The following is a 144,179-nucleotide window of genomic DNA, read 5'->3' on the forward strand; positions in this document are numbered from 1 at the left end:
TTTACAAATGCAATGCCATATCGCTACGAAACTTGGTATGGTTCATCAGCGACATGTTCTGAGCGCATCTGATCAGCTTGACCCCAGTATCGCTGCTTGCAGCTATATTTATTATTATTATTATTATTATTCCCCACAACGTAAAAGAGCCAAATGCCCTCATGGTTAAAAGTGTTTTTGATTACAGAGGTTTTTTATGATTATACAATACAATATTGGCTGGATTCTATAACAGTCTGAGTAATAATGTTAACCATGTCAGCTTTTATGATGAAAATGATACAGAGATAGAACTGTGATTAAAACACTTCAGTTTATGTCATCAGTTAGTGTGGTCTGGGTTCATGCTTGATATAACAAGAATGTTTTATTTTTCTGTCCATTAGCATGTTTAGTTTATGCTCACCAATATACAACCGGTTTAGGCTTGAATTTCAGATGCCTTATTGTAAAAAATTAGTACAAGCACTCCAAGCAGAATCACCAGTTACACATGCAAGGGCGTCGATTTGGGTAGGGACGGTAGGGACATGTCCCTACCAATATCCAGGGAACACTCAATTGTCCCTAGCAATAATTCGACCAAGACTATATATATATATTTATACATAACCGCTGATGTCCGTCTGTGTCTTGTGCTTTTTTACTTATTTCATTTAACATTTATCCAGGAATCATTAAATAAGATGAAAAATATTTTACAACGGCGTTCTGTAAAAAATAGCGCAACTTGTGGAACACAAACGTTTAACAGATTTACCCCCTGCAATGAATCCCGCCTCTGTAACTCACCTCTCTAAAAGGATTGGCCTTTGCCTTTTTTGAGTCCTGCCTCTCTAACCCACGTCGCTGTTTGATTGGCTTTGTCTTTCTCGCTAATGTGTTGAGGTAGGAGGCTGCAGCTATATTCCGTTGTATGAAGCAATATGCAACGTGATTATGCAGGCTACCAGTATGTGAGTAAGAAAGTATTCTTGTAACAACAGTTTTATGCACAAAATACGGGGAATGTTGTCCCCACCAATGTCAAATAAATTATGTCCCCACCAATGTCAAATAAATTATGTCCCCACCAATGTCAAATAAATTAAGTCCCCACCAATGTCAAAATCAAACTTACGTCATTGTACACATGTGACCTTACACATCAGACAGCACAACAATTGCCAGTCCTGATCTTTGTCCACAATGGTACAATGGTGATACCCTGTTGGTAAACAAAGAATTCTGTTATAATATGCATTTTTTTGTGACAGAAAAATATCATTCAGTGTAAAACCAGCTTAAAATTTTAGCAGAAAATGCCTGTGAGAATATGCACAAGGGATATAGGGCCCTATTAAAACTATTGTAGTACCACAACTTTAAGTCTCTTTATTTGGATTCAGTGAGAGATGTGGCATATCTCATGTGCTATTGGTCGCTCTGGAAATCATTCAAGCCCTTCAGCAAGGCCCTGCTTTTACTTCCTGAATGAAATACCACAGCAAACACTACTAAAGTTCGGTTCATCACTTGTTCAACGGGCACTTCTTTGTTAGTGCTTCACCCAGATGTAACATTGTAGGTGGCTAATGAATTAACAAGATGCAATACACATTTGATTTATTACCTTTTTCACCCTATAAATATCTTCCAAGCAGCTTGCTCTGAACATACATTTGAGGGTTGATGACAGCAACTTACAGTATGAGTGTGATAATGATCAGAATAGTTGTTGTATACTGAAAAGACAATATAGATCATAGAATATGAGAAAACTCAAATGCACTGGACAAATATATTTTATGCAAAGGATATGTCACTGACTCTGACATATTTGATTTATTACCTCTTTCACTCTACATAAAAAAAACTGCATGCAGCTTGCACTAAACATGCATTTGAGGGTTGACGACTTATGGGTGTGAAAATCTTTTGTGTAAATCTAATTGAATGAAGAGAGACACAACCAGACTGAAACAGAGATATGGAGCAAAACATGTTATGTAAGAAAGGGGGGAAGCTAGTGATACATGTTTATCTTAAAAGATAATGTTTAGGAGAATTTGTTTAGTTTAGTATTCTTCATATGACATTGTAATGTAAGCCTAATTTTGCATAATGTGTCACTATGAAGATGCATAATTTTTTAATACTGTACAAGAATGTGGATGACCCTGTTTTTTCAGCACTGAATGTCCTTGCTGTACAGAAAATATGCTTTTATTTGTGAAATCCTCATCTTCATGCATTGATTTGTGAAATCCCTGGTTTGTACTGTCCACCGCCTGCAACAGCCCCAGGTCTCTCTGGTCTAGTTTGGTGCTCTTCATTTACAAATCAGGTTTAGTGTGCTTCTATATAAAAGCCTGTTTCTGCAACATTAACTTGTCTTCTTATTCACTTAGCAGACTGAGCTGCATAACAGAGTTATTTTCTGTCAAAACATTTATGTTTGAACTGAATTTTTTTTTTATTCTGCATACTTGAACCCTCACTGCTCCAGTTTCACATCTTTGATAAAACTAAGTAAGTTCTTAGAACACATGCTTTGTAGCAGCAACCACACAATGGCAGCTATTATAGAGTTATCACATGATTGAAGTCATGCAGAGCCTATTTGCAAATCACATGCACACAAGCAATCTAATCACCAATGCGATCTGCCATTTAGTTTGATGGGTATTTGTTGCAATAGGTTTCATTTATATAACGTTTCTCTCACATCCTCTTATACTCTTTATATACCTTTTTTTATTATTTACATTTTTTATTAGATTAGTTATGTTTTCTGTGGCACATGTATGTCATTTCACTGCCAGTACTTGCAATACAATTATTAGTTGCATGAAATAAACAAAAAATGTGAGTGTACCATAAACAAGTATGTTATTCACATGCCTGTGAATTATTTATTATATTTTTATGTAGGATGTTTCAAAGCTATCCATAAGACTCAGTGTTAATTGAAAAGAAGATTATAGGAGTTGGTGGCTTCCAACTGTGAACTCTGTCTTAACTCTGGGGGTCAAAAAAAAGAGAAAGAAGAAGAAGGAATGAAGTTGGCAATCAATATTGAAGTGGACAATGATAATGACAATGATAAATTAATATAAAAGCAAATATGTGGTGATGGATTGATAGGCATAATTATGTGGTGCTTTTATATTGATGATGGCCACAGGAAACATGTATATAGACACATCTAATCTGTGTTTTGCTCTAACTTTCTGTGGAGCTACACATGATACTCCTGAGATAAAAGTTATCCCGACTCCTGCTTCTCTCTGGACCCGACTGATCCATCCTGATGCCCTACTTCTGTGTGGAGTTCTTATCATTTGTATACAGTACCACTCACTGCTTCTGAGGACAGCTTCACATGAACAGACTCAGGATGCATAAGATACTGTGGATGGTACTTAGAAACCAGGAAGATGGCTTAAGACTAACTACATTTGCTATGATATCTTCAGGACTGCAATTGCCTTGAAAAAATCTCTCCATAACATAAGTGAACTGTTAATATGTTAAAATTTTAATGAATTTCCTGGTAACACCTGGTTTGACCATATAATACACAGTGACAAAACAGAATTACTTATACAATTTATAATCCGGTATGAATTCATTTTGAGTCTAGGTTCTATCAAGGTTTCTATCTCATACAGAGTTTTTCCTTAGTACTATTGCCCATGGCTTGCTAATTAGTCATAAATTTATGCATTTAAAATGTATATCCTAAATTTATATACTTTTTTTTTACATACTGCTTTGTGATGATGTCTATTGTTAAAAGTACAATACAAATAAATCTGGATATATATATAGGTAAACAAATGTACAGGATGTAATATATATAGGTATATATGTAAACATGTACAGTGAATAAATATAAAGGCTATATAAAGGCTATGCTACAAAATAATTCTATAATTTCTGTAAAATTCTTTAATATTCTAAAACATTTAGGTGTGTACATGCTGCTTAATTGTTAATTGTTGTTGCGTTGTGTTGTTGTTGTCAGATACCCGGATGTTCTGAGAGCACTGTCTGTCCTGTTATTCGAGTGAATGCGGCGTTCAGGATCGACATCTCAACCAAACGGAGAGTTCATACAAACCTTGAGCCTAAATATACGGACCAATCTGAATCTGGTCCATCTCCACCTCATCCAATCAGCGCAAGGTCTTTGCAAGGTGCATAGCTACTTTCATCGTCGTACCTTTTCTTTTACCTAGTTGGAGGTCCGAGTGTTGTACTTTCTACCGGTTATATTTTTTTATTATAATTCCTTTACAAATTCGCGATAGTTTGAGTTGTAGATTAGAAAGGGACTTTTATTTGTGGAGAAAACCCTAACTAATTTGATGTTGAAAACCCGCTGAGACTGCGATGAGGAGAGAGAGAGAGCTCATTGTCACTGTGTTATTGTTGATGTCAGCTGCAGACCTGCGTTCAGTCGCGTTTTAACCGTTTAACAAATAACCAGGACGAGTGGGGGGAAAAAACAACCCACTGGATAACACAACATGGGACCACGGCGGTACTTTATTTTAGCGTTAATTGTTTTTCCTGCGGTGTTTAGCTCGGATTTCGGCGGAATCCGGGTGTCGCGTAAAACGCACTCTTTACATATGAACGCAGTGGATAAGATCAGGTCCGAAGTGGATTTTTCAGATCATCATATGATTAAAAAGAGAAACGCAGACGACGCAGGAGACACCTGTAATGGTCTACAGGGATACGAAGGCAAATTATCCAACAATACACACAGTGTAAGTTTAAACCGGCTCTTCCAGTTACTCTCCTGTCATTTAACCTGTGCTGCTCCAGTCCAGGCTCTTTGACATTCGTTTATTGTGCGTTAATAATGCACTGATGTGCTAATACTGTTACCATACTGTCGCTTTTTGTTTGTTTTCGCTGACTGACACTGTAATATCTGTTAGTTTATAACCGGTTTCTCTTAAAACGGTCATTGCCTTATGACACCTTTTAATGTGCACGCGCAGTTTTTAAACTGTACTGTTCTAGCAAAAGATTTAGCAACAAAGCTAAACTTTCACCGTCTCTTCTGCTCTTTTCTCCGTGTTCCCTTTCTCTTTTTTGATAGTCACAGTATTACTTTCACGTGTTTGTGTATTAAATATCATATGTTAGAAATACCGTTTAGATTATTTCTATTGTTACCTCATACTGAGGCAGAAGTGATACTATCATGGCTGCTTTTGTAACATGTTGCTTAATTACTTCAAGTGAGTTATGGCCTGGTTACTTTTATCTTCACCCTCCTATGTTTAATAAACCCATAACCTTATACTACACTACTACATTTACACCTCTCAAGGTTTCTTTGTTTTCTAAGGGAGTTTTTCCTCCCCACAAGTCACCTGAGTCACCTCAGACTTGCTCATTGAAGATAAATACAAACACAATTAAATATATCTAATATTAATCTTGAATTTTTGTATTATATTAATCTTTATATTAACTTTTTGTTTTATGCTTATGTTATGTAAAGCTGATTTGAGACAATGTTGATTGTCAAAAGTGCTATAGAAATACAATTGAATTGAAAATCGAATTGAATTGGATTTTCGAGGTTACTTTTAAAGAGGACCGAAAGACCACAAAGTAAAAAGCTTAAAAATTTTGAAGAGGGTGAAATGTGAGATCACCATTAAACGGATTTGAGGCTTGAAGCTTTCAGTTTAGATCATTTAGATATTAAGGGCCACCTGTTTCTGTCTTATTTCTGCCTGAGGTTGTTTTAAACTACAAATTCACTTGAGAATATATATAAAAAAAAAAAAAAACAAGCTACATGTGAATACAAGTGACGTTATTTAGTGCGAATCTACATAGGGAAGTATGAGTAACACCTGAAGTGAAGTTTTGCATTCCACCCATAAGATTCTGGACAAACTGGCATGGCAGCTTTTCAAACCTGCTCCTGTCACACATGAACACATCAACCACACGGATGAAAATATTCACTTTTTACTTTAAGGTTTTTAATTTGTTTCTCTTTCAATTTAAAGATGTCTGCATCTGACTTCCAAGCACACTTTATGTAATTTTGTGTGGTCAAATTGAGACAGCTGGGGAGACGCTTGATGAGATTAGAGGATTTAACTGCTGTGTTCAAGGACATAGATGCCCTCAGGATTGAGAAAAAGAGACTATTTTAGTCAGGTTCATGCTTTTAAACCTTAATATTATGCTTTAACTCATTTAACCCATGCTTTAGGCCCTTTTAGTTTTTAGGAAGCAAGAATGATTAATCTCACACACACACACACACACACACAAGGTTTAAAAAAAGGTGTGCTGTACCATCCCAATGACAAGGAATAGACCAGTTTGGGACCTTTATTTCTGGTAATGCAGAGTTTGAGCTTGATAGTATTCATAGACTCTGACCTATTTGCACTAGCATGAGGATGTTTTACATGTAGTTCAACAAAGCATGTTGAACGTCCACCTGGATACATTTGCCAGCTGAAGGCTGTAGATTATATATTTCTAAAAGTTAATAACCCTAACAACATACATTATGTAAACTGTCCAATTCGGGTCCAGTTTTTCTAAAAGCATAGTGAAACTCTGATTATGTTCACTGGTAGCAAATGTGCAATGTGATGCAATCTCCAAGTAGCTATTATCTTTGAGCTACAAAGATACCATTTTTTCTGTTTTGCTATTTCCTCAATCAGTGTATAGTATTATAAGTTCTCTATTTCTCACTTGCAGATCACATTTAATGATCTCAGTGGATCAGTGTCTCTGGCATGGATAGGAGATGGAACAGGGGTAAGTTTATAATCTTTATATTATTTTTAATTAATACATATTTAATGGATATCTTTAATAATTTTAATGAGATGATGGATGTTTTGTGAAGACTCTTACAACAGGCTCAGGTGACGATTGTCCTAGTGATCATTAGATTCATGCTACAACTTGACCTGAATAGACACACTTTGACTCAACTGGAACATTGTGGTGTTACTAGGAAATGTACTTGTGAACAACCTAAATGATATTTTAGCACTCAAAACAATTGTTAGCATGTGTAGGAAGAAGTCCTATTGTCTTCTTGCAAAATGAATGCTTTCTCAGACTGGTCATCAACTTAGCAATGTGGTTAATATGAATAACTTCCTGTTTGAGACTCACACCACAACATACAGATAACAGTAAACTGCTTTAAAGCAGTTTCACTTGCTGACTAAACTGTATAAGGTTGTTAGAGTATACAATTGTCATGCTGTGTTTTATTTTCACGAGAATGAAAATCTTTACAGTTTCCTTCATTTTATAGAAATGAATAGAATGTGGTGAGCTTTATATAGTTTAAGTTTCCTGGAACTATGACATTTTCATGTGTAGCTTTGTTACACTTTATTTTTCTGTCTTTGTTTCTGTTCTTTTCTTTTCTGGAAGATGATAAGACTTCTATTATTGTGTCTACGGAATGGAGATTTGAAGACTCTTATTCCTTGGACGCACAAATTAAGCTCTCATTTTCTTTTCTTGGCAGGTCGTGCTAGCCTTGACTACATTTCAGGTGCCCATATTTTTGCTAAGATTTGGCCAGTCCAGACTTTACAGAAGGTGAGTTATATCCTAATATGGCCCTATTTGCATGCTTCTTATTGAACTGCATTTCTGCATGTGATTTTAGTTTCACATGCTTTCTATTATTGGTAAATTCTTCTTCTCATTTGTGCTTCTGTATCTCGCTCTCTTTATCTGGATCAGCAAGGACTATGGAAAGACATTCGAGGACATCACATCGCTGATTAACAACACGTTTATCAGTACTGAGTTTGGGATTGCCATTGGCCCTGAAAATTCTGGGAAGGTGAGAGGTGATTCTAGTAAAGTCAAGAATCTGGGAACTGATCTTAAACGATTAAAAATTCATTTATACCAACCGTTCATCAAATATTCATTTCTTTTCACATTAACCACTATATATATATATATGCAGGCAGGCTTAACAGGCTTGTGTTTTATATCCAAATGCTACTATGCTTGAAAGTTAGCACACAATAACCAGGGAGGATTTTAAAGTTACTATTTCTGTTAATGTTATTTTTTTCCCTCATTTATATTCTGCCTTTTATTTGTAGGTGATTCTTACAGGAGATGTGTCTGATAACAGTGGCTCCAGGATTTTCCTGTCTACTGACTTCGGCGAGAGCTTTAAACCATCAGACCTGTCATTCAACCCTCGCATGCAGATTATGTATAACCCTGAAAAATCCAATGTCCTTGTGACTATCAGTGTGAAGGTGAGAGGTGCCATGGTGCACACCTTTTACCTGTTAAATCCTCCATGTTCACTTGTATAGGCTTCATATTGTTTCCTTTAGGCTTTATCATCACATACTGTACATGTTCTTCTTCCTATCAGGCACAGTTGGTGCTGGAGAACATTTGAGATTGTTGTTGTACTTTTTCTTTTTTGTTTTCCCTCCCCTCCCTCTGTCCCCCACCCCTTTCCTCCCAATTCACCCTCCCTTCCATCCAAGAATACTTTGAATAATTTTTTGCAACAGATTTGCTGCAGAGCTACGCCATGTTCTGCACCAATTTTTTGAGATGTGTCCCTTAAACTGCCTTAGCACCAGTAACAGACTTGCCCTACATTTCCAATTCCAATATTTTTTCCCATTTTCTTCAGGCAAGTCAAGTCTAGCATTCATGGTGAAGACTGCTTTAACATTATAAATGTTTTATTTTCCTCCCACTTGTAGATTTTATTCATGACTTGATACAAAATATTCAGATTTTAAAACTTTTTTAACCTGCTTTCTTGCTGACACTAAGAGCTGAGTGTTGGTGCTTTTCTTTTTTTTTTTTTGTTATATTAACCAAAATAAGCTGTTACAATGCAAGTGATACAATGAACTTTCTTGTCTCAAGGATGTTCCACAACTGTGAACGGTTTAAAAACTTTAAAAGTTGCAATCGTTAGAAGTTTGCTGTGGCAGCAATAGCTTGTCTTAAGGTGTTAAGCTTCTAGTGAAATGAATGCAATTAATGCTGCATTGTATTCTTTGTGAATGTCTCTTGTTCATGTAGTAGTTTGCAGTATAAGCATTTTCAGTTGTTGTAATTTATTTATTTTTTTGGTTACTGTTTTAGAACGAACTCTGGATTTCAGAGGATTTTGCAACGACCTGGAGGAAAATCTACGAGACTGTGTGTGTGGTGAAATGGTAAGAGCAAACTTAAGCCTGGATAGTCCTGACTTTAGTTACAAAAATAAACATTCTAATATGGCTCTTGTCATGCAAGGGTGATAAACTGTTTGCTAAAGACATTGTTTCCTACTTGACACAACCTTAAGTCAACTGAAACAGTCTCTATTTGGAAATAGATTCATGTCAATTTGGAGGAATTGTACAGCCTTTTCCCATATCTTAAAAGGAATATTATCAGGGTCATGGTGTAATTGTCATGCTCTTTACACTTGCAGGACCTTGATGAACATTGATACTCTAAAAGAATGTTTTTGCAAAATAACTGATTTAATAAGAGCAAGTCAGGGACAAGTTTAACCGCTGTCTTTGTTTTGGTTATGTATCAAACAAAGGGCCAATAGTAGCACTGTTTACATTTGATTTTTTTCTGTGTTTACCTCCTTGGTGAAAACTGCCCTGTCGCCAACACTGCATACTGATAGACTCGTCCTTGCCTTAGAACAGCTTGTAAAATAGGTCAGGATCAGGTAGTCAGCTCTGCCAGTACAAGACTCGGTGCTAAGGAAACTATTGAAAAGACTATTTGACACCCAGGTGTGCGAGAAGGCTCATGTATCCCACATTTCAGAGATGAGACGTCAGAGTGAGTCGCCAAGTTCCTTTTAGATCTGCGTGTGAGGATCTCCATTACATACAACAGGCCGCATTTATTCGTAAATCATTTGCGAGAGCTTTCACCCTAAGAACTCTTAACTCTTTTTAAATAAAAAAAAATAATCCAGTTAGTTCAGAAAAATATTTGTGTCCTTCGATCCGTGTCTCCCGATTTCGCGTACATTCACACATTCAGAGTGAGTTACTGCAGATCTGAATATGGATTACGCCGACAAGGTTAAATAAATCATTTATTTCAATTGCACAGCCAAAACTTTTTTTTTTTGTTTTAAAATTTCTTTCATATTTATCACGATAGAATGAAATCCAAAATAAATTGCTAAGCTACATTACAGTAAGATTTAACCCATGCCCTTGTTAATATATGTGAGCTTACTTTTTTTATGAACATACACACACGTGTATGAAGAAAATAATCATTGTAGACATCCGTGAATGTTACTGGGATTTATTGCACTGGTGCATAAGCTACAGTTATAGGAAGCTCGGCTTAAAAAAAAACCCTGCTTCCAAATAAATGATTTATTAACTTAGAATAACTACTAACTAGCATCCAAGTCTATTATTTAAGCTTGTTACCCATAATTCCTCCTCTCAGGAGAAAAGAATAGAATTTCCTTACCATTTCTTTCAAAGCCAAATTCAGGACATTTGTTTATATTAACATAAAGGGAAGATGAAGCAAACTGCACATCTTTAACCCGATGGATTGTGTGTGTTTTTGCAGGGGAGAAGACAACGCACTTTTCTTTTCCATCAACCTGAATGGATCCTGCTGTGAGTAATATTTATTGTAGCAGTGTTGACCTATGGTGGGGTGGGACAGGAATGTGTGAAATGGTTTCCTTATTGGAAAGCTGAACTATGTGGATGGCCATAAATAAACGCACTGTGAAGTTGCTAAACGTTTTATTTTCCCAGGTGTCGGCACCACAGGACAATACGGTCACATGATTGGATCCTGTTTATTATGTTAAAAATTGTGCCGTATTTAAATGTAAAGGGTTTATAGCTGTTGGTATAATGGCCCGTTTAATCGCAATCAATTTTAATCAACTTTTAAAAATCTTTTCCTGGTGTATGAGACAAAGTGACACGAACTGTTGCAGCGAAATGTTTATAGTGCCCTGTGTTTACTGGAAATAGCTTTTCTTAAAATAAATGGAAATGAGTTTAAATATGACCAGCATCTGCGTTCAAGAAATGCAAGATATTGTTATAAAATCACAAGGAATCGTAATTAGATAGGATTATAAATGATTATATTGCCACTGTACTAAAGCTTAATAGGTCATTTGGGCTGGAATTGTAACAGAAGGAGACAGTAAAAACCCCCATACTGCTGATCCAGATGGAAATAAAATCAGCAGTAGTATCTGCAAAAGAGAGAATTACCCACCACTTAAAAACCCCCCAAATGAATAGGGCTAATTTGTGCATTCCTTTCATTTGGCCAGATTGCAATTAACCAATGCTCAGTTATCTTGATAACACACTCTGCACAGTAGTTACAGTGGTATTTTATAGCGCGTGCAATTTTTCAATAACAGATTGCCATCCAGGAAAATCGACCACATTTAGTATTTAAATACTTGTCATTTTTTTAATGTAGGAAATTATGCTTCTCTTTTTCAGATGACAGAGGGACGCTTGTCCTGGTGAAATCAGTAGACTACGGCAAGACGTTTAAGACGATCGCTGAAAAGGTCTACTCTTTTGGGATTGGCGGTCGTTTCCTGTTCGCCTCAGTCATGACCGGAACAGTAAGCATTACAGCAGCATAGCATGAAGATTCTGTTTGTGTCTTTTTCTCAGTAACGTTTTCAGTAATACACCTGCGCATGCACAATTAAATTCCTATCAGGGTTCTACATGGTGTATATACTGTACTGTATGTGTGTGTGTCAAAATCATGGACTAAAAGGCATATGTCTCACTTAGGGAATGATGCGGATAATCCACGTGTCTACAGACCAGGGTGAGGAGTGGAACATGGCTCAGCTTCCTCCTGTAGGCCATGAGCAGTTCTACTCTATACTGGCAGCCAACGATGAAATGGTTTTTATGCATGTAGATGAGCCTGGGGGTGAGAATACTTTTCTCTTGACAAATTATCTATAAACAGGAACATGTCAATGTCCATGTCTGTAATGCATACTACATACAAATGCTCAGTGGATGGTTGCAAAGTAGTGTAATAAAGAAGTAATCTAATAGTAACACCATATTTATTTCCCATGATGAGCATAAGAGCAGATGGCTTTATCCAGTCACAGAGCACTAGGTGGGTGTGACTATGACACGTTGAACTACAGGGAAAGTAATTTGTGCCAATCGTAGTGCGTTCAGAATGCCTCAGACACACTTAACATTATTTATCAAGTGAGCACTATCATCAGTATTACATTAGCCTACATTATGTTAAAGAGCTGCGTAGCTCCATGCATTGACGCACAATAGTTTTGTTAAGATAGACCTTCAGACTGACTGCAGAAGATCTGGACTTCATAGCAGCTTTTATTGGACATGGACCACCCAAGAGGGTGTCTCGCTGACATGTAAAGCAACCAATCAGTTCAGTGTCATGTTTATGGGTGTTCAACTATAAAGTTGGTGTCCCTACAAAAACAGATCGGGATGCAACCATGCAATGATTGTTCATTAAAGCAAGTCGTGCAAATGAATGAGTCTATACTGGGAACTTCATATATTTTGAAAAATCCAGTGTTTAGCTGCTCCTCATAAGCGTTCATTATCACAGTTGAAAACTGTAGGGAGTGGCAATGGGTGGGAGCATCACAACGGCATTGTTTACTGCCAGATAGTTTAAAAAGGAAATCCTGTAAATCCTGTAAGCTACATCAGATGACCATTTTGAAACTCATGAAGTGTTTCCAGTTTTGTGTGCTCTATTCATCAGAGTTTCGGGCAACAGTTTTTGCCTTTTGTGTATTGTCCTTTGTGTATTGTCTTGTAGTGTTCTGTATTGCACTGTTTGCACCAGGTTGCACAGATGCATTTAATGTGGCTAGGACTAACTTACCGAAGCCCTCCTTAGCTTTGTTTTTGTTCTATGTAGCACCAGGTTCCTGGAGAAACGTTGTCTCGTTTCACTGCGTACTAGATTAGCTATATATGGTTGAAATGAGAATAAAAGCTTCTTGACTTAAAGCTCATACATAATCCTGTTCTCCTCAGACACCGGCTTTGGCACCATCTACGTGTCAGACGACAGGGGCATGGTGTACTCTAAATCTCTGGAGCGCCACTTCTACACGTCTACAGGAGGTGACAACGACTTCACGAACGTCACGTCGCTCAGAGGAGTGTTCATGACCAGTGTACTGGCTGAAGGTATGACAGTGTAATATATATGATAGTGATAGGCAGATATCTGCAGGATCCGAATTATTTTACTTTGATGCCACGTTTAATCAACGTAGCACAGTTTTCGAAACTGCCTGACTAGACAACTGGTGTTTGTCTCCTCTCTTGTTCTTGTAGACAACTCTGTGCAGACTGTGGTGACGTTCGATCAGGGAGGCGAGTGGGTGCCCTTGAAGAAACCAGAGAACAGCCAGTGTGATTCAACTGCTAAAGATGTAAATAAGGTGAGGGTCCATGAAAGACAGATTGTTAATAAATCACCAAACGGCACTTTTCAGTATCCTAGAACTGTATAGAAAATGATTTAAAGCATTCAGGATGTAAGAATTTGGAATTTTTACACCATGATAGAAAAATGGAAAAAACCTCTTCACAAAACCCTTTCACATTGTTGTTGGTTTGCAATGCACTCTTCCTTCAATGTGTGTGTTAATCACAGCTCCAAGTCTTCATATTCAGACTAATACATGGCTGTGTTCCAAACTACACACTATAGTGCACACTAACTAGTATCATACCTGCAAACTAGTCGCTTTTCGGCAAAATTCGCCGTTTTTAATCAAAATGTTTCATTTGTGTGAATCGTGTAGATCCGAAGAGTTTTTTTTTGTTTGTTTGTTTTTTTTGGGGGGGTGGGTGGGGGTGGGGGTGTAGTAGTAGTAGTAGTAGTAGTAGTAGTAGTAGTAGTAGTAGTGCTTAGGCGGCAGTTTTGGACGCAGCGTAGTAAACCATCTATCAAGCTGATGCCTCGCGTCTCTACTTCTAATGACTCTTTTATGGCGGATGGCAAACCAACTTTTGGTGCATTCACCGCCACCAACTGGACTGGAGTGTGAAGCACTAGTAAGCAGATGACGCCTCACGTCTCAATCATCCTCGCGTCTTTTTTGACCAATCAGCATTCAGAAGCAAGATAAGGAAATCACCTATTTTGTCCCTCACTTCAAGCCGCAGAGGACGAACAAAAAGCAATAAAGAGACACATTGCTAAACAACGAAAACGGGCACTTGAAAGGCTTGTGACGGCCAAAAAACAAAAGAAATAGCAATATTTGTTTTCATCAATTTATTAAGGTTCCAAGGCACTCAAATTGTACAGAGAAAAATTATTTCCAAGAAATTTTGGTAAAAATAGGATTAATAAAAGTGCTTTTTTCACTTGAAGCAACTGTTGTCTTTTCCCTTTATGTTCTTGTCAGAGTGCTTCATATTAAGTTCTCAATTTTTCGGGGGGGGGGGGGGGGGATTTTATTTCGAACCTTGTCACCTTTTTCACCTCTTGTGAGTTTGCAGGTATGTAGTATACTGAATTAGTACAGACACCAGTTGTGTACTGACACTATTTTTACCATAGTAGTAAGGACTCATGTATTTGTGACTCCAGGTTACACAGTATATCTGAAGTGTTATCAATGAAATTATTTTATTTTTATCGGATAGTCTTTTGTCTGCCATGAGCTACTTGGTCCTTAGTGCATGATTTGGTTTCTGCCGTGTGATTTTGCTCATTTGGCGTTATCATAAAGCACAAATCAGACGTCATTTGTGCTTGCTGACGTTCTTCTGTGACATGATGATTTTTGACAAATCCGAGCTGGCACGTGACACACGCATACCGAGCTTTAGCCAGCTTCAACCCGACACCTCTGACACCGTCTCTCAGCAGCTCAGGATCATGTTGTACTTTTACAATTACCATGAACTGTAGCGTTCAATCATTTATCTGGTTCTGTTGCTCGAGTCGTTTGCATGGAAGAACTGTGTTTTCTAAAATAGTACAATTACAATATTCAGTATATTTGTGTATATTAATCAGCTTTTTTATTTCTACCTACAGTGTAGTCTTCATATTCATGCTTCCTACAGTATGTCTATGAAGCTGAATGTTCCAATGCTGCCTCTGACTGAACCTAATGCTCTGGGACTGATAATTGCTCATGGTACTGCTCTCTCTCTCTCTCTTCCACACACTCACTCTCTCACACACACACACACACACACACACACACTGTGTGGAGCTCCAATATAAAGTGTAAAACCACATTTTTTTTAATGCACACATGGTCGGTTGGATTCTTATAGCTTCTTTTCCATTCACAAGGTGCTGATGCTGAATCTTGTTGAAAGCCATGTTGTAAAGCCATGTTGTACTTTTCCACAGCTAAAAAGTAGACTTTTGTAGGTTTGCAATATTGGATCAATTCCAGGAACAAAGTTCTTGTGCCCTGAAAACAGAATTCAAGAGTCCAACAACTCATTAGCTCCGGTTAATTATGATTGCCTTTTTAAAAAAAAAAAAAAAAAAAAAAAAAAAAAAAAGGATGTGAGCAGTGCAGGGAATTTTGTGGTCTGGGGAGGAAATGACCTTGTTACTGGCATTTGCAGTTTAAATAACTTGGGTTTCTCTCAAATCATTGTCTCTGGTGTTGTCTTGTGCTATATTTGGAAGTTCAGTGGGAAAAATCTTTTCACAGTTATTATTTTACACTGTGCATTAGGTATTTCTCATACCTTATGTTTTGGCTTTTAAACAAGTAAAAATCTTAGGAGAAAAACTTGCTGGTTTTATGAACCTGGGGAGGTATGTTGGCTAACGGGTAAGGGGTATGATTGCCTTACCCCTCCGGAGTTGGGGGTTTGGTTCCTATCTGTGCCCTGTGTGTGTAGAGTTTGCACGTCCTACCCTCACTTTCCTCTGGAAATTTCTTTCTCCAGTTTAAAGGCATGTGTTGTAGGTTGGTTTGTATCTCTAAATTGTCAGTTAATCGTGCGCCCTGTGATGGATTGGCATCTGCTTTGAGCAAACTAAGGCATAAGTTTTAGCCAGGAAGTCTGTCATTTATGTCAGCTTATTAGTTTTGCAAAAATTTAGCAGAGGAGAATTTTTCTATTCTATTTTATATAGGAACACAAAGTTAAAAGGTCTAACGATCTAGATAATAATATATGTAATTATATATTCTATAATATAATAAAATAATACAGATTATAGACATAATACATTAGTAATACAGATACTAGCAGTGCTTTACAGTTTAGTGTTTGACAATGTCTGTATATCTGTCTGTATTGAATTTGCTCTGGATTTGACACAGTCTCACGCTCTCACGTTCAGGCAGCGTCGGCGATGCCATCTCGGTGCTCACTCCTGATGTATATGTGTCTGATGATGGTGGCTACACATGGCTGCGCGCTCTCGAGGGCCCACATCACTACGCCATGCTGGACTCAGGAGGTCTGCTGGTGGCAGTGGAACACAACACCAAAGAGCCAATTTCTAAGCTCAAGTAAGAACCTTAACTTAAAGGTGGGGTCTCTGTTGTTTGAGAAAACTGCGTTGGGATGCCAAACAAAACAAAAACAAAACTAATGTGTAGCCAATGAGCAGAGAGGGGCGTGTCTTGTCGATATGGGTGGAGAGAGTGTTCAGTGCACACGTGTGACATTAGCAGAAAGCGATTGAATCATTGACATAGCGGATAAAAACAAAGAAAGAAAGCGAAGAAAGGCTTACGATAAGGCAAAAAGCAGCAGGACCCGTGTTAATATAGGATCAGCTTTTCAGTGCTGGAGAGAACTGAACGTCTTCCGTGTGATATGGAACTAAACCTTTCACAGTACAACACACAGGACTACAAAAACACATCTTATACTTGGGTTATACTTGTCTGGTGTATGTGTGGGGCGGAGCTATCAAAACAGGGGTTGGACCCATTTGGGTTAGGGGCGTGTTTGTTTTAGTGATTTTCAAATGTCAACATTGGCTTTCAAACAACGGAGACCCCACCTTTAATTTGGTAGTTTATAAAAAGTATGTACATGAGATGAGGTATCCATGTGCTCTCTTATCACACTTAAACTTGTGCTTTTGCTCGCATTAATGCAGCGGTTTTGATCCGTGGCTGAGGTGGACGCAAAGGCTACAAGAGAATGATTCAGTGAACTTCTACGCTAGAAATCTTTTCATATTCCTCTAACATTTCAAATTTCATTACATGCACGCAAAGACATCTGGAAAACATGACTGGCAATTTAAAACTTGTCATGCTTGAGAAACACCCACCTTACTTTTGTTCTGAATTCATTTGTTGCAATCAAACATTTCCTGTTTCCATGTCATCAAACGTGTATTTACACAAGTGTCAAACCTCCTCTGTCACCTACAGTACCACTAAACAGAAAAAGCTTTTAACCCAGAAAAGATAAAGAGCTGCACCTTGCAGATCCAGTAACATGTACTCACCTTTGCTACGTTCACATCTGTCTCAGAACTAAACCCCGTGGTGTTCATTAAAGAGGGAACTGGACTCGACTTTATATTCTGAAAATATTATTAGCCTTTTTTAAATGACGTTTTTTTTTAAAATAGTTTTTTCTGTTTAATTTTCAGTAAACCTTATGTTTTGTGATGTAACACATTTATTTAGCATTTTTAATGTAGGCTGCGAGAAAATTTTGCACTCTGTGGTGTGAGCCATGAGTCATAAATAGCTTGGTTTCTCTTTCATCAGATTTTCCACAGATGAGGGCCAGTGCTGGCATGAGTACACCTTCACCAAGGAGCCAATATACTTCACTGGGCTCGCCTCAGAGCCCGGGGCTCACTCTATGAACGTTAGCATTTGGGGCTACAGAGATTACCTGATAAGCCAGTACTGGGTGTCAGTTACCATCGACTTCAAAGAGCTGCTCACTCGTGACTGTAAGTCATTTCACATTCACTCAAAGATCTACTGTCGTGCAGAGTTTAGTTATCAAACATGCCTGACTGGGTTAATAAAAGCCTTGCAGCCTGGACTGTTGGAAGTAAAGCTGATTCTCCAGCATTGAGGGTGGTCACTCATATAAACGCAGGGCTTAAAAGTCAACTCGCACTGTTGTTTGAATGAATCTCGGTTTAAAAACATACATTTATTCTTGACTATTTTGTGCCTTTTATGTTGTCAGGTGGTGATAACGACTACTTGTCGTGGCTCGCACATTCAGATGACATCAGCGATCCTAACGATGGCTGCATGCTGGGTTATAAGGAGCGTTTTCTGCGTCTCAAGAAGGACTCCGTGTGTTGGAATGGACGCGATTATGTTGTCAACAAGCAGCCCACACCTTGTCCCTGCACACTCGATGACTTCCTTTGGTCAGTATCTATACTAGATTTACAGATTTGCCCAAAGATTCAGCTTTTAGTGCCAGAAAGTGCCATTTCTGTAATTCCAGAAATATTCTGCAAACAGCACTAATCATTTTCAGTCTGGATGCATAAAGCTTGTAGCTTGAACATAGTGTATGGTGTAATGAAGAGTTGTGCACACTGACTCTGTGTCCACTACTACATAAACGAACATGCTTTTCTTTGTCCGACGGCATGAAAGTAAAAACCGATGGTTTACACCCACTGTAATGTGTTACAGACTAAAATAAAAGCTTATTAATTATTTTTTTCCTTCGTCTCTCAGTGACTTTGGATATTACCGTAAAGAGAACAGCTCGGAGTGCTTGGAGCAGGTTGAGCTCAAAGGTCATGACCTGGAGTACTGCATCCATGGCAAGAAGGAACACCTACAGACCAATGGGTAATACCTCCTTCCTTCTCTCCCTGTCCTACCAGTCTCTGTTCTTTTATTTGGCCATGTGTGCCATGTCTAGCATCTTTTTCTGTACTGATGAGAGACAGAATTGTTATCTAAGGTGATGTTGATAGAACCACAAACTGGTTCTGACTGTATAGCAATAACAACTCTTCCTGCTGTCAGGTATCGTAAGATTCCAGGAGATAAGTGCGAGGGTGGCACAAACCCTGAACGAAAAGAGATCGATATGAGTAAAAAGTGTGTCAGCGACCTTCTGGATCCACAACTGCAGGTGAGAAGATAAAGATCGGTGCTGATCAGGAATGTAAATGAGCGCGTTTGTCAAATCATATTCGAAATCTACCTGCTGCGTTTTAATCCAACCCTTCTGTTAGACTCAGGAAGCAGAGAAACCCAAACACTCTGCCTTTATTATCATGGCTGTCATCGCCGTCCTGCTGATCAGTTGCATAGCTGGAGTTGTTATTGTGAAGAAGTACGTCTGTGGTGGAAGGTCGGTTAGCGTTTTTGCTTCTTTTAATAAAACCTTTGTTGTGCTATTATGGCTAATGAATAAGTACATGTAAGAGGTATAGAAATGACTCTTTGCTGCTGTTTGCAGATTCCTGGTGCACAGATACTCGGTCCTGCAACACAATGTCGAAGCTAACGGCATAGATGGAGTGGATGAGCCTTTGGATATAAATGTGGCCGGACACTCAAAAACCAGCTTCCACGAGGACTCGGATGAGGTAAGACATCGACAGTTTATGATCATTTGTAGCATTTTTTTATTCCAGTCCAGTGAAACAGGAGCCACTTTCAGCATCTGTCAAACTAAAAGAAGTTTAAAGGATGTGGGATGTGAAAGATCTGCATTTGTTTCTGGTTGCAGTTATTTTTTCTTCACGACAGCTTTAACTAGGTGTCCTGTGAATTCACAAGCCTCCATCCTGTGAAGAAAAAAAAAAAAAAAAGGAGGCGTGCTTATTCACTAGCAGTCACACCAGCCATTTTCCACTTCACTGTTTTCTGTTATTGTTGCTTGGTAGCATATGAAATGAAGTTTTCCCTCTCTGCCTGCTAGGATTTTCTTGTTAGCAATGTTGGAATTTCAGGGTTAATAGTATCACTGTGACCTATGCAAAGCAGCGCTTCCAGGAAGCTTAGAAAGCTTTTTTGCATTTTCCACTGTGACCTATTCAAAGCATTCAGAGATGAATCCCTCACTCTGAAATCAATTTTTCTTTGTTTGTGCAGGACCTTCTGGAATAACAGCAGCGAGTCAACGCCAGCAGAAACTTGGAGCTCTCCATCTCCTTTAATGCCTCCGGCATCTTTGCTGCTGTTTCTATTCCCACTCTAAAGCACAACCCAGCCTCGAGCATCTTTAAGCCTCGAATAACTCCGCTTTAGTTCCTGCTTCTTTAGTAGGAGTAAATTGCAGTTTTGATCTAAAAGTATCTTGTGAATTTAGCTGTGCAGCCAGTGGTTAAATGACTTGAGCTTAGACGATATCTTGCCTAGGGAGCAGGCTCTGTAGGAGGACACTATCTCAGAATTAACAGCGGGTTACATGTCAAGGCACCTAACTCTCCTTTCAACTTCTTTAGTAATATATGCAGTGCAGAATCAGTGCGACTGAGTGTTGTGTATGAAGACCAGGGTTACCAGTGAATCATATCGCCTAAATGTTTGACAGAAGCATGAAATATGACCGTGATGGATATATTTTTGATATTAGACGCATCTTCCCAAACTACGATCCTGTCAATTGAATTGTGTTTAACAGAAAGCAATACAGTGCATCGATACAGCGAATCTGCACGTATCAGCATACTCCAAGGCCATCATTTCCTCAATTTCTCAAAAACAGAGAAAGGACTATTTAACTAACCTAAAATAATGCTACTGTGTAGACGGTTATTATAATACTGCTTGTGGCTGTATAGATTATAGACCGTCACTTAGAAGGTTAACTTATTTTACCCAGCGGAAGGGAAACTTTTAAACATGAAAACCTGTAAAGAAATGTTGTGCTTGTATCTGTGAGTATACTGTATATCCTAGATTCCTATAATAGATACATTTTTAGTCGACTGTTCGTTTTATAGAAGACAATTTTTGTGACGCTCAGCAGTTTTTGCACTGAAATATAAAACGTTAACAAAAGGCCTGATGGCCGCTTTTGTAAAACATCCGGTTCTGAGCACAAACGTGACTTTTTCCAAAGCCAAGGGGAGTCATAAAACATTTAAACACATCCAATCAGCGTAAATGTGAAGGAACCTCAGTTACACATAAAAAAGTAGCACAAATATGTCTTATTTTTCCACATTTTGAGTTCATACGCTCAGGGGAAAGGATCAGAAATTCCAGTAAATAAGTTGAGCAATACGTCATCACGATCAGCTGACCGTGAGACGCAAGATCACTGAATGAAGACCAACGCCATTGTGTTTGAGAACGATTTCCCCCTCCTCTTATCAACCCAGGCTAAAGCTTTCACTTTTTATCTGACTCTAGGAAGTTTGACTATTCAAATCAGTACAACGTGTGACGCCTTTCGATATCTAGTTTCTTTTAGCTTCTTCTGAGATCCTCCGTGTAACGACACCATTCTATCACCTTCCTGTTTTTAGTGAAACCCTACGAAACCCTGGCAGAAATCCTCTGTGAAGTAACGCTTTATAGTTAGTTCTTCTCTTTAGTATTTACAAAGCTCCAAAATAACTACATCTATATTACAGTTCATTCTCAGTCACACAGCTTTTATTAAAAGAAGTAATAATGGTGTGTATGTTCATTCAAGTGCCTAACATGAAGGTATCTGTGCCTTCAGAAAAAAAAATAATAAATCCATTTTGTTAAATAATTAACAGTAAGGAGGCAGATTGTTGTATCTTTAATTTACTTGGAAGTCAGAGGTTACGATGATTAATGTGTCACTTTCAGTGTGGGTCATGCGTGAAAGCTGAAGGACTCTCAGGAGGTCGGGTTTGATCAGTTACAAAGAACCAGGGTTTAAAAGTTTTCAATATCTTTTGGGGGGAAAAAACTGTACCTTTTCTCTTCTGTGTTTTAGGCTTCATTTTAACCGGGTAATTCTATGCATGCTATCTTAGCAAATAAATCACAACTCACTCATCGTGGCACTTGGGGTCAAAGCTTAAGACGACGGCTGCAGCACAAAGACTACATGAGTTTCCTACTTGAAGTAAAGCTGTTTTGCTTTGTGGGTTGTAATAATTTTCTTGCCTTTGATAATCAGTGTAAATAACATGAAGCTGGCTTTGTAAATATAAAACTGCTTTACCTTTGTATCAGACATTTTTGCTCTGTATATTATGGAATAAATAGACTACACCCGTTTCTCTTTTTTCTGTTCGCTCCACAATCGGTTTGAAATGTTAACTATTTTGCTTACATTTTAAATCCAAGTTCACATTCACTTACTGTGGTTAATATTTAATACATTTAATTATTCCAAACACATACAAGTCCAAGCATTGCCTGATTGTGCATTAAATGCATTTATTCAAGAAACATGCTTAGATCCTGTATAAGAAGTTGCCATAGCTGTCGTAAAACTCTCTACCCTTTTGTTCTACTGCACTGGGTTTTTCTTTCAGTGTGTGGATGAGTTCCTCTAGTCCTTCGTCTGTAAAAACCACTCCATCCCACTCCTCGTCCTCCTCTATTTCTTCAGCGCTCTCTTTCACATCAGTAGGCTCTTGCTCCTGTAATGTCCCTTGAGCCACTGCTGATATCGGAGCTGTTTTTACTGAAGGTGAAGGAACTTTAGCAGCAGCTGGAACCAGTCCTGTCACACACTCTGCTGGTATCAGAGCTCCACTGGTCAGGGCGGTGACTGTGCTTGTGTTCCTGGGTGAAATCAAGGCCAGTACGGGGCTGTTGGGTAAAGGCAGGTGTGATTGGTCTTCCTGTGACTGGACTGTTTTACCGTCTCTGAGGGAAAGCTGTCCATCTCTGGTTAACACTCTGATGTCCTGTTTAATCTTCCTCTCTGGAGGTGGGGTGAACTTACTGCGAAGGACTCTGTAGATGACATCTGTGCTCACGGAGAAACCCTCGGCTAATTTCTGGAGTGTCCATTCCTCAGGCGACTCTTGCTTTAGGTACCTGAAAACAGATCCTCAAGTCAGTACTTCTACAGAGGCAGTGCTGAGGTGAGGATGAGAGGGAAGCAGAAAGCTATCATGGATATTCCTTCTCATCCTGGAGCTGAGCTGAAGGGAGATTAGGAGTATGTTCAGCCAGAGAGTGATCAGGCCACGGGCCTTTAAATGTATGAGGGGCTCTTATTGCCACCGGCCATCAGGTTCCACAATCCCACTGACTCAGCCTCATGTATACACACACTGAACAGGTCACAATCACAAATATTGAACGCGTGTCTGTGCATTTGTCTATATCCATTTTTCTAATTTTTAATTATTTCTACTTTTTTTTAAATTATTGAACACAATTTCCAGATGTATAGATTTTTTTAACCTTCTACATGGGTTAGTAAAGGTACTTCCAGTATCTTTTTTCATCAAGATGTCAATAAATGATTAATGATAAATTTGTTTTTCTAAACCTTCCCGAATGCCAGCTATTCTCAATCAAATCCAGTTTTATCGTTTGGGTCTTTACAATCAGAAGCTGAAACTGTGTTCATTTTCCTCACAATTTATAAAACACTGCATGTAGATATTTATCATTCCAGTGATGTAGGCTTTTCCCAGTTTGAATTCAATTTTGAAGACAATCTAGACAATGTTATATGATATAGAATGATATTCATGTTTTCTTAAACCTGAGATATCAAAATATGTTACAGGAAGGGAAAAAACATTTAGGCTAAAACCCCAGTACGAGTTGAAGGGTGTTGCAGCAACAATTCAGGTGCAGTGACATCTGATGAGTTTTCCCAAAGCCCCATTCAAAGGTCACGTTGTTACGTGAAAGCGCGTACGCTGTTTTGGTCTCGTCTGTTTTGATCTAAATCTGAATAAATAATTCTCACAAGAATAAAGAGCAGCAACCCAATAAATCCAAAGACAGACCAGAATGCCTTAGCTATAGTGGACATTACATAGACAGTACCTGATCTGCTGAATGGCGTCCCAACTTAATTGTCTTTCAGGGGCTCCAGGGCTGCTCAGTTTCTGCCTGATCTTGTGAAATTTGGCAGATTTTTCCCTTTTCCTCTCCTTTCTGCACAGACAGCGGAAACAGGTCAGTGTGAGAAAGAGATTTAATCAATGACAACTGCTCTCTAGCAGAACAGAGCTTTATATCACAGCGTGAAAATGTAATAATCAACCGTGTCATCATTCAATAAACACAACTTTATTTTACATTATGAATTATTGTTGATGTCATTGTACCGGTATTTTTACATGAAATCTATAGGTTTTCCTTTGTCTTAGAAATGTGCATAAAATATATAAGGGGCCCTGAGTCACAGATCTGGTAGATTATAATTTCTAAAGCTCATATACATGAGTGTGTATATGGTACTTGCATCATTCACACATCATCAGTAACTCTGATCATCATAGTGGTTTGAAACTGTACAGTAAAAAATAAAAGTACTTCATGAGCAAACAGGAACGGGATTTAAAAGTGTCTTATGTCTACTCAATGTGGTCATCTGACATGACTGTCACTGGTGGGTTGTATGAATCTACAGTCTAGGCTAGAGAGAAATCAGCTGTAGCTGTGTCTCTTCATACTATTCTGTGTATATGATTCATACAATTTGTAGGTAGTGTTGTGTTAAAAAAAAAAAAAAAAAAAAAACACTTTAAAACATCTGATAACGGCAACGAATCTGATTGATGACAAAAATCCATCCATCCAGCCATTCTCTACTCTGCTTATCCTGCTAGGTCACAGAGAACCTGTAGCCTATCCCAGGAGACTCAAGGCACAAGGCAGGGTACACCCTGGATAGGATCGATGACAAAAATTAAACCTGATATTGCTCTTTGAATGACTCCATTTAGAGCAGCCGCCCTGTGCGTTATTGCCTTCCCATCCCAAATTACAGCAAAAGTGCTCACTTCACAAGAGCCTCTAGTTTGGATTCCACTTCATCCATGTCAAGGTCGTCTTCTGAAATGTCATGCTGTTCAGTCCTTCTGTTTCCTGACAGGGGATTACTGCGAGTAGAGGAACCCGTCCAGCTCCTGGCACTGCGACTGGCATGGCGACAAGTCAATAATGGAAGAGAAGCCAGCTTCACCGCAACCGAGCCGACCAGACTGAGTGGAGTGAACATGCTGACAGAGATGTTGGAGACCTGTGTTAGCAAGATGTACAAAAACATGAGCTGTTGTAATGATGAAATGTAATGAAGCACAGTGGTTAAGGTGTTCAACTACTGATCAAAAGGTCACGGGTTCGAATCCCAGGTCAATCAAGCTGACACTGCTGGGGCCCCTGAGCAAGGCCCCTAAAAATTGGTCAGGTGTATAAATTAAAAAATGTAAGTCACTCTAAGAGTCATACAGTATACCGATCATAGCACACAGACCAAAAGGCTTGTGCACTTTCTTTTTAGGATTTAAAACATACTATAATCAACAACGTGCCTGTCAGGATGCATTCATTTAAAGAAGTGACACAAAAAGATCCGGCTTACCAAAATGCCTCAGAATAGCAAAAAAATAACATAAAAAGCGAAATAGCTGCTTTTTAACTCAGGAAAACAAAAGCACGTGAACAAACACAAACATTAACGCGTCCCCACGTTCGAGGTTATAAATTGAACCGGAACTACTTCGCGTCCTTATCCCATCGCGTGTATACTACACGCCATGTTGGAGAGGGCAAGTTGAACCCAACAATGCTATAGCAATATACAATTTGCTTCATTAAATATGTCATACATGTCTGTATGGATTGTCAATAATACTACCAGCAACAGTGGAACAAATCGTAAGCTGAATGTAAAACTCGTCAGGCTTGTAAATGAAAATGAAAAAGATTCTATGAAAAATACAACGTCATGTACACAAAAAGCTGACGAAGAAGACAGCAGTCGCACTATAAGTTTTACCGTTATAAACAAATCAAACAAACGAATCTTAGCACTTAATCACAAATCCGCAATACGCGAATCCTTCAGGAAAACCGGAAAACTGTCCCCTTCTAAAATGGCGCCGGAGTTGACGTGTGCGGTTCAGGGGCGACGTCTTGTTAAGGTTCCGCTCCGTTTCACACATACGCTAAAGTATTTTTCCACACCCGTATTCATCAGAGTTCTTATTTGCGAACGATACTGCGCATGCTCAGTGAGAATTTGCTCACACCATCTATCCAATCGGAAGAGAGCGAATCTTGGTTTAAGAGGCGGGATGTCCTTGAATGCGGTGGAAATCGTCAACGTTTCTTCGCAGCGTTGTTCATTTGCGCCATTTTGTCAGCAAGCTGTGGTGATTGGGTTTTTCCGTCCTGAACTGGAGCCAATCAGAAGGGAACCGGACAGCTGAGAAACGGTAAAGAGAGCACAGAGGAACGGTTCCTCACGACACCCATTGGTTTGTCGTTGACCAACCAAATGATTAACGCGGCATAAATAGAGAAATCAAATCGCTAACATGGGGATAAAAAGTGACACGGCGGTGATGTAAACAGGGATAAAATGGAGGACGATGTGTTGGATGTCGTGCTGGTGTTAGAGCTCGTAACACATGACAAAGAGCCGATTATCTGCTCAGCTTCTCTATGGAGTAAAGTTTCTGTAGCTATAAAATAAAGACCAATACCAGCTAAAAAATTAGCGTTTGTTCACAAAATACTATCGTGCAATTTCTCTGGGTCAGTAAAGTGTCTGTCTGTCTGTCTGTCAGGATTGAAGTGTTGCTTATTCCTAGCATAGTTTGTTTGTTTTCCTTCCTTCCTTCCTTCCGTCCTTTTTTTTTCTTTCTTTCTTTCTTTCTTTCTTTCTTTCTTTCTTTCTTTCTTTCTTTCTTTCTTTCTTCCCCCCTTCCTATTTCCTTCCTTTATTTCCTTTCCTTTTTTCCCCTTTCCTTTTCTTTCTTTCTTTCTTTCTTTCTTTCTTTCTTTCTTTCTTTCTTTCTTTCTTTCTTTCTTTCTTTCTTTTTTCCCTTTTCTATTTCCTTTTTCTTTCTTTCATTTCTTTCTTTTATATTTTCTTTCTTTCCTTTCCCCTTTTCTATTTTCCCTTTCTTTCTTTCTTTCTTTCAAAATATTACACCAAAATTCATATTAAATAATGGATGTTGACTTTGCAATATATGTAACCATCTCCGTCAGTTAATTAGATACACAGAACATTGTCATGTTTTGTTTTTCTTCCTACCCTTTAGTTACTGTAATTCATGTCCTACAGCTGTAACCAGATCAGATTTTTGGTCAGTTGATCCATATTGAGTTGAAGTACTTAAAAACATCTATAGCAAAAAGTGTGACTTGTGAACATACCTGTACTGTGCATTAATGAAATGCTCCTTCTACTTCAGATCGGTGAAACAAGTGAAGGAAATGGAGCAGTACACCTCCACCAGCGGTGGGGAGCAGATAGTCGTACAAACAGCAAATGGACAGATCCAGCAGCAAGTAAGCAAATCATATGAAGGGAAAGAATGGACCAAGCTTACGGTCCAGGGTCTTAACTGTATGAAGTTAGAACAATGACAAACTTATAGGACTGTCATGTATAAGCACATGACAGTCCTATATGCGTCATTCGTCATGCGTCATTAGAACAATGACAAACTTATAGGACTGTCATGTATAAACACATGACAGTCCTAAATGCGTCACTCCCAGTTTTCCTCAATTTTCAATGCAAAACGAATATACTCAAATGTTTAGTAAACTTCAGATATTGTGTTTTTGGTTTACATCCTGAATTCACTTGGCTGTCGTATAAAAAAAATAAACAGACGTTTTGCAGCTTAGATCAGGACGCAATGTTGATTCCAGTTAAATACAGATGCAGCATTTCAGGTTAGTGAAGAACTGCTAACCTTCCAACAGAGTATTCCAGTCCAGGTCAAAAATAACCAAAAATAAAAAAGGCTGCTTGATGTTTTTGTGCTTTAAAGACGCACTGATGGAGTGGCCTTGCTTACTGAGATGCCACTGAGAGGAAAAGGGGCAACAATTTTATCACAAAAAAGTATCAAATGTAACAACTAAAACAAAATGTGTCTAGAAATGATTGAGGGATATTAAGCAAGAGATTTACAATTTTCCTGTTGAAGATCAACACACTTCCTTTCTGGGTTGGCAGTTGTGTTGGTATCAGTCCCAAGATTATGGTTTTGTGTAACATGCACTTACTGAGCACTTTATTAGGAACACCCAATCATTCTGGCAATTATCTGATCAGCTAATAATGTAGTGAAAATGCATAAAATAATTCCGAAATGGGCCAGCAGCTTTGGCTAACGATTACTGTGGCCATCACAGTGTGGCATGATGAGAGACCAACTGAGAATGGAAAATGTTTGTGGCTGACCAAGACTGCAGTAAATCCGAAAACCATTCTGTACAATTGTGGTGAGCAGAAGAGCATCACAGAATGTACAAAACATTTATTGTTAAAGCACATGAGCTTCAACAGCATAGAACCACATTAGGTTCCACTTTTGTCAGTCGAGAAAAAGAAGCCAAGGTTGTGGTGGGCGCAGACTCCCAAAAACTGGACATAGCCTGGTCTTGTTAATCTCATTGACTTCTGAAGCACACAGATGATAAGGCAGATTGGATTCATGCTCTTGATGCCAAAGTCTGACCCTGTCAGTGCTGGTGTAGGTATTTTAATGGTGTGGGGAAAGTTTTCTTTGTGTCCGTTAATAGCAGTTAATATTCATTGGTCTGTGCATTGCACTGCCTGATTTGAATATTGTTACTGACCATGTGCATTTCTTCATGGTCACAGTTTTCCCATGAAGTTTAGTGTCTTTATTGGCCTGCCTTGTCAAAGGATCTGAATCCTGTTAAGCCCCTTTTGTATGCGGTTGAACAGGAGATTTACAGCATCAAAATTCACCTGAAAAATCAGCAGAAACTTTGTGATGTCGAGTTATTTTGGACCTCAATATCAATTGAATGTTTCTGACATCTTATGAAATCGATGCCATGAAGAATTAAGGCTGTTTTGGGTGCAAATGAAGGTCCTACCCACTATTAGTGTATTGTTCTTATAAAATGCTCAGAGACTGTGCAGAACTCATTTGTATTTTTAATTTTTCTTGCATTTAACACTATTATCCTTAAGCATAACCTTTCTCCAGGGCAACACTAGTTTGTAGAGCCCAGGAACATTGTAAGAGGTGAAGCAGGAGTGATCTGGTTATATGGGCTTATTTACAGGCACAGGGCACAGTCACAGCTGTACAGCTGCAGACCGAAGCTCCTGTCGCTACAGCAGCCGGTCAGCAAGTGCAGACGCTCCAGGTAGTTGTGAGAACTCTGAGCTCGTAATCGTCACTGTTGCATGCAGCTTATTTCTGTGTCCCTGTGTGCTGACCAGCATGCCTCAGCACTGCTCATAATGGACCAAGCTTCAGTTTCCAATGCCTTGTGTTGCTAATGCTCTTACTGAAAACCTTCCTCAGGGGATATTTTCTTATACTACTGCACTGTTGGTCCTGCTATGTTATTTCTAACATAAAATCTGACAAGGACTTGTTTGGTCGATGCTCCTCACCGGTTAAACAGATTAAAACATGTTACTGAACAAAGTAAGTGTATAATTGGTAATATGGTAAAGTTTAATGTAGATGTTTAATATTAAAAGAACGATTCTCCAGTGTTGGTACTTTAACAGTCACTTTTCCTTTACTGGAGAGTCATGCAGTTTTTCCAATTCATCATGTTAAGCCAGGTTGTCAGATTAAATGGATTTTATTTTATTGGTTTTACTTATTTCAAGAACAGTGCTTTCTGGAAACTCAGCCTTGATCTTTTGTGAGACAATGTTCTGCATTTTGTAACTGTGTTTTATTTCTGTTGCATTTTAAATTCAGGTGCACATCCAGTGAACAGTCAGAAGAGATGCCCACAGAAAACCTTCGCTTATTACTGTTTATTGTTCTTAGGACTGCACTTTTTAGTTTGCAGTACATTTGCATGTTGCTTCATTTGCTTTATGAGCTATAAAGATTCAGTGTTTTGGCAGAATGCTGTAGTAGACTGTTACACCTATAACATTACAGCAAAGCTTTGTTCACTGGACCTCTAATGCATCATCTTCAGCATGTTCTAATATTGCCTAATATGTCCCAAACATGTGAACAGTGCAGTCCTTCATTCAGTATTCATTACCATCTCATGCCCTTGTTTGCGTTTGCATTTGAGTTAACGTGTTATGATAATTTCATGCTTCCCAACACTTGTTCTGGAATCCTGTGCAGTTTTATTGCATGGTTGAATTTTTACCACCGAAGTCTGTTTGTTAGCTGATTGATTGGACCAAGACACAACAATAAACTACGCAGGACACTCCAGGATCAGGGTTGTGAACCTGATATGATGCGTCATTGTCAACAGTAATGCACGTCTAATGCATGGAACGGACTATTCAATGCCCCAAACTAACTGTCTTGTGCCTGTGTGTAGGTCCAAGGCCAACCGCTTATGGTGCAGGTGAGTGGAGGTCAGCTGATCACCTCCTCAGGGCAGCCTATAATGGTACAGGCCATGTCTGGCGGGCAGGGCCAGACCATTATGCAGGTGCCTGTGTCTGGAGCTCAGGGCTTGCAGCAGGTAAGAACACAAAAATCTTAAGTAGAATATCTCTAGTTTGTATGTCTGCATACCAGATTATTTCCAGTATATTAGTGTAAAGAGTCAGAGTTTTGGTAACACGATTGTTGGTGTCTGCTTAATTCACATTGGTGCACAGATCCAGTTGGTGCAGCCGGGGCAGATCCAGCTGCAGGGTGGGCAGACGCTGCAGCTGCAGGGGCAGCAGGGTCAAGCCCAACAAATAATTATTCAGCAGCCCCAGACTGCCATTACTGCTGGACAGAACCAGGTCAGACATTCACTATTTTTCTCCTATGAAACAATGCTTTGTTAGAAAATATATGGTCATAAAGAAAATGTAGTGAAATGTTAATTTCATGTGTGTGTGACAGGGCCAGCAGATTACAGTCCAGGGCCAACAAGTTGCTCAGACTGCTGAAGGCCAGACCATTGTATACCAGCCTGTGAATGCAGATGGCACTGTGCTACAACAGGGTATGTTCTCTCTCTCATTCTGTGGGTGTGGGTGTGTGCACATGCTTGTGTGTCCCCTAATTGTTGGCGTAACTTGAGTTTCATGTAATGACTCCCAAACATAATGACAAATAAGTGAGCTGTAAATGAGCCTGTGGCAATTTGCTCTTCAAATTGTTTTCTTAGTCTGCTTCTTAAGTCCCATTTGGCCACCATATAAAATTAGACTTCTGGGCCAAACGTTAATTTGATCAATGTTCATAGTTTTATTCCAGATCTTATTTATCTTCTTCTTCTTCTTCTTCTTCTTCTTCTTCTTGTGGTCTCCACTCCTTTACTATATTAACATGGCTTAAGTCCTAAGTCTTGGGTGGTAAAGCCTTCGCTGATGATCCCGTGCTGTTCAGTTTAGATTGATTGATTGAATGAATGATCATAGTTTACTAATCTGTGGGAAAATAGAAACAATTATACTATATAGCATCAGAGCATCGCTGTATGTGAATAGTAGTACATATGCACCTGAGCGTTAAGAAACCTATTAAAATACCGAAGCTTTTTATTACTTTGCATTTGGTTGCATGTTTTTCTGCATATTAAGAGAGTATTATTTGATATTTTAATAATTTAACCTTGATGTTTGGCTGTAACTCCTCAGGAATGATCACAATCCCTGCAGGCACACTGTCTGGCACACAGATCGTTCAGGCAGCAGGGGGCGCCAACACTTCTACCGCCAACAGTGGCCAAGGCACAGTCACGGTCACGCTGCCAGTGTCTGGCAATATGGTCAGTGCAGGAGGGATGGTCATGGTGAGTGCAGAAATGCATGTTTATTACTCACTGCATTGATTTCCATTAATTCTTTTATATGGATTGTAAAAATGTACCCTAAAGCTTCTGTGTGTTCCATCATTTAAGAGGCTTTGTAAGCTACACTTTTGGGAGTGCTTGCTCCCCTCACCATGCCAAAATGGCAGAAAAATATTTTTCCTGGTACTAGATTACATTGTGTTCTTGGCCCGTTTGGGCTTGTGTATCAGATGGTGCCTGGTGGAGGAAGCACGATACCAACCATCCAACGAATTCCTCTTCCTGGTGCTGAGATGCTGGAGGAGGAGCCACTCTATGTCAATGCCAAACAGTACCACCGCATCTTGAAACGAAGACAAGCTCGTGCTAAACTGGAGGCTGAGGGCAAGATTCCTAAAGAGAGGAGGGTAAGTGACTGAGGATTGGAGCAGTATATAAAGTGTAGAGGTTTGCTAATATAGTGTCTGTCTAATGATTTTGGAGTTACTGATACAGAAAGTCTCAGCTCCAAATTCCAAGTCTGTTAGACCCAATTCTTTCTCTTATTGCTGCAGAAATACCTACATGAGTCACGGCACAGGCACGCCATGCAGCGAAAGCGTGGCGATGGTGGCCGCTTCTTTTCACCAAAGGAAAAGGAAGAAATGGCTCTAGCCATGCAGGTGAGACCACAGGAACAGGCCGGAATCAAACAGGAAGACTTCCACAGGGCCACAGAAATCTCAAGCTCACACTGGCTGCCTGCTTAGCTCTTGCTTAGATGCTGTTCTCTGCTCTAGTTGGCTGCTGAACGCTCATCCTACCTTGCTTATGCAAACATTACCAGCGCTGATTCCGCCTTCATCCTACTTGCTTAGGCAAAGCGTGGCTTTTTGTGAGTGCTTTTCACAGGTGCATTTGTGGTGCTGGGTTTTTATTTCTAAAATGGTGCTTCATCAAGCAATTGGACAATCCGACTGCAAGCCAAAGTTGCTAAGCTAAGGTCAGGAGAGCTTTTTGTACATTCTGATAAAACAATTCTAGTCAGCTCTTTAACAGCCAAGGGCACACAGTCCACTTTATCACAACACATCATTCTTTATGTCTGTGCTTTTTAATATAGTGTACAATTACAGAGACATGATTCTGTTCAAACGTATGTGTAGGGGGAAAACTTTTCATATAAAAAAAATGTTATGTTCTATAGAATGTAAAATAAATTTTGCATAAAGAATGCTTACAGAGCTGGTTTGTATCGAAGCAACTGGGTTTGTTACCTTTTTATAATAAAAACGGTTACGTTTAAAAGCACAATAAGAGATTTCGGTTGCACAGTATTTACCATACAGAATCTGTAAAAGACTTTCTGCCTGTCTGATTTATCCATCACATACTGCAGTATTCTGTTAATTTTCTTTTTCATTCCCTGTTTCTTTTTTTAATTGTTTTTCACCCTCCTTATTTGTTGCCATGTGTTGTGATTTTATCTTTTTTTTTATTTTTTTTTTTTTTAATAAATTACTCAGAACAGTAAATTGTTCAACAGTTGCACCCAATACTTTATCAGCTCCATATAAAACATTACTTTTTCCTTTTGCATTGTTACATTATTTGTTTTCCTATTATATCATTCTTTCATGTTCTGGTTAAAGATGACCATATAAACATGATAAAGATTGATTTTATCAACTACTGGCTATAAAAATGTTCATTCTTGGATCAAAATCTCAAATAATATAAAGATGTACTTTTCTCTCTGTGAACATGAGTAAATATAGACTAAAACATTTAGTTTATTATTATGCTGTGTAATTGTTTAGTCTGTGTGCTTACCTCACTTCCTGCACACCCGTGTGTTCATATAAACTGGTTCAAGTTAAATAGTAAAGAAACTAATGCTGACTCGAGTGTGTTTGTGTGAGAGGTGTGTGTGTGTGAATAAAAATTTATCCAACTGCTTACACAAACCTCCTTCCTTGTTTGTAGGAGCAGCAGGAGCAGAATCAGGCAACAGAAGAGACAGTGGCCCAGATTATACGTGTATCGTAGCAGGAAACTACACGTTTCCTGCGTACGTCACTGCTAAATGCAACTGTAGATCAACAGGGCGATTCAGTGTGTCTGTCTCTTTCTTTCTCTCTCTCTCCTCTTGCCATTAACACTAGTTACAGGGAGCGTAAGGATACAAGATCACATAATGTGACTTATTTCTCATACCATTGAACAAAATGTACAGATACCCTTTATACATGGTAGTGAATGTTATTTTATAGTGGTTGTAGTTTTATAATTTTAATAATTCTAATTAAAAAATATGGTTAATCTGTAATGTGTTAAGTGTAGGTTTTAAAGTTTTTTATAATTAAACTGTAGATAAACTCAGAGTAGATTCTTTTTTTGCGTGTGTGGGGGAAACAAAGAATTTTGCAAACTAGGCTATCTGTCAGGGGATTTCTTATTCTGTGGCTTTAGGTACATTATTGCTTGTAACATGAAGACTTTGTAACTTTCAAATTTTTATATTACCAGGATTTGTAACCTGAGAAAGGTCTTTTGTAGTTCCAGCCACTATGCCTGCACTACATGTCTTCCTGTTTCACTTAAACAAGACCTTGTTGTCATGGCAGGCAAATGTATATATTCTCTTGCTGAAAATCTTTAAACACTAAAGTCTTTGCAAAGCTTGATTAAATTATGAAGTGGAACAAGTGCACATTTTGTGTAATGATTTTTCTCTCTACAGCACATACACTGTTGGAGGCTGTAAATAATCTTAATTCCATCAAGTTCAGCTCTGTCCTGTAATCTGCTTAGCTCTGTGGACTGAAAGAAGAGATTTTGGTTCACTAATGTGTGAACCAGTTTCTTCACAGGTCTGGTCCATCGCTAGCTTTCCCCAAGGTGAAGAATGTGGTGTTTTTAATGTTTTAAATTTGAGCTTCTCTGTATTTAACTATGAATTTCTAATTCTTGCAACAGTTCCACTGAAACCCGTATTAATGTAGGCAGTAACATTATTACAGTAATGCATTATATTATTACAACAATACATTATTAACAGCACATTTTTTATGATTATAAGGTCTGAATTAAAACGTCTATCTCATAAAACATCTATAAAGCCACATTTAATGGCAGTATACAAATCATTGTGTGCTAGCTAGCTATCATATGACAAGCTATCAATGCTGTGCTGAGCAAAAATAAATTATTTGGCCATACTGTGTCTAAAATGTCAGTTATTCAAAAAATTCTTGTTTAAATTGTATAAAAGCAACATCACTATCATGTGGTTATAATGAGGGCAGGCACTTACCTATTATCGCCTGTGTTATGTGACCTGTGGTATGGTACCTGTTTTATGGTACCTGAGGTAATAACACCTGTGGTATGGTACCTGTTTTATGGTACCTGAGGTATGGTACCTGTGGTAATAACACCTGAGGTATGGTACCTGAAGGATGGTACCTGTGGTATGGTACCTAAGGCATGGTACCTGTGGTAATAACAGCTGTGTTATGGTACCTGTGTTATGGTACCTGAGGTAATAACAGCTGTGTTATGGTACCTGTGTTATGGTACCTGAGGTAATAACACCTGTGTTATGGTACCTGTGGTATGGTACCTGTGGTAATAACAGCTGTGTTATGGTACCTGTGGTATGGTACCTGAGGTAATAACACCTGTGTTATGGTACCTGTGGTATGGTACCTGAGGTAATAACACCTGTGTTATGGTACCTGTGGTAATAACAGCTGTGTTATGGTACCTGTGTTATGGTACCTGAGGTAATAACACATGTGTTATGGTACCTGTGGTATGGTACCTGAGGTAATAACACCTGTGGTCTGTTCATATTAGCTGTTCTCATGTTATGGTCGGTGTGACGCCTCACAGGATGAACAGACTCTCACGCGCTGTGTTCCAAATGCTTGTTTTTATCCTCACATGGCTCCTTGAGGAATCGAAGATTCACATGAGCTTTGCACTTTGTTGACGTCACCAGAGTGCACACTTTTATATATATAGCACGGAAGATTTAGGCCGCTATTTAGGACAAAACCTAAACTGATGCTTACAGCAACGTCTTCGCTGATGGTGTGATGTAACGGAAAGCCACGCCCATCCCACGCGCTTCCTCTGCGTGCAGGTGCTTGGGTGCTTTGCCTTTAAGCCCCGCCCACAGCTGGTGCTGCCTATCGCGAGCCGGACAGAATAATCTACGTTTTCACAGCAAAATCACTCCGTGGATAAATAGATCTAGCTGTCCGTCCGTATCGACACCTTAATTCTTTTTTCTTCTTCCTACCTCTATTTCCGTGTGTTTCGCCTCTCGTTTATAACCCGTAAGGCTTAGAGGACATCACAGAAGGTTACAGTATCCGAGTCTGATACGGTGTGAAATACCGGCTGTCGCCTACATCTTATAAAGCGCGAATTAATATACTGTCATGACTGATTCCGTCGTGGACGCGAAGTCGGAGGTAAAACAGGCCAGTAAAGAGTTTAAGGAGAGTGAAAATGTGGCGGAGAAATATTCAGCTCTCACTGTGTGTAAAAAGAGCGAGCCGAGCGCCGGAGAGCTGCCCGCCGCATTCACTGCGGTCAGCACACACAAGAGCCTCAAGAAGGTAAGAACAAGCTACAGCTCAGTGTGTTCTGTAAACACTGCGGTGGATTCACTCACAACACCAATAATAACTGTTGCTGGGACTGGGAAGATTCTCAGAAACAGCAGCTAGACCCAAAACATTCAACTTTAATCCTAGTCCCTGCAACTCAGCTGTGTTTGTTTGTTTATTTGTTTGTTTACGACTATAATAAGCCCTTGATTGAAGGTAAACATCAAGGTTTAGTTCTAACAACGAATCACAGAAGTCCAGTGAACAGAAGACCTGAACATTTCATCTTCAGACTGGGTGCTTGTGATGGATTAGAGTTTAAGTTTACGTTTCTCAAAATAAAGATACTGCATGGAGGTTTTTTCATGGAAATGTTTACTGTTATGGTTTTTCTAGTTTGCTTCCTTATGAATGTCTTACACAGAACAACTTTCCAACAAGTGATTGTGAAAATTAACGCCAATATAATAATAATGCTCCATCATGAGACTGTGGGTTAGGATGCAGATTTTATAGCTTTCTTTTTACACCTTCCATAAAGTGAATTAATAAGAGTATTATTATTATTACGGATTAAGAAGTGTGTGTGTGTGTGTATATAAAATCCAACATGTTGGTGTCAGATGAGCTGCATTGAGTATTTCAGACGCTGCTGATCTCCTGGGACTTTCACACAAAACACAGAATGTTGGAAAACAGAAAACATCCTTTGAGCAGAGTGTTTGCCGGCTGAAACCCCTGGTCGATGAGAGGTGAGAGCAGAATGACCAGACTAGTTTGAGCTGAATTAAGGATGCAGTAACTTGATTAGTTAAGCACTCTTTACAACCATGGTGAGCAGAAAAGCATCTCAGAACACACAGTGCACCAAACCTTGTGCACATCGTACTAACAGCAGCCAAGAACAAGAATCTCAGGCTGTCATGGGTGCAAAGTCACTGAAACAGTACAGTTGAAGACTGGAACAAGTATTTTCCCTAATCTTCAACTGTCTAGTTCGGGTGAGTCTGTGCCCATGATGACCTCAGATTCCTGTTCATGACTGACAGGAGTGGAACCTCATCCTGAGATGCTTTTCTGCTCTCTTAACAAGAAGGCATTTCCATTCACAGGTAAGCCACTCACTCAACGTTTTTATGCACCATTCTTTGTAAACTCTAGAGACTATTGTGTGTGGAATCAGCAGTTTCTGAAATACTGAAACCGGCCCATCTGGCACTTTCAAAGTCACACAGATCACAGAGCCGTTCGGATGTCTCATTTAATATTAATCTCTTGCTGTGTATCTGCAATATCTACCATTTCTGTCATTTAGCAGACATTCTGTCATTTAACAGACACCCTTATCCAGAGTGACTTACAATTCATTTCAGTTTATACAACTGAGCAATTAAGGGTTAATTTTGTTTACTTAACCCTCAGGGGTTAAGTAAAAATGGTTTGCTTTACTCCAGGGGCCCTGCAGTGGCAGCTTGGTGGACCTGTGATTCGAACTCATGACCCTCCGAGCAGTAGTCCAACAGCTTAACCACTAGGCTACCAATCCCATACTACCCATAGCTTTGTTTTATGATTCTAATCGCCAAACCTCTTCTCCATGGGTGACTTTGCAGAAACTGAGTGTAAATGCATATTTAGTCATTGCACAATTGCCTGAGGAGTATTGCCTGAGGAGTAATTTAATATTTAAATTTTAAACGTTATATTGTGTCACTTGATCACACTATACTGAATACCAAACCTGATTTGCCTTAATATGTAACATTCTTTATCTGTAACACACTGTACAGCACACGAGTGGTTCTTCCCCAAACTGTTGCGACAAACCTGGAAGCACACCGTTGTATAAGATGTCTTTGCATACTGTAGCTTTACAATTTGCCTTCACTAACTTCAACTTCAACCCAAAGTCTTTGGGCTCGATCATGTTCAATGCCACTGTGTAAAAAGAAAGGTTCATTAAGACATGCTTTTGTAAGGTTAGCATGGAAGATCTTGAGTGACCTGCATAGAGCCCTGTCCTCAGCCCTAGAGAACACCTTTTGGGATGAAGTGGTATGCCTACAACCCTCCAAGACCTCTTTACCCACCATCAGTGCCAGACCTCACTAATGCTCTGGTGACTGAATGAACATCCCCAGCCACGCTCCAAAATCTAGTGAAAAGCTTTCCCAGAAAAGTGCAGGTCATTATGCTTGGAATGGAATGCTTGAAAAGCACATATCAGTGTGATGGTTCATTGTTCACAAACTTTTGTATATATAGTACACCTTTCTTTTTTCTTTCATATAGATAGATAGATAGATAGATAGATAGATAGATAGATAGCATACAAACTCGCAGTTTATATAAGTAAATATTACCCTGCTGGCATCTAATTAATGCAACAAGTGTCCAGAAGCTTGTGTGTGTATGTGAGTGTATGTGTGTCCACACGCACCCATGTGTCTGCGTGGGAGTAATAACTCCACTTCTTAGCTGGTTACACAACAGATCCAACAGCAGAATCCTTCAACATTCAGTGCCACATGTTTGCAGACTGAGTGAATTCATATATAATAAAGATGTTACCAACAGTCTTATAAGTTGTGACCTTTATTACACATAATGTTTCTGAATCAAGAAAGGAATAAAACATTACTTTTGTAAAGCACTTAGAAAAGCAATAAACACCCAAATCCCTCTTAGTTCTTCTTAGATCACTATCTAGATTTGTAACTTGACTTTTAGCTTTGTAATAATTAGACATATTCATTGTGCGTTTAATATAGAACTAATAGCTACCTTGTCATATATACTTTTTTTTCCACCCCTGAATAACCAGCACTAATTTACAACAGGTCTATCAAATAACATGGAGTCCAAGACTTTCTAAACCTTCAGGCAAAAAGCTTACCCATCACTGTTCTGAAAATTACAGGGGCCTTAACAAAACACACTGTTTCCTTTGTAAGCATTAGGCCTATTCCCTTTCATTACAAGATCTGAGGGAGATCATTTTTGACTTAGTATAAGCAGTATTGTTGTGATTTGGATGAGTTGAACTTCAACAAGGGTGCAGTTTTGGTAACAGAGAGAGAGAGAGAAAGAGAGAAAGAGATTGAGTGTTGCATTGAACTAAGAAATATGACACACAGATTCACATGGGAACATTTTCCCTCAAACTTCTCAGACTGAGAGTTGGAATAGGGCCATAGTCCAGCTCTACCTACTGAGATCTCATCATTGACCTTGACCTTGCTTCAGATATTCAGATATTTTCTACTGACACCAAAATCTGTGTCTTTGTTTTTTTTTGTACAGCAAGGTCAACTCAGTTTAGAGATATTAAATTAGATTTGGCTTGTCCACCTCTTCCAAAGCTAATATGTAATGTTTTCTAGGGTTGGGAACAGTAAAACAGCATTCCTCATGTTTTAACAGTATGTTTTAACAGTAAATTGTCTCTTATGATTCAAACATTTAGTCTGTAGGGCAGATATTGGATGCAATGTATTGGAATTGAATAGACCTATTATGTTTTGGGCATATGGTTTCAAATTTACAAGCTTTCTTTAAAACCTGAGGTTTACTTAGCTATTAGTGTTCTTTCACATCGTAAGTAGTCATTTGAGATGGTCTAGAGCCTGCCTCATTTCATTAATTCATGGAATTCCAGAACTGCTGAACACAGAGAAAGAAGTCTAATAACTTGTGCAGGTTTAAGAGAAAGGATGTTGACGCTTACTCATGGCATGTTTAATAGGCACATTCTAGTTATTAAAGCTGTTGTAGACATGAAACTGAGAGATGAATTGAAACGTAATCCATATTAATGAATTTAAAAAACATTCAAGGGTCAAATCAAAAGTAGTAAACAACAGACTCAGGGATGTTGGTAAGCTGGTGCTGTAGGCACAGAACCTGGGGCTGTAACAATAGAAGAAGTTCTGGCTGCCAAGGCACCAAGGGTTCCAGGTTGAAACAGGGTCAGTGAAGCAAGCCAGTGACTCTGGGAATTCACATGCCTAGAAGTCAGCAAAGCATTCAACTCAAACGCTTGTTGGTTGTGTTCCATTAGCACAGCTGAAGAAAAACATAATTCAGTCTGATCCATGAAACTGCAGAACATTGATATGAAGAGTAGAAGCTGGTAGCTCTGGGACCACCTCTGAGGTCAGCCTACAGTCAGCAGTACTCATTATATCTGAGCCTGAATTGGACTGACTAGCAGCACTGGAGCCGAACACATAACCTCCAAGAAGCAGAGGTTAAATAGAGAAACTGTAAAGCAAAAAAGAGAATGTTACCCAACTCCAAAGAGGAATTGGTGGGTCAAGGCCTTCCTCAATATAACATAACTTGTGATTCCCACATAACTGTGATTGTAGTTAATAAATAATATATAAATATTTTGAGATGTAAAACTGAATAATAAGACATTTACAAGTGCAATCCCAAAAAGGACAGATGAGTTACAAATATCATAGAAAATGACCATTTCTAATTATAACCTTATAGTAATTTCCTGGAACAAGTGTCATTTAATAGTTGTTCTAGAATAAATATTTGTTTTTTTTATGCTACAATGTACATAAACCCTCAAACCCTGTGATTGACAGGTGTTCTATCTGAGGTTTTCTCTTGCTTTGTGCCCTGTGTTTGGCTTCAGATCCCCTGCAACTCTCAACAAGTAAAACTGCATACTGAAGGTGAAGGAATGAACCTTAACTTACACAGTAACTGCTTTATCATGGTGAGGGTTGCAGTACTAAAGACAATCTCAATAACACTGTGTGCAAGACAGGAGAATTCATCCAGTGTCTGACTTCAGAGAAACTGAAAATAAGTCGGTTAGACTTTTATTAAAATCCTAACCTGTAGATGTGTTGACTCCAAGATCATGATGTAATATCCAGGGTGATATGGACACTCCATACAAGGGATCCATACACAGCAAATACTGCAAAACTTTAAAGACAGACGTGTATGAATGGAAATCTTGTTTCACTAAAACAAATGCAGCATAAAACAAACACAACAGTGCTAAAACTAATGACCCCATATATACACTAATTACATAGACTAGGATCAAGTTCACTAGCATTGGAATTATTTAGACAGCAGAAGTGTCTCAAGATACTGAATCATTATAAGTAGCACCATATAGTATGTAGATAATGAAACATAATTAATTGAAAGACAAACCTGGGTTGGGTGTGCAGGAATAAATTCACTGAATGTTATTATCAGTAAAAGATTTTATCTGCAAATGGGGCTGTTTGGGAGATTTTTTGACTCGTTAAGTCATCAGTGTTTGGGGGAAAGTTTTAAAGACTTCATTGCCACTGAAATACTTTAGATCCCTATAAAACCTCAGGGCTCCAAAGTTTTTGTTCAAGTTCTGGATGGACAAACATTTGGCAAAAATTAAATCATTAAATCATGTATGTCCACAACACCAGAGCTGTTTGCATTGTCCATTTTGTCTAGTTGTGTCTTTTGTCTATCAAATCTTCACCTTGACTATTATATTTCATGTCTCTTAACAGATTGCCTGCCTATGGTATTTGAGAATTGCTTAATGCCTGTGGTTTGTTTACCTTAATTGTTTTCAGTGAGCTGAACCTTCATCTCTGTGTCTGCCATTCATGACAGTTTAATTTAGTTCACTTTAGCTTAGATGGATTTTAAGAGGCAGCAGAGCATGAAAGCCTGAGAGAAGATGTTCTTATAGCCTAGCATTAATGACCCTGATGCTGCAGGCACCTTTTTGCACTCACTTGCAGGAAAAACTAAATGCCATGTAGTCCACGGCGTGAGTCTATGCAAATCCCCAGATTAGACTGATTCAATAGACGTTGTGCTTTCTACCTGCTGTAGCACTTTATGTCCGAGTGCATTGTACAGAGCCTATAACACAACACAACAACATGTTTTTGTGGCTGCCACAAGGACATTTCTATATTTCATAATCATATCACTTGTTATATCACCTTTTATGTATTTTCCAACTATGGTTTCTACATTGAAAGCCCAAGGTATGGAATTATGGGATATGGCTGAATGCAAAAACAGTAGCAGATATTAACAAGGCACAGTAACTAACTCAGGAGCATTTGCTCAACATGACCTTGGCTCTCTGCTAGTGCATCGTTAGCTTCTGTCTTTACACCAAGGAGCCTGGGAATTTGAAATAACTCTACAGTGGGTCAGGCCTGTTTAAAAAAAAAAAATTGAGTTGCGTGTATATGTGTGCAATCCAAATGAAATGCTTTATGAGCAACAAGGTTTATTTGCCCCTGATTCCTTTTTTATTATCTGCTCAGCAGGAGAGGTTTGAGGTTTAATATAATATAAGTCACTCAACTGCCACAAACTGACATACCTAGAATTTGCATAGTGGAAGTGGACCAGAGTATAACCACAGCAGGTAAGTGAGAGATGGTATGTTTGTGGTTTTGTATTTGTGGTTTTGTGTGTGGGAAATGATTGCAGAGTGGAAAAGAGTGCACTCGATTCAGGAATGGTATATACTTATCCCTCATTTCCCACAGATATTTTAGTCATAAAGATCACTGTCCTCAGGAACCTCCCCCTGTGGGAACGTCATGTTTATATATATTGTTAAAACTATACAAGAGTGAGTACAGGAGTTAGACCTTGCGGCAGGGAACATGGATGACTGTGATCATATGCAGGTATGTGTTGATATCTTGTGCTGCATCTCTGAAATGCAACTAGAATGCAAAGTTATTTCTAGTTATTTAGAAATGAGGCATTTAGTGCACCACAATTAATTATTAGGAACTTTGGTCCACTAACTTGTACAGACATCGAATAAGACCGGGCTCGTTGAATCAGCCGAACCTAATTAGATTTTCAGTTTCCTTGAAATGAGATTTTCCTCATCAGCTGAGTTATACAGTTGTACGTTTAATGAGCAGGTTTTATTACCACCCAGTGACAGTACATTTATCACATGCCTCTTCCTTGTCAAACTATTGTTTTACGCTAATCTCGATTAATGAAGCTTGATAAAATTCCCTAAATGAACATCATTTTAATTTGGTCATTTATTGTGACTGTTTTTCCTTCATTAGTACAACTTTCTTTTCTTTAAGCATGGGAACACCAGACTTCAACCCAAAGTCATGGATTTCATTTGTTAAGTATGAAATATTAAGCCTTAAGCTGCATGTTATGTCAACTTTGCACAAAATTACCTACAGTTTTGACTCAAAACACCTCTAGCTTTCTCTTGTTTTTATCCTCATGACTAAACCAACCATGGAATTAAAAATATTTACACATATTTATGTACTGTTACTGGGATTTTAGACTATTTTAGTCCATTTCTTCCTTTTCCTTCTCCGAAAACATGGAAGCCAAATTTTTACCTCTATTTAGTCATGTTTCATGTCTGAAGGCTTTCTTTTCAACTTCTTGTCCGCACATTTCTCTGAATCGGAAAAATCACCATACTTTTATGCAGAACTACAATTGTTTATAGTAGAGATACAACATTCGATTAGATAAGGACCGCTGGTTCAGGAAAAGCACACGCATTCACATTTACATGCAGTCATGTAAAGGTCACAGATCTCCAACATGAACTGAAATACTGATCATGGCTGTGTACATGGTGGTGTAAATTTGGTTGCCACAAATGCCACAAAGGTGATATATGGTTAATGCCATTAATGTCAATTTTTTTTTTTTTTTAATGATCAGCATTATGGATGCATGCCCCATGATATCAAGATGACGATGTCTCACTCTCAAGTGATAGCTTCATGTACAATTATCTTTGTTATGTAACCATCAGCTCTTATATTTCATCTTTTTTTTTTTTCAACTGTCTTTTATAGATCGAACATTCAGTTATGACTCCATAACAGCTCAGACATGTGGTTGGAATCGATTTTTTGTATTTATTTTTTTTACTTCACAATGCCCTTTACAGCCGTTCATCTGTTTGTTAATTTGTTTGTCTGTTCATTCCTTCGTTCTTTCATTATCAGTAACCACATCCCCCTGGTCAGGATTTCTGTAGCACTGTAGTAGTAACCCTGAAGAAATTCACATGGAGACAAGGAGAATGTAAATTGTGGCACAGAGTATAACCCAAGCTCAGCACCATGATTAACTTCTTATTATGATGAATCACATGTGTTAGAAAAGTTTGAATCTAAACAGGTATAAATTCCTGCCCAGGACCGACAGTCAAGAAATCATAGTTCAGTAATATGTGAACTTTACACTGCAGTGTATTGCTTTTCCTGTCTCAACTCCTTCCCTCTCTTTTAGATATTGGTGTACAAAAGGTACTTCTATAAATGAACAGCCCTACACCTACAGAGTATATACAGTAAGCAATATATACCAGGCAAGATCCACTTCAATTCTAATAATATCCCTATTTGATTGTATGAGATGAATAAATGATCACTAATGACTAATATATGAATAAGAACACTTAAAATTCTAAACACTGAGATTTTCACACTAGTCTTGTCAGTTTCATTTGTGTGTCTGGGATGCCAGTGAATGTTCTGCACTCAGCAATGGACATTTTGGTTCCTATCCATATTTTCTAGTTAGAACAAAGCAGCAGACTTTCAGGAGCTGCTCGTCCAGTTTTCTTACAACAAACTTTAACTTAAATGGCATTTTCCATTTTACTCTTCTGCTGACTCTTGTTGTATTTGTTTGAAGTCAGAAATGGGTTGTTCGATTTCATTCATTCAGACTTGATTGTATGTCTTTAGTAAAGCTTTCTCATCTCTGGTTGCAAGTTTAGCATCAAAGACTGCTTGAATGTTTTCTCTTTTTTTTTTTTTTTTTTACAAAACCTGTGTAATTCCATGGCAGGCCAAAATCGTGTATGCTTGTATGTTTGCACGTTTGTTTGTAGTAGGCTTGCATATTTAGTTTGAGGCTTTCAGTTCTGCTTTTTGGTTTGCTTCCTGAAGCCGTAGTTTCTTTGGCTAAGACAAGATGTATCCTTCCTTGTAAAACTCCATCCTCAAGAGTGGATGAGCCGTTAGTAAACAAGCTTAAATAAGGATCTCTTTGTAGTATGTTCCCAGGTTTGTCACACTCCACACACTCATGGTCATCAGGCATCATCATCAATTAGAGACTGGAAACAGTGGCTTTTTCAGTGCTGATGCCCAGTTCCCCATCTGTTGTAGTTACTTGTGAAACTCTGTTCAGCTGCACAGGGGCATTTCACAACTAGCTTTTTGTTTAGTGCTAGACCAGGGACTAACTTCACACCCCAGTAAATTATTTGTAAATATTAAAGATAGACGCCGAAGCCTGAAGCTACTTGGGCAGTTTTGCTGAGTGATAACACACAGGTCTTTTACTTAGCTTAATGTTCTTGGGTCAACATTGCTGTCATGCAGCCATTACAATTGTGTGACCAATTTGAATAATTAAATTTGAGGTGGGTTGTTTATGGACAAATATATTTTTGCATGCATTGCATGCTTTTTCCCAGAAGAGGTATGGACTTTCTGCACCTTCATTATGTTCCTGTTTTTTTCAAGGGTGCCTGCAATTTTTTTCATGATTGGTTCCAGTTGGGACTAAATATATTGCCTAAATTTTAATTGCCATTTCCCCAAAGCAATAGCATTGCTGTAAGCTGACACTTGCTTTGGATGCAGTCTTTCTGAATCACCAGCTTCCTGGAGCTTTTCTGGACATGAAGTGTTTCTATTTGTTATTTGCAAAGCTCCTCCCTATGAATGTCCTGGAGAGATGAATCAATTTTGTTTCAGTTGTGGACATGACTTATTCAGGAGTGCTCCATCTCTCTCTCCTGGATCTCAAACTACTGCTTTAACCACTTCTGTTGCATTCAGCAATGTAGACATTTGTTCACTTTTCTTTTATTGCAAAAATTCCTCAATTTAAACTTCATGTCCTCTATGTTTCATGTCCTCTTTTAAAAGTGTCTGCTGATAATGTCTGACTTCTGCTTGCCTTTGACAAAGCATTTTGTTCACTATGATCAGTTGCTCTCTGACTTTGGTTCTAGAGTTCAAAGCAAAATCTTACAAAAGAAGCGCAAGGATTGTGATAGTAAGACAGGTACAAAATAGAAAACAGCATTAAATTAATTCACGTAGCACTTTCACATAGGAGTGTTAATCCCAAACGAATGCAACTGCAGATGTCGGCAAAATATCAACTATTGCTAGCAGTGACGCCAGTTGTGTACAGAGATTTAATTATTTACTGAAGTTATTTGAGTGATTGGGTTACCTGGATTTTGGACCCATGTCTTTTCTTTGGTTGGCTCGACAATTGTTAGATTTTGGTGTATAAAGAACAATGTGCAAGAACTGACTTGCAAACAGCTGGTAAGAGTCACAGTTCCTAAAACTCAGATGAACTATGTATTTATTTGCACCTGACTTAATGCTTACAGAGTACAGGCAGATGGGTACAGGTAGCCCAGTGAAGTATAAACATTTAGAAAAACATCTAGCGAGGCCCTCAGGTATATATGTATACAAAATGGATCTGTATGCGGTAATCCTTGCTCACAGCATAGACTGTTTAAAACACTTATAGGAACTGAAACAACTGGCTCATGCTACCCAATAATACCCATATTTTGCACTTTTGCCACGCAATGCGAACCATTACAATACATGGAACACATAGCACTCAGGTTTCAGGGTCATGTTTTCACCACTGTATACTAAACTCTACCTAGTAGTTCATTTAGATGCTGTTACTGAATAACTCTAGCTGTGGTACTTTTAAAATAATGACCCTTTTGTCACTTGTTAATAGGATCAATTGACCATTGATTAACTTGGCAATACTTTTTGACCCTGCAGCAGATTCAGTTCGCCAACCAAGAGGATAAGCAGGAATTCAGCAAGTTCCCAACAAAGACGGGCCGCCGGTCCCTGTCTCGCTCCATCTCCCAGTCATCCACTGACAGCTACAGCTCTGGTGTTAACACACTCACATATCTAACTGCAAATTAACTGCCACTAAATTATATAAAACTGTGTTTTCCAATCCAAAGTCTAGGCACTATAAAATTTTGCTCTTTTCAAGCACCAAGTTTACCTGATTAAGTGGCAGTTCTGTTCATGTGTAGTGATCAAATGATATGAGATTAGATCCCAGAACTACAGAAAACCACTGTTGGGGCTTTAGTTACTCCAAGGGCACCTTTATTGCTTACTCTGTGCTCTGATTTGAGCTTCCTTCCAAGTTGGCACCTGCTTATCTTTAGTTATTTGTTTCTTTCCAAGTTGGGATCTGCAGAATGACTTGATCAAAAAAAGTATGTTTGATTAAACAAGTTGCTTTAAACAAGTTTGCTTTATTTTTCCTTTGAAAGCCTGGATAGAGCAAAATCATAGACATTTATGACAACTGGATTGTGAACACTAACACAATGTAAAATATATAAGGGAATAGTTATGTAAAATATATAAGGGAATGTGAGATAAAGCGTAATGCTTGGATTATATACTACTTATATATCGATTATCATTGAAGTTGTTTTAAATGTTAAAGCAGTCACTGTTAGGCTGTGGCTTAATTAGTAATTAAGTCTGACAAGAGTAGATTTGCTAAAGGAATTAAATAGAATTTTATGTATATTAATGAGGTATTAAAAACAAAGCTAATTCTTAAACATTATACATTTTTATGATAGTGTATACAGTGTACATTATTTTTTAGAATATAAACATTAAACTAATTAAAAGTCTTGCTTCAAAATGTAGGATTATAGATAGATAGATAGATAGATAGATAGATAGATAGATAGATAGATAGATAGATAGATCGATCCTTTATCTGTCTTAAAAAATGATGTTGCTATGACTGCTGACATTTTGTCCCTGTGCACTGATCCCGTAGCTGCCTCGTACACCGACAGCTCAGACGATGAAACAACTCCTCGAGAAAAAACTCAGCTCAACTCCAAAGGTAGCAGTGACTTCTGTGTCAAAAACATAAAGCAGGCCGAGTTTGGCCGAAGGGAGATAGAGATTGCAGAGCAAGGTGAGTCTGTCTCTTGTATCCCACATAATAGTTCTAATAGTCTCTAAAAATTGCACTGCATATACAACACACATACTGGTCTGTTTATAATTAAATTGTCAGAATAAATTATTGTCATTATCTATTAATAAAGAATAAACATGGGTTGTTATATCTATATGTTACATTTCAGAGTCTGCACTGTACTGAGAATCAATGATAATACCTTAGTAACTGTGAGGAACATGGAATAAAGCTAAGAAATTTGTATTGTACTTCTAATTATAGTGACGTATTGTGCTCTCCTGTTGACCCGCCAGGACCGTTTAACAGCTGCTCATGGCAGCAGTATTTAGTTGTACTTATTGTTTAGCTCCCTGTCTCCATACATGTGTTTAGAACATGAATTTCTCTTTTAAAGCTTAAATAAGAAACACTTCTACATGTGGACAAGTGAGCAGTAAGCAGGACAAAGGAGTCAAGTTATTTGAATTACGTAGTCTATGACTTATTGCAGTCTGATCCTATGTCTCATCATAAAACCCATGGGTCTGTCTCATTTTTCACAGACATGTCTGCTCTGATCTCATTGAGAAAGAGGGCTCAAGGAGAGAAGCCTTTAGCCGGGGCCAAAGTGGTCGGCTGCACCCACATCACCGCGCAGACAGCCGTATGTTCTGCTTAGCTGCTTCTGCAAAGAGCCCTCTTAGCTTAAGTCTACTTCTTCATTCAAAAATGTTAAATGAAAATTTGTTTGCAGTGTTGAGGAAGCTATTTTGAAAATTAATATATGTTTAAACTGGCTATACACTGTGATTTTTGACTTGATTGTCCTGTCAGAAATTCTTTATTAAAATTATGACTGATGCTTCTAATTATAATACGATGCTTGCCTTAAAGCCCCAATGGAATGGCAGTGTAGGAGTAAGCAAATCTCATGGGACAGTTACAAATACAATAGAGGCCATAAAGAAAATAAACAAAGCATGCTAAGGACGGAAAACTGTCCTTATGGATTCAAAGCTCCATTTTCAGCCTCAAGCCAGCTTGAAGCTGATTGATGATATAAGCAGATGTAGTCATTTTTCTTAATCAGTTTGACATGAAGAACATAATCACATAGTTTTTTGAAGACCTGTCCTAAGATTTTACTAATCCTAAAAAGCTGCAGAAATTCCACAGTCATAAGCCAGCTTTAAAGTAGCTAAGCTGCGGCCAGAACATTATTTTGATAAAATAGCTATGCTCTAAGCTACAGTGAATTTATTTTTTTTTATTGTGCAAAATTTAATTTACATGCTTTGTTATGGGTAACAAGGGTACAGTAGTTTTCTATTTTAACCCACTGAGTAAGTTGCCTCTAAAACAATAATCATCAAAAACAGTTTGGGGAAATACCTAACTAGTTAGTTTTGCCTGTAAAAGTAGAAAAGTAGCTTGTTACTGTGGCATCAGTAATTCTAGCTACTCCTCAGAACATTTTATTTCATTAGGCCCCAATTTACATGGATGGATGTATGGAAGGCATGGATATTCTGTGAATGTCTCCTAATTAGCTTTTATGTGATTTGTTCAGGTCCTGATTGAGACGTTGGTGGCTCTAGGTGCTCAGTGTCGTTGGGCTGCATGCAATATCTATTCTACTCAGAATGAGGTGGCTGCTGCCTTGGCAGAAATAGGTAAGGCCTACTTTATACTTCCCTGTAGAGTTAATGTGCATGCAGTAGAGCAAAGTAAACATTAAATTTTACCGTGCTTTGTCTCCATGTGACCAGAATTTGACCACCACTGCACTAAAACCTTTAAGTCTATTATGCCTATACATCCATTTAAGCACCTATCACATGGAATGCATGTGATGGCCTGAGCTGTGTGGGTCGCACCTACTTAGATTTAAAAACATTTTTGGATGCTTTATAATAAGGTTGTTGTGTAGCCAACTTTATATGTTTGAGGTAAACCTGTTTAAATATTGTGCCTTCTTTTAATAGGAGTGGCTGTATTTGCCTGGAAAGGAGAGTCTGAGGATGATTTCTGGTGGTGTATTGATCGCTGTGTCAACACAGAAGGCTGGCAGGCAAACATGGTACACGGTTCTTTTGCTTTGACCAGTCAGAACATTTCTTAATGTGCCGAATGCCTTATATTGAACTGCAGAGATTTGCAGGTTCAGAGATTTGAACGAGTTATTTTTCTTAATATTATTATTGATAGCACCCAGTGATAGTGATTAGTATTTTTAGGATTTTTTAGGACTGAATGCTGATGTTTTGACTGATTGCATAAATGGTTGTTGTGCTAACAGATCTTGGATGATGGTGGTGACCTCACACACTGGGTATATAAAAAGTACCCCAGTGTGTTTAAGAAGATTCAAGGAATTGTGGAGGAGAGCGTCACTGGAGTTCATAGGTGAACATTTACTCAATAACATATTGCATAGCAGCCTAGGAAAATCCTTACATTATACCCAGTATATCATTTTTAGAACTAAAAAAAATTCTGAGCTGAAATATGTGATACATTCTCCTTTGAATGTCTGTCAAAAGCAACAGATTATATTCACCATTCACCATGCTTTGCTATGAACCATTCATGTTTTCAGACTTTACCAACTCTCTAAAGCTGGAAAACTGTGTGTTCCTGCCATGAACGTCAATGATTCTGTAACCAAGCAGAAGTTTGACAACCTTTACTGTTGCAGGGAGTCCATCTTGGATGGGTAAGGCCAAATTTCTACAAATTAAGACCAATTACCTGGATAGTCATCTCAACATTTTTGTCACCAGGGAATATTTTATCTTCAATTAATATATGAAACCATCTCATTACAGATATATTTTATGAAATATTCTAATATTAGGCATATTACAATATCCTAGCTATTTTTTGGAGCCAAAGAGCTTTTCATTTATTAACTTTCCAACTGACAGAACATATGAGATCCAAGTTGACATTTATATGCAGACATGTTTTTCATCTCAAGTGACCTCTTAAATAAAGTAATCAGCACAATTACAAGTATTTGTATTAACTTAGAGAGAAAACGCATTATATTATTACTCACTGTACCTTTGTATCTAATGTGCAACCAATGTGCACTACTTCCCCACTAAGTACATTTACATTTACATTTGTGTTATTAAACATTATTCAGAGCCTCATACATAAATGTACCACAGTGCTGCATAGTTGTTTATTTGAGCTCAAAATGTATTTGTTCAGATTTTATACTGCATGCAAATTCAAAATGTTTAACGAACCACAGAGGCCAAGTGACCCTTTTTATACAGGCTGCTAGGTAATTTGTAATGTACAAATTGTTTCTCTAATGGAGGGTCATGGGTTTCCAAAGTAATCACAGGTCAGTGTTGTCAGAATTTATTCTGATTTCTCCTTTACTGCTGCCTCCTACAAGTGTTCAGTATAGGATAAAGTATAATAAAACTAAGGGAGTGATGTTAGGCACATCATCAGTGCATCATTTCTTTCCGTCACATTGTTGTGTCTCTGCTCTGACAGCACAGCACATCATCGGTATCTGTATTTTCTCTATTTTTAGTCTTAAAAGAACTACAGATGTGATGTTTGGAGGGAAGCAGGTGGTGGTTTGTGGTTATGGGGAGGTGAGTCAACACCAGCTCATTTTAAGACACATTGCAAAAGCACTTCCCTTCTTGAATCTTGGCTATCTGTATGTTATAGTATATTTTTAAATATGCACCATTTTCTGTGTGTAGGTGGGCAAAGGTTGCTGCTCTGCTCTGAAAGCTCTGGGAGCCATTGTTTGTATAACAGAGATAGACCCTATCTGTGCTCTCCAGGCCTGGTGAGATACATAGTGTTTTTCTTTTGATATTTTTTAAAATTTGAATTTCAATCTTGGTTTTGTTACCTCCTGCATGAAGTAAACACAAGGATTGCATGTCAGTTGTGGTATAAAAATTGGAACCAGGAACAAAAGGCCTAGCTTTCATCACTGTGTTAGCCATGTATAGTAAAATAGCAGTTGTCAAGAGACCTAAAGCAACATTTAAAGAGCTGTAGGAATATCTGACAAGTAATGATCACTCATAAGCAAAACAAAACAAACAAAAAACACATACAATGCCTTAAAATATGTTATGGCCTGATGAGTCCAAGACAGATCTTTGGAGAATTATCCTTAAAGATATGTTTGGTGCAAAAACAAGGCGGCTTATAGCCATAGTGAAGCATGGTGGTGGCAGAATCATGCTATGGACTTCTGAAGTTCGAGAAAATATTCAGCTTTCAGCACAATAATGACCCAAATCTCATATTCAAGTCAAGACTTCAGAAGAAGGAGATGAAGGTTCTGGCATTCTCCAGTCAGAGCCTAGGTCTAAATCCTATTGAACAACTTGATCCCCTTGTATGTGTAGATGTAGATGTATTTTGCCAGGAGAGGAATAACTTGCCAGATCAAGACGAGTTATTGCCAAATCAGTTGCTTTTTTTTAAACATTTCTATTTGTTTTTCACTGTTGGTTCTTCTATCAACATAACAGTGAAAAAACAATCTGACTGTCAGGACTCAGCCCGGCCTTTTGGCCATGTGCCTTTGTTTACGTTCCTCGTCACGTGTCTGCCCCACCTTCGTCTTCCCCTCCCTGTCTCCACACCTGTTCCTAATCGTGTCTCATTGTCTTTGGTATTTAACTGTGCCGCACGGAATCTACTGTTGTCTTGTCCTGTCTCTAGTCTGTGTCATGTTTTGTGTACTTCTGTTATTAAACCCTGTTTATTTGTCTATCCTGCATCTGGGTCCGTTTTTTCCCGTGTTCCTGACACTGACAGAATGTATCTTTGTTTAAATTTTTTTTTCACATCAGAAAAAAACGCATATCGACTTAAGTTTATCATGCATGACATTTATATGTTTTATATATTCAGATTTTACCTGTCAAAGGAATTTATATTGTTTGCTTGCACATGATCTTGTCTGTTGCTAAATGTATTATTAGTATGTATAACATATGTGCTGCTGCTATATAATACATAAAGGCAAATATTAATCTAACACGATGTTACCTTACAGCATGGATGGCTTTAAGGTCGTCAAGCTGAATGAAGTTGTGCGTCAAATGGACATGGTGATTACATGCACAGGTAGTTAACAGCTCATGTGTTTTTCCATGTTCCCCTGCAACATCCAGTTCTGTTGTCTCTTGTGATTTGCAACTTTAATCAGAGCTCAATCATAGCACCCAGTGTTGTTGTTTCCAGCCTTTCAAGAGTGCTTGCTGACTCTAGTGTTTGATTAAACTGTCTAGGGAAAACTCGTGATTGCATTCAGGGTCATGAGCTGTAAAAGGTGAAGAGAGGTGACTGCCATTTGTACTTTTAGAGTGCATCAATTGTGTAGGCTATATGAGAAAGGAAGCACGTATTCATGTATGTTGTGCATGTATACAAAGGCAGATCTTCCATGTACCAGCTGTTCAGCAAATCTTAATCTTCATAAAGTTCTCATTCTCCATACGTCTCTATACATTTCAAATTCTGCTGAAATGCTAAGGATCTCTTTTGTGTGAGCAATGATAATGAACTTGATGTTGTTTGACAGATATAAGCCAGTGATCCACTGGTTTGGTCACATTTCTGTTGAAAGCTCCATGAAGTGCTGTTATTGCAGTAGTGCACAAGTGGATAAAATTTGTACTGCAACAAAGAGAAGTGTCAGTAGTAGGCAACTGTGTCATGATTTATGTTGACCCATGCTCCGGGGAGGAGTATCAGGAACACAGCTTAATGGCAGAGTTGCCAAAGTTGCAGTTTTAAAGCCATTTTGGGCGAGTTTAAAAATATTCCCATCCACCAAGGTCTTGCTGGTGAGAACAGTCACCTTTTGCTCTTGAACAAAGGTACATTAATCTAAAATGACTCAAAAACAAACTGGGTGACCTGTTATGACATACTAAAATACTGTTATGCGGTTACTGCGAAAATTCACCAGATTGTAGCCTATGGCTTATGTGAACTGTGATAGCCTCTCACCTCAATTTATTTTGAGGTTATATTGTTGTTAATGTTGTCCCACCATCCCCAAAAAAGTTATGGTCACAATCCACTGCTACTTTTAGCTGCACTTAAAAGATTTACAATATTGTTTCCTCAGTTGGGTTCATGACATTTGTTTCTGCAGGGAATAAAAATGTGGTAACCCGTGAGCAGCTGGATCGTATGAAGAATGGCTGCATTGTGTGCAATATGGGCCACTCGAACACAGAGATTGATGTGGTGAGTTATATTGCATTTTGCACCTGCACGCTTCCATATGTCATATTTTTTTCTTTGTTATACCGGGTCCAGAAGATATCCAATGCCTGTTGTTGTTCACCTGAATTATACCGAACAATATATAGCAAGGCTCTTTCCAAGTTAATCCTATGTGTGTGTGTGTGTGTGTGTCTGTGTATGTGTATGTGTGTCTGTGTATGTGTGTCTGTGTGTGTGTCTCTCTGTGTGTCTGTGTGTGTGTGTGTCTCTGTGTGTGTGCGTGTCTCTCTCTGTGTCTCTGTGTGTGTGTGTGTCTCTGTGTGTCTCTCTGTGTGTGTGTGTCTCTCTCTGTGTGTCTCTCTGTGTGTCTCTCTGTGATTTTCTCTAGGCAAGTCTCAGGACCCCGGAGTTGACGTGGGAAAGAGTGCGCTCTCAGGTGGACCATGTCATCTGGCCTGATGGGAAAAGAGTCATCCTGCTGGCAGAAGTGCTTCATCATTTCTCTTTTATCTTTTAGTAATGTACCAGAAATGTCATGAAATGATGGAAATGGCTCATTATATTCTGCTTTTAGGGGCGCCTTCTGAACTTGAGCTGCTCCACTGTGCCCTCATTTGTGCTTTCCATCACAGCCACAACACAGGTTTCATATTTTTTATGAATGCTAGTAACAACATAAAACAATTAAAAGATATTGACTGATTAAATATCGATTTTGTTTTTATATCTGTATATTTCAGGCCCTTGCACTAATAGAGCTGTACAATGCACCAGAAGGCCGCTACAGACAGGACGTTTACCTGCTGCCCAAAAAGATGGGTAAAGCCAGCATTACTGGGCAAGCTTTATTATAATATTTAAACTGTGAAACATATATAAAATAATGAAGTGTGTTTTTGTACTTCATACTTTCAGATGAGTATGTGGCTAGTTTGCATCTGCCCAACTTTGATGCTCACCTTACAGAACTGTCAGATGAACAGGCCAAGTATATGGGCCTTAATAAGAATGGACCTTTTAAACCAAACTACTACAGGTAACAGCATGAATCTCACTAATACAACACAAACAATTCAACATTCTTACTACTGTTCAGTGTAATTACTAGATTATTACATGGAAAGCAGTAATAGGAAAAACATGTATTTGTCTCCCCCTACTGTTTTTAAAAATATATATTTAGTTTTTTAAATAATCCATGACAAAAATGTGGGTCCAGATACATAAAATTCGGACAACAGTTACCTTTAAAATGCTTAACCAGTAATAATTAGTTCATGGCTAAAATAATTAAGTAGTAATAGTGCTTTTCTTGCAGTGCTTCATGGGACCATATACTCCAAACAGTTGAAAAAGGGAGAATAAATACATATTTCTTTCATAAATCTTTTAGACAAGCTATGTTGTCCGTTCTATAATCAAACCAGACACGGTAAATATAATAAAAATGATGTAAATACAGTCTGTGAAAACTCTCCCCTGTCTGATCTGCTAGCTTTAGTTCTGTAGTTTCTGGCCTGAGAAGCTTATTTCTGCTATATGTTATGCATAACCTCATGTGATTGGGTTCGACATGACATAACAGTGAATTTGCTAAAGGATCTGAGATGGAAAAAAAAAAAGACTAACGTAGCTGAATTACAGGGTTTTTCATATGTTTTGACCTATAACTTTTAATTTTTATTTTTTTTTAATTTTGAAATTCATCATATTAAACTATATACAGCACCAGAGTACAATAATAATAATAATAATAATAATAATAATAATAATAATAATAATGTGTTTACATCTGCAGATATTAGTTTGTATGAGACACAAAGACCTTCATCAGGGATGAAGAGACCTGCATTATTCAAGCCAAGAGATTTATTTTCTATTTACTGTCCATTTCTAACAGAAAAGCTTGATTTTATGTGAATGTTCTCATAGTGTCTTAGACACTTAATAATCGATTCTCATATCTATATGTATACCTATAATTGTGCTCTTATAGCACTGCATTAGTGTAACTTATTCTGTATGAATTTATTATCTTTAAATCACATTATAAAAGGACCATATATTTTAAATTGTGCCATGTATGGGTAGTGGTGAAGTTTTAATGGGAGCATGTTTCGGGGAATTATCCTATTTTTCACTTTATTGTCATTCCATTACTTATATTATTACATGTGTTCTATAACTAATCTTTATGCTAACAGAAAACCAAAAAAAAAAAAAAAAATAAAAATTAATGTCACACACTGAACCCATTATCCATAATTATGAATGATCTACCTGATATAATGCATTTTGTGGGTGTAATAATTACATATAAGCTTTAGGTATAAGATTATTTTTTTCTTTTAATTTTCAAATAATTGCTTCTCTAGCACTTCATTTAATTTATCCTTTTCATATGCAAACAATTTACAGTTGTTTTTTTTTCCCCAAATAATATTTTTAAAAACATTACATGAGAGTTTTACAGAATGATTTCAGGCCTACTTTGTCTTTGTTATATATGCTATGGTATGTATATTACTCCCAAGGGCTAGAGTGCTCAGATACTGTATACTTGTTATACACAGAGGGGGTATCAGAACAGTATATAATCTGCATGGCATTTATACCACTTCCACCAACTTTTTCAGTAATATTTGGTGGCCTTTGACAAACTTATTTTTTTCCCCCTAATTACACTAACTCAGTCTGAGTTATATATAATAGTAACAATTAATTACTATTAGTCATAATGTCTAAGAGTCATAATGTTTTATGCGATATATAGAAATCAACCAGGCAAGTGCTTATTTTAATGTTGATTTCTACTATTTTTAGGTAAAGAATATGAAATTTTACTAGCAGATATTTTGCAACACACACACACACACACACACACACACACACACACAAATTAATATATTAAAAAACAAAACAAATATCACTGTGATTGAGTAGACCTGCATATTTATCTACTAGTTATGTGTTGACATGATTCTGTTTTATTAAATAACATACCCTGTCTTATTTATCATTAAATGTTTATTCTGTTCCAAATCTGAATCTTGTCATTTCTGGTCTTTGTTTATATTACTGTTTACTATTTGATGATCATTTGTAATAAGAGAGTTGATTTTAAGTGAATATTTTTCATATTCATATAAATAACATTATGTCGTACAATGAATCAATGACATTTTTGCAGATTTTTCACGACTTGGCAGCACAATGTAAAATGAAAGCCTATCACTAGGATACGAAAATGTCATAACAAAACACAGTGGATGGAGTGATTACTGTTTTGAATCATTAATGAGCCTGCTGCAGCTGCTGTTGCTTATGGGTTCATTAAAGGCTGAAGATTGGAGAAAAGCATCCTGATCCTTATCTGGGTGGAGAAGGCTTTGGCCACCACATGGTCAACCATTTTGTGGAGGAAGAGAAAGCATAACAGTAATAGCCTGCTACAGAGCAAAGAGAATTTATACTTGCATCACTGCTTCAAAAAAAATGCCATGATAAACAGATTCATGATACTGTTTTGCTGGGTAGCTTCACAACAAACCCCAAGATCCAGAAACTTCTGTATGTCTACCTCAGCAGAGACAAGAACATCAGCTCAGGTAATGCCATGGCCAATGGAACACTAAAGAAACTTGAAAAGCGCAGGACTTGCTGTTGGTGACTATCTGCCAATGAGGCCATTGAGACTGCTAGGGGAGTTAACAGCAAGCACACCACAACCATCTCCACCAAACACCTCTACATCTAGATTTCTGCACCTATTGTACTAAACCAGCCAGGTGTATTGATCTAGTTCTGTAAAGGTGAGGAAGCAATGACCATAGTTAACAACTTCAGCAAGTTTGTATTTACAGATTATTCCCCAAAACTGTATTCTGTACCTGACTGAAGTGTCCTTTGATACTGATGGACAAGAACATAGGCGAAGAGAACAATATCACAGTCATCAATAATAAGGGCCATTTGAGCAAAAAAAGCAATTGAGAGAATAATACAGATCCAGAAAGATGGCAGCAACTGGAGAGGTGGACAAATAAGGATAAGATGCCAAGAGAGAAAATTGATCTCAGGTCAAAACTGGAAACCTATGTTTTTAAATATTCAGAACAGCTTTAAGAATGACGAGCTACATGGAATGGTTATTAATTGGTTGGAGATCAATCAGCTGGCTGAGAAAGAAAAGAGTAAGCACCACCAGAAAGAACTTGAAAGTTCCCCAGGACATAGTGCCTTCTAAGGGAAATTGTGGAGCCAGAGTATACTTCAGGATCAATGGTTTTCTCCCAGTGTCCTTTGCTGTGTGCATGGTACCCTGTGATGGACTGGCATTGCCCCTGACCTACTGCCCGTGTTCCAGTATCCACTGTATCCCTGGTTTACTGAATAATTGGATTTCATTATTTAAATTAAATGGATTAATTTAGAGGATAACAATGTCGAATTAAAATTCAAAGACAACAGAAATGTCCCATATATATCATATGTAGGTTGATTCCCACAAACAAACCAAACTAAACAAACCAAACAAACTAAAATGAAAACAGAACTAATCCTAAATGTGTGCACTAGATGGCACTGTAGGTCAATTTAGACATCTTTAGAGACAAATCAGTGAACCATAATTCTCTATTTCAGTAGAAATACTAGATTTGTTGCATGATTCTATTTTAAGGGGCGCCAAATATTGTTATTCTCTCCCTCTTTCTATCTATAATTCCATCTTTGTAAGAATCCCCATCAGCATATCAACGTTTTTGTAAGCTGTCTAAGATTGCATAAAAACTCTACAAAAAAAAATCTACATTAAATTTACAAAAACTCCTCAGATCCCTTTCCTATGTATCTGTTTCCTTTGTTTTTCATGTTCATTTACATTGCATTTTTTTTTCTTGGTTTAATTAAATCTGATTTCATTTGCAGGATCTTTTGCATGGCGCCATGGCCCAAGACAGGGACTTTTTTTAATGGTCAGATGAAGAAGAACATTCTAATGAAATAGGAGAGATGGAAAAGGGAGAGGTGGTTTAAACGCCAAAATCTGTGGTGTTCTGCTCCATTCACCTAACGTATAATCATTTATTCCTAAACAGATGATCCATAGACTTCTTATTTTACATTTCAGTGGATAATGTTAATTCTCCCTTTCTACACAGGAGGGAAAGAGTTAAGCTGCTGCTCAGTCCGTCCCTCTGGGTTGGGGATGTGGGGCTGTGCTGAGGGAGGATACTTGAGGAGATGCAACAGATCTCAAACCCAACAATCCTTATCCTTCAACACAGACTCAACACAAAACCCTGGAGGACTTTTATCACGCAAGTTGTAGAAGATCTTGGTGATCGCAGTCAGTGCATTCATTAGAACCTGGACAAATCCTTTGGGTATTTAGAGACAATGCATATGCAGGTGAGCGTCTGTTATGATTTCTTTTTTGTTGTTGTTTTTTTTTTGTTCAAGTTGCTCAGACACTTAAAAACTGGAAAACTGCATTTGTGCGCGGTTTTAAACATTGCACTATTTATGTCAAAGTTTCATGCGCAATGACGTCGAAGCTTTAGTTAAACATATTAAACATTAATGCTGTATTTGAGACGAAGGTCGTAAAATGTCCCTATATGGTCATTAGATGGATTTGTTCGGGTGAGACTTTTGCTTATCAGGGTTAATAACCCTATCCATGTTTACTGGCATTATGTCACGCTTATTAAATTATTAGATCATTAAGACGTTGTGTGAAAACAACCCGAAGTTTCCATCCTGATCTCGCGCTTCTTTCTGCTTGTGTTGCAGACGATGTTCTTGGATAACAGGTGGGTTGCCATGTCCTCGAGGCCTTAGCGACCTGCAGGTCCTTCTATTAGTTCTGCTTGTCTTGTGATGCTCTAAATCAGATTAAAGGAGTGACCGGCGGCTCGCCTCTACGTCCAAATCTATGATCAGCTCGGTGTGTGTTTCGTCTTACCGCGGGCGCAAGTCGGGCAACAAACCTCCGTCCAAATTATGTCTGAAGGAAGAAATGGCCAGAGCCGAAGACTCGGACAAGATCATCCTGAACGTTGGCGGCACGCGCCATGAGACATACAAGAGCACGCTTAGGAGTATCCCGGGCACGCGCCTCTCCTGGCTGGCTGAATCGGAAGCGCAGCTGGACTCCAATGTGGAAGCGGGACAAACGCACGTAGCCAATGAATTCTTCTTCGACAGGCACCCGGGCATCTTTGCCTACGTGCTGAACTACTACCGAACCGGTAAGCTTCACTGCCCGGTGGACGTGTGCGGCCCGCTGTTCGAAGAGGAGCTCGCTTTCTGGGGCATCGATGAGACAGATGTTGAGCCATGCTGCTGGATGACTTACCGGCAGCACCGCGACGCTGAAGAAGCGCTGGATATCTTTGAGCCGCCGGATCCTGAGGATGTCGACGACGATCGAGACGTACCGCGGCGCTTCGGTATCGAAGACTGTCCCGATCGCTCCAGAGGATGCTTTGAAGTTTGGCAGCCCAAAATCTGGGCTCTCTTTGAGGACCCGTACTCGTCTCGCGCTGCCAGGGTAAGAGCACCCACCGTACCACAAAAACCCAGTCCTTAACCAACACAAGGCCGGTGTTCAGGCATTTACTTCATGCATATATAACGAAAGACAGCATTTACATACTGACAAACTGTCATCAATGATTCATGAAACAACTGAAAGATGAAATGATTTAAGATGAGATAAGAATTGAAAGCTTTCGTATAGGTTTAAGTTCACAGAACATCACGCGTCACGTGCGTAAAGAGCCACTAGCAACAGGTGATGTGTAGTAAACAGCACTGAATGCACTGTTACACGGTTCAACTTGAACTGAACTCTCCACATCTATTTTATATTCATAAGCTTTGATTATATTTTTTTTTGTTTAACATATTGGTGTTAAATATTGTGACTTATTCCAGTTTAGGAAGCAGGGTTGCCAGGTATGCGTTAGAATAGCAGACAATAAACTAAACATTTATCAGAGCTCCATCACAAATTTATCACAAATTTTATACATTTCATATATTTCTAGATATGCTGTAGTATTTAGAATGTAAAAAAAATCTAACAATGTGTGTACAAAAAGTATACTCTTTTAAAAAGAGTATACATAAAAGAGTATACATAAAGTATACTCTTTTTGTAGGCCTTCCATTAAAGTCCTATAATTATTTTATACTGTGATAAAAAAAGAAATAATACAGAAATAAATGTAGATTTATCTTGATATGCAGTTTACAGTGGTTTCATGTTATCTGTTCAATCAGTTCACTACAATACAATCAATATCTCCAGAGTCATTGTAAACCTGGCTGGGATAACAGAGTTGCTGAGATAGACAGATGAATAATCATAACAATACACATTGTGTAATAGCCTTTGCACTTACAGTGTCACTAAAAAGTGTACCTAGTTTAACTGAAGGAGAGGAATGTCATTAATGTAGTATATAGCAAATATACAGAAAAAGGAATAAATAAACACAGTATTTTTTATTAAAGTAACCATCAGCAAAGCCATAGAACTGGGGACACAAGTCAGATTTAAAGCTTTTAGTGTCACATTTATCTGGGAAAACATATTAAGTATTAGAAAATACATGAATCGACAATGTATGTGTTAGTGATGGTTATGTTTAGGGTTAGCTGTATAAATTAATATTATGCATACAGTGTTTGCCCATGTTCATAGATTACATTTAGTTGTGTATTCCTTAACATTTTGGTGCCATAATTACCAAAAGAAAGGTAAAGAAACTGGTTTAAATTTGTACAACATACATGTTTGTGGCAGTGTTAAAATAACACTTTAAATGACAGATTACTATTAGAGTGCTTGATTGTATATATTTATATTTAGATTGGACCTAGGTGTGTGGGTAGAAAGAGTCCGAGGTCTTTTTTTTGGTGGTACCCTAGGACAAACAATTTCCATTATCTGCACCTGGGTCTGAAAGACTAGACAAAAAACAGAAGACAGAAACATTTAAACTGTTAGGTGGTGTTCATGTGCTGTAAAAATATGCATCCAAACATTTGTATTGTTAGCAACCTTAGACCAATAAAACTGCTATAAAGTGATTCATATTGGATAGAAATAATGGTCTAATAGGGTTCTGATATTTTAGTGTAACTTTTGGAGATGCTGAAATATAAAGCCACAGCATGGTTGTATACTCAAATCAGAAGATTCTGATTGTTTATTTATTTATTTGTTTATTGTTTATTTATTTATTTATTTATTTATTTATTTATTTATAATTTTGTTGGCAAATGCATCACATAATTAGAATCTAATTATAAACAGATAAAAAAAAACATAAACAAATGATTAATTATGTTAAAGGGGCCGTTTTCTTTAAGGACATGTTTATGTAAAGAAGTAGCAGTGTTCACACTATGCAACAGTCAGTAGATAACAGGATAACAGGAACTAATTCGGCTTGCAGATGTTGTGTAACACAATAACTAATAACTAGTATTAGAAAATAACTAATACTGTTTAAAATGCCCATACTAAGATGTGTTTAATATTAGATTTCAACCATAATACGGAAGTCACCACAGACAGCCAGTAACACCCAGAGAACACAGCATTGCAGCATGCAGGGCACACATTGCTTCAGAAGCTGATAAAACATGCTTGATGATTATTTTTAGTCATAATAATAAAGATATACAGCTGGATTTACAATGTAAATTCTGGCTAAAATATATGACATTTACTGGAGAATGATATTCATGTTAACTGATTTTTGTTTGTGATCAACAAGACCTGCGTGAGTATAAATGCCCTTGGAGAAGCCACTGCAAGGCCTTCAGAGTATGGAACTCTCCCATGGTAAATTAAGAAGTAAGGAGTAAGAAGAGAGTCACTGGGGGCATGCAATTGCTTAAAGGACACTCATGAGGCAGGGCTGTGAATTATGATGATATAATGTTGACACAATATGGCCAAATGTTCAGTTTATTCTTGCTCTGCTAGCACAAATAGATCCTGAAGAAGTTCACTCACTTTATAAATCATGGGGTAGCTGGCTAGTAACCTCACATTGATTTGTTCATTTCTGTTAAAGACGCCTCCTTTTCATCTTCATCTGACTAGTTTTCATATTTTAAGTCAAAAGTTATATTTGTTAAAAGTATTGTGTGTCATGTCTGCCGATGATGTTACTAACACACATTATATTTAATTATATTTGAATAACTTTTGGAATTCTGCTCTACCACACCTGATAGATAGATAGACAGACAGACAAACAGACAGACAAATAGACAGATAGACAAATAGATATTGTGGCCATATTGTGTCAACATTATATCATCATAATTCACAGCCCTGCCTCATGAGTGTCCTTTAAGCAACTGCATGCCCCCAGTGACTCTCTTCTTACTCCTTACTTCTTAATTTACCATGGGAGAGTTCCATACTCTGAAGGCCTTGCAGTGGCTTCTCCAAGGGCATATGTACTCACGCAGGTCTTGTTGATCACAAACAAAAATTTACTACAATGTTACCGTATTGCTGTCACTTTAAATGTACAAATGATCAAATATTATATTGCCCACCACAACTTATAAGTCAGACCAAGATAAGCTGAATGGGCACAGTATGGCCCCTTTACAGTAATGTCATAAAATCATTATCATTATCTCTCGGAGCCTGTACAGACACAACTATACCATATACACCATATTTCTCCCAGTGCACTATGGTGGTGCTTCAAGGGTTAGTCTGTATATCTTAACCTGTAGGAAATCTATAAAATGTTAAGTGTTAAATGTTAAATCTATAAAATTCTAGTTAAGTGCAAAATCAGTTTAAATATTGCTATTGCATTATGTTGAGAGTTGTTTACATGGAAAAGCTGTAATATTCACTTATTAGACTTACTAGAAACTCAAACTTGAAAAGAAAAAAACAACAACAAAAATACATCAATATCAGACTTGGCAGCTGCCTGAATGCATTTAAACTCATTAAATTGTCTTTTTTTGTTTTAAGGTATCCGATATAGACCATATTTTCTGAGGGCATTGGACAGCTACATCATTAATGTAAGGTCTTCCTGATGCCAAATTATAGCCTGTGCATATTCTTGTGACCCAGCTGGGCTTATATACAGTATACTTTATACTTTATATACTCTGTTACATCTTATCTAAGTGCACAACACACAAAATACCTAATGTAGACTATAGCGTTTAATCTAACATTAATTCTGAAGAATTCAATTTGGAACAAATGCCATGTTTTAATGTGTGGTATGAATCTGTTTGTCTTTGTTTGATTTTCTTTGATGATCTTTGTAACTGTAAATGCACATTCACTTGAGTCTTCAAATTTCTAACAATCCTTTTTTGTATTTTGATTAGGGAATAAATTATTTTATTTATTTGATAAAAGATTAATTTCTTCATTTGCATTACAGAACAATTTCATTTCCCTGTTGCCTTTTCTTTCTCCATTCTCCATTTTTCTTTTTTTTTTTTTTTTATCATTTTACTATTTTTAAACGAATGAACCAATCACACAGCCTGCATTTATGCACAATATGAGAGGATTTATGCGTAGGAAGATCACCATATACACACTTAGCTAATAAAACACAGTGCGATATATCGTGATATAATAATATATAAATGAGAGGCAAAGATAGAAATAAACATCTAATAGTCATATGTAGTGACTGATTGTAGTGACTGATCAGGATGTGGAAAAGATCCTAATCATGATAATAATAGTAATGTTACACACATGATCACTCTAATTTTCTCAATTTAACAATATTGGTTCCACTCACATTTATTGGCTGCCAGCCTAGAAAAAATAGCACATCCTATTTTTTGCCTGATGAACTCACAGAAAGCCTAATATTTACTACCGACAGCAGCAGAAAGTGTGAACAGAAATAAAAAAAGGCAGAAGTGCATAAACCGGTCACATTTTTACAGACTAATGGACAAGCTGACACTGCAGTCATCTGTTTTAGTTATAGCTCATATTAGACCTAATTTAATTCTAATTATCAATGTGTCATATAAAATTCAGACCTCGGATAAGTATAGTCTCAGATTAAGATGCTGTCTCCTCTGCTCTCCTCTATGCACACCAAAATTTCGAAAAATCGCAGCCTCTAGATAGTTCAAATAATGAATGAATTAAATGATATTGCCATATCTATTTATTTCATGTTGCCCTTAAATGCCTTTCCACAGATTTCACTCTTTACATTCTCCAAAAGATATTTCTGTATGACATCAGGCTTCATGGACTTGAATTTGAGGTCTAGATTGTGGCTAATTGAGACAGGCTTCTGTTTACAGTAGACTCGGTAAAGTCTGCACCTGTCTGATTACTGTGAAAGTTACAAGTTAACAGTTGCCACAAAATACACTTGTACGGTTTTGGTATTAAATCCTCACTATGCATGTCTAAGGCAACTCCAATATGGCCAAGGACATGTCTCTCTATTTTCATCTTGAAAACAAGCATTCAGGAAAGTAGGGGCCAAAGGAGATACACTCGTGCTGCTTTGGCTAAAAAGCTCTTATGATATACACAACATTGTATAATGCATTCTAATGTCTCTAATGTTATGGAGCCAATGGACCTTGGACACTAACAGGGTCTAGGCTGGTTTGCCTCCTGTGGTCTGTGGCCGTCTCCCGTCATTGCCCAGAGCATTATCAGTTGGAGGGCTAATGTTTCCTGAAGAGCTGCTTCTCAGGATGGCTAATACTGTTAGGGGCAGGATTGAGGAGGATAATCGCTAAGAAGTGTAGCATCTAAAAAGAGAGTAGAAAGGGAAAGGTTTCTATAGGGTATGAGCTTTCCACATACAGATCAATCCAAGTCCAGCAATGAACTCATTTGCAATGATGAATTTCAGTTCAGGCTTTACTTAAAGCAATGTCTATAAACTGACATTCTGAATCTTCACATGCAGCGCTCCGTGTGATACTAGACAGCAGAACACCCACACATCACTTGTGCTGTTAATGCTGTACGATCTACATCCATTATAGAAATGAGTGTATTTTTCCTCCTTTGACATGCACTTTGCTATGATGCAGAGCTGTGGTAAATGTCACTGCTCAGACATGAGCTTTGTGTTTTTTTAACCATTTTGTGACTCATTTAAGTGATCTGGATCCACTCTTATAACTTGTACTACAGTTTGAGAGAATTACTTTGTGTTTGTGCGCATGTGTGTGTTATAGCACTACCTCATCATTAGAGTGTTCCTGCTTTGGCTCAGACATAATTAATCACTAGCTGGGTAATTGGCTAAGGCATGAGGAGCGTTCTCTCTTTGTCTGCTCTCTGCTCGCAGGTGTCTGTTCCTGTCAGTTATGCGCTTGATTCATTCATTCAATTCGTTCAATGAAGGAATGAATAGGCTGCTGCATTTCATCTGCAGGCATCAAAAAACCCTCTTTGGTGTGATCTAAATACAAAACCCAAATTAACATTTCAGGTAGCTTTTATGATGAGGACCTGAATCTTACTAGCTTTGCTGTCTTATGTTCTTATAAAGGACTATAGTATTCACTAATGCCAGATGCTTTTGCTGCATCTTTGAGCAGTCCAATGTAGTCTTTTTTCTGAGCTACAACATCAGTGTACTGAAGAGTATAAGATATGATCGTAAAAACCATCCTTATGACCACAATGTACAGTATATATCTGCCGGAAATTTACTCTCCTCATCTATATTGTGTGCACAGAGTGCTTTTGGTACCAAGGAGGATGTGAGGTTAGCGTTCTAACACATGTAAGAATCACCTTAAGAGGACCAGATAACAATGTCTTCAATACCATAAGGCAATATGGGTCACTAACAGCCTCTTTAAACAGTCTTTAAAGTAAACATTAGTGCATGCTTCATTTTAATGTTGCAGTTGTTTTGGTTTTGATGATGCATTGAGGAATGGCTGAGGAATTGTGCTTGAGTGTCAATGCTTTCTTGGTAACACAACTATATAGGTGATTCCGGGCAACTCACATAAATTTCATAAGCATTTCTAACAACTAATTTCTTCAGTTGTTATTTGCTAAGTTCTGCTTTTGGCAATGTTGTACTCAGGTAAAGATTTCTGTGTGAAATTCTGCTTAACGGTGGTGTTCATACGTTTATCTGACAAAACCTATATAAATATTTATAAAGGCTTATTTCAATACTCAATTGTCATAACTATTGAGTTTTCTTTTCTCTTGCAAGCTAACACATGGCAAAAACATTATGCATTATACATCTTCTCTGGTCCTTATTTAAAGTAAGTTATAATGTTTGTTTATATTGATATATGGTAGATCCATGAAAGTGTCATGACAAAACCATACTCCCATTTTTTTATCCATTAACTGAATCTATTTTTAATATCACAATATATGAGACTTTTGAAAGCTTACAATACAATCATGACCCAATAACAATTCTAAATGACAATCAGTTGGCAGGTTATGGCATTTAATATAAGTATGAGAATTTAAAATTTTAATGTCAACAAAAATCAGTGTCACATGACTTAGGTGTAAATCTGTGTTTATGACAGATTTTCAAATGTTTATGTAGGTTTCTATCATTTATGTTGAAGGATTTTGTGTCTACTTCTTTCATGCATAATCAATGCCTGACATTCATATGTAATTTGCCCCACCTGTAATTTACATATAACTGTAAAGGGGGAACCAAATGGCTGATTACATTGTGCCTGTGCCCCACCTGTGGTTAACATAATGGCCTGTCTGTAAAGCAATCAACTAATCAATACACAGGATGGCCCTTTTGTCTTGTCAATTGTGACTGTATCTTTCTATTGTTTGAAGGCCATTCGTTACCAAGTATAAGGTCTGGCCACAGAAAGTACCAGTTAAGTTTGGGTTAAGTTCCAGAAGACTGCTATGCTACACGAACATCTTCAATAAACATTTTTCCCCTGAACTTCGTCCAGTTTACTTTTCTTTTACGTAGTAGAACCATTGTAGTACGTTGGCGAGACACCGAACGACCGTGCAGCCAAATTCAAGGAAAATCTAACAATCTAACACAGTAACAATAGGGCCTGTGTAGTCGTTGTGAACCCATATGAACAATACAATTAATTGTTACTATGCTCTCTGTTCAAATTGATAGCTGTTGTAATTTACCCTGTGGTGCAGCTTTTGATGTGTAGATTAGATCGTCTTCACAGACTATTTTCAGAAAAATCAATGAGCAGGCTTCCATCTAAACCAGGCTGATGTCTTACAGAGGCAGTAGCTCCCAGTTCTAAGAATCCTGCAAAACAGACTTCACTCAAATGAAATTTCAGCACTAATTTAGTACACCTGATCTGTCTATTCTGGATTATGAATAGGATTATAGGTGAATATGTACCTGTATTCCATATATGCATTAACATCACAACACTGTATATCAGTATGCATTTGTGTTGATAAGTTGACATACACCTTGTAGAATCTGCTAATAAAAGAAAATAAGAGGGATCATACAGAAATGCTTTTTATAGCAGCTGTGAATAAGCACATGACAGATGTTTACATATAGTCAACAAGACAACATAACTGAACTCACACAGATGAACCAGTTCAAAAGCTTACATGTGCTTCATTCATAATACTGTGTGTTGTTACATGGATGCTGATCAATGATTGCTGTTATGTGTTGCGATAGTCATTTATGAGTCCCATGTTTGTCCTGTGCAGCTAAACTGCCCACCCCTTTCTCTCTTAAAATATAATTACTGCACCTAATTTGGTTTTCCAGCATCTTCTGTATATTAGACCCCATTCCAAAAGCAGCTATATGATTTTGAGATCTTTTCACTCCTGAGAAGGTCAGTTAAGGGACAGCTATAATTGATACCGAATAATTGATGTAAATTATTTTGTCTCCTGGGAAACGTTACTATTTCATGTAGCTTCTAAACGGCAGTGCAAAAAAAAAAAATTGCAAAGAGGAGGTAAACATATGACTATAAAATTGAAAAAAATATTTCCATATGTCACTGAAGACTAACAAATAGAAAACATCAATTGAAGAAAATAATTTTTTGTTTACTTCAGTATCATATCTTCTGTAATGTCATTTCCATTAAAAATGCATGGTTAGAAGCAGATGCTAATGCTGGTATTAAGACAAATATATTCCATTGTTCCATTGACTTGTTCCATCATTCAATTCCATGCAACTAGTGGTCAAAATGTGAATTGCAACATTACATGTCCACTGGAGCATTAATCATGATGTCCCACTGTCGACAGGGCTGTAAACATGTAAAACATGATGATTTTATAGGACAAAATCTTAATATCTAAAAAAGAAAAGGTAAATAATGTAGCTGCATGTAAATGTAATGAACACTAATGATGTATATTAGTAGTAATAGTGAACCAGCATTAATGTATCCAATGATAGAGATTTAAGCACTTATGTATAAGTGGATATTATGTATTACGCTCTGGATAAGGGCGTCTGCCAAATGCTGTAAATGTAAATGTAATATGTAATAATACTAATAGGTAGGCATTTTAAATGTTTGAATTCAGTAGTCTGGAAATTTGACAGAATGAGCAAGGAAAGTCTTCAGTCTTCGGTATATATGGCTGTTTTTAAAAGCACAACCTTTTAAATGTAAGATAATGTTGTTGTAACGTTTCATGTGAAACAGTATTGTGGCACAGATGCAGATTGATGGATTGATGACAATTACCTAACAAGTAGCAATCCCCTGTGTCACTTATTCCCCCCAACAAACACACACACACGCATACACACACGCCTGAGAAGTCCTTTGTGTACAGTATGTTATGATTAGTTCTCAGAAGGGCCTTTTATGAGCACACTGATGGTGTCTTCTTGGTATACCGGGAGCTTGTCACTATCAATCCCAGAGTGCTTTGGAAAAAGCTTGTGGGAGGCCCGGCCCTGACTGTTTAGCACTGAAATAAACCATTTGGCCGTTCATGTAAAGCTGAGGTTGTATCCTGCTTCCTTATTGTAAACCGTCTGATATTTCATTTGGCAGATTTTTTTTTTCATGAGATCAAAATACATGCTAGTGTATTTGGATTATTTAAATTATTTTGTACATTACATAATATTTTGGCACCATACTAAATATTGTAGTACAATAATGATATTTTTATAATTGTCATTACCAGAGAATTGATATTGAGTCCTTTAAAATATAAAAATACACCTAAATGTTATTTCAAGCAAAGTGGACTGATGTCACAGCTGAGATAAAATCTGGACTAATAGCTCTCACCTAACTCACCGGTCTGTAATAGATACATTTTCCGTAATTAAGCACAATTTGGTTCTAAATGACAAACTGATTCACAAACGTGAGAGGAGAACATTTCATCATTCACTGCAGAAAAAAAAACGTTACAGATTCCACATACAATTATCTTCGAGTATTATCTTCCTTTTAAACAATGTGGATCTGGCCAAAGATTTAATTCAGCAGATTATGTTTGTTATTTATTTTTTCCCATATTGTGTTTGTCTGCTGTATTAACAAATGAAGAAGTGACACCAAGATATTTATTATCACGAAGGCTTAATGTTAACAATTGAGCGAGGGAGCAGTATTAAGTTCAACACAGCTGTCTAACAGACTGATGTAAGCACTGAAATTTATCTTTTGGACGTTCTAAATAGAATTCGCTTTAAAAATGAAATGAAATTCCATTTGAGTGTGAAATAGTATGTATATTATAGTAACATTTAGTCCTGATTATGACTACTACACTTTCGTGGTTTTCTAACCACATTATCTATAAGTCTTTTTCAGATGGAAAAGAAATATGGCCTGCAATTATCCCAAATCTGTTCCAGCATGACAATGCTTTCCAAGGTTGATTTGGAAGCAATCAGGTGGCCTGCACAGAGCCCTGACCACAACCCCACTGAAAACTCAATTGGATAGTGGACTGCACCCCAGACCTCTTAACCATACATCAGTGCCTGATCTCACTAATACTTGTGTGGCAGAATGAGCACATTTCCCCAGAGCCACACTCCAAAATCTAGTGCAGGGTCTGCCAGAAGTGTGAAGGAGCATCTTTTTCATAAATTTGGAATACAGTGTTCAATAGGCACATATACTGTAGATATCATGGTCAGGCATCCACATACAGTACATCTGGGCATGTAGATATACTGTAATAGTTCAAACTCTGAACATTGATCAAAGTCATTTGTTATTAGTAAAGCTGTAGTAAGATGAGAAATTTATGAAATGGACCTTTTTGGATTTTATCCCTTATTGAAGTTATATATTAATAGAAGAAGATCACATTTCTTTTTTAGTCGTGTCATCTAGTACCTCTTTAGAAACATTTAACTCTGTTTCTGCTAGACATTATATTTATCTGTAAGTGGACTGGTATCAGTCACTTGACATTCTGAAGCAGAGGTATTCAAACTGTGTGTGTGGGATGGGGTTGAAGGGTAAGATGGGAAACATCAGAAAATAAATATTTATCAGACCTTTACATGTTTTCGCATATGAGCTCTGGACTATGTTAGAACAAGTGATCACTCAATACCATGGCAATAGAGCAACTTTCTTTTTTTAGCATAAATAAATTGCACATGAGCCAATCAACATAAATGTTGAAAAAACAAAAAGATGCATTGCCTCAGTGTCCTCACTGTTTGTCAGGGTAAATAGAGAATGTTTTGGGTTTGTTTTATGTGAAATAAAATCTAGGAGTATTTATTCAGCTCAGTTCTTGGTGTATACGTTTGAGTACAATCAGTTAAAAACGTCTGCCACCCGACCCCCCAAATCTTACGGTTTCTTGTATTGTTAAAGATAATTGGATGATAATTAAAACAGCTGTTTGTTTCCAGCACCAATCAGTGCTCAGGCACTGAAAGATTAACAGTTAATATAGAATATTTCATGGTTTGTACAATGGACATTATTCCAGTGATTTGTAAAAGGGTTTTGTTCTCTGTTTAGTCTTTTGTAGTATTTTTTTTGTAACTTTTGATAAAAACTAATTTTTTTTACTAATAAAACTTTTAACTAAAAAAAACAAAACGATATATAGCAAGCAATGCACAAGACGTAAGACAACCTGTCCTTTTTTCCTATTATAATTTGAGGTTTCATATTTTGTACCATGTACAATTTTACAGTTTTGTAATGATTGTGTTTTCAAATTGTGTACAGGTTGCTCAAGGAACTAAGAAGCAGTAATGCTGTAAATGAGTGGAATTTTATCCTGCTGGAAAGACAGCAGGGTTAAGAGGGCTAATGCATTTGAGTGATATTGGATATTGTTTTTCCCAGAAGTCTAACTCAGATTGGGCCAATTTTATTAACAGAGCAGGAATCCCAGAATGAGCAACAGGTGCTAAACCTGCTTGGTAATATTCCAAAGGCTGAGTGAGGCATAATGAACAGCTGCCATGGGAGCCAGTGTGTAGCCTTTATCAGGCTAATACACACACACACACACACACACACACACACACACACACACACACACACACACACACACACACACACACACACACACACACACACACACACACACACAGCCCCTGCTGTGGATGTTACAACAGTAGTGCTATTGATGTTCCTAGATTGGATACACCAGTACATGTGTGTACTGTATGTGTATGTGTGTGTGTGTGTGTGTGTGTGTGTGTGTGTGTGTGTGTGTGTGTGTGTGTGTGTGAGTGTGTGTTTGTGTGTGTTTGTTTGGGCATGTCTTCATATTTTTGTGGGAACCAAGTATCTGTAGAAATGCATATCAGACACATAAGATTATCTAAATGTATTTTATATTTAGTGTATACCAGTGTAGTGTGTATCATTTTCATAAATTTATAAAGTCTTCTACACACTACATATAGTGGATTGATTGGAATTTACCTGTTAAGGTCAATACAGAGTACTACAATCAGTAATACACAATCAGTACTACAATCAGTAATACACAATCAGTACTATAATCAGTAATACACAATCAGTACTACAATCAGTAATACACAATCAGTACTATAATCAGTAATACACAATCAGTACTACAATCAGTAATACACAATCAGTACTATAATCAGTAATACACAATCAGTACTACAATCAGTAATACACAATCAGTACTATAATCAGTAATACACAATCAGTACTACAATCAGTAATACATAATCAGTACTATAATCAGTAATACATAATCAGTACTATAATCAGTAATACACAATTAGTACTACCATTAGTAATACACAATCAGTACTATAATCAGTAATACACAATCAGTACTACAATCAGTAATACATAATCAGTAATACACAATTAGTACTACCATTAGTAATACACAATCAGTACTACAATCAGTAATACAATCAGTAATACACAATCAGTACTACAATCAGTAATACACAATCAGTACTACAATCAGTAATACACAATTAGTACTACCATTAGTAATACACAATCAGTACTACAATCAGTAATACATAATCAGTACTATACTCAGTAATACACAATTAGTACTACCATTAGTAATACACAATCAGTACTATAATCAGTAATACACAATTAGTACTACCATTAGTAATACACAATCAGTAGTACAATCAGTAATACATAATCAGTACTATAATCAGTAATACACAATTAGTACTACCATTAGTAATACACAATCAGTACTATAATCAGTAATACACAATTAGTACTACCATTAGTAATACACAATCAGTAGTACAATCAGTAATACATAATCAGTACTATAATCAGTAATACACAATTAGTACTACCATTAGTAATACACAATCAGTACTATAATCAGTAATACACAATTAGTACTACCATTAGTAATACACAATCAGTACTACAATCAGTATTACACAATCAGTACTACAATCAGTAATACACAATCAGTACTACAATCAGTATTACACAATCAGTACTACAATCAGTAATACACAATCAGTACTACAATCAGTATTACACAATCAGTAATATAATCAGTAATACACAATCAGTACTACAATCAGTATTACACAATCAGTACTACAATCAGTTTTACACAATCAGTACTACAATCAGTACTACAATCAGTACTACAATCAGTACTACAATCAGTAATACACAGTACTACAATCAGTAATACACAATCAGTAGTACTCTCCAAAAATATGCGAAGAAGGCGATTCCATTTTTGTTCCCATTAGAAGTTAACTTAGATTTAGAAATGACGAGAACACCTGCTGCTACGGATTATGGGGATTATGTTCTTATTTACAAAGTCTGTTACATGATTGTAATATATTTTCAGTCATTGCATTTTGTAGACTTATTATTAACCTTTCTGTATATCCGTTGTTTAACTATAGACTTAATTATAGACTGAGAAAAAAATCATTTAAGGAGCAGGTTCAATATATTTTCAATATATCTATCGTTTCTTTTGTTCTCGTGATCCGAAGTGCTAGCTCATTGTCTAGCTAAATTTGATTAGAGATAAAAGGGTAAAAAGATAAAACAATCAGAGATTTAATCTCTTAGAGTTAAAATCTTTAATTGTATATGACACGAGTATATTTAAAAAACTACTGAGAGCAGAGACTTCAGAGATTCATCCACTCTGAGGATGCATGGAAACACAAACAAACTCAATCACACTGAGCCCCTGTGCTTGGGCTTGTTGGCGTCTCATCCTCATTAGACAGACAGATTCTCTTTTTCTTTTCTTTGTTCATTCATCACATTCATTCCCTGTCTTCCTGTAGTTCTGTAATTCACCTAATTGGCTAACAGCTGTCTATTGTCTGTTAAGCTATTTAGTAATATAGATTCGTCAGCAAAGGTTCCCTGTTCCTTGGATAAGTGTCAGTTATCCAGTTTACATTATAAACTCCTTTACTTTTTCCATCCATATTAAAATATTTACAGATGCTACTTAAACCCAGGCCTGTCTTGTTGGCAGCATATTAACCCTAAAGGAATCTCAGTAAACATTGCATTCTGGTCTTTATTTGGAGCCAACATTTCTAGCTCAGTCCACATGTGTTTACAAATGATCTTGTGCCATTCCCTAGCTATCCCCCTTGGGATTCATGAATATTCATATAATTGTTGTATCAATGAGTGGCTAACTCAGATAGCTGTGTAGGTAGATAGTACAAACTAGCACGTTACTTTACGTTAGGCTGCCACACAGGTTATGCACAAACAGCCATCGAAATCAATCTGTGCAATTATTCAATGCCAAAAGGTATATTCATCTACATTTGTAAACATATTGCTTAGTGGAATTATTTAGTCAGAGCAAGCATTACTTTCAAATATGATCATTATGCTGTCTTTTGAACGGGATGTAATGTATCATGGGAGTGTGCTAGGCTACTCAAAAACCTGTGTATTGGTTCTTTTACATATGCAGTATTTACTCTGTGTAAAACTATGATGCGCTGTTCCTTTTAGCAAAAGTTAACAGCAATCATGGTTTTGATCGACCCATCGAACAATCAAATCGTTTCATATTATTTTCAGGGAAGAGAGCTGAATAATTGCACTATAAGTTGTGAGGTGAAGCAAAGGACCGGGGCAGAGCTACAGAATTGTGTCCAGAATGTCCTAGATTGGGGGCACGGTGGCTTAGTGGTTAGCACATTCACCTCACACCTCCAGGGTTGGGGGTTCGATTCCCGCCTCCGCCTTGTGTGTGTGGAGTTTGCATGTTCTCCCCGTGCCGCGGGGGTTTCCTCCAGGTACTCCGGTTTCCTCCCCCGGTCCAAAGACATGCATGGTAGGTTGATTGACATCTCTGGAAAATTGTCCGTATTGTGTGATTGCGTGAGTGAATGAGAGTGTGTGTGTGCCCTGCGATGGGTTGGCACTCCGTCCAGGGTGTATCCTGCCTTGATGCCCAATGACGCCTGAGATAGGCACAGGCTCCCCGTGACCCGAGAATAGTTTGGATAAGTGGTAGAAAATGAATGAATGAATGTCCTAGATCTCCAAGCAAATGTAATACAAATTTAGGGAATGAATTTTCAGCCCTATGTTTTTTGATCAGGTGTAGTGGAAAATGCAACAAACCATATAACAACCAGAGAATTGATTTTGGTATAATTTGGGGCTCTGCAAATGGATTAATCGGAGTGAAAACAGTCAGTATATTATGTATAAAGTATAACAAATCAAGCCTTTTATATCCTTTTATAAGCCTGATATAATCTGTAAGATAATTAATTATCTAATTATTTCTTGGTCCTATCAGACCTAAATAGTTTTTGCATGAGGAAACCACAATTGTTCCAACTAATGGAGATCTATTTTCACAAAGCATATCTTCTAGTTTTGTATAATTGGTATTTGTTTCTTCATACAATATATTTTCATATTCTTACAATATAGATTAGTTGACATGGCTTATTATGTTATTCATTTGCCACCAATTTTTATTATTATTTGATCTTGTGACATTCTGGTGGTAGACATTTCTAGCTTTGGATTTAAACACTATATGATACATAATTGAATGTTATTATAATCTCATATTGCATGGAACACCGAATATATTACCATACCATCATAATGTACAATAAAAAGTAATTGTGTCAGAATATTTATTAAACATTTGTTCAACAAACCAACTTTGTATACTATGCTGAATTCTGAAAACGTCTTCTTCTTCTTCTTCTTCTTCTTCTTCTTCTTCTTCTTCTTCTTCTTCTTCTTCTACTTGTTCTACTTGTCACTTTTAATGTTTCTTAGTTCAGCAAGTACATATTCCTGTAACCAACATGTTTACTTTTTTAGAGAAGAGAGCATTTGTGCTAACATGAAGATTTTGTATCTTGCAGATTATTGCCTTTGTCTCTCTCTTTTTCATCTTGGTGTCTATCACCAACTTCTGCCTTGAGACCCATGAAGCCTTCAATGAAATTCAGAACCGTACCAAAGTGATTTTAGATGGAAACGCTACCAAAGTGGTTTATAGTCTGGAGGTGGTGACGAATCCTGCACTCACGCTGGTGGAGGGCACCTGTGTGGTGTGGTTTACGTTTGAGTTCCTGGTGCGCATCATTTGCTGTCCTGACAAGCTGCTCTTCATCAAGAATATGCTGAATATCATTGACTTTGTGGCCATTCTGCCCTTCTACTTAGAGATTAGTCTGAGCGGACTCTCCTCCAAAGCTGCCACAGATGTGCTAGGATTCTTGCGAGTGGTGCGTTTTGTGAGGATCCTGCGGATCTTCAAGCTGACCCGTCACTTTGTAGGGCTGAGGGTGCTTGGCCACACGCTGCGTGCCAGTGTTAACGAGTTTTGCCTCCTTATCATCTTTCTTGCTCTTGGTGTCCTTATCTTTGCCACAATGATATACTACGCAGAGCGCATTGGTGGAGACCCTAATGATCCGTACATGAACAGTCACACTCATTTCAAGAACATCCCGATCAGCTTCTGGTGGGCTGTGGTCACTATGACCACACTGGGTTATGGGGACATGTTTCCTCAGACCTGGCTGGGTATGATGGTTGGTGCATTATGTGCATTAGCAGGTGTTCTAACGATTGCCATGCCAGTCCCTGTTATTGTGAACAATTTTGGAATGTACTACTCCCTGGCCATGGCAAAGCAGAAGCTGCCCAAAAAAAAGAAACGCCACCACAGAAACCCAGACACGGTGCTGGACTCTGCCTCATTTGGAAAATCAGAGAGCAACTCACATAGGAATAGCGTCCAAAGTGACACTTGCCCTCTTGCACCTGAAGAAAACACCACAAGGAACCGTTCAGGTAAAACACTTGTATTGTGCATTTGGCAACCAAAAAAAAATTGTGTGTGGACAATTGTGTCTGGACAATTGTGTGTTTGTTTGCTTTTATTTATTGTTAGACTCAAAGCAGAATGGCGATGCTAATGTAGCTCGATCAGAGGATGAGCCGCTCTCGCCCACTGAGAGGTGGTCCCTCCGCCGCTCACACAAACGAGACAAGTGCAAGAAAGAGGGTACCTCCTTCCTCCTGACATCTGGAGACTTTACCTGCAGCACCGACCCCACTATCTGTACAGGTACAGAAACCAGAGCAAAACCACCAATCAGCCTTAAATAGTAGCCATCAATATGAATTAAAAATAAAATATAAAGTGTTATAGAAATAATATTATTTTTGGGGGATAAGAAAAGCAAACTTCTAAATAAGAAGTTTTTAGGAACCTACAGCCATGTTCTGTTCAAACCATCAAACTGCTGCCTGAGAAAGGTATTTGTCAATTATAAAAATCTAAGCAATTAAATTTATATACATATGTCTGGTTATAAATTGAACAATATTTTTTCAGAAACATTGAGGATTATTTCATCTTATGTGTATTAGACGTAGGTAATATACTGTAGGTAATATACTGTATTTCTACTATAATAAATGCATTGAATAAAATTTGACCAGTTTCCTTGTGATTGCTTAGTCTCCTAAAACGTTTATAAAAAACAGAGATGATATAATGAACACTAACTAAAGCTAATTACACACTAAAGCTAATTAACAGTAATATAATAAAACCTGTATAACAGTGAATGTGCAGGATGAAGACATTGTATGTAAAAAGCATCTCATTCACTTGACATTCTTTATTACACAGTGCTGTGTAGAGGTAAAGGTTGTAGAAAGATAGGTTGTCTCTGGAAATGATGCTTTTGCACTGAAAAAAAAATAGGAATAAAGAAAAAGTGCTGATAAGTACAAAAAATTAGAATTGAAGCTTATTATTATTATTATTATTATTATTATTATTATTATTACCATCATTATTATTATTAATTTATTTTTAGAAATAAGCATTACTCTTAAGCTTAAAATGGTCTTATTCTCTTGCCATATTTCTAGAAATGAACACTCCAAATAAACAAATGACTCTAACAATAGAATAAGACAATGCTATGTATGTACAAAAAACTAAAAAAACAGGCTTAATATACTTATGCATGTAACTTTGATCTTAAAAGCATAAGTTTAATTAGCCAATATTTAAGTTTGTTTCTAACTATTGTTGACATTAAACATAGCATTACTCGTTTTATCTTTTCAAGTGAGCCAAATAACCAGTGTATAAAATGCTGATTAACTCACCCTTTGTATTCAGTAAGTAACAGAATTATTTACACAAAGAATTGAGACTCTGTAACAGAAATCCAGATTACACATAACCTTAAACCATAAGTAGTCAATGGATAATGTTATACATGTTGTGTCTGTTTATTTGAGTTTTTATTTTATTTCTGTTTATCTTTTATTTAACCAGGTAAAATCCATTAAATCCTGAAAAATCCATTAAAAAACATTTTCTCAGCATTCATGGTAAACACATGTAGAGGGCAAGTAACCTGCACAGACGTGTTGTGATGGATGATTTCTCTACTAGAAAAGCTGTGTAATTTCCCTAGCCAGTGCTGAGAAAGATGCATTCAGAGTAAAAATAGCAGCTGTGGCAGCTGTAGCCTCGGCAGAAAATGAGCAGTGATTAAAGGCACTTGCTCCATGACCAATTCTTCGTAAGCTGTTTTATCATTATACATGTCATTACCAGGGCTGCCACAGCTATTCAAGACTAAAACTAGTCCAGTGATCACATATATCCAGTACAATGCAATGCTTTCTCAAAACCAGTGTTTAACCCCAAATATTTTGTAATACTAACAATAATTAACAGGGTACAATTTTTACTGCTTTTTGAAGCAGTAATAAAAACCAACCGATTTATAAACCTAAGATTCTCATATTGTTTTGTTTTATTACTCATATGTATTTGAGAGTTACCCTTGGGGGAATAAGTGTTGCAGCAGGAAGAGGACATAGAGGAAACCTGGCAACCCTGTTCATTATCAAATGTACTGTGCAATGTGTCATAACAAATACACTCAGGTTGTCTGCAAGCACCTGTTTTTACTGAATCACATCCGTATACAGACATTATGCATAAAATGACATTGTCGGGAAATAACTAATCAGTATTCATCACACATGTCCCCCTTTTTTAAAACTTGTTTCTCTTCCAGGAGAAATAAAAAAGCTATATTTGTCAAAATAGTGCAACTGCATTCAATCAAGCGGCAGGTTAAGAGGCATTTCCTGTTAAATACAAAACATAAAATTATAATGAACTTAAATTGCAACTTGTTTTGTTGACATTGGTTTTATATCTTAAAGGCTGATACAGGATTTTGATGGGGCAAGGGACCAATTTATATGTTCCTTGCCTCACCAATGTGTTACACCTGATAGCACATTGGCTTTTGAATTGCAAGTCCACTTCTGACAGGTGTAGGTGAGTGCACCTTTGCTCCTGGATTTAACTCTGTACCAGTATGAGTTAACTGGTGTCTGCAGGAAGTCTTCCTTTGTCTGCCTCCGTTGTGCCACCAGAAGGATCATGTTGTGAGCTGCAATCCCAATGAATGGCCTGGAGATATTTGTTCCTTTGAAATTCAGTTGGTCAGTTGACACAACATAAGCGAGGCTGTTGCTAGGCTAGGCAATATGATGGCTTACAGTACCTAGACAGTCATCTATCTGTTTTCATTATTGAGTTTCACTCACACAGGGTCTCAAGTGTGTTTGAGTTGCAGTGATTTGCTACTGTGAGTAGCAAAGTTAATGACTAATGAATCTTTTGCTTTGTGATCTTTTGAACTTTTTCTGCTTTTTTGTTGTCCGTTGATGATTTTTTAAATAGAAGAAATATCCTTTAATTAAAGGTTAGTTTTAGATAGAGATTAAGCTAATTAACTATATCAGATATATTTTTTCCATTACTACTGTATGTGCATCCATATTTACCAAGGGTGCCAATAATTCCAGAGGTGACTGTATAGCTCACATCTGGTTTTCATCTATAAATATAACCTGCCTGATTAGCGTCTGGTCGTGAGCAGTGCTGTCAGTTTCAGGTTGCCTGCTTTCTGTTGGAAGTATAATGATGTGGCAGAGCAGGCAGTCAGTACTGAAATTCAGCAGCACCACTAAGCAGATGTGAGTTACGAATGTTCTCTTGGTCCCCAGTGACATTCCTCTAATACACTAATTGCTGCTAATAGGTTTTCATAAGCAGTGTCGGTGAGCCTCAAGGCTTCCTTAAGCACAGTGTGGTGGGATTCTGCTGGGTGTGTGTGAGATCCAAGTGGGTCTGGTTTAAATCACAGAACTGTGGTGTATCTCTGTGTTATCTCTTGAATCTATACATGTGGGTGGTCAGTGTGAGGCCATTGCACATCTCAACAGCCAAAAACTTTCTGTGATATTCTATTAAAAACTAATACTTGTGCACTTGTGTGTTATTTATATGTTTGATAGGTGACAATGGACCCTTAAAGTGTGTGTTGAATCAGTAAACTAGCTAATTCTTATGCTGTCTGTTCCAGTTAGTGATGTGTCGACTGTTTTTTGGACAATGGCAGCCTCTATGAAAATCGTAACACATTCTTTTGTCCGCTGAAAGTTCATTAGTAATCTGTTTTTATGACTCTGCTTCAGTAATTCTGCTACATTGCAGCTGTGAAAGAAATACATTAATGGAATCTTATCAACATCTGAGTTGCTTGGCTCAATATAACGGTTATCGCCACTGTTATTAATATTTATTATTAATGTTTGATTATTGTTATTAATGAGATTAGATTTCAGCTTGTTCACTGTTCACTTTTTTAACATTGCAGAGAGCTGCAAAGACGCCCTGACAGCCACAGCCATCTACGGCCAGACAGAAGTGACCACCATGACAAAAAGTGACATGATTAGATGAACAGCAGAGAGTCTATCCATCAGAGATCCTATCCATTTGTGTCTGTTGGTCTCCATCCAGCATCTTTCATCCAGTCCCAGTCATACACACAACAACACACCTGTCTGCATCCCAGCATGTCTTTGCATGACCTCACTCTGTATGGCGTACCTTGACAAGTGTACTTAATATTTTAGGCACATTCAAACTTGTGTGTCCTGTATGTCATCTTCTCTGAAGTGACTTTGTCAACAACATTTGAATCCTCTACCCAGCGATAATTTTGTTGAACTGCAGCAAATGATTATGTCTTCGTGAGCAACAACATTTTGAGGTGTGGGATGTATGACATAAATAATAATCAAGGCTCATCCAAAATTACAATCAAGTTTCATGAACTTGGAATGCAGAAGTCTGTGTTCGGCAAAAGCTCAATGAAATCATTGTATTTAGTACGTGTAGCTCTATAAATTGTCAAACTCCATGTCATGCGAATTGGGATGTTAGATTTGTTTTGTGTAAAGAATAACATTTCCAGTTTTGTGTCTGATTTGCATCATGCCAGAGCTTTGCTGTAGAGACAGCAGAGCACATTGGAATGATAGAAGGTGCTTTTGGGAAGCCTTTAGTCACTGGGAAAATGCTTAGTCATTTACATTGAGTAGCCAATTTCAAGTTATTTTGATTCAAGGTTTTTGTTCTCCTTTTAACATTTTGATTGGCATTGCTTTATGGATAAAATAAAAAGCACATTTAATTATTTTTTTTATATTAATAAACAACCAATCAATTTATTGCTTCATTTTCTAATGTCACTGGTTGAAAGGGGACCAAGCACCATTTGTGTGTGTGTGTGTGTGTGTGTGTGTGTGTGTGTGTGTGTGTGTGTGTGTGTGTGTGTGTGTGTGTGTGTGTGTGTGTGTGTGTGTGCACCCTTACCTGTCTACCTAAACCTCCTTTACTATGTGCTGTATTCTGTTCCCGCTGTGCCTACTGTCATGTACTGGGAGAAAAAAAATCATATGACTCATGGACAGAAGTATATAAAGTGTAGTCTCAACAATAGGTGCAAGAAGTCTTTTAGTATTTTATTTCTTATTAGTCTGCCATAGTTGCCTTATGTTTATGAACCAAACAAATGTTTTTATTTTAACCTACAACCCAAATTTAAATACATGATTTTATTTTATTCTATTTCAATTAATAATAATAATAATAATAATAATAATAATAATAAATTAACTAATCAAAAAAAGTTTTAATAAATGATATTATTAAAAATAAACAAATTACTCTTTGTAAATAAAAGCACAGTGTATGTAGCACAGTATATTAGGCCACCGCATATATTATAGAGTTAGCATAACCATGCCACAAATGCATTGTATAACGTTATTGTAACTATGTATGAACCATAATCAGAGATTATTTTTTCTATGATTATTTTTGATTTTTTATGATTTCGCTGCCTGTGTTTTGGGGAAATGGCTTCTTGTATAGAATTGTAAGGTACCGTGCAGTAACTCTTAATAAAACTGTATAATGTGTTTCTTGTTGATGCTGTTTAACATTTTGTATCATGTAGGCATGTGTCTATGCACCACTGCTGGAATAGAATTAAATAAAATCTTCCCTAATCTACAAAGATGGAATGTTTCTTCTTTGCTAAATTCTCTTTATGAAGCTTTTCCTTATGCAGTCTCGAGAGAACAGCTGGCCTTGGTGTGCATTTTGGTACATGATTGAAGTTTATGTGTGTAAAAGAGGAGCCATGCCAAAGCCGTCTTCTATCTGGCCAGATGCAGACACCCAATGCAGCAGAATACACACACGTCACCATGGCAATCAGGACAAATAAGCCCTTCTAATTATTGTTAAGCTCACTTGTTCTCTCTGGCTCTCTGCTGCTTTGTCTTATTGCATCTCTTTTACTGTATCTGTCTCTCTGTCTTATGTAGTGAAGGATGATGGTAACTGGGTTCATGAGCTATTTCTGGACACTCAAATTTTAAAGCAATCTAAATGTTATTTTTTTGTGTTATACAAATAGAATGCATTTAATACATAAATATAAATAGATGCAATTTAATCGGAAAGTCTACATTTATTATATTAATTAATTAATTGATTGATTTATTTATTCATTATTATTTATATATTTATATTTATTTTGTTGTATATATTATATTTATGGTTATATTGGTAATATGGTTATATATAAGGTTTAATTAGATAGTAATTAATATTAGTTACTAGCATTAGTTAACATGACCAAACCATAAACTTCATTCAGCATTAATACAGGAAGTAAGTGATTAATGTTTGCATTAATTTATATTTATATTTATATATCAAACATGGTGCTGTGTGTGTGTGTGTGTGTGTGTGTGTGAGTGGTTATGTGTGTGTGTGTGTGTGAGTGGTTATGTGTGTGTGTATGTGTGTGAGTGGTTATGTGTGTGTGTATGTGTGTGTGTGTTTGTGTGCGTGCGTGTGTGCATGCATGTGTGTGTGTGAGTGACTGATGTCCTATAATTACGCACCATTCCAGTTCCATTAGTTAAGTTCCATTAGTACCATTAGTTAAGTTCTTAACTAATTCAGTAATTTTAACAGTTGAGAGGGTTTCTCACTGCTTGTCCACAGCTTCCATGAAGAGGATCTAAGCTCACTGTCAAAATGGTGCGGCTTAGCTGGGCGCTAGAACTTGGGTTGAACTTGGGTTCCAACTTGATCTATAGACTTGAATAATTCTTTCAGTAATTAATGACATTTGTCATTACTATAGTTTATTTCCACATCAATTCATATTTCTTCTCTTTGATTCTACCCATCCCGAGGCATCCAGACATTGTACCAGCTCCGATCATCTTCTGTGCGATGAAGATCTCGGACCTCCACTGAGATGAGGCCGACTCTGTGAGAATCCTGAGACATCTACAGATCTACCAGCTCCAGTTGGACTCTGTGATACTCAGAGGAGATCTGAACTCCATGTGATCCTTACACCAATACGGCATTTGTTAGACTGTATATTTGTAATCACACCCTCTAGTGTCACCCATATGAGCATGGGCCCCCCTTTGAGTCTGGTTCCTCTCAAGGTTTCTTCCTTACCAATTTAAGGGAGTTTTTCCTTGCCACTGCTGCCTGAGTCACCTGTACATGCATACATGCATACATACATACATACATACATACATACATACATACATACATACATACATACATACATACATACATACAGTACATGCATACACACTGTGAACTATATGTCTTGAATTTTTATTATATTAATTCTTTATACTTCTCCTTATGTTTACCTTCTTCTCCATGTTTATGTTCTGTAAAGCTGCTTTGAGACAATGTCCATTGATAAAATCCCTATACAAATAAACTTGAATTGAATTGAACTGAATTGAATTGAATTGAATTGAATTGAATCCTAATCCTGCATTTGTGTTCTTTCTCTCTGAATAATAGAAGTTGTTATTTAGGTATTGGATTAGCACTTACTTTGTTGTGAACACAACAGTTACATATGAGGCTAATTAACACTAGCGTCTCTAAGGATTCTTCAGGTGTAAGGTAAAACGTGAAGACAGAAAACACACGCAGCATCGCTGTGAGGATTTTAACCATGACATGCAAAAAAAATAAGCTTAGATAAAGAACATGATGGTTAAATTTATCAGATCAGCTGTCTCTTCCACTCACCCCACCTTTGTTGTCTTTTTTTTTTAAACCACTAACCCTGTTGTCATGGCAATATAGCACACGGTTGCCATGGGGAGATGCTCATCTGCCTTTTCAACCGGGTCACAAATATGGCCAGCTGAAAAGTAAAAAAAAAAAATGAGGAAAGATTTCTGTTTAGTAGTATTGGCAGAGTGTGGAAAGTTGCAGCTCTTCTGAAGCCAAGGACATGGTGTTTCAGGCCTTGTTAAACATCTGAACTCCTTGGTAACTTCTGTTATTCTGAAGTGTTTTTTTTTTTTTTTAAAGATAGTGTGAGACTTCCTATTGCTCCAAAAAGTGTGCGCAATTTATACTGAAAGACTAAATATACTAAAGACTAAAGATTAAATTATACTGTACTGAAGCTTGTCTCATTTGAGAAAACACTAAACCATTAAAGCTGCATCGCCTGTAGACGATCTCACTTTTTGGCTTATTGGATAGTTATAAGCTTTCTGAAATGACACAGTTGGGATAAAGGGTTGATAAATAATTACATTTACTTGATCTGTAAATGAAGCATGCTAATAATAAAAGAGTTAGACTTTTAGTCTTACAATATTGTTAATCAAACACACATTCACACTGCTCTGTGTCCTTAAGAACAAAAGAATATAAAATCGTGGCACAAAATAGTTGTCATGGTAATGTCAATCTGTGGTACCCCCAAACCCCCCTTGTTCCCTCACCCATTGTCATTTCAGAATTCTGAGAATAACGAAAGACAAGTCTTACCACAATCCCCCAGAGTCGGGCTGAGTCAATGGTGTCAGCTCCTGCCTTTTTCTTTAATTAGCTTCTCTGTGAAGAGCCTCTGTTATTGGGATTCAGTATTTCATCATGTGTGGGTTATACACACTAGGCTTTTAATATTGTTTATAAAGCACCTTTCTTTTATCAGGAGGATTCAGTTCTTATTGCCTGCTTGATAATTACACACACTAAACATTTTTTATACTTATCTACTTTTCTACTGTGAATGTATTATGTTCAATTAATTATGGATTCAGCAATTAAACATAGGGCATGCTGTAAAAAATTAGTGCACTCTATAGTTCAGTAAAATGTAGACCATTTTTAGCAATAATAACTTAAAGTAAATGCATTCTGGAGAGGTTTATCAGTCTCTCACAATCTTGGCCCACTATACTTTTCTTCAGTGCATTGCTGTTTGAGGGCATTCATTTATGCACAGCTTGGCATCTCAATGGGATTGAGGTCAGGACTTCAACTAGACTTTAACTAGACTTGGCCTCCCATTTGAATCAGGAATATTGCGTAAAGTGCAATAGTGTCTCAATGCAGCAAGTTTCCCAGGTCCTGTGGCTGCAAAACAAGTCCGAATCACCACCCATCCACCACCATGCCTGACAGTTTGTATAAGGTGTTTGTGGTAATAAGCTTTGTTTGGTTTTCATCAAACATGGTGTCATGGACGGCTTGGACCATTCCCTGCCTGAACACCCGGGGGTGTCCTGTGTCTTTGCTTGGCCACGTGCATTTGCCTCACCTGTTCCTTAACCCGTTCCCACCTCTGCACACATGTTTCTCATGTCTCCCCAATTACCTCCCCTATTTATCCCTGTTGCAATTTTGCAAAATTCAATTCAATTCAGCGAGAAGAGAAAGTGCTTTTTCCTAGCTTTCGTCTAAGGATAGCTATGTATAAAAATATATAATTTCTGACATATCTAGTGATTTCCTGATGTTCTAAAACACGTGCAGTCTCTGTGATTGGCACAATGCAATGTGCAAATGCAAATTCAGGCTCTTTGATGTCTGAACAGCTAGGCACGATAAAAAACATGGATGATTGAAAATCTTCAAATGCATGTGCACTTTGTGAAGAAAATCTATTAGAGCTACAAGTATTAAAGACACATTAAGGGCTTAAACAACATGCACATGGTGCCTGTGCTAAACAAGACCCAATGGGAATGATCCATGTTCAGACTAATGGACACAATCCTCCACTTTCATGCTCCATGTTTTTTGTCTCTCTTGTGTAGCACCGTTCTACTATCTGTGTATATATAGTGATTTGATTTCATCTGATGCTTTCACTGCACCTAATTGTAAACTTCAGAATATCGCTAAACTATTTATTAAGCATTTAACATTTACTATGAAAGGATACTATATACTATAATAATTTACTATTATTATTATTATTATTATTATTATTATTATTATTATTAGTAGTAGTAGTAGTAGTAGTAGTAGTAGCAGTAATTACCTCACGCATTTATAGCAGCTGTCTTGTGTGTGTTGTATGTGTATGTGTTTAGTCCTTGTCTATTGTCTATTGATTTCATCTCCTATTTTTTGTCTACTGGTTTTATTGTTTTTGTCATTTTGTATTTTAGTTTTCTATATATATTTTTCCATGTGTTTGTAGTTGTTAGTTTTAAAACAAATACCCTGTTTGAAATGCTATCCCTGCATTTGGGTCTGGAATTTTGTACCTATGGAGGTAGTATTAATAGTACTTTAATATAAAAATAAACAGTGATGACAATTATATAATGTATAAAACATCATACATATTACATTAAGCTTGTCATTTAGAATATTACAATCAATTTTAAAATGAAATAAGAATAGTATTAGATATGAATAGTATTAGATATTGGGTAAGTCGCGGCCTAATGGTTAGAGAGTCTGACTCCTAACCCTAAGGTTGTGGGTTCGAGTCTCTGGCCGGCCATGACTGAGATGCCCTTAAGCAAGGCACCGAACCCCCCAACTGCTCCCCGGGTGCCGCAGCATAAATGGCTGCCCACTGCTCCGGGTGTGTGTTCATGTTGTGTGTGTGCACTTTGGATGGGTTAAATGCAGAGAACAAATTCTGAGTATGGGTCACCATACTTAGCCATATGTCATGTCACTTTCACTAGATATGAATGCTTAATAGGACTCTGTGGTCTCCTGACAGGAGATTGATTGCAAACTGTAAATAGTGTGGCCTTTTGAGCATTATGGTATACCATCAACAAATCCAAGTGTGCTTTATTTTTGCTGGGTGACTGATTTGGCCAAGAAGACATGCCTGCTGCGGGCATGACAGTGGCTGAGCCAATTACATTGGCTGAAGGCCCAGGTGCAATGGGACAATATGATATGATAGAAGAAAGCAAAAGTGTCTACAATATAGAAATAACTGTCTTGAGGGCTTTTTTTATGCTTACATAAATCAAGCAAAAGCCAAAATAATGGCTGTATTCAAATGACTAAGAGGAAGAGACATGATTCATGACACTTACAGACTTTGCTATGATGCATCTTGCTTTTTATGTGCTGGATTTAAACTGCACAATGTGTTTAAACTGCAGAATGGCAAAATAACACAATTTTAAGTTTGGTTCAATTTAGTTTTATGATTTTAATTGTTAATACCATTGCAGAATGTTAACAACTGTGGATGAGATTCTTTTTAAAAAGCAAATTACATGAACCCACACCTAAGATGTATATACTGTACTAGTTGTGTCATTATATAAATCTCTCTCTCTCTCTCTCTCTCTCTCTCTCTCTCTCTCTCTCTCTCTCTCTCTCTCTCTCTCTATCTATCTATCTATCTATCTATCACTCTTTCTGTCTCTATTTATGTGTGTGTCCTAGCGACCCTAAGGTTCAGAAACATTTCAGAACTTTGTACACTGTGGTAAGCATGGTGTGACATACAACACAATATAACAGCATCATGCACATGTATACAAAAATACTGTAAATTGTACTATAAGTGTCTAATTTAAAGAAAGTGAAAAGAAAGTATCTATCTCTGAAGAAATGCACCAGATAGTAATTTCTGATCATCATAATATATACAGTATAAGGGCTAAAATGGCAAAGTGGAGATGAACAAGCCAACGGTTCTGTCTTCTGTCCTTTTGTGATTGTGATGCAATCATAGGACAATGTGTCAATGTGTCCTCTAAAGGTATTATGAGGTTAAAAGGATGCTGGAGTAAATATTCCACCTAATGTATACAACTAAATGAACTAGTGTTACAGATGCATCAGTGATATTTCTCCATGTTTAACCACAGTCTCTTATAGGTTGCATAAATCTACAGTCTGAGCTACAAAGAACCAGCCCCAGCCCCACTTCTTCTGTTCACTTTTTTCTTCTTGCTGTTGTGCTTGGTTTCACTTGTGTTAAGATACATGTAAGCGCTAACAGCAAATAATCTGATGTACTGAACAAATCAAAAATAAAACCTTATACTGATGTCTTTTTAATCTCTGAATGACAGGAGGGATTTAACCCTGTTTAACCTTTTTAACTCATTTATATCAGAAGCTTCTACTGCACAGTACAGTTTATTTCTTTATTGATTAATCTAGGATAGAACTTTAATTTTTGACCCCATTCTACTTCATAGAACATCTAAATCATAGATGTTGTTGAATGTAGTAGTTTAGTGGGTAAGGTGTTGTGAGTTTGAGTCAGTGATCCACCAAGCTGCCCTTGGTTTTGGATCAAGGCCCATAAGCCTCAGTTGTATAAGATGAGATAACAAAAAATATGTTGCTCTGTTGGATGGCAAAAAAAACAATTGTTCAATCAGTGTGCCATGTGTTGAAGTTATATTATGTGCATTTTCATTAATGACCTCTGCTACAGGAATAGGAAAATCAATGAGGCAAAGAATGGAGCAACTCTGCCTCTGTTTTAATCATTTAATCAGTAGCCACTCCAGTCTAGTCTCCATCAGTGAGAACTTCCAAGGAAACCCATACTTAAGTGAAGAACACACACACACACACACACACACACACACACACACACACACACACACACACACACACACACACACACACACACACACACACACACACACACACACACACACACCACCAGAACAGCATAGTAACATTAGATAGACTCAATAAAACAAAATTATGTACAATTATGTGCAGTTATAACATTATAACATATTTGTGCAATAACTGTATTTATCCTGGCACCTGTTTAAAATAAATAAAATAACAACTGTCTCTGGCTTTGTTGCTAAAGAAGAAGCAGGTTTAATCAAAACAATAGCATAAGATTAACAACTAAATCAGCTTCACTGTAACATAATTAGTTGTAATGGAACCTAAAGATCAATTATAGATATTTACATTAATATTATAGGTACTGTATTAAAACTACAGTTATCAATGTTTTAAAAAATATCAATTTAAAATAAAAGCTAAGTATACGATTCTCCAAATCATTGCTCCGTTTGGTAGGAGTTAAGCTTCCTAAGAAGTATTTAACAATACTCTGCTAGTATTGCTCCATGCTAGTATACCGATTGTATTTATATAAAAAAGACACAAACCACACTTTTGTCTTTCATACTTATTGTGTTGACAGAAGCAATCAGTATTAACATGGTTTATGCACTTCAATTCACCGTATTTTTCCATACTTTTAAACCAGCCAATTAATTTCTCCATTGTACTACACAACAAACTGTCAACTATACTTTATAAAAAAAAATATTTCACATACAATAAAAAATAATAAGAAATAAGAACTTTAATGGGCTACCAAGGACTCATTAAATATTAGACCGACCACATGCAAAATGTTCTTGTTAAACTTTCTGAAAAATCCTAAATCAGAAGGCCCTAATTTGTTCCAGACCATTTCTACAATGAGAGCGTAAAATATTCATAGATATCCTGCAGCTGACTATTTTCCTTGTTTAAAGGGTTTAAACTCTTTAAATGTTTTGTACCACCTCCTTTCCCTAGTCATGGGAGACCAAAACCCCAGCTCATGGTTAGCTGTTTCTTTAACAACTTTGTATATATTAACAACTTAATATACTTACTTACTGAATGATCTATTGTTTTGTCTAAAAGAGCTCTGCATAATGAATACCTGTTAAGTTATTTTTGCATAAAAATATTCACTTATGCAAGTGACTAATAATATTATGTTTGCCACTGGGTTGAAACATTTTGTAGGCAAAATATCATAGCATGCTTTCCGAAAGACCTAGATATGTCACTGACTGAGACAGTGAGTGGAAGCCTAAAAATCAAGCTGGCTGTTATTATCAACTTGATGAGAGCATGTCATGAACAATGACAACCATCTAATTAAAACAGAATGCTTAGTTGAATGAATTGGCCATTACAAGGAAAAATTAAAGAGGTAACCACAATCTGAATGGTCCATGCTGCCACTGTAAGCATTGACACTCCAGTAGGTTACACTGCTTTTCTGCGCACATACTGTACAGAGCATTACAGCTTTTCTTTATAGCTGTTATAATTATAATTATATAATTATAATTATTCAGAGCCCAAATATACAGTAAGTTATCCTTAGTTTGTTAGATAAAGTAAACAATATGATCTACATCAAAGTTGCTCACTAGTCATACTCATAATTTTACAGAAAGATTAGAATAGTACTGTTTATAAAACACATGTGTGGGGAAAAAAACAGTAGCTCTGTGTTCTGTACTGTGGTATATATAACCTCATGTTACATGGACATATAACCTTGTGTATACAAAGTGTACTAGTATTAAAGGAACCAGGTACTTGAAACTTTTCATCATGTGTAAGCTGAAAGCCTGAGAATCAGAAGGATGTTTGTTTCTAAATCCGGTTCCAATGGTGGGAAAAGGGGAAGTGGCCCCTTTCACCACTGGCCTCTTAGCCAAGTAAACATGTACAAAGGAACCTGCAATCCAGTGCATCCCCTGCTTTAATTAAACTGCCAGGATGTCAAATGCAGCTGTGTATGTGAGTGTGTGAGTGAGAGGATGTATGGTATGAGAGGATGTGCGTAGTTTGATAGTGTATAATGTGTGTGTGTGTGTGAGAGAGAGAGAGAGATAGAGACAGAGAGAGAGGGATGTACGCGTGTTTGTGCGAGTGTGATTGATATTGTGCATGTGTGGAGAGAGGTGTTTTTTACCGAATATAATGAGAAGGATGTTCTTCAAAGAGAACACAGGGGAAAATGTGAAAGTTCAAATCTGATGCAGCTACAGTACAAAACAAAACTTCTGAACCAAGTCAAGGCTGTCTGTTTTCTCTGGCAATGTTCTGTGTTTGGGCACCAAAATGAAGAAGGAAAATAATTACTATTTTCCAGCTAATTACAGATATGTGGCTATTAAAATATAGAAGATTATTTGGTTAAATCCAATAGACCTGTGCTTGTTTATTGTCCTGTTTATCTGTTGCTCTTTTCTGTGTTCTGCATATGTCTCACACTATTGCATATTATTTGCACTTTATGTAGTATTGCATACTGTTATGAGTTCCACAGTGTGGGAGGAATGAGATTTTTTTTTCTAATGTATTCAAGTTATATAGAGGAATGACAATAGAAATCCACTTTACTTGGTTATATGATTATGATTGTTTAATGATAGATTTAATGAAAAATTGTTGCATATATATATATATATATATATATATATATATATATATATATATATATATATATATATATATATATATATATATATAAAATGGCTATTAATTACTTAGAAATGCATTATAGCAATGGTCAGACTCATAGCTTTAGTCTGTTACAGTGAGACATGCTATAAACCCTGTTTATAAACCATGTTTATAAAAATACCAACAGTACAGAAACCATAAAAAATATCTTCAGTGATATGTTTATTTATTCTATCGACCATTTCCATGTAACTCTTCACCTGAGAAGCTGTTAGGATTTTCTCTCGTCTTTAATAAATCACCCTGCTTTTAGAACCACAGAGGACAGTCAGCGTTCAATAGCTCAAATGGTTGCTGATGTTCAGTTGTCAATGGCCGCTGTTTATCCTGCCTTTTGCAGTGTAAGGGCCACTTGCCTCCCCCAGACTCGCATGGGATAATTTGTGTCAGAGCTGAGATATAGAGCCTTGCTAATGCCTGGTTACTTGCTAGCTGTTCACAGCTCAATTACCCATGTGACAATAATGGCCAGCGGACATACATCTCAAAAGCAATTCGCCCATTTAGAGAGGCAATCTGCTTGATCACGGCATCCCTGCAGTCATTTTATCCAATTATTGAAATGGCCCTAAAAGGCATGCACAAGGGTTTAAAAAGGACATGAATGCAGTTGTGGTTGACTGGACAAAGCAACATATACTTTCCTTGTATCTGTTCAAGGTTATACAATCAAATGTATAGTGTACAAGTAGAGATAACCTATATAATACTGACACATACTTAGAGATTATCTTCATGCACTGTTTATCTCCAGCATCCCTTAGCTGCATCTTGATCCATCTGAAGGTATTAATTTTTTATGTCAGCTACAAGGACTAGCTCTTATCAGTTGCCTTTGCCTTTGCATAGCTGACCAGAGACACACTTTAGACATAGGACGTACAACAATCAACATAGGGCTTGGAAGGCAGGGTGCAGGGTTTGATATGAACGCTTTCACATTTTACTCAGGACACAGAAATGTGAAAATTTACACCTGTTTTTATTTTAAGTTGTATCAATAGGGAAAGATTAATTATCAATGAACACAAACAATGGACTCATTATCTCAATGGATTCATTTCCTGACATATGCCATACAAGCTATCAAATATCATATTAATGTTTACGAATTAACCCTGAGCAATCATTGATTTCTATTGTAGTCATTTTAAATATAATACCATAATTGCTAGACTGTATTCTATAGTAGTCTTAGGCAAGTAACTCATATGTGCTTTTTTCCCCTGATACTTGTTTCATGCTTTCTGCATTGAATAGCATTTTGTCTACACATAAAAAGTACAAATATTTACCAGAAAATGAAAACTAAAGTGCCTTAATATAGTATGTGATAATTCTATGGAAATGAGCTAAAAGCACTCAGGTGTTTTACATTGTAGGTGTTTGGTGGTATGTGTTAATAAAAATGTCATCTCTTTCTTTTTGTTGCGATTGCTTTCATTGTACTCTGCTATTCTCTCCCCCCAAAGTGCTATTCATGTGTGTAGGCTGTAAGGAGCAAGAGAAAAGCCAGCACTCAATACAGTGACTCACACTCTAGTCTGCAGGTTGTGACTGAGTGTTTAACTTTCCGTGTGTTTGTGTATGTGTATGTATGTGTATGTGTATTCTGTCTGCACTAGCTGTATACTTTCATAATGTAGTCTGAATATGTTATTTCTAAGACCAGATGATAATTAATGATGATAATTAAAAGAAAATGACTGTAATCCAAATTTGATTATTGATATAAAAGTGTTAAGGTTATGCCAGATCATGCCTCAACTACATTACCCATCAACTCCTGCACATTTCCTTGTCACCTGTCTCAATCCTCCTCTCCTGTGTCCTGTGACTCCTATGTATATTCATTCTTGTGTTTCAGTGCCTTTTTGTCATGCTTCATTTGGCCCAAATTGCATGATGCAATTATTTGTATACTTGTAGAAGCTGTAAGTAAGTGTGAGTCTTTTGTATGGCAATGTGCCATTTGGGATGCAGCCCAAGAATTCATGACTCATGAGGGCTTATAATTAATTGCTATTGATATTAGAATTGATTAACTTTTTTTTGCACATCAGTATGACTGTCACATTTACTGAGTACCAGATAAAAGAGAAAAACCTTTCAACAAGGACCGAATTTTTAATAAAACAGTTTGAATCACTTACTCTTGTCTGACAAATCATTTATTATTGCCACACATTACTTTACAGCAATTTTCTACATACTGTATATCCCAGCTTTTGGAAGATCGGGTCAGAGCGCAGTTGGGGTCAAGGGCTCAACAGTGACCGTGCTGGGGTTTGAACCCCAATCTTCCAAACAAAGTCAAAGCTGCTACCACAAAAAAGCTCTACATCGACTGACTCTCATTTACATAATTTCACACGATACTTTCATGAGCAATGGCACGGGCTTGCGTTGGTTCCAATGATGTCTAGTCCTGCTTGTGCGCTTTTGCACTTTTTTTGACCTGACCAATTTTTTGTGTCCTCAACCTTTGCCCTTCATACCCTGCCTCTCACCAACTACTCATATTCTCTTACTTTCCACAGTCTTCACTTACTGTATTTCATCTCTCCTTATTAAAAGTGAGTATAAAAAAAAATTATCCTAGCTTCCAGAATCATCTGACTTCTATTCCTCTCTACCACTTGAGTTAGCTGCCAAAAGTTTCTTATCCATTAACCTCCCCTCCTTTTGATCTCAGTCCTAAGAAGTCTTGTCAGCCTACTGATGTAATGGATGTTCTGTGCAGAGAACTAAGGGAAGCAGAGAAAAGGTGCCTGAAAATACTTGATTCTGGCCTCCTCACATACTGCACTCTTCTGACAGTGTTCACTGATGTCACTTCTGCTAAGTCATCCTATGACAAGGGAAAGCATCTGCATCTGATCCACATAAACTCTTTAACATAATTTCTTTACTTTTTTAAGCCTCTACATTCCCCTTCATTACTCAAGGGTAGGATTAGCAGCCAACCTTTCACTCATACCCCTACCACTACACTGAAAAAAAAACAAAAAAACCCTTAAGACATTTTTTTTCTCTTTCTACACAAGACGTCTTGCAGCTCACCTGGCCACGGGATCCCATCACCTACACAATGCTCCAGACAATCTTACAAAACCTCCTCACCTTCATCACTTTCAAAAAAAGCAACTATAACCGTATACTTCAATATAAACTACTGACCTATATCCCATTTCTCCTTTCTTTCTATATCTCTTTACCACGATGTCTACACTCATTCTGTGTGGGTACAAGTTTTCTGAAGGAGAAAGCATTAGGTCACAATGTTCTGAATAGGCCTGTTGTGGTGAGCAAGGAGAAACGCAGAGACAAAGTCTGACTCTGTGTGGCATCTAAGGATAATAAAAGTAAGAATGTGGTCTGAAGGCTATATGAACTTCTTAAGTGTGAGGTACTGTACTAACAATAAAAATGTTTAATTCATTTAAAGCTCCATTAGTCCTGAATTTCCTTACAGTGTGGTATTAGACTACTTCACAGTCGCACTCCTGTTTACAATTTTATTCTTCTCCACATTGGCTGTGGCTCCTGCCAGTGGTGTAAATCCTTCATTAAAAAAATACATTCTTTGTAACTTTTAAAAAGAAAATAAGTACAGACCTGAGAATAAACTCTTTATTGATGATTTTTGTGATAGACCATATACAGTAGTCATATAGCTCATTTTCTTCCCAAGTGTATCAGAAATACTGTACAATATCAATGACACTGACATCATGAGAGTCCTTGGTACAGATAAGTACTAGCATATTAATGTTCTTTTCACCCTAATAAACAGGGTGTGTGGTGGTGCCATATCGAGTGAAAGAGCTACACATCAACAACACAGGCAGTGCTGGTCACAACAACCCCCATGACTGTGATATTACCTCAAACTGTCCCATCTTCTGTCTATCTATGGTCCACATTTGCTGAAGTACCTGCAGAAATATTGCTTTTTTGCACCTAAAACTAGTACAGCACAAACATATAGACTTTACACCATTTTCAAGATAAAAACAAAAACAATTAATGAAAAGGCATGATTGTGTTTTTCTGTAAATAATTTTAAAAATAATATTGCGTTTCTTAACATGGTCAGAATACGTTTACATTCACAATAAATATTCCTATTGATAAAACACACTTCCAGAGTGTGTTCATATATATATACATATACGTATATATATATATATACGTATATATATATTTTGTTCTCCTCTGTTATATTTCAACACACAAATTGTGTTGCTTTAGCTAGATGCCTGAATTTTCTTTTTCTAAATTCTAATTAATAAAATAAACAACACAGAATGTTGTCAGAGTAAACTAAGAAGTGCAAGAGGTTCTGTCGTTTTCACAAAATGGCAGCAGCAAATGATAATATTGAATAGAGCACACCGAATCGAGTGCAGAATATCCGAACAATATTAAACCATATGTTAACATCAATAACTAAACAAACATGAAAACATGATTGTGAGCAGGACCCTGTTCCTGATTCAGAGGGAAGAACAAGTGAATGTACTCACATCATCAAAAAGAAAAACAACACACTCTGCCTTTTCCAACAAACATATTGACACATCAGACACAATCATTACACAATACATACACATGTAAAGACATGTACAAAATAGATATTCTAAGTTTACAATGTACATCATAGATACTCAATAATACATGAATACAACTTGTTTGTATAGTCATACAGTATATACTCCTCACAGTCGTTTAACAAAATGTACACTGATATTTACAGTTATTATATTGAGAATCACAATTTACATACATATACATAATAATAGCTTGCTCACAAATACCATGGCCTCCAGCACCACTGAAAGAAAAATGCCTTATAAGAAAATAAATTAGCTACAATAGGAGTCGGCTGTCCTACTGGTGGGATGAAATGGAACTGTTGTAATCACTTTGATAGGTTCACTTTGAATATATATACAGGTGTTTTTGTGCAATTCTAGATTGTCCTAAAAATTGTAACCCTGAATGAGTGATGAATTGTAGATTATATAATGTGCCACTATTAAAACATGTAATAGAGCTATTTATATAAATCTTATATCTTACAAGTAATGTGCTTGGTACATTTGAGAATGTGGCTCTTCTTTATAGCCTTTTTGTTTGTGTGTTTGTGCGTGTGTGCGCGTGCATGCAAGAGTGTGTGTGTTATTTGCAGTCTTTGTCGTAGCTGTTTGTGCAGATCTCATTTGTCACAGACTTGCAAATATTTGATGACAAATTTGATGGAAATATAAAGAGGGAGCTATAATTCTTGGTCCATGCTTATTAATCAGCTGAGCTACTGTGTGTTTTTAAGCCTTGTCAGGTTGTTCCTAGAAAATGCAAGTTTGGGGTCTCAGCTATAGGAGAACTAAAGTGCACTGGTCTCAGAGAAGTCAGTAAAATGTGCAAAAATAAACTAAAGATCAGGAAAGTGTTACAGGAATGATCATAGGCACTGTCTAACAGCTGTGCTTAGCAGGTTCAGGAGAAATGGGGATGACATTTCTGAGATACTGTGGAGGTGAAAAAGGAGACAGAGGCACAGAGATATGCCTTCAAACCTTTCATCAGTAAATGAGGACACGTTGTGGTAACAATGTGCTATTACACATGGAACGTGAACAACAATGTCGCTGGACATAACTGAACAAATCCTTCAGTGGAGTATTATCAGTATTTATCCAAGGACCTCATGTCCAGTCAGTTTATCCAGTACTGAATGCATGCCCAGAATTATGAAGCATAATTGAATCATACTAAAACTTTGATAATTTCAGGAGTGGGCTAAGTAAAGGAATCTAGTGAATTACATTTTATTAATTCTTCCTCTCACTCAGGAACCTGGGGACCATGGAAGCCCTCTGCTTGTTTGTTCCCTGTTGATTGTCAGGGTTTGTTGCCAGGGGATCCATGAGACTTGTGTAGGAACAGCATGTTCATACTGAGAATTGTGGGCTTTCCACCCTCCACCTCACCCGACGAGAATTCGTTAGCATGCTGTCTGGGACATGGGCTCCCTGGGGAAACACCACTGTGAAGCATGCTGCTTAGGTCTATTTTTACACCATGAGGCATCATGGCAGTTATAGGAGACGCAAACCAAACAGAGCTGCCAAATAATCAAATGCTCTGCTGCATTATTTGCCAAGATGCAGAACTGGTGCCAAGTGAAGATGTGCTTTGGGTGAAAGAGTAAAGACCAGCAGACTATGACCATTCCAAAGAAGCTTATGTCTTCCATATACATCCTATCTGTCATATATTCTTTTCATAAATACATTAAACCACATAAAAACGATTTTCAAAATCTAGCATGTATTTTAAGCCAATTCAACACCCTTTGTCTATTTGTAAGGTGATCATATGTAGACCTATGCAGGCTGCTTAGGCAGTAAAATACAGTGCAAGTTGTGAACAATGACTGCTATACTACAACATAATTTTGGAATATTTAACATATTTTGGCTTAAAAATAAACCATTTAACCATTTGCAGAAGCAGAAACTATTCTTATGGATCTTAAATAATTCAGTCTGAATATCTAAGCTAATTAGACTGACTGATGTACAATTTCCCAAAGTTAAGTCAAAATCATGTTAACTGGTAGAAGGAGAGAAAGAGAGAGAAAGAAAAAGAATATAGAATATAAGTGATGCTCACTCTACCATTTAACATTCACCCTTGTGCTGCAGTGCTTATGGGAAACAGAGCCTGGACATGCACAGTCCAAGTACATAACCGTATCAAAATGTACTGAAGACCATTATTAGTGTTATTATTTTCTATTAAAGGTCGTTTTTTTCCATCATATGCTATTTTGATACTAATATAAGATTGTGTATGTTATAGATCTTGTATGTACATTGAACTGCTGTGCTTGATGATGTTAACATTTTAACATTAACATTATTGCAACCCAATACGTTAAATGTGCTTATTTTTTGTGCTGATCACTCATTGCACATCTGGCAGTCATCTGATTACTAAAACTAGATTTATCTAAATCTGTAGTAAGTGTGGCAAAATAAAAGCCACAAATGCATGCTGCTTTACGTGTGTATGACTGTGTGTGTGTGTGTGTGTGTGTGTGTGTGTGTGTGTGTGTGTTTGAGAGATACTGCATTAAAATTAGATGCGTTATGGGGGTTTTGGTGAATATAGTGCCCCCGAGTGGAAACATTTGTTCAGTACTGTATGAGATTATGGTACATTTGGTTGCGCCTAGTGCTCTATGGGCATAAACACTTACACAGGACAAGAGTTGAAGTAAATACTTGGATAACATCAACATTATGTGTACAGTACATTTCTCTCTGTTGTACTACTTCACCAGGTTTTATGTGCCTTCCTCTGTCAAAAGTCATTTCTAAACAAAACTGTTCCTCACAAAACACTGCATAAATAGACCATTTAGACATTAGCTGCATCCCAAACAATGTACTTATAGACTATACACTTACACTATGCACTCTGTACTCCTCCATCTATTTCATCCACAAATTTTTGAAGGGTAGTGTCATCTCAAACAGAACACTAACATTTTTTAAGCAGAAGCTCTTATCTAGTCCGTATAATGCTACACTGCTAGCAGAAAACATTGAATTAGCTGACTACAGTGAATTTCTAAATTGTTGAATAATAAATCACACAATATGGGCTTATTTAAAAGACATCTGTAAGAAGTCCGGTCTGCCTGAGTGTCAGCCAACAGAATTAATTATTTTCATCCAGAGTCTCTTCCCCCACACAAACAAAGCTACGAGCATTTAGCGCATAAAGTGTCCAACATTCCCCCAACACTATTCACACTATTTATACTACAAAATGGCATAGAATAGTGTATGAGATTTGGGATGCACCTTTTTTTTTTGAGGTAAACCAGTATCTGGAAATTAATAAATTATATATTTATCATGGAAAAAGCCAGAAACTATTTTTTATTTATAACTTCTGTTCATATTCTGTCACATAACAAATGCAAACACTATGAGGAAAGCACAGTCTACCTCTATCTGCATCCATGATTTCACAGATGTCTATAATTGGCTAGTGTTGCTGTGATTGTCAGGGTACAGAGTTCTTTTTAAATATATACTATAAATGTGCTTGATGAAGACAGACAGTTTCTTCACATTAGTCTTGGGGTTCTCAGAGCAAGCCATTTGCAATTAGTTTTGCCCTCCTAATGAGTTTTATCCAATATTCAGAACTGTGATATCTATATTGTTCTGGGGCAAAATGGGATAATTGGATCCCTTTTAGTGGTTTTCACATCTCAACCCAGACATGAACGATAGTTCCAACAGAAAGAAACATACTGAAAAGCCTGTGTGATTTATCCCACACCATTAGCAGTTCAGGACCCAACGATTCTTGTTATGGAGCATTTGGTGTGTGGCTTAAATCTTTTTAAAAATGAGTCTACATTCATTCTTCTATACGTCTAGTGTTATGTGGATGATGGTGTTTTCTGTCAACCACCTAATCTGTAGAAATGCCTTTGGTCCAAATGTGTAGGTAGGAAAGAGAAGGTTCTAATTCTGGTAATTAGGGCAAGATATGGAGAAGGTCCTTCTGTGGCACTTTCATTACTTACTGATCACACCCACCCCCCACTCACACAGACACACACACACAAACACTCACACACATCATTCTCTCTGTATGGCTTCAAATAAATTATAATAAATGCTGTGGCTTCTTACACCCTTTCCCTTCTTCTTTATCAGTCTGTAGTAGGTGGTGCCTTCGGAGTAGAAAGGAGCTCAGGACTCGGATTTAGGTGGCATTGGGTTGGTCTGGTAGCCGCTGCCATAACCGCTGATGGATGTGGAGTTGGTGATGAGCTCGACAGGTGATGTGCTCCCTGGGCCGAGGTACGCCCGGTGGCTGGGCATTGGAGAGGGTGTGTCGTTGGTGTTTTTACCCAAGATAAAACGTGTCTCATCCTCCAGGTTGGAGGTGTCCTTTGTCAGACTCTTGCGGTAAGAGACGGACAGTTTGTTGGAGCCGTCAGGAATCCAGTTAAAGTGGCGTGCGATAAAGACCAGTGGCAGAGGAAGCATGGCAACGATAATGAGAGCAAAACACATAGCCAGAGCCCACGGAGGGTAGCTCTGGAAACGCTCTAGTGCCTAAAAAAAAAAAGAAGAAGAGGAGATAATATTGATCAGATCTTACAGGTTTTTGCAGTTTTTGGGGATTGTTGATGCAAAAAAGCTTGATTTGAATTTTTTCTTTCATTTACAGAAAACTATTTGAACTGGGGAAATTGCTAATACATGATTATTCTTTAAACTACTGCTAGTGAAGACATGTGTAATTACTAAAATTCTATGATTCAATTTGAAACTGTAATGCAATTTAAACTACCAAAAACATGACCTTGTATTTAATGATTATCCATATAGCGTCTGTGCCACTTATCCTACACAAGTGTTGCACTGAATGTGGAGCTAATCCCAGGGGACTTGGGGAATATCCTTCAGCCTACAACACATCTTTGTACTGAAGGAGGAAACCTAAGAATCTGGAGGAACCTCTCAAAGCACAGGGAGAACATGCAAGCTCTAAGAACACAGGGTGGAGATGTGAATCAAACCCCCAGCCTTGGTGGTGCAAGGCAAGCGCACTAACAACTAATTCAATGTGCATGGTCATCATAATGAATTTTTCATCTGGTTCCACCCTGGTCATACATAAGTGACATGAATAAACAATTTAAAGCTGAGTTTTACTCACCAGATCCTGAACCCATGCATTGTATCCAGGTGGATTGATGGCCAACTCAATAATGCTAGCAGCAATAAGAACAATCAAGCAGGCTGGAGATACATACTTCCACAGATAAAAGTAGAATCTGTATGGTTTGAAACCCAGCATATCTTCTAGATCCTGGACAAACCTGACAATAGACCATATAAATACTGCATGAATGTTGAGATGTTATTATAGCTCACATTTTGTGTTACATATTTCTGTGTTATTTCTGGGCAAATTCATCCAGTTTTAAAATAACTTCAAAAGGTCGGTACGTATGCAGAGAAACACAAGCACAAGCCAGACAGATAGCACTACTAAAAATACAGTGTACCTTTTGGTGCCATAAATCCAGGCCACAGATATATTTTCCAAGATGACAACAATTGTGAGAGGAAGACCAGCAGAGTAGTCATCAAACATGGTGACAAAATAATTCCCAGAACGTTGGACGAATAACAGGCCGCAAAAAAATGCAATGACACAGCAAACCACTGAGGAGAAATAAGAGTTATAGTTATCAAGTGTCTCCTAAAGGAAATATGTGTGTATGGGTCTAATCCCATACACCGAGCTGAATACATAGCCGAATATATAACGGAATACATAGCCGGATCTAGAAATGCATCTGCTCCAGATCCACATAGCATAGGCAGACCAAGGTCGCTCTAAACAATGGCCCAAAAGTGGAACTGATTCATTTTGCAGATCTAGAGATTTAGAGTTGTGCCAGGCGATCAACGATACTCAACAATGGTTACTGTTACCTCCTGGCCCTAAGCTCCTGCAGGGCTAAATGTTATTATAAGAAAATACGGTTCATAAATAATAATATAATATTATCACCACATAAGATAATATTTTCACCACAGCATTTTCTGCAAAATAATTATTCAACTTATTTAAAATAAAAGTTTATAAAGTGGAATTGTGCTTGCAATGTAGTACTGAAGCATAAACCACTCGCAGTGTTCATTGCTGTGGTTCTTAGCTGAACACTCAGGGGCTGAATGGTGATGCGTATTAACTTGATGTCTTCACTGGGAGCTTGGAAGGCAAATGGGTTTTTGTGAATAGCCACCATAGACCTTCTCTCATAATGTTTGACAACATACAGGAAGCAATACTATTGGTTGGATAACACACATTCCCTCAATGACAGAATCAGACTGAAGTATCTTTCTGCTGAGTCATAGTGCCACAGCTGCACTCCCAGATCCCTTACAAGTACACCTCTAGTGGCGTATTTCTGACATGAAGTTACACCTTCAGCTATAGTAGCATTACACTGGATCAAGAAGTATCAGCAACTTAATGAACAAAAATGCATCAATTTGTAATGATTAAATAATAATGAAAAAGATTTGATTATAATCAAAAATAATTATAGTAATTAGCATTCTAAAATGTGCTGACTAACAAAGATTTAACAGCTGCATGGCCTAAACATGGTTCCAGTAACTAGATAAGTCATCCACATGCAAGCAGATTTATGTGTTTATGAACCTGAAATACATATTAAGCTCCTCTTGGGTGGAAGAGGTTAATATCACTGACACTCCTGCACCGATTTTTATAATAACATAAAAATTGCATTAATGTGTAAATGAGTGCGTGTGTGTGAGAGTTCTCACCAGTAAGGATCTCTTTGCGTATTTTGAAGGTATCAAGGATAGGAGTTGTGATGCCAGTCATGGTGCCAATCATGCTTCCCAGACCCAGGTTGATTAGCATGAAAAAGAACATTACTGACCAAAATGGAGATGCTGGGAAGTGTGTCATGGCCTCCGTAAAAGCAATAAAGGCCAAACCAGTGCCTTGAACAGCCTGCAAGTAAAATGAGACAAAGATAAATTAGACAAAGACAGAACATTTTTGTCAAAAGACTAAAATATAATTTCAGTTGACAAGTCCTTTATTCTTTACTTACAAATAAGTAAGGAATAAAATTGAATGGGGAATGCTATTATAAGAGAATATGGTGGTGTGATATCATTTCCACCAAAAGTTTGATTGCTAAAAATGCACATAAATGCTACAGTATATATACACATACATACATACAAACATATATATATATATATATATATATATATATATATATATATATATATATATATATATATATATATATATATATATATATATATATAAAATACCTCACAGGTAAAGTAAATAACATTGATCTTGTTACAATGCCACCTGTAAAGAGGGGACATATTAGGCAGCAAGTGAACAGTCAATTTCCAAAATTGATTTGCTGGAAGCAAGAAAAATGCCAAGTGTAAGCTTTGGAGTGACATTGACAAGAGCATCTGAGTGACTTTGTGATAGCTAGGCAACTGGGTCAGAGCATCTCCAAAATATCAGGTCTTGTAAAGTGTTTCCAGGACATTTCTAACCTGTCTCATACTCTGTATATTGTTGTCTTTAATTTTTCTGTATAGAATTGTCTGTAAATTAAATGTATACTGTCATTATTTTATGTCTGTTCGTTTGAGGGTCACCGACAGCCGTTACAACAGTTCTTGTACAACATACTTTGCCAAAATACCTGATTCTGATGAAGCAAGAGAAGAAATGGGTCTGATAAATCACATTTTCTTTCATACAGATGGCTGGATGTGTGTGTTTTGGGAACCTACACAATATTAAGCAAGCGGTTTTATTGTTATTATGTGCATATGTGCGTGTGTGTGTGTGTGTGTGTGTGTGTGTGTGTATGTATCACTCTTTCACCAGCTGTCTGTCCTGAATACAATTTCCTGATCGAAAACTAGCTGAAGATTCCTTCCAAAAATGCTACATGACTATTTTCTCACAAAAAAACACATCAAATTTAATAATCACACAGTTTTTGTGCAGAAAATTATTTAACAGTATTTGAGCAATCAGCAGTGCTGTGTTATAAAGAATATTAAATCCTTTTACAATGTAATTACTGGTTTAAAACCTGAACTGACCGAATTGTAAATTAAAAGTGCAAAGCTAATTAGACATTATAAACAGACCCAAACATCATTAGCTCAGTAGATTTTAGACTGACTTTATTGAGTTCATTCTCCAGTAGACACTGCTCTAGGCCCAGCTGAGCAAAGCTGTCCTCCTTCACAATTTTAATCACTTCATACATCTCAGCGTAGTCTGATGACGTGAGGTGGGAGAAATTAACATGAGGAGGGATCAGATCATGACTCAGCACATTGGAGTTCAAGTAGCCCAGAATCTTCTCAGCATTCCTAGAACGAGAACACATTAGATGATATCTGGGAATAATCTTGCACATTAATCACATAATAGCCATTTGGAATACCTTATGAACTACTCCTCACAGAATCAGTAGAATTCATTACATTCATATTTTATACTATTAATAACAAATTCAGAAAGTGTGCACTCACTCCACCACACATTTTTCGTTCATGATGTTGGCCTTGAAACCAAGCACAGCAAACACCACGAGAGTGGCCAGGATGGAGGTGAAGAAGTTGATGAAAGACACTAAGACAGCATCAAAATGGCAGTTGTTGTCCCTCTTGTTGTAGCTGGAGAAAGCAATGACTCCACCAAAACCCAGACCCAAAGCAAAGAAGACCTGTGTAGCAGCCTCACGCCATACCTGTGGCTCCAGCATGATCTCCAGCTGCAGGAACATGCATTCGGTGAAATGTTCATCAATTTCTGCTCAATTATTGAAACAGAGCTTGTGCTTATCATGAACACTTGACAATTCTCCTTTCTTAGTCATGCAATGATTTATTATTTGAAAATTAGTTTCCTGTATCTATTTTTATGCACCTACTTAATAACTCACTTAGCTCCATGGTCCATTTGGGCATGCATGAGTAATGAGAAATAAATTTATAGCTCTATAAATATGCATGACTTTATCCTTAATGCACCACCAGGGGGAGACAGCAGTCAGTGTGGCACACTGAGATAAAGATAAAAGTTTATTTGAAATTGGCTTCTGTTCAAGGGTGCTGACACTTAAATAAGTTATGTAGCACACTCCATGCGCTGCTCATACATGTGGGAAAAATCAGTCTTTTGAATAATTGTGTATTGGTGTGTGAGACTGAGAATGTATCTGGCTTCTTACCTTTGGTGTGAACATGTGAGCAATGCCATCTACAGCCCCTTTAAGAAACAATCCACGTACCAGGAAGCAGAAAAGCACCACATACGGGAACAATGAGCTGAAGTACATCACCTAAGGAATTCCCCATAATGCACAGAACGTTTATTAGATCAAGTCTGTGATCTGATCAATTAGTAAAAGCTTTGCCAGTTTACAGAAAGAGAGGATTCTTTTCAACCTCTTCTTATAGATATGTGATCAATCATCAAATGTATAGGTGTTTACAATCTTTAAAGGTCGAAATGTACATAAAAACATAATGTGTATCACTGAACTTTTGTACTGGTCATGTATTTACCTTTCCGGAGGACTGGATACCCTTGATGACAGCCAAACAGACAATGACCCACGCTAATAACAGAGACAGAGTCATCTTCCAGTTCAGCCCTCCACTGTCCGCAATAGTGCTGGTTATGTTTAGTGTCTCACGATACCAAAAGTATGTGGTGGCGGAGCTTTTCTCGCACTCTGGCTCTACAACTGCTCAGGCAAAAAAGCAGAAGTGCACGATACAATCTGTAATGAATCACTGTACACAGTGTTAATGAAAGGTCATCTACTGTACATCTACACAGCAAGTGAGTGTCAGTGAAAACCCACAGGAAGTTAGTGAGGCCATAATATTTTCACCTTTTTTATATGTTATATTATATGTTATATTTTGGATAAATATATTTGGAAACTACTAAAAAGTAAAAATAGCAAAACATAGAAATATTTCACCAAATCACACAGATTTCTTTACATATTATTATTGTTTTTAACTTTAATTAGGCTATTTTGCTGCAAACCTTGCTAGCTAATTGTAATTTCCTTACACAGTAAACATCACAGTTTGGATAAGTTTCTGGATAGTGGCATGCATTAGAGAATCAGGTACTGAATTTTAAAAATGTCATACTCTTGGGGGTAAATATACATTGCATTGCTATAGCTTTATTATGGTTGTTGTTGGTTTTTCAGCTGCTCCCCCTGTTCTGTCCTGGTTCCCATGTTAGATGTGGATCAGGTTGTTTGCACAGGTTTGCTCCCAATTATTTTGGCTTGAGACTGGCAGTTAGCTCTTCAGTGGCTCTCTGCCTGGGAATCAAACCCAGGCCACAGCAATGACAGCTGGAACACCAGGAAGCCTGCTATAGCTTTATTATGGTATATATTTTTTATTTCTGTGATTTCATAATTCATATTGCTGAAAGAATTTCTACATATGACATGCGTGTGCTATCATTTAAATCAGGAATATGTTTTGAATGTTAGCGCACGCATACAGTTTTGCTCAGTGTGTTATTCCTGTTTAAAATAATACAAGATACCCTGGGGATTTCAAAATATTTGTGAAGGTTATTAAGTACCGAACATAAGATGTTGGTAAATATACATTTCATGTATGATTGGAAACTGACAGTCACTGCAGGTTTTTCTGTGTAGAGTAACAACTCTTTCTCTAGAGTAAATGCAATCAGCAATCCACCAAATCAATAAACTGGCACTAGCATGCTGAGCGAAATGAATTGCAACAGACGGATCTGCTAAAATAGATTTTAAAGCCATAATAATGTTTCTGTACAGTATTATATATCAAACATTTATTTTTTTTTCTCTCCACGGAGTCTACATGCTTTTGTAAACTTCAGTCTCAATTTCTTATATTTTTTTGTTAATTGCATACATTATACAGTTTTTTTTCTTTGTTAAAAACTTTTTATGAGTAAGATGTGGCTTTTAAAATATAGTTTTGAGACTAAATCTGAATCCTAAATTTAAATACAAACTAAATTAGAACTCATTCTGAATTATCTGTAAATCCCAGGAAAAAGCAGCTAGTTTTGTCAGGGATATAGTGTTTTCAAACACAGAGTGCTAACATTTTAGTTATTTAAGCTATTTAAAATATTGATTAATTGACTGTAGCTATTTTAGTAGAACAGTAAAACCTTTATCAGCACTTAACTCATTACAGATCCAATCTTCCATTTTACCTCCACTTAACACTACTCCATGTGTCTTCACATGACTTCACAGACTTGGGCATAAGAGGTGATGGTGATTAGCTAAATGCTTACTTTTCCCTGGGGATCCCAGATGCTTCATCTTTGTCCTAACTCAAAACTCATAACTTTGATCTGACACTGTTGATCTTGATTTCTTCGATATCACAGTAACCTGCTATTTTAACAGGGGTGTGTAGACCTTTTTTAATACCTACTATATATACGTGGTCAATCGATCACTTTCATTTCTTTATTTTGCATTTTTTTGTCCTGGCACTTACAGAAAGTCAGGATTCATTTGGGAAAAAAATCAAATCAATTGTAATTAATGTAGCAATTTTAAGGTTTTTATTTGACCCAGTCTTAGTAAGTCAAATATAAAATAAAATCAATATTATATTACTTTTGGCAGGATCCAAGCACAATATATGCTGAAGAGCAGAACTGTATACAACAGTGCAGTCATTAAAGAGCTTTTCTTTCAAGATTGCAGCACACTCACTGGCTTGGCTTCCGTTTCTTCGGATGGGGCATTCAGCCCAGGGCAGAGGGAACTGGAAAGACTGGAAGAAGTAGAATATGCTCCAGCCAATGATCACATTGTAGTACAGACCCACAAAGCCACACACCTAAAGACAGAGAATTAAAAAAAACAAAAAGAAAATGTCCATTTTCAAGATTTGTAGACATTTTTTTAAAATAGAAATTTGTACATTTTATTGTTGATGTTGATGATGATCTTCTAATCTACATTTGATTTCCAGTGTGCAAAATGGCTTCTGGCTACCTCACATGTCCACAGCTAGGGGAGCTGGTGAATTATTAAACCACATTTTCTCAACTCTCTGGCTTTGTGGCTATTAATAGATGTTCTCCTCACAGCAGACCCATTTCTATGCATTTCAGGACAGCTTTACTTGTCTTAAATACTGAGGTGTCCATCAAACCAGCAGGCTGTGATACAAAATCAGATCATGAACAGAACACAAGACTTCTTTCAGTGGTTCACTGAGACCAGTTTTTGTTACTATATGAAGTATGCAATGATACAAAGAAGATTTTGTCCAGCTGATTCTGCCTTGTCTTTAATTTCAGCAGATGGTAGATCAGGGCTGTGTGACTCATCAAAATTTATTGTTCCATCACTTTATTTAGCTAACTATGTAAAATCCTGGTTTATAATAAAGCATATGGAAGTCAGTGAATTGAAGGTATTTTGCTGTCCAGTTAGAACAGTTCTTGTACATTAGACACTCTTTGTGAACTGATGGATCATATGATATGTGATAATGTAATTAATAAACCAGAGTTGAGAGTATGTCCAGCCACAGCTATTCTTCTGGTCCTGAACAACCTTAAAGAAACCTCTACTTATACTGTATCTCTTTGGTTAACCAATCAACCATCAAGCTATGTTAATCTCTATGTCTCACCATTAGGCTGGATACTCCAATGCCACCCAGTCGCGGGTAAACGTAGTTCCAAACTCCAATGCTTCCTCTGCGGATCCTCTGACCCACTGCCAATTCCAGAAAGAAAAGTGGGACGCCAATGAGGATGAGGAGGATGAAGTAGGGGACAAGGTAGGCACCTGAAAACAAAATAACACCATTTAGAGAAAACCTTAAAAGAAATGCATTTAATGAATGAGTCGAGATGTTGTATTCTACACAACATGGGTCAGTTTTAGCAACAGTTTAGTCACATTGTATGCCATTTATCAAGCTAGACACAAACAATATGATTCAAAAGTTGTTTGCAGAAATAGTGTTTTCAATTTTCTTTTTTTTTTCAATTTATATTCACGACTATGCACCTTTCCCCCAAGTAGTCATCATTTTTTGTTGAAGACTACAGAATGTTAATGGCTGTACTGTGGACACATGTGGCAGTTTATGTCATTAATCACATAGATAAGCATTGCAAAATACTTTTGTAATTCTATCAGGAATATTTAGTTGTTGTATGTCAGGAATACAATATCCATGATGCCTATCAAATGCAACTAGTCATCTTTTTTAACCTGTACAATATACATATACATACAGGTATTTTAAGCTTGAATATCACATTTTAAGTCTTCTGTTTATTATTCAGTTCTTCACATTAAAGCATATTATTCAGTAACTAGAGTACAGTGAGACTAATAAGGAATGTGTCTGGGTGATTTATGCATATCAGTAAGTTTAAGGAGTTAAGGTAGGACCACTGCATGTCCAGCTCTACGACTGAATGGCCATTCCACTGTCCCTGTTATAAACCTCAGATCTAAATCTAAAAAAACAATCTTTTCTGCATTGTACCTTTCTACACTAATTAAAATCACATAAGAATAGCTGAAAGCCCAGTAAGCATGAGTGAGCAGATAGCGGGTGATGCGACACAATGAAACAGCAAGCAAGTCGTGACGTCTAGCAGCTCCATGGTGACGGAGATTTCAGCCAGAGATGACCAGTAATAATACCTTGATCCTGCTTTTCTGTAAGTCTCTGAAGTCTGAGAGAGCACTCTTGAAATAACTGCCTGGTAGACTGGGACTAACATAAGGTTAAGACTGTAATAAGAGTCTTTGATGAACGAATAAAAAACATTCTGCTCGCTATCAGTTTGATTGTAAAGCTTGTTTGCTGTTGGGTGACAAACCAGTGCTCTTTTTAGCCTTTTTGTCCATGGGTTATGAAAGGAAAATTGCAGGCCTTGCATATAACTGTAAGAGAGGAACAGAAGGGTACCGTGAACAGCAGAATAAAGAGTGAGAGAGAGATGGGATAAAGTAGTGTAAGGCCCAGTGGGACGTCAGGAAGGAAGAGGCAACTCCTTGACAACTAGACAAGTCAGGACAAGCCACATAGGCAGGTTTTACCTATAGGCACACCAACACTACAATATAGAGCTATATTTATGTCTTAAAATATATCATCTTGATCATAAATGTAGGAATTTTAGATGTAAGTATAAAATCTAAAAAAAAAAAAGAATATAAATGATGTCAACACCATAACGTAAATGTCAGTTAATAAACGTCATAAACGTCAGTTGCCATCTGTACACCTGTATATGCAATTGAAAACAAAATCTCTATTCCTTTTTCTGTTTCTATTATAATGACTTCTTTGTACAAAGGTAACCTGGGAATAATTTAGTTTTTTCATCCACTCAACAATACCACAATAACACGAAAATACTATTCTGTTCTAATACTATTTTTCTGCATAGCGCTTACAATGCACAGACTTCGCGGAGAGAGCAATAGCAGCTAGAAACATGCTTGGAAAGGTAAGATTATATATCGTGCCCTCTGTGGCATTGACTAGACCGTTTATAAAGTGCCTCTGCCTTTGGTTGCCACACTTTAAGCCTATGTAACTGAAGAAGTATTCTATAAAGCGTTGAGATGTAAAGTAATGTAAAATGTAAAGATTAATCTAGCAAGAGTTAGCAGTGTTGCATATTCACAAAAGTGAAGTGTCTTCTGCATTCAAAATACAGTTATTGTTTGGATCATCTTTTTTAGAATTATTCTCTATAAATAAAAAAAGAATCTTATAAAAGAAAACATCACTATTGCATGTTTAATAAACAAGCACAAACACATACCCAGGACAGGCTAAGGCCCTTCTGTTTAGTGAAAACACAAACATTATTTAAACGATTGTCTGTCAATTATACAAACTCTCAATTATAGATGTCAATCATTTGATCGCTGAGAATTTGATGTAAAGATTAATTAATATATTCACCATCTAAAATAATAACATAAATAAAACTGCCAATGACAGCAATAAGAATAACCAATAGCAGCACAGAAGAGTGTCTATAGCCAGCTTAAAGAATAACCATACAGCACTATTCAGCAATCTGGATAATGTTTCTCATTAATATAATCTGTCACTGACATGATAAGTAAAGCCATGAAGACTTCTCTGTCCCTGTATTAATTCCAAGCCTTAAAATAAGTGCTCAATATTGTTTATTGTGTAATTAGATATAATCTCTCATTCTCATAGGTTCTCTTCTGAGTCTGGTTCTCAGAGTTTCTTCCTCATGTTGTCTGATGAGCTTTTCCATGCCACTGTTTCCTCTGGTATTTAAATCTGCACAAGTTGCTTTGTGAACATATTTCTTGCTAAAAATGCTATACAAATAAAACTGAAATCCAGAGAAAGTCATCCACACTGCAGTCAAGCAATACAAATAATTAAGACAACTCCTTACCTCCTCCGTTCTTCTGGCACAAGTAAGGAAAGCGCCAGACATTGCCCAGCCCCACTGAGAAGCCCACCTGGGCCAGAATGTACTCCACCTTGCTGTTCCATGCTGGCCGGCCATCCTCCAGGTCTGGAGAGATGTCAGGCTTTGGTGCTGCGCCTCCTCCAGCGACATTCATGCTCATCTGGCTACTCTTATAGTCCAAAGGGGCCTCCAGGGCCAGCAGGTCAGCCACAGACTCTGTGACATGCTCAATGCTGTGCTCACGCTGTGTCACTTTACTGCTCTTAGGCATGGCTGAACTCGATAAAGTCAGAAAGATTTGTGTGACAAGATGGCTGGTATGCTAGTCACCACTTTTAAGAGATAGGAGTTCTGTGTGCTGTGAGGGATCAGAGAAGAGAATCAGACATGACTGGGACAAGGATAAGAAAGAACTATTGTGCTTACATTCTGAAAAAAGTGGAAAAAATTTAAATGATGTGAAAAAAATGTGACAATCATAAAACATTATGTGCCTGCCCAATTTCTGTAATACAAATGAAATTTCTTTTGTTAAAAAGCATAGCTTATGTCCCTGTTACACTACTAAAATCTAATTTACACACCACATGCTTCTCTTTACTTCTACAAAATTCTCTCCTGAAAGAGGTGAAGGTTCATCGGAAGTGTTTAGAAATAAGGTCATGGTGGCTACAATCTGCTTGTGTTAAATGTTGCGGAAGCTTTTTTCAAATCCTTTAATTCCACTGGGTTATAATTAATAGCTCTAGATGACGTGTATTCGGGCCTTTTTCTGCACATGCAGTCATTCTCCACTCAAACACATAACTACATTTATATTAGATAAAACCCAAGCTTTTTTTCCCTACAGCAAATGACAATGATAAGAAGAATATGGCTACTCTCACATAAGCAGATTTTACGTCTAATAGACCAATGGCCATGTTTGATCAATTGAGGGCAAAGACTGCGAGGAATTTCTGTGTTGCTAGGCAATGCCCACTGAGTGTGCTTCACATCCTCACCATGCAAATACCATTTCAGCACACCTCGTTTCTGTCTCAAGCACAGCATCTGAAGTACCAATATACATGCCACATTATGTAGATGTAAGTGCAGATATGTACACTTGCACACCATATCAACATATTATACAATATAAGTTAATGGACTGCTTTACAATCCTCAGAGATCAGACAGCTTTGGAAGACCTTTCGCTTTATTTAAGCTGTGTTTTTCTAAACCGAAGGAAATGTGTCACGATGAGATTAAATCGTCATACTGCAGATCACTCTCTGGATTTTCAACATGTGACTTACTACCTATAGATCTGCCTAAGATCTCTAGTAAAGTACAATTTAGGAACATAACTTGCCAACTGAATAAAGAATAGCATTCAGAATTGCAGCCAGTCGTTCATAAGTCGTTCTCATTGCAATTGTAGTGGAGGATATGATTTTTATGTTTATTATATAAACAGTGCACGCAAAATGCACAGTCATCTTTACTTCATAACTGGCATGCATTAGAAACAGAGGTGCCGAGAAATAGAACAATTTGAGCAGACCTGTCTGACCTGCCCAGACTACTAAAACATTACATTGATTGTCCACTAAGCAGCCAACTGAAACTTACTTCCGCTTCAGAATACATACGTAGCACTTTGCATCACTGTAGAGGTCAATCCTGCTGCTGGGATTTAGATTCATGGTCTCAGAGGTGACCATGTAGAGCCTTGTTAGTACTGAGCAAAATGTAAGCTAATAAACTTTCACAAATCAGCTGTTTTCTTGTCCTTGTCTGAGCACACTGTCAAGACATGACCATCAGTTTAAAACATATGGTAACTTAGGCGTATGTCAAAGGACATTTGTGTCTCCCACGTAATTGTCTTCAAAATTGCATTATTAAACAAAATCTATAGGATAGGGTGACTGTATAGGGTGACTAGGTGTTCTGTGTACTGTTCTTTCTAGTGACTTTTAAACTGTAAAGATTGAAAAAAGGCTCTGCTTGCATAGCCATAAGCCAAACATCCAAATGCTGTTACACATTACATCCCAGTTAGCAGCTGTATTGGGAAATAGTCCAGTTCGTCTCAATGCGTTGCTAGGCATTAAGGCTTGACAAAATTCTCACTTCCTTTCTTCATGTGATCCTCTGCTTTCTTTCTCAACCATCCATCTGTCTGCATTCTGACAGACTGAATACAAACCAGACAACAATATCTGTGGATCAAAAGAGTTAAAGTTCTTGATGACTATTCTGATTTCAGACGATTTTCATGTCTATGTCAGTTTCTTGTTACGAGGTAAATCTTCTAACTGAGCCATAAGAACACACTGCATATACACTTTAACAGGTGCAATGCTAAGGTGGATGTTATGAAAAATCTTGCAGCATGATACATCTTTAATAGATGACAATGTCTACTGGCACACTTACCTGACAATCAGAATTTGAATAAATACTTAAATAAGTACACTAATCTGATTATAAGGATTTAATTGCCTTTGGGCACACTTAGCAATTTTTCTAGCAGGGCTATACAATATTCTGATGTTAGCAAAGCCTTCTTACGGGTCCACAGTTCCTAGATCAATCTGCAGTTCATCTTACTATATGCATGGGGATCTTGGGAAGCATAGTTCTTCCCATGTACATGTGGGTTTCCTCTAGGTTCTGTGGTTTCCTCCAAATTCACATAACCATAATGTTAGACTACAAAAAATTGCCCCAAGTGTAAATCTCTGGGCAAAATGACCTGCGATAGACTGGCACACCATCCAAGGTTTAATCACACCTTGCACCCGGTGTTCTCTAGAAAGGCTTTGGATCTATTACAACCTAAACCATTATAAAGCAAGTACTGAAGGTGAAGAAGTTGATGATCATATAATCCAACAATACATGGGCAGTAATACTATGCATGTGATTATGTATAATACTCTTATTAAAACCAGAACTAGGACATGTGCTGTGATGGACAAAAATTGTCAAAGATCCACTAAGCACCAAGCTTGTGTCTTATGACCCATTAAGACAAGGAAATAGACGAGCACACTGGCATGGAAACATGAACACGTGCTGCGCATAAACAGTCACGTCGGTGTTAGACAGCGGGCGCAGAGCATCCTCAAGGTCAAACAAGCGTGTCACGTTTCCTCTCAAAAAGCGACGCATCACATACGCAGGACCGCTCAGAATAATCTCTACATTAATCATTTTGATTGACACGCCAACACATTGGCACGACATATGATACAATCCCATGCACAGAATAAGTGATGTGCTGAAATCTCTTCGAGTCGTTTTCCTCCAAAAACAAATCATCATATCAGAATACCTTGCCCAGGTAGGAGTCATCATTTAACCGGGTCTCTAGGTAAAATAGTGGAGGTTGGATTGCTTACCTTTTCAGTTGCAAAACGCGCGATAACGTAGTGCCAGCATACAAAGCAGAGTGCATGTAGAGTTGTCACGTTTTCTCACTGAGACGCTCGACGTTTCAAAAACCAGTGCGCAGCGCAAGACCTGCGCAAAGCTCCACTAAAGCCGATACAGCTTCGCTATCAACCCAAAATAGTAACTTCAGCATCACACACGGTCCAACCCAGACGGTCACTGGAGGCGGGCGTATCTTCCAACAAACTCGCTGATTTGTGTTCTGAAAAATATATAAACCGCAGCGCCGACAGCTCTTTTTTCTCGCGATTGGAGGAGAGCAAATTAGCCTACTATAAGTGTGCGTGAGTCACCGGTGCGCTTGTGCGTCAGCGCCGCGTAAAGCAGGCAGCGCGCGAACCGGCTGATGAAACACTAACGGTAGATGATGCCAAGCTTATTATTTCTGTCTATAAAGATATTTCATGAACATGCGAATTTTGTTTCGTTGTAACTGAACAAAAAGTACATGATTTAGTTGTTTAAAACGTCAGATAAACTCATAAAATATCATTTTGAATGGAAAGTTAACTGTAGTACTGGTACTGGGCTATAGTGCAAGTGGGTTAAATGAAGTTTCTTTCCAAATAAGACTTTAACACATCGCTAAACTTTATATAGCTGTGCTATTGAAGGGCCAAACTCATTGTAAGATTGCATGTAATCAGTATATTGAAAGCCAACATATTTTTTGTGAACATATGGTCTAAGTTGATGTATATGGAGAGAGAACAATAAGTCACCCAGAACAAAATCTCAGCAAAATTTGGTAAATGGTCTGTTAAAGTAGTAACTAAAACTGAGAAGGAGTGTCTAAGCCAGAGTGTGTAAGCAAGTCCATTAAAATATCACGATCAATAACATTAAATGGTACAGCAGTAATAAAATTGAAACAATGCCATAACCCATGGAAAATGATAGGTCTCATTGTTAGGTGCTGATTCTGTTCTTTTCTAGAAAGCATACTAAAGAAACTAAGCTTGTCATGTTGTCTTTGACAGGAACAGAGCTGCTGGACAGTAAGTGGTGAGGTTAGAATGCTCAAATAAATTAGGATCCAGATATTTCTATAGCACAGAAACACTAACACTGAATGAACACAAGAAAAAAATGATATATTCTTGAGATAACTATTTGAGAAAACCTTTATTGCGCAGGTTTTGTTTGTATGTGATCGAAAAGAAAATAACTATACATGCAACAAAATTACATCTAAAAAATAAAACTACTTGTCCTGCATGTGAAAAATTAACATGTGAAAAGAATTCATTCATTAATTCATTCATACATTCATCTATCTATCTATCTATCTATCTATCTATCTATCTATCTATCTATCTATCTATCTATCTATCTATCTATCTATCTATCCACTCATTCATTCATTCATTCATTCATTCATTCATTTATTCATTGTACTGACAGATTCACAGTTCCATTCAAACCCAGGGGCAATTTAGAGTAGCAAGTTGTCCTACTGGCATTTTTTGGGAGTGGGAGGAAACCAGACAACCAAGAGGAAACCCACACAGAAACACACAGAAAATACAAACACATATTAACCCAAGCTCAGGGTTGAATCAGGGACTGTGAGGCTGCACCACTACCTACAGCAAATTGCCTACATGTGAAAATTTCTTAATCATACACTACATGCTAAAATAAATGTATGAAACAAATACTATAGATTATTCACACTTGGATACTTTTCTCTATGGTTAGATACACAGTTGGGGGTCTACAATCACTTTCAGGAGAGGTGTCAGACTATGTTTGACTCATTCTTTTTCCTCACACTAGAAAATTGAGTCTGTCCTTGTCTATTTGTGTTCAGTGTGGGAGCTGCTACAGAGTTATATTACAAACACAACCTGTTAATTCTTCCTAATTAATGATACTCACCGTGAAGGCTTGCTGAAGATTGGTCTGTTTTACAACGTTGGGTTATTCTACCAGATAGGTTCGGTTATGCATATAAGTGAAGATTTTAAAAAATTTTTATTTTACATCACTTGCAATGAAAAGTGATGCCAGAAAATACCCTTTGGTTGATTTAATTAACAGTAAGCTGTTTATAGGTATACTGTATAATCATTGGACCGAGGAACGTCAAATATTCAAACAGATGATGTGACGCCATTGGAGACAGTGGGTGCAAGGCATTGTTTCATGTGGTCTGTGTGTGTGTGATTGTTGGGTGTTTACAGAAAGGCTGGTAATAGCTATGGATATCAAATATCCTAATGTGGGAGATCAGTGCATGGACACAGCTGTTCAGCTCTGTTTAGACTCTGGAACATTAAACAGGTAGCTGCTGTCACACCATGTATGTACAAGAGAATGTGAGAGCTGTATATACAGTATTTGCAAACGATCGAGCAATTGCATTAAATCATTTAAACTAGGACTAGCTTGGGTCTACAAATGGCATAATTTTGATTAAGTATCACATGCATGATAACAGAAATCAAACAAAACACTTCTAGCAAGCTCAGTAATTCAACCTGGTTTACAATGGAGTTTCCCAAGCCTGATATGTGTGTGTGTGTGGTGTGTGTGTGTGTGTGTGTATGTGTGTACATGTATGTATGTGCGTGTGGCACTCTCTTACGAGGTGCACAGAAGCTCCTCTCATGTGACTCACCTCACCAGAGCCCACTGCTGGGATCAGTTTCTATGGCAACAGCAAATCATATGATTCTTACTCATTGCACTCCAGCTTTTGTAAGGGCAACATGAATGGGCCATGGAGAAAGAAAAACGGATATTAAAATAACAACAGCGACACAGGCCTGCTCTAAGCATCTTTTGTCAAATAACTCTGTCATATCTTATAAATAACAAATCCTCTTCAAAATGTAAAATGTTGTTTCAGGCTTGGCATGATTATATCTCACAGCTGTGTTTCTGCAGCACTATCTCGTATGATATTACGCCGGCATTGTTGCATTTGATTTTTCCATACACACAGAAATGCAGCAAAAAAGACCTGCTATAAATTATTCACAAATCTTCATGATCACACCGATGACCTTGAGCATGTTTTATCGCTGTTGGTGGGCAACACACACACTCATCACTGCACAAACTGCAATTTGTTTGGCATGTCAGCAGTGCATCAATACACTGGCTTGTTGGGATGCAGGTTTTTAAATATAACTACTAATAATGCCCATATCTCGTGTGTGTCTGGTGTTCATCATAAGGTGCTCATCATTCTTTTTCCTGATAGAGACATCATATGCCATGTGTATAGGTTCATGGGAACTGGATTCAGGAACCTGACAGGTTGGATGTTTATTACTGAACTAATGGAGCATAGGGAAAGGACTGAATTTATAGCATATCTGGGCCAGGCATTTATAGCTGTTGTCTATATTTAGAGTTAAGCTATATTAAATAGAAACATGCCATTATTCACTACTTCCACTGCTAACTGACACTGCGATTTGAAAAAAATGGACTGGGATTAGTTATAACTCTTTATGGAGTACTTAATCGTTTTAGACCACAAATCTTTACCAGTGTTGAGGATTCACTTTCTGGTGACCATACAGAGAGGTACAGTACATAATAATGGCCATGCAAAGTATCTGGCATTGCTGAATTGATGAGGAATGCAAACATGTCACTGTCTGAGTCATCCATAATGATTCAATTCCTACCCAACAGCAGACCTGATTTAATGAGTCGCATTTAATTAAAATGAAAACACTTTTGAAATGTTATCTACAAGTAACTGCTTTAAGCAAATTAATTGTTCTGATGTTATGGTGAATCATATTGTTTTGTAGTATGTAAATGTAAAAATGATACCCTAAAACTATTATATACAGCTGTAATACTGACATCCATTTAAACACTGAACATTTACAATGGAGTCATGAATGTAGGCTGTGTCTTGGCAGCACAACGAGGCCAAATGGCCATCAGAAACGCCAGTGTGTAGTTCACAGTAAGACTGCATTATGATGCCAAATTGGCTTTGTGGATTCTGGCTCTCCTTCCACGTCTTCTGGTGTTGCTAACACACATCCGGTGTTGAGCAAAAGAGGCAAATGTGGGGTGGGGTAGCAGAGAGAAACACAAGAGGATGGAGGAGGATGTACTCAAGGGAGGAGAGAAGGATGCTTCAGCTATTATAATACCAGACCTCTGGAGAGGTAGATGGAAAACAATAACAAAAGATTTCTTTACCAATTATTGCAGTTTGACACAATTAGGGTTAGTGAAAAAATATGATTATTATTTATATGATTATGATTGTATTATTAAAAATCAGGCACATTTATATCACATCTTAATGATTAGATAATTGTACTAGATAATATCTCTATAGGTTGATCATTTAATAGCATTTTAAAAAAGAGAGTCAAAGCAAGTCTAAACCTTGAGTCTGTGCTACTGAAATGTCCTTGGCACATAGTGCTGTTCTCTGCTGTATGCGTCATAGAAGCCATGAGAGCCTGCTGCCACAAATCACATTTTTAGTGTTACAGTGAGAGAAAGATGTGTATCCTTCCCATCTCATCTAGTAAAAATGTCAGACCTAGGCAGCATCAATAAATACCCTAAAGCAGATTCTGGTGTTTAATTGTACTGGTACAATTACTGTTAGTGATTAAATTCTATCAAAATTCTATCAAAGTCAATATGCAACAGTTTGGAATACCTGGATGTTTATTCATAGCTGTACAGTGTACAGTCAAAGTCTTCATAATATAATGAATATTGATAATCAATCAGACCAAGCTTGAAATGTCACTTTGGTGCTAGAACTAAACAAATGGATGTTCAGTTAAAATAGTCTCTGGAAGTCTCTTCCCACAGTCCAAAAACATGTAAGTATAAATTGACCAAGGAGTGAAGTCTGAATGTGTACTGTATATGTATATGTAGATTAACTTAATTCTCCCTCCTTGTGCCCAGCTATCCCAGGATATCCCAGCATTGGATCCTGACAACAATAATGTGACAAATGAAGATGAATAAATAAATGTATCAATTTACAATTGCATTTACACAATTACATTTTGTTAACTGTAGTTATTATGTTACTGGGCTATAGTGGAAGTGTGTTAAATGAAGTTTCTTTCCAAATAAGCTTTTAACACATTGCTAAACTTTATATAGCTGTGCTATTGAAGGGCCAAACTCATTGTAAGATTGCATGTAATTAGTATATTGAAAGCCAACATATTTTTTGTGAACATATGGTCTAAGTTGATGTAAATATATAGAGAGAGCAATAAGTCACCCAGAACAAAACCTCAGCACACCATATGGAAAAATAATGGTCTGTCCAAGTAGTAACACAGAGTAAAACAGAGAAGGAGTGTCTAAGCCAGAGTGTGTAAGCAAGTCCATTAAAATATCACGATCAATAACATTAAATGGTACAGCAGTAACAAAACTGAAACAATGCCATAACCCATGGAAAATGTTCTGTTCTTTTCTAGAAAGCATACTAAAGAAAATATGTTTGTTATGTTGTCTTTGACAGGAACAGAGCTGCTGGACAGTAAGTGGAGAGATTAGAATGCCCAAATAAATTAGGATTCAGATATTTATATAGCACCGAAACACTTGCACCGAATGAAATACAGAGAAAAATGACATATTCTTGAGATAAGTATTTGGAATATACAAAATTAAGGTTTTTCTTTCTGATCTTTTTTTATTTAGTGTTTTAGATGAGATTCAAACTATTACCCAATTTACTACATCAAGCAAAAATTCTATCATCTGGAGCAAGTCTTCAAATTTACACACATTGTCTCTCATATGAAAAAAAATTCATAAATTTACACAAAAACAATAAATTCTCACACGAGGAGACTCACTAATGTGTCGCAATAACAATCAGGTACTGCAATGATACATGGATTATGTTGAAATTTAAATAAATAATTTTTTTTCTAAAGTACAAACAATTTTGTGTAACTCATTCTCAACCTTTTATATTAATGACTTGAAAGAAAGCAATCTACATAACAAAATAGCACTCCATAAACAGAACAGTGAATGTGGCCCCTAATAGAAGATTCAGTGAATGTTGCCATGTTTGTTATGTTGTTAATAAACCTGTTTTACATGTTGATGCACATAATTTGCAGAAATGTAAGTCAGGAGGATTTGACAAGACTGACAGACTTTGTTGTGGCCTTGGTGGATTACAAAACCAACTTAGACATTTCAATTAAGGATGTTAATTTGAAATTACCATAAAATTTGTTTACATATATAAATGTATTTATGCATATATTTATGTTTATTGATCGTTTTTCATTAATATCTCTGACATTTCTGATTATTGAATCCTAATGTAATCTGGGTTTTTTCCTTCCACTGGACAGCTGGGCATGCAGAAAGTGCATTAGTATTTGCATGTTATCTTCAGTGCATTTGTCGCTCTTATGTAACACATTTCCGGATTGCGAGGATTAAATCAGGCCTAAATCCTACATTGTTGTGATAATATAGTGTAAGGCATGATTTGCAGAAACAGTGCACTTCTCTGATGTGTGTGTGTGTGTGTGTGTGTGTGTGTGTGTGTGTGAGAGAGAGAGAGAGAGAGAGAGAGAGAGAGAGAGAGAGAGAGAGAGAGTAAGCATTTGCTTACTGGACACTTTATGAGTTGCTTTTCTGCTCACTGGATGTAAAGTGTGGATATTTTTTTCAGGTCAATCTGCCCTTTTTAATAAAGAAGGTGTTTCTGACTGCAAAACTATTGCTCACTTGATGTTTTTCACCATTGTGTGTGAACAGCAGGAGCTAAGCAGGAGATCGGTCTGTGAACATCAACCATGTCACAATAAAAGTCCCCAATTGCACTTTTTTCAGCATTCTGATTTGATAAGAACATTAACTTAAGCTGTAGCTTCAGGATCTGATGCATTGTGCTACTGCTACAAGATTGGCTGATTAAATAATTGCATGAACAAGCATTTGTATAGGAATTCCTAATAAAGTGGTTGGTGAGTCCATATACAGTATGTAGTACAAGTACATGGATCAAGCGGTTAAAGCTTTGGGTTGTTGATTGAGGTTTATAATACTAAGCTGCCCTCTTGGGCCCTTGATCCTCTCTGCTCCAGGGGTGTTGTATCATGGCTGACCCTTTGCACTAACCCCAACCCCCAAAGTTAGGATATGTGAAGAAAGAATGTCACTGTGTTGTAAAGTGTATGTGACAAAATAAAGGCTTCTATTGTTCTATTCTTTTAACTAAACAAACCATTAAAAATAACAGACTTTGCATGGGTGTAGGTTTGTCTGAAACACTCTGTATTGTGGTTTGGATGAGATCAGTGTTGTAATGTAACGGAGTATAAATACATCGTTACTGTACTTAAGTAGAAATTTCACGAATCTGTACTTTACTTCTCTATTTAAATTTATGTCAACTTTCACTTTTACTCCACTACATTCCCTAGATAAAATGTATACTTTTACTCTGCTATATTTCCACTAAGCATCTTCGTTACTCGTTACTACAGAATAAAATCAGAAGAAATGTGTGCGACTGCAATACGCTCTATTATAGCGTAATTTTGACAAAGGAGCAGTGGCGGAGCAAGAGGGGTGTCCGGGGTGGCGATGAACACCCCTGACATCTGATTGGCCACCCCAGGTGCCACCCCAAATTTTTATTTGATAGCATTGGAAGTTTGGTGCTGATTGACATCTCATTTCACGTATCAAAAGAAGGCGCTGCTCAACATTTCAAATCCATCAATCAATGACAAGAAAAAGTTGAGAGGTAGAGAAGAATACTGCAACAGACTAATACTAAATCATCAAATTTCAGTAAGTTTTAAGATTAAACATCAGGATTTAGTTTTCCAGAAAAATATTTACAGTATATTATATATTTACTATATACAGTAAATTAACGTTAGACGCTATTAACAGATTAATTAGACAAGAGAGATCGGTTCGTTCCCCAGTTTAGCCATAATATACATTACGTTGACATTTGTGCTAGTTATACACGTATACAGTGCAGTGTGTAAGTCTTTAACTGTTTAGCTAATGTAAGATAACTAGTTTTACAGCTGTCAGTGTTTAATGTTGTTATTAAACTATGTTTCTGGAAATGTTACTCAATAGATTACTGCAATTGCAGACAGCCTGTTAGCTATCATAAAGGTGATTAAAGTAGTCATTTATGCTGACAGTTGATTTTAAAATGCAATTATTATAGTGGGATTTGTAGTTAAAGTTTTAATTAAAAAAATCTGATCTGAAATTTGATGCTTAAATGTATTATATCCGTGTGTCATATTTTTGCATAGGGTCAATAAAAAAATGAAAAGAAAGGCAGAGATATCAGACTTCTTTTTAAAGAAGCAAACACATACAGATCAGCCCAGCCCCCAGCCCAGCCACCAGCCCCTGCATCAACACAGTACCCTAGAGCAGCTTCCTGCCTGATGCTAGTAGTCAGACTTCACAAGAACCACCAACAGGTTTGAGAACCCACCAGGCAGTCAGTCAGATAGTCAGTCACATGTCCAGTTCAGAATTTAAGTTTAGCTTGTTATAGATGGTTTCATCAGTTTAGGCTTTACATAAAAATGTAATTAGGTGTTGATTTATGTATGACATACACAAGATAAAATTACATAATATATTCATAATATATAATAAATTATAAAATAGATTATGAGAGATATATTCTACCTCTAATGAGCAATTATGGGATTCATCCATGCTCCTTGTTAGGGTCACTTGTTGAAGTGCCTCTTATGCCTACCGAAAATCACTGAAATTTTACTTTTAACTTTTACTTCAAATACTTAAGTACATTAAATATCAGAAAATTACTTTTGATACTTAAGTACAGTATATATCAGATTATTTAAGACTTTTACTTGAGTAATATTCTAAAAGGTAACTTTCACTTCTTCCAAAGTCTTTTTCTAGTACAATACTTTACTTTTACTCAAGTATTGCTTTCTAGTACTTTATACAACACTGGATGAGATACATGCAATATACCCTTTAACATTCTCTCTTCTTTGTACTGTTTGTAGCCCCATTTACTTTGTCAAACCAGAAATGAAGATATTAAGAGCATAGTTTGTGCTGTAAGGGGCTGATGTGGCTGTCATAAAGAATCACAGTTTATTTATTTATTTATTTATTTATTTATTTATTTATTGCCTTGACAGCAGATCTGTATTTGACAGCAGATACTTGCATTCATTTTTAATAAAAAATACATTTCAGATATTGTCTCTGAAAAGATCAAGCAAGATCAGGGACTGTCTACATATATGTATAAATACAGAACTGCAATATTTTTATTTTTATTTTGTTAAAAGAGTATGTAGATACAACATTATATAAGTGTGTGCAGATACAGCATTATAACTTTAGAGCAATGGTTATGAAGAGGGAAATATTTTATTTCTATTATTGTACCATTCAATTCATTCAAATATTGTCTGTGACCAACAGAGCTATACCGACAGTCTTTCAATCTTTTAGACTTACAGTTAATCTAACTCCTTCTAGCAAAACCAGTACTATTCCTATTCCTATTTTATTGCTTGCTAAACAAGTACTACAGTGATAAATGCTGTCAGTAGACTGACTTTTAATTGGCTTTCTGCTTCACAAATCTTATCTCCCTATAGGCTGAAGGTAAAACTCATTATAGCAATGCTTAAAACAAGCAACAGAACTGAGGTCATTGTTTCGGACTGTTATGGGCGCTGCTTCAAAAACAGTCAGAGATCAATGAGCTATTTTTGGCCTGTCCATATTCTCAATCGAACCTCACAACAGCTGTCTAAGGTTACTAGTTTCACAGCAGATCCTGTACATTCACTGAAAAATGCCTGGTCTGTAATCAGAGTGTGGGTGTCAGAGCAAACATACTGGCTTCTCTTATCCTGTCTGCCTCTGTTTTCAAAAAAGGCAACATGGAAATATACGTTAGCTTTGATTGAGGATGGGTGAATGAAATACTGCTCATGTACTGTATGCAATAGCTAATGCAAGTACAGTGCAAAACTAAGGGCATCCGCAACACTGATTTTGTATTTCTGGTACCCCATCCACTGTGATTTCCCCTGCCTTGCACCCTGTGTCATGAGGATTGGCGCTGGCTATAGCACACGCACACACACACACACACACACACACACACACACACTGTTGCTCTCTCTCTTTGTCTTACTATCCTTGAGAAAACTTTTATTTACATAATACTAATGATACTTATAAATAATTCTCATATATTCATAACTCTAACATTAACCTCAAATGAAAAAGAAACATTTAGTTTCTTTCAAATAACGTCTGCAGCTTTTGTGAGAAAACAATTTTCCTTATGGGGACAAACCACAGAAGGTCAGTTTCCACACAAGGTAAAGGTATCCAGATAATCCTATTCTGAGGGTGGATATTTGGTCCCCACAATAATACATACAGAAAGGGTCTGTATGCTGTCATTTATTTAGTTAGTTGTTATTTTGAAAGATGGTTTTATTAGGAACCATTTCCCATTAATACTGCATGTTGGTTGCACAACAAGGAGCTAAAATGTCAAAATTACAATAGACACATACGGTAATAGATGTTTTAGTGCCCTCTTGTGACAGTTTTCATACACAGACTTTACATCCTAGTTGTTCTAAAAAGAGATGAACAGAGCCCTGAGTGGGGAATCAATACTTCAAATGAACATCTATTTAGAGGGACATCTGTGTTCAGTTGAATGTCTTTATTGCATGGGTTTTGATGCATTTAATGCGTTTTGAATGGATGAAAGTCTCTATAACATCCTGTTAACAACCGAACATAACATTTACAGCATTTTCAAGCTCTATCTGGGTCTCCTCTGAAAGTGCATGCATGTGAAATTATCCTCTAAATCCTGTGCTGTTGCTGTTTGTTTGTCTCAGCCTTAAAGGTCACTTCAGTGAGAACATCCACACCAGGGACCAGGCATTTACATCACTCATTCTAGGTTGTGACTCGACTTGGTCTTCTAAGAATTCATTTAGCATGGTGATTAACAGGCTATTCATTTACTTTTCAATGTAACCTTTTAAACTCCTGACTCTCATTTTTTACTTTTACTACATACCTTTCCTATTAGTGCTATTGTAGTTACTGAGCAATTCATAGTAATTACTAGAAATCTGTTTGAGGATGAATAACAAACCACCAGTTTAATGGATTGAATTGCATTTCCATGTTGCATTATGTTGCTTTTAAGGATAATAAAAACAGGTTAATTTTAATCTGATTGACTTTATTTTGCTTGACTGCTTTACTTTATTATTCTATGTACCTTTTTCTTTTTTGCAATGTCATGTTTATTTCCTCCAAGTAAATGTCAGCCTTCAGTCTTCCATTGCTTATGTGCATCCAAATCCATATCTTTTCCTTTCTCAGCCATGACAAACAAGTGTGTCACAGCAGTGAGACTTATTGTCCTTCCCCACCCTCTTCCTCGTCATGCCTTATTGTGCTATTGATTTCAGTCTCTGTTCCAGCAAATGAAGACATCCCCTAGTGTCATCTTTAGGCTCTGCATCTCAGAATTACTCTCAGGCCCTTTTACAAAGCCTTTCATCAAATGCATTGACATTTTTATTTAGAATTTTAAACTGAAACTCATACATTGAGTTGTTTCATGATTCATACTGAACAAATGGTTGTAGATCTCTTGGCACAGCTTCTGTGAGATGATGTTTGTATTCAGGATATGATATACTTTGGACAAAAAATTGTAAACTTTTATAGACTTGGCTTTCAAGGTGGGAGAAGAAGGAGAAAAAGAGAGAAGGAAAAAAGTGAAAACAGCATCTTTTTATCATTAAAGCATGTCTGCTGATGTATTCATGAAACCAGGCAGCATTGCATCATTATGGTTATAAGTGACCTTTGTCTCAGTGCTGCACATAGTAAAAAGCACCATAAAAAACTCCATGGTCTTTTAACTGATATACAGTTTTATGTTTCTTAAACACCGAGTAAGCTTATTTACCTTAAGCAGGCTGGTCATTAAAGAGAATAATTATAGACATATATCTCCTGACTGGTGCTCGTCTCGCTTTTTGAAGTAGAAGCTACTGGGTTTGGGCCTTTTCAGTGGAGAAGATTCATTATTACTCAAAGGCAATCATCAAGAATAGGCTTTCCATCAAAAACTTCATGGTGCCAATGAGTTTTTGGGCCACAAATCTATGTTAAAAGTTTAACCTTTTTGTGTCAGTCAGTTTTCATCAAGCCACAGTACAGAATATTTACCTAAAAGGTGTTAATAAAATGATAAGAAACATGTCAAACTAATTCTTGACTATGTAGGGAGTAGAAGTTGAGGTGTGTTTGAAAATTAGGCTGTTGACCTATGTATGGGTCCTACTGAGTAAAGATGTATGATTGTGACACAGTCTGTTAAATGAATTACAGCTTTTTACCTTTGACCTCAACCCTGACCTTAAGTACAGAATATAGCTACATGATATAGGAAAAAATGATTATAGTAAAAGATTAAAGTCTGTAAAGTATACAGTAGTGAGGTACATGGTATTTGGACATTGACCAAATAATGGTTATTTGTCTAATACAGCATACTGGTATTATATTAAATATGTAATTTTAAAGTGCAGACTAACTGCTTTGAGTGTAAATAAGGTAAATGCTATAGGAATTACTCCATTTTATATATGCACCCACCCTTCCCTTTTCAATTGGACAAACTAAAATAATCTTATATTAAACTGACATTTTTAGGTCAAGGAATGATTGTGCAACAGTCCTGATTTGATTTCTAAAGCAGCTCACAAACTGGGAAATTAATTTATTTAGTTCAAGCTTATTGAAGCAGAGGAGCCACAAAAATGTGCAAATTAAGGGATCCCAGAACTGGATGTAAGAAACTGATATGCTAAACCTCGAGGCTGACACTAGTTCCACTAGAGCTTGCTTTTTGAATCCACAATGCATTTAGTTTCACAAGGTTGTGTAGTGTGGGGTGTTAACTGAGGTAAGCCTGTGACCTATCTGCCAATTTTCTAAGAATAATATGTTAGAAAATGAGCTGAGTAAATGAATACCGTGTTGGGATTTTGACTGTCTGATAAGATGATCTGCATAGTTTAGCTGCAAAGATTGCAGACAAGTCTGAAGTTAAACACCAACAACCATAAACATTCAGTGATTTATAGGATATTTTAAATATATTAGAAAATAAAAATTAGAATATATAATATCCTGTATTATTTTCTTTTTGATAAAGAAATGATCAAAGATATGAATATATATATTTATATTTACACTGCTTAAAAATCTGCTACCGCTTGAACCCTGAGCAAATCTCTTAACCCTTAATTACTCACTTGTATAAAATGAGACAGCAATGTAGGTCGCTCTAGATCAGGGTGTCTGCCATGTGCTGTAAATGTCACATATTAGATCTTGATAAGCAAAATATTTGAAAAGCTTTACTTATATACATTGTATAATGTCACCGATCTTACAATGGTCACTGGAAACCAAATTCATAAACCCACTGAGAGCTGGACTCTACTGAACCAAATAAAAATCAACTCATAATGTAAGTCAGTAATGTGTATGGCCCCCACATGCCTGTATGCATTCACAACAATGTGTAGGGATGATCCTGATGAGATGGTGGATGTATTCTTGAGGATGTCCTACCAGGCCTGGATCAGGGCTTCAGTAGGCTATGATGTAGGCGGACTATGATGCTACTTGTCAGCTTCAGATACATAACATCTGAGATGTTCTCAATTAGATTCTTGTCTGAGGAATATGAAGGACAGTCAAAAGTTTCAGTACCTTTGTCACCTATACGATCTGGCTTTATGATGCCTGTCCAGCTCTCCTCATGTTAAGACCCATCTCTCCGTGTTTCCCCCATACTCTTGAAACTGGGAGACACAACAAACTTTGGTATGGATGTGCCATCCCTGATGAGTTGGACTGGGTTGCAGATACTGCCTCATTCTACAAGTAGTGACAAGGTCCTTCAGAAAACTCAAAACTAAAGACAAATCAGTCAGAAAGGATAAGGAGAGAGCAATTACCTGTGCCAGAATGAACAAAACGTTGATGAAATAAATCATTAGATACGTGATAGATTTTGTGAGTATATAGTAAACAATCCCTGCTATGAGTTGGCAATCCGTCCAGGGTGTATCCTACCTTGATGCCCAATGACGCCTGAGATAGGCACAGGCTCCCCGTGACCCGAGGTAGTTCGGATAAGTGGTAGAAAATGAATGAATGAATGAATAGTAAACAATATACATGAGTGACGTTCCTTCAACTTCTCATACAGTGGCAAATACAAGTTATTGTAATCACTGACCACTGAAATGTCAAAATGCTAAAGGTCAGTTGAAGGCTTAAATATGGCTAGAATATTTTCAATAGAAACAACAGAAACTGAATATAAAACTATTGTATAATTCTACTGAGCCAGAGCCAGTTGAAATCATTCAGTTTTATCAGTTGTATCATCTTTTTCTGAAGTGTGTACACAATACATAAGGCTGTGATTTAACGTACTGTTTTGTGAAGGTCAGTGAGAGTCTTGACTCCACAAGCTCAACATGCCCTTACTAATAAAACAATAAACATGGGCTAAAACCAAGGATTTACCCCCACCCAAGACTACCATTCCAGAAAACCAGGGGTCACGCCTCAGAGACCCCTGCCTTTCATCTTTATATCAATTCACTGCCACACATCAACACACATAGAAACATTCATGTATACATATAGGCACCAGGTATAAGTTGAGTAAAGGCATATGTCTTGCACAACTAAAACAAGGCACGTTTCATACACTGGTCATGATACAATGGCCACACAGACATATTTACAAATGCCCTACTTCAACCTGAATGTTTTCAAAGATCTGCAGTAAACCGTTATTTACACTTTGCCCTCCATATGTGATGTCCTAAAGTGTTTGAAATTGAAGCCCATCCAAGGAGGGGGGCATATACAGGGTCCCAAACACCAATACTCTGCACTCCAGGGCCAGCTTGAAGAAAAAGAGTACAATTGGATTAGATACCAAAATATGGCCTGTGTTTGTTTTAATCAGTCTGGTGACACAGGGAGCTTTTGAAAGCACTGGGGAGAGAGTGTTTTGAGGGGGGAGAGAGGAGGGAAGGGAAGGGGGTGTTCGCCCTGCAGGTCTGATACAGCTTTTGGAGGCTGGAACCTGAGGCCTGCTGTCTGGGGGGTGGCTGGCCATCGAGAGGTCATAGCTAGTGATCCTCCATGTAGGACAACTTTTGAATGTGTGCATACATGACTACATTTAGTGCCCGATAATGATATTTAACAAAGATATAATCAACACCAAGGCAAGTAATGTGATCTATAAAACTATTTTCATTAATGTCATATTTATCAGATTTTGTTTCGGCGCCAGGACATTCCAATCAGATGAAACATGAGGTGGAAGATCTCTGTTGGGTGACTTTTTCCGGTGGATCTGATTGCACTGTTTTCTTTCCTTTCCTACACTGAGGAGTTCAATGGATTGACAGTTTCAGATGGTCATTACTTACTATTCCTTATTCTCAAATACTTGATTAACTGTATTTTGACACTATACTTATTGTCATAACATTATTTTGTCATGTTTTACTGCACTTGAGTATTACTGGAATTGAATAAATTCATTACTTTTACTTAATTATGTTTCCAGAAAAAGAAACAATCATTTTATTTAGATCATCCAAGTACATAAAATCTCAATTCAGCCAATGACTATATATTTCACATACTTCCTATGCATTTTACTTAAAGTTCAGGTTTTACATCCAGAAAAAATATCATCAAATTCATTATCTACTGTGACCTTCTTGTGCAACACATTAGCATAATAGCTATCCATGTGTGTCTGAATATGTATAAAGCACCAGACTGCAGTGTGGAACATGATGATGGGCTCTGCCTTAGTAAAATGTTTTAGGATTCTGGTGTAAGCAAAGACATGAATAAAATAATATTTCTTCTTTGACTCCCTAGAAAGCATGAATTCCATCTCATTTGAAAAAGAAAACGTTGTTGGAATGTTTTGTTATTTAAACGCTTATATTTAACTGAATTAACCTGTTTTGTGTGTTAATGCCATTTTAGATTAACACCAATTTGTCTAACATAATTGGCATAATCTAGCTATTGGAAAATTTCAGGCCAAATGTTTTAGTTGTTTTAAAGCAAAAATGTTCTTCTATCAGTATTACATTAATTATAAGCAAATGTAGCAAGCATTAAAAAGTACTATAATTTTTTTTTTTTACATGAAAATATGTTAATATATTCAGGAACATACTTTCAATTATGCACATGTTTATTTTGATAGTTATAATTTTAATTAAGATTTTGGCACATTATTTCTCATTACAGTTCAGTATAACGTCTCAGTCTTTTGTCCACTCCTGTTCCTAATACAGAAAATAAAACAAAACACACATTGGCGCATTGTTGTCTTTCAAACATTCACAGAAAAATTCCTGAGCCTCAAGCGTTCATATCAATGTGAAAAGACTCTCAGAAGACTGGTTCTGGTTGCTTGCAGAACTCCAAAACACTGGAACCATGGTCCAGGTTCCGCTCGGTGTAACAGTATCCTTGCTTCGGAAGTGCAAATCCTGCTGCTGCAGAGCTTCCTTAAATTAGATTTTCTGCCATGCTCTAGGCCTGCAGATCTCCTGAATGCTCTTAGTTGGCAGTCTGAGGCCTTATCATTACCATGATACCTGAGAACCCCCTCAGACTGGATTGATGATACTTTGCTTGATGTGTTGCATGAATATCCTGGATTGGACTGAGTGTATTTACAGATTAGTTGACGCTAAGAGAAGTGAGGGAATTTTATACAGTGATGGCTGTGTATTTATTTTCAATCTGCGTCGAGAATGTTCCACCATCAAAGCATAAGAGAGATGCAGCGTTTTGAAAGGCATCTGCTTCCAATATCTCTAAGTGCTGAGTATTTCCAAACAGTTTACGTTTTGGTACGATCAGTATGAAACTTAAGGTCAGCCACTGCCTTTTAGAGAAAATAGAGATGGGCAGATTCAGACAGTATGATAGTAATATTTCTCAGTTGAGTTTTCTGACTTGGTTCTCTCTGTTACTTCAGTTTATACTCTTTATCTATTTTACTGGACAGCGGTTGGGATTCATGTACACAGCATCTACCTTTGTAATATATACTTAAACAGTGTGTACAGTATATACTCAAAACTCATCCATTTATGGCTTGATATTTACACATGTACAAAGAGGATGTCTATCTCATGCTGTGTGTGTGTGTGTGTGTGTGTGTGTCTTTAGTAAAAGAATTAAGATGTGCTTCACAGATCTATGAATCTGGTACTTGGGCACTAGATACATATAAAAGGTTGTATTATGGTGAGACTCTGGGTGGCTCTGTGAGGGGTCATACTGAGCAGCTATGCCCTCAGGCTTTCAGGATGAGGATGGGCTGCAGGGCCACTGAGGATGACCCACACTGTTCCTAGGCAGCTTGGCTTACACAGCTGCCATGCATCCTGCTGCACTCCAGTTTAGTCCTCGGTCTTACACATTATGGTATCAATGCATTGCATTATTTAGCAGTTCTTTTTTTTCTACTTGACAGTGTAATTGTATTCCAGAGTTGTATCACTCTCTAATGCAGCAATACAGTGGATCAGTGGTTGTTAGGGCAATAATTGACACTAGTATTTTTTAGTCTAAAATATCACCTTGAATTAAGCCAAGTATACAGTAAACAATGCTGTTTTTATTTCTGTTTTTAGCAGTTATTTATGTTTCCCCTTAAAGCTAAATAAAATATTTGCAATGTGGCAAAATGAATTCCATTGTGACCAAAGCTGTGTAACAAAGTGATCTAGTTTTGAGCCCAATCAGCAGCAACTCTCAAGATACTGATCAGGTGATCAGATGCTGATCAGACACTTCTGTGTGCAAACAACCTCCCAGACACTGCTCTAGACATCAAATCATCTTTCCACCATTAATCTAAACAGAGGTTCAGCACTGAGCAAACTCCGAATCAACAATGTCTGCCCAGGCACCAGTTATCTATATAACTGCCTCTATGTAATGACAGGATTTATTATTTTGCACATTTTTGCACCAATTTGTGGCGAATGTCTGTTCTACCCATTTACTCCCACTTGAAAGTCCTTCTGGATCTTCAGTTTTCTTCAATTGCCCCCTAAATGGCAGTACGTAGAAAGAATTCTTTAAAAATGGCCCCTAAAGTGTCAAAGACACAAATGTGTATGTACATGGTGCCCTCCCACCTACTGCCCAGTGTTCCCAATATAAGACACACAGTGACATTCAGGTTAAAGTGGTTCATCAATCAAAATGTTTGCTTTTAGTTATCATGATTAGCTAGCTAGGCAATGAAAGTCCTATATGTTTTTGTTTGTTTGTCTCACATTAGGTTTGTGTCTCCCTGACATGATCAAAATATCTTTTTTTATATAAAGATATATATTTTTTATATATCTCTTTTATATAACTTTATTGTTTTTGATAAAAGTGAGATTATTTTGCTTCTTCCCTGTTTGCTGGGTTTAATCATACGGATTGTGGTGTTTTGAAGAGTACTGGCCATTTCAATTTGTGTGAGTTTTGCATTTTTTTGTTCTGGAATATTGTTAACCATCTGCAAACCTAGCTAGCTATTCTCTATATATTCTCGATTTGTTTTTGTAATATTACACTGGGTCTTTTCCTAATTGCTTGAGCTAAATAAACTCCCAGATGTTGGACTGACTTTCTACTGTAATTAAAACTAAATCCTAAACCAGATAGTAAATGAACTGTGTTAGTAATGATGAAAGTAGAGTTCAGATAACTTTTGTAGATATTCAGCTCACCAAACTAATTCCTTGAACTGTTCTTAAGTTCAGTGTATTTCATTGTAAAATATTAAATAAAGTAAAATCAATTGTCATAAAACCAAATCATGTCTGGAGATCATGTCTGACTGCAATAAATTCTGTTGGTCATGTCAATATATTTACCAGCCCCAGACCAACCTGAGATCAACTAGACATCCTCAACCTCATACACATCTGGAAGATTATTAAGCACCATATGCAGATTTGATTTACAAACCACAACCACAAGCAACACTTTTCATCAACCCCTTGTTCTCATCATTAGCACCCCAACCAGAAACTGTACTTCCATCATCTGCCATGCATCCAGAGATGGCCATGGGGCTTAAGGGCCCTAGATCATGAAACTGGTTCTCACCAACATCATTTTTACTCCAGAAAGAAACGATGTCCAGATACAAAGATCCATATAACAAATAAAAAAAAGTTTTAATTATTACTGTAATAAAATTGTCATTAAAGATGGTAAGCACACAAAGTGAATCAGATTTATTTCTAAAACAGTCTTTAAATTCTTTAAGAATTTAAACCCAGAGACAGCAAATCACCTCACCTGATCAGGCTTGCAGTGGATCTAGAGCAAATCCCAGGAACACTGGCCGTGATGTGCGAATACACCCTAGATGGGATTCTAGTACATTACAAAGCACCATACTGTAAATACACACATTCAAACATTTTTACTACGGCTAATTTTGTGTACCCAATACAGCATTGTATTTTAGAGAGGGTGAAGGAAAGGAAATCATATTTTCAGTGTGAATTACTGAATAATAAACTGGGTCCTAGGGGTTAGTCCAAAAACAGTCCAAAAGAGTAGTTAGGTAGTTCATTTGCAGTATAATGGCTACTTAGGCATTTTGATTCCTGATGGAGTTCCATTTTTGGGTCTTTTCTTGAGGAGAGGGACATGGTGCCTGAGAATTAAATTAAGCATATCTGGGAAAAATGAATCACATGACATGTGAAAAAGTTTATACTTCTGTAAAACACAGATTATGAATTTCCACCCGGTTCCATAAACATGCCAAAATAAGTGAAGGAACCTGGCAAACTGATGCAGAGATTAGATTATGTGTTTCTTTCTTTCTTTCTTTCTTTCTTTCTTTCTTTCTTTCTTTCTTTCTTTCTTTCTTTCTTTCTTTCTCTATATTCACTATATTCACTATATTCACTATAGCCTGTATATTTTACATATTAGTTACTTTCTCTAAATTACATTTTCATTATAATTAATTTGTAGTTGTTTAGCATTAAAATATATTCAGGAATCTTTCTAATCATACTGTATGTATTATTTAATAGCGATAATGTATGCATTTATACCTAAATCTAATTCACTGAAGCGTATTAAAATTATTACAGCGGTTTACATCATTTTTCTTATATACCTTATATAGAATACATGGAACTTAAAGTTATATATCATTTTTTTCTCAAATATGCTATGTGATTTTCCCTTTAACTAGAAATTATATTTTAATTTAATCTAATTTAATTTAATCTATATTTAAAGTGACTTGTCCAAGAATTTTGCTCAGCTAAAATGTAGGTGGCCTGCCACCAAAGGTACCATGTTGTAAGTTGTTTAATGCATCTAGATGTACATGTAAGGAAAGTTCTATTGATCCCCTATTTAATTCTTGATCTCAAACACAAATTCATTTTGCACAATAAAAACAAAAGAATTGGCCTTACCATATATACACCCTTATAACTGTTTAGGTTGTTCAGAATGTTTTAGGAAAACATTCAGGATACCTGAGATATTGGTGATATTATTCATACTATTCATGGTGTGTATATTTCATCTAGAAATAGAAATCTGTTTAGAAGAGGTGTCGGGGAAGTAGTTGGCTTTTTAGTGTGGAAGGCCAGAGTAGGGAACGATGTAAACTGGGAAGCTAAGCCAACTCTCCAGTGGTTAGCAGTATCTAAGTAGAGGTTCCCTGCCTGAGGCTGCAGCTAATGAAAATCCCATGGCCTTAGCATCCGTGCTCCAGACTAGAAACTTCATGGTCATTGTGCAAGCACCCTTTAATTTAATCAGGGCCACAGGTCACAGGGATGCTTCACCACTCATTCTCCAACCACTATAAACACATTTAGGGATTATTTATTTTTAGCAATGGCGTGCGTCCACAGCAGGTCAACTGATACCCAGATGGTTTTGCCGAGGTGCCTGTTTATGGATTCCTGCAGAGTAGAAGGAGCTAAGTGAAGGTTCTTTGGTCTGTCACTGATTAGTGAGTCAGAATTGCATATAAGAATGCATGTATACATAGAATTGCATGGATGGATGAAACATTGGATGGATGGATGGATGGATGGATGGACCAAGGATGCCTAGGTGAACCCTGTATCTAAAAATGAGACTTTTGCCAAGTTTAAGAGGAGTTTAAGAAACAATTCCCCAACGAATGCTGTTTTTATTTTTTGTTTTTGTTTTTAGTTTTAGTTTAGTTTAGTTTTTTTTTCTTTTAGCTACAGCACATGAGTACCAATATTGTGCTATTCAAATAACTTAGACATAAAAGTATAACTACTAGATGGGTTCCCCAAAAATTATACATATTGATAATATTACATTATGTGAATGAAATCCTCTGAGCCTTTTGTGGCCAAGTGTAGGGTCAGAGAGAGGTCAGTCACCCAACTTTCACCCAACACCCCCTCCCACACAAACAAGCACACATACACATTCCACATCCTAAGGTTCTCAGAAACAAACTTAGAATAAAACTGCTTCCCAGACTGCTTCTGTCCTGTCTTATGACCCAGGGGTGATCAGCTGTCAGTCAAACCCTCAGCTGGTCAGCATGCTGGACAGCAAGAGAGAGAAGGAGAAAAGCCTTCAGAGGATGAACCATCCCCTTTTTTGCATGGGATCAACTCTCTACATTCAGGGCATGTAATTGAATTACTGCCCTTCCCTTTCCTCCTTCACATTTTAATGCAAACCTCAGGTTAGCTGGCTGTTTGGAAGTGCTGATAGAACAAAGCCCTCTACATATGTTCAGAGCGTGCATAAATCAGTTTGCTGAAAGAACACAGTGGCTTCATTGTTCAGAGAAATGGTGAAAAACAATTGGTTAAAACCGCATGTTGAGCAAATAAGTAGACCATTAAACATTATTATATATTGCAGGGTTTGTTTAATCACCTTTTGGAACTATTAATATCTAGCTTTACTTTATGAAAGCCCATAGAGGACAATGACCACTATACATTTCACAAGAGTTCCAAATTATATCCAAGTTGCAGACAACTATATCTTAGCTTGTAATCTGTGATTAATCGATTTCTAAAAGCATGCAGTACTCTAGGTATAAGGTAAAAATATCACACTGCTACATTAAGCCTCAGGTGTCTCTTGCCTTAAATAGGCTTTTCAAGAAGATAAGGAAAAACAGACTCCCCGGATACAGAGAAGTGAAATCAGAGTGAAAGGATGTAAGGAGGGTTAACCCAATGAGAGGAACTTGAGAGTTAAAGAGCTTAGAGGGCTCACCTTTAACTCTGCTTTCTGGACCCGGAGCTGAGCAGGAATTGCAGTCTCACTGTGCAGCACAAAGAGGGAGGCAGAGTCTGGGACTGTGGACCACAGACTGGACTGATTTCCTGCACAGGGTCATGCCAGGGACAGGTTCAGGAAACAAGAGCAGCTGAGAAGTCAGGTTTACCAGAAGGGAGAGGTCAGACTTCTGGTAAATCCAAAGCTGCTGGAAGTTTTATTGTTCAAGAAAAAAAAAGATCTCTTTTGGTTATTGTAATGCATTATGACTTACACAGGACAATAATTATGTTTGACATGCATCATATAAATTGTATGTCTTTGATCAACATTAAAACATAAAAACTAATTTTAATAGCATTATTTCAGGGGATATTGTGAATGCAATTTACCTCATTAGACCATTTTTGTCGAATTATTGTTTTATTTTGTGCTGTTTATCAGTTTTTTAATGTGCATATTGTAGGACATCAGGTGTATGTGTTTTGAAACTATTTTCAAATTCTTTATTTAAACTTTAGTCAGTTACTTGACTTGCTGTAATGGAGAGTTGGCCTGAAGATGCCAAACACGTTCCTCTTCTGGAAAGAGCGGCCTCATTTACCTCTGCCTTGCCAGTATCCAGGTTAATGGTGGTGAAGCTGATCTTTTGACTTCAGCTTACCTGGAATTTCACATGGCTGACTGGGAGACAATCTTGTCAGTGTGAACATGGCAGGCCAAGAACCGTAGTGCCCTGTCTGCAAATTCTGTTCTCAGGAATGCATTTTCTCCACTGGGGTTTTGATTTTGAACACAATCCATTACCCCAAGTCCCAATGGAAATGCACTTTTCTGTAATCTGAGTCACTTATGTATACTGAGTCAAAATCATAATGCATGGAGCAAACAGACATTTTTTGTTGCTTTCAGAATATTTTTTGCACCATTTTGCATCAATCAAGCTTTTAACCAGTCCACTGGTCAGACCAACGTTAGCCTATTATATATGTTTTGTATTTATTTTAACGCACTGTGTTTTCCTTTTCCTCTTAATCACCATAGTAAGTGCTTACAAACTAAATCCCTAAAGTAACCCGTAAAAAGTACATTTCCTCAACATTGTAAAATAGTAGAAGTTAAACACAGTACAAGTCAAACACAAATTCTGACCAATACTGAATTTAAATGAACTTAATTAGGAAGAAAATCTACTAAAACAAAAAAGTCTAACTAATTTTACTAGATTTAGAAGCATTTAATTAAAGATGTTCATGACTTACTACACATTTACATATATGGGCTGGTAGATAGATCTAAATAGATCTAAACCAGTATAAAACCTTAATACAGTCGTAAATATGCTCCAATAGAGAGAATTTTAAACATTAAGTTAGGTAATGAAACTGTGGTGCTGTTCTGAGTACTCCAGAGGATACATGTGAATGTGAACACCGTTTTTTGCACTTATCCAGTGAGTAAAAAACAGGAATATTCATTAAATATTCCCAAATATCCCAAATTAATTTTGCGATAAGGATAGCAAAAAATAAAGAAACAAAGCAAGATAAAACAAAACACTACTGAAGATGTATGATTTAAATTGACATTACAAACCATGAAACACACACACGCACACACGCACACACACACACACACACACACACACACACACACACACACACCCGTATATATAATGCCCAATAATTAGCCTCACGCAATTGTACTTTGCGTAAATTTTGGATGGATTTATTCCAAGCTGACATTGTCAGTTTTCACCCTGCTACCTGCCAGTAAAACGTGTTTAAAATGACTTCAAAAACCCTGACAAATTGGCAGTTCATATGAATAAAAGTATAGGCTGTTGTTTTTATTGGTACCGTTGTCGGAATGTTCACAGGGTGAGAGAAGCGCACTTTCCAGCATCCTCTGTGCCAGGTCAGGTCGTTTATATTAGAATCATCAAATGTACTTTAATTAGTTCGTTTCTGGGTCATTAGTGAATAAATTTGTTTCCCGACTTCATATGAATCATTAATCATTTTAATGTGCAGGTTATTTCCATATCTTATTTTGAGCTAATGGTCTGACCTTCAACAAACCATTCTTGATCATCATTCACAATTTGTTCATTCACGCATTCATTGATGTACCTATCGTTTAAATGGCGTAAATGAATTCCTGTATTATATGTTATGTCTTTAGGGCTGTGCTTTGACATCAGAAAGCCTTAAAAAATATGAGCAAATACATATTTATTCTTTATTATATTATAAAGTGTCGCAAACCAATAAAGTCTCAGTTCTAATATTATTTCACACACACACACACACACACACACACACACACACACACACACACACAGACACACACACAAAATCACTATTAAATCAAATCAGTTATATACAGTAAATTATACGATTGTGTCGGTTGACAGTCAGTCAGGTCCTTATGGAGTTCCTTATATGCTTCTTAAGCCTATGCATTAAACAAATTCAACTATTAGGACGTCATGGGACATTTGGAAAAAGTTGAGGATCCAGCGCAGAATAAACTGGCTGTTATGCACCCCGCTGTAAATGGCTGTGCTGTTTATACACTTGTCCATCAGTCTGTCTCCGTGTGGCCTTACAGGTATCCAGCGAAATTCTAAGGCGTCTTCAAACCAACGAAAGCTGTGTAAGTGCCTCGTGTTTGGAGATTGATTGCAGAGATTGTAACAGCAACGTCAAAATCAACATTATGACTTACTTGGAGAAGGTTCTTACAGAATGAATCAACTCTGCATGCGTGTGTGCAGAAGGTGAGTGGAAAGAGAGCTCGTTTAAGAAGAAGACAGATATTTGTCTGAATTCTAGACGTAACGTAATAATGCAAAGAGCGATGATTTAATCCTGCAAATGAGAGACATTATTAAATATTTAAATGGAGCTCATTTTTGCTTGGGATGTCATGACACCAAATTGTGTAATACTAGCTAATCCGCGTTCTGTCACACACACACACACACACACACACACACACACACACACACACACACACACGATATACATTGTGTACAGTGGGGTCCAAAAGTCTGCGAGAATTAGGGAAAGTGCTTTTATTTATATTTATTACTACTATTTTTATGTAGTATTTTTTATTTTTTCACTACCCTTTATATTATACATACAACAATTTCCATTAAACAATTTTACATTTTTTTTTACAAAAACCTGAGTGAAAAGAGATAAAAACTGAATATTTTAAATGAATTTCAGATTTTCTTTATATTTGCTGTCCCCTTTTGTTTGCTTTAATGACAATATAAATTCCTCTGTGAACCCTAAGTATTTGCGCAAAACCTTTTTTTTTTGTAAATATTAAATTTAAAAACAGAGTTTCGTCTGAACACAGGCGTCAGTCGAAGAGATTAAAAATGAAAAGCTGACCTTCTGTACAAATCAAGGCCAATATCACATTGGCTTACATTTATATTGGGGCCTGGAATAGTGCAAAATCTTGAATATTATCTTTTGAACATTTTAACATTGAACATCAACTTTCTTTGTTTAAAAAATCTGCTTCTGCTTATATCTTAACTAAAAAAAGGAAAATCTCAGATTTTCAGTGTGGTCTCAGACTGTTGCACCCCACTGTAAGTCCCAGCAATAAGATTTACAGTGATACAAACCTTACCAACCTTAGCAGTGGTAGTGTTTATATGCGCCCTTAGTAGTTCAAAGTTTAGCCCTATTCAGCCTATTTCGGTTAAGAATGAATGAGAGATATACTCCATATACTATTTATATTATGGTCTAGGCAATAAGTATGACTATCTATCTCTGACTTTTAATTTTTTATATTTTTTATTTAGTAATAGCTTGCGTTATAACTTGACAGCCTATAATGTGAAATTGACTTAACGGGCTGATGCATATTTAGGTTAGACGATGCCAGTGCTAATTTTCCTTGAGCTTTATATATAAAGTAAATTAATATGTCTGTCGAAATATCAGCATGTCCTTTATTTGTTTTGACAGACCTAACGGTTATATTTGAACATGTGCGCGACATGTTACTGCGTGGCGCGATGCATTCATTACTGAAGTCTGAGACATTTTATAAAACTATAAATATGGGACATTTTACAAATATAAAAATATGCAATAAGGACAACAGAAAATTCCCAAACAATCAGAAACCACTACTATTTTTACTAACATCAAGACTACTACTACTGTTGTTATTATTATTATTATTATTATTATTATTATTATTATTATTATTATTATTATTACAGTAGTAGTAGTACCACTAGAAGCAGTAGTAGTCTTGTTTTTGTTATTATGTTCACATTCATAACGGGTCATTATGGGTCAAACGGTCAAAAGTAAACTAAAATAAAACCAAAAACACGATTCTCTTGTTTGGAAAATAGTGCTCTGTCTATAAAAAAATCTTTGCACATAAAATGTAGTTCAGCATTTTATTTATA

At 37.1% G+C, this 144,179-nt stretch overlaps 6 protein-coding genes across 15 annotated transcripts; 4 read left to right on the forward strand and 2 right to left on the reverse strand.

The window, feature by feature from the left end:
• Positions 1-4,187: 4,187 nt before the first annotated feature.
• On the forward strand, positions 4,188-22,204 carry sort1b (sortilin 1b). The gene is made up of 20 exons (XM_060881587.1): positions 4,188-4,760; positions 6,739-6,798; positions 7,529-7,602; positions 7,750-7,852; positions 8,124-8,285; positions 9,142-9,215; positions 10,603-10,652; positions 11,511-11,638; positions 11,817-11,961; positions 13,074-13,229; positions 13,380-13,486; positions 15,100-15,202; positions 16,378-16,549; positions 17,774-17,964; positions 18,210-18,399; positions 18,719-18,835; positions 19,016-19,124; positions 19,228-19,346; positions 19,455-19,584; positions 20,093-22,204. Exons 1-20 carry the CDS (start codon positions 4,515-4,517, stop codon positions 20,105-20,107), a joined length of 2,451 nt encoding a protein of 816 aa, XP_060737570.1. The 5' UTR covers positions 4,188-4,514; the 3' UTR covers positions 20,108-22,204.
• On the reverse strand, positions 21,881-26,256 carry ngrn (neugrin, neurite outgrowth associated). 4 transcript variants are annotated; one of them, XM_060881595.1, is made up of 4 exons: positions 26,158-26,256; positions 24,907-25,145; positions 23,945-24,055; positions 21,881-22,975 (listed from the first exon to the last, which is right to left on the reverse strand). In XM_060881595.1, the coding sequence occupies exons 1-4, from the start codon at positions 26,158-26,160 to the stop codon at positions 22,384-22,386; spliced, it is 945 nt and encodes a 314-aa protein (XP_060737578.1). In that variant the 5' UTR covers positions 26,161-26,256; the 3' UTR covers positions 21,881-22,383. The 4 variants fall into 4 exon arrangements, with proteins under 4 accessions (XP_060737578.1, XP_060737581.1, XP_060737580.1 ...); XM_060881598.1 differs by lacking the exon at positions 26,158-26,256 and adding an exon at positions 25,860-26,035; XM_060881597.1 differs by lacking the exon at positions 26,158-26,256 and adding an exon at positions 25,905-26,034.
• Positions 26,201-34,547, forward strand: nfyal (nuclear transcription factor Y, alpha, like). 5 transcript variants are annotated; one of them, XM_060881589.1, is made up of 10 exons: positions 26,201-26,343; positions 27,331-27,427; positions 29,192-29,278; positions 30,440-30,586; positions 30,726-30,857; positions 30,961-31,063; positions 31,701-31,855; positions 32,086-32,262; positions 32,410-32,517; positions 33,821-34,547. In XM_060881589.1, exons 2-10 carry the CDS (start codon positions 27,353-27,355, stop codon positions 33,881-33,883), a joined length of 1,047 nt encoding a protein of 348 aa, XP_060737572.1. In that variant the 5' UTR covers positions 26,201-26,343; positions 27,331-27,352; the 3' UTR covers positions 33,884-34,547. The 5 variants fall into 5 exon arrangements, with proteins under 5 accessions (XP_060737572.1, XP_060737573.1, XP_060737577.1 ...); XM_060881590.1 differs by having other exon boundaries at positions 33,827-34,547; XM_060881594.1 differs by lacking the exon at positions 29,192-29,278.
• Positions 34,548-36,030: 1,483 nt separating this feature from the next.
• Positions 36,031-57,744, forward strand: ahcyl1 (adenosylhomocysteinase-like 1). Of its 3 annotated transcripts, none has more exons than XM_060881250.1 (17): positions 36,032-36,465; positions 47,298-47,415; positions 48,340-48,483; positions 49,032-49,132; positions 50,039-50,141; positions 50,454-50,548; positions 50,768-50,874; positions 51,068-51,184; positions 52,025-52,088; positions 52,203-52,291; positions 53,522-53,592; positions 54,629-54,723; positions 55,091-55,189; positions 55,277-55,345; positions 55,443-55,521; positions 55,618-55,738; positions 56,501-57,744. In XM_060881250.1, the coding sequence occupies exons 1-17, from the start codon at positions 36,286-36,288 to the stop codon at positions 56,505-56,507; spliced, it is 1,659 nt and encodes a 552-aa protein (XP_060737233.1). In that variant the 5' UTR covers positions 36,032-36,285; the 3' UTR covers positions 56,508-57,744. The 3 variants fall into 3 exon arrangements, with proteins under 3 accessions (XP_060737234.1, XP_060737233.1, XP_060737235.1); XM_060881252.1 differs by lacking the exon at positions 36,032-36,465 and adding an exon at positions 43,071-43,136; XM_060881251.1 differs by lacking the exon at positions 56,501-57,744 and having other exon boundaries at positions 36,031-36,465; positions 55,618-55,742.
• Positions 57,745-59,955: 2,211 nt separating this feature from the next.
• kcnc4 (potassium voltage-gated channel, Shaw-related subfamily, member 4) lies at positions 59,956-84,131 on the forward strand. Its single transcript, XM_060881315.1, has 5 exons — positions 59,956-60,114; positions 60,499-61,258; positions 77,568-78,504; positions 78,605-78,781; positions 82,422-84,131. The coding sequence occupies exons 2-5, from the start codon at positions 60,641-60,643 to the stop codon at positions 82,505-82,507; spliced, it is 1,818 nt and encodes a 605-aa protein (XP_060737298.1). The 5' UTR covers positions 59,956-60,114; positions 60,499-60,640; the 3' UTR covers positions 82,508-84,131.
• Positions 84,132-97,383: 13,252 nt separating this feature from the next.
• On the reverse strand, positions 97,384-117,536 carry slc6a17 (solute carrier family 6 member 17). The gene is made up of 12 exons (XM_060882106.1): positions 117,244-117,536; positions 113,834-114,209; positions 111,052-111,209; positions 110,121-110,247; positions 107,926-108,107; positions 107,589-107,699; positions 106,888-107,129; positions 106,533-106,725; positions 105,121-105,313; positions 103,821-103,980; positions 103,469-103,631; positions 97,384-102,861 (listed from the first exon to the last, which is right to left on the reverse strand). Exons 2-12 carry the CDS (start codon positions 114,120-114,122, stop codon positions 102,493-102,495), a joined length of 2,187 nt encoding a protein of 728 aa, XP_060738089.1. The 5' UTR covers positions 114,123-114,209; positions 117,244-117,536; the 3' UTR covers positions 97,384-102,492.
• Between the last annotated feature and the right edge of the window lie 26,643 nt (positions 117,537-144,179).

This window comes from Tachysurus vachellii, chromosome 11, assembly GCF_030014155.1.
Source record: "Tachysurus vachellii isolate PV-2020 chromosome 11, HZAU_Pvac_v1, whole genome shotgun sequence".
NCBI classification, from domain to species: Eukaryota; Metazoa; Chordata; class Actinopteri; order Siluriformes; family Bagridae; genus Tachysurus; species Tachysurus vachellii.

Excerpts from the sequence above, each read along its gene's own strand:
- slc6a17 (XM_060882106.1), bottom strand. The coding sequence starts at position 114,122 with ATGCCTAAGAGCAGTAAAGTGACACAGCGTGAGCACAGCATTGAGCAT. Across the intron at positions 107,130-107,588 it reads CTCACATGTTCACACCAAAG|CTGGAGATCATGCTGGAGCC; the intron begins GTAAGAAGCCAG and ends ATGTTCCTGCAG. Across the intron at positions 103,632-103,820 it reads TGGATTTATGGCACCAAAAG|GTTTGTCCAGGATCTAGAAG; the intron begins GTACACTGTATT and ends GTCTATTGTCAG.
- kcnc4 (XM_060881315.1), top strand. The coding sequence starts at position 60,641 with ATGATCAGCTCGGTGTGTGTTTCGTCTTACCGCGGGCGCAAGTCGGGC. Across the intron at positions 61,259-77,567 it reads ACTCGTCTCGCGCTGCCAGG|ATTATTGCCTTTGTCTCTCT; the intron begins GTAAGAGCACCC and ends TGTATCTTGCAG. Across the intron at positions 78,505-78,604 it reads CACCACAAGGAACCGTTCAG|ACTCAAAGCAGAATGGCGAT; the intron begins GTAAAACACTTG and ends ATTTATTGTTAG.
- ahcyl1 (XM_060881250.1), top strand. The coding sequence starts at position 36,286 with ATGACTGATTCCGTCGTGGACGCGAAGTCGGAGGTAAAACAGGCCAGT. Across the intron at positions 50,875-51,067 it reads AGCGTCACTGGAGTTCATAG|ACTTTACCAACTCTCTAAAG; the intron begins GTGAACATTTAC and ends TCATGTTTTCAG. Across the intron at positions 55,346-55,442 it reads CCATCACAGCCACAACACAG|GCCCTTGCACTAATAGAGCT; the intron begins GTTTCATATTTT and ends TGTATATTTCAG.
- sort1b (XM_060881587.1), top strand. The coding sequence starts at position 4,515 with ATGGGACCACGGCGGTACTTTATTTTAGCGTTAATTGTTTTTCCTGCG. Across the intron at positions 7,853-8,123 it reads GCCCTGAAAATTCTGGGAAG|GTGATTCTTACAGGAGATGT; the intron begins GTGAGAGGTGAT and ends TTTTATTTGTAG. Across the intron at positions 16,550-17,773 it reads GAGCCAATTTCTAAGCTCAA|ATTTTCCACAGATGAGGGCC; the intron begins GTAAGAACCTTA and ends CTCTTTCATCAG.
- nfyal (XM_060881588.1), top strand. The coding sequence starts at position 27,353 with ATGGAGCAGTACACCTCCACCAGCGGTGGGGAGCAGATAGTCGTACAA. Across the intron at positions 29,279-30,439 it reads AAGTGCAGACGCTCCAGGTA|GTCCAAGGCCAACCGCTTAT; the intron begins GTTGTGAGAACT and ends GCCTGTGTGTAG. Across the intron at positions 30,587-30,725 it reads GAGCTCAGGGCTTGCAGCAG|ATCCAGTTGGTGCAGCCGGG; the intron begins GTAAGAACACAA and ends ATTGGTGCACAG.
- ngrn (XM_060881595.1), bottom strand. Across the intron at positions 24,056-24,906 it reads AAACTAGAGGCTCTTGTGAA|AAAGGAGAGGAAAAGGGAAA; the intron begins GTGAGCACTTTT and ends CTGTCTGTGCAG. Across the intron at positions 22,976-23,944 it reads GACGCCATTCAGCAGATCAG|GTACCTAAAGCAAGAGTCGC; the intron begins GTACTGTCTATG and ends ATCTGTTTTCAG.